Genomic DNA, 144,179 nt, shown 5'->3' with positions numbered 1-144,179 from the left:
ATATATAAAACATAGGATTATTACATATTTGACTGCACTGGGCATATTTCAGCAAATTGTGGGATAATATGACAGCTCTTTTTTTCTATCTCAGTAAATTTCTAAAACGAGTCACTGTAAATGAATATGTGAACTGTAATAGCCTACAATAAGTTGTAAAATATTAATTACAAATGATCATCAATCATTATTTAGGTTGTAAATCATTTTTATTCCCCCAAAAGTGTTTAGACATCCCTCTATTAAGAAGGCCAATATTCAGACTGAAGAACCACTTTGGGTGTTTCCATTATGTGTATCATAACACCTACAATGGGTTTTCGTTCGAACACCAGTGAACAGTGTGCTGCTAACAGCTTACCTTGCACAACCGACCCTCTGCTTCGCAACACACGTGACCGCTGTCCCATGACAACGTTCCAAGGGGTTGAGCCACCCTTTGGTGAGCCACCCTAACTGACCAACATTTTTTTAAATTAAAAACATTATAAAGGACATACTGGGAATGTAATACTTTTCCTAAAGCAGGCTTAGACAATGCCTCTAATTACTATAGTTGCCAGGCCCATTGTGAGATTATAAATGATGTTACAATCATCATGTTTAGGGCTATATAAACTATATGTATGAAGTGGACTGTCCTGTAGGTTTTAACTCCAACCCTGTTCCTGGAGAGCTACCGTCCTGTAGGTCTTAACTCCAACCCTGTTCCTGGAGAGCTACCGTCCTGTAGGTTTTAACTCCAACCCTGTTCCTGGAGAGCTACCGTCCTGTAGGTCTTAACTCCAACCCTGTTCCTGGAGAGCTACCGTCCTGTAGGTTTTAACTCCAACCCTGTTCCTGGAGAGCTACCGTCCTGTAGGTTTTAACACCCAACCCTGTTCCTGTAGAGCTACCCTCCTGTAGGTTTTAACTTCAACCCTGTTCCTGTAGAGCTACCCTCCTGTAGGTCTTAACTCCAACCCTGTTCCTGGAGAGCTACCGTCCTGTAGGTTTTAACACCCAACCCTGTTCCTGTAGAGCTACCCTCCTGTAGGTTTTAACTTCAACCCTGTTCCTGTAGAGCTACCGTCCTGTAGGTCTTAACTCCAACCCTGTTCCTGGAGAGCTACCGTCCTGTAGGTCTTAACTCCAACCCTGTTCCTGGAGAGCTACCCTCCTGTAGGTTTTAACTTCAACCCTGTTCCTGTAGAGCTACCCTCCTGTAGGTCTTAACTCCAACCCTGTTCCTGGAGAGCTACCGTCCTGTAGGTCTTAACTCCAACCCTGTTCCTGGAGAGCTACCGTCCTGTAGGTTTTAACTCCAACCCTGTTCCTGGAGAGCTACCGTCCTGTAGGTTTTAACTCCAACCCTAATCTACCGCACATGATTCTAATAATTAGCTGGTTGATAAGATGAATCAGGTTAGTTACAACTGGGGTTGGAGTGAAAACCTACAGAAGGGTAGCTCTCCAGGAACAGGGTTGGAGTGAAAACCTACAGAAGGGTAGCTCTCCAGGAACAGGGTTGGAGTGAAAACCTACAGAAGGGTAGCTCTCCAGGAACAGGGTTGGAGTTAAGACCTACAGAAGGGTAGCTCTCCAGGAACAGGGTTGGAGTGAAAACCTACAGGACGGTAGCTCTCCAGGAACAGGGTTGGAGTTAAGACCTACAGGACGGTAGCTCTCCAGGAACAGGGTTGGAGTGAAAACCTACAGAAGGGTAGCTCTCCAGGAACAGGGTTGGAGTTAAGACCTACAGAAGGGTAGCTCTCCAGGAACAGGGTTGGAGTTAAGACCTACAGGACGGTAGCTCTCCAGGAACAGGGTTGGAGTTAAGACCTACAGAAGGGTAGCTCTCTAGGAACAGGGTTGGAGTTAAGACCTACAGGACGGTAGCTCTCCAGGAACAGGGTTGGAATTCCATCGTTATTCCATTTCTTTTTAATTAAACAGCTTTTCTCGTCAGCATGCAAGACTAAATAGTGCTAAGGCAGCCCATCGGATTTCCCAACACTCCTGACAGCTACTCACCCCAATGCTAGGCATCACATTTTCATGGAATCCAATGGGCTTCTTTGTGCTATAGCTAGCCTAGCAAGCTGGGGTAAAAGGCAGTTTATTTAAAAACGAGCAGTATTTCAATGTTCTCGATTTCCCATATTGGATAATGGTATGATATAGAGTAGAGAGACACCTTCTATCCCTTGATTGAGGTGTGTTTTCTAGCTGTATCTCTAATTAGTCACTGTGATGCATAGCATTCTTTTCTATTTGAAGGAGAAGGTATTGAACCTCAAGTCAAAACCATTCCGGCTATATGCACCACTAGAGTCTACCTTAGTGTTAATACTGTCTGTATGTGTTGTTGATTGATACCATACACCCCCAATTCATCTATTGGCTGGCTTTGCATTCTCAAAAAGGCGGAGGAGTTTTTGAAAATCTACATTATACCGACTTCTTCTGACCCCACTACACCACTGGACAAAAATAATATTATCAAGCTAATTATAGGAAATAGTTGAGTTAAAATAAGTGAATCCTTTTGCTAGATATTGATAAAAATGTTTAACTATCGGGTTCGATCCAGGGCTGTGTCTCAACCGGCCGCGACCGGGAAACCCATGAGGCGGAACACTATTGGCCCAGCATTGTCCGGGTTAGGGGAGGGTTCGACCAGCCGGGATGTCCTTGTCCCATCGCGCTCTAGCAACTTCTTGTGGTGGGCTGGGCGCATGCACGCTGACATCGGTCGCCAGCTGTACGGTGTTTCCTCTGACACATTGGTGCGGCTGGCTTCCGGGTTAAGCGAGCAGTGTGTCAATAAGCAGTGCAGCTTGGGGGGATCGTGTTTCGGAGGATGCATGGCTCTCGACCTTCGCCTCTCCCGAGTCCGTACGGGAGTTGCAGCAATGGGACAAGAATGTAACTACCAATTGGATATCACGAAATTGGTGGAAAAAAGGGGTTAAAATAAATAAACAACATTTTAACCACAAACATCTATCTTAATTACTTGTCTAAACAGTGAGATAATATAACAGACTTGACTGCAGAGGCTTTGTGTCCATAGTGATGGTGTATTTGTGCTCAGATGCCACAAGAGCGAGGCATTGCTTTACAATGAAGGCCATGGATGAAGAAATGTGTCCACGAGGTTTGTTTGAGTAATGTGGTCCAGAGTCCACACACACTGTAGTAGTTTACAGGGTTCCTGTTCACTGGGACAGCTTTTCCACTGGAAAGAACAGGGCTTTCTATGGTGGCATGGTGAAGTTAGTATAGCACATGCATTGGGACATTGGTTGAGTCATGTTGGAAATGTAAAATGTTTAATAAGGAAAGCTTATTTCATGGATTTACTTTTTTTCTTTTAATTTAATAAATTCTGGGAAAATCACTGGGGAAGGTTGCTGTCTCTGTGAATACATTTCAATATGGTCCAATGGGCTTCTACCACATTCTTCTATAAGATCCCCTTTTCATTATTAGCCAGAAAAGTGATTGACATGCCAATGAAATTGGGGTAATGTTTAGGGGGTTGATAGGTTACTGTTAAGGAAGGACCCATCATTTGTGCTGGCTTGTTCTGATATAAATACATCCCCTTGGGGGACTAAATGCACTGTAATGCAATAGATCACACAGAGGAGGGTTTGAGTGCTGGAAAGCATGGCTGATATAGTCGGAGTAAATCTTAGCTGGCCAGCACATGTTGTGATTTGATTCTGGTACTGAAATAGCTGTGTCTCTAAATTAATGCAATGCAGTCATGGGAATAGTGTAACATTCATTTATGTGTTAGCTTAATACATGAAATCATTGTTTTTTATTCAAGAAAAATAGCATGAATAAAGCTAAACATAATCTATCACACATCCGTTTAAATGTATAAACTACATTTTGCAGGGGAAAAATACAAAACAATAATTTGTGTCATATTTAGCATACAATATTACTCCTCCAGCGTGCCTCAGGCATGCTGGTTCAATGGTTCGAGGTTTGCACTGACATGCCGTGAAGCCCTGTCAACATACACAAATTGCTGAATTTTGGATACTACTTCCGATCTGTGAAAAAGCCTTTCAGTAAGTCATTAGGTTACAGTTAATGAACCCTTGTCCAGAACTTCTAGTTTCTGATTACGCTTCAATGGCTGCTGTTCTTAAAGTTTGCCACTGTGGATAGGGCATTAATAATAACGAACGGAAAATAATGCTTTACTTAGTAAATTAGTCCCACTGAATGTTTTTAATCAAGCAATTTAGATACATGATATCTGAAATGGATTTGTTTATATTGCTACTTAATGTCTGAGATAGCTTTGTGTTGGTGAATGATTACTTGATCCAAGTTTGGTTGAATTGCAGTTGTCAAAAGAAAGCAGCCGCTATGGAGTTGTCACGGTTGTCGTAGGGTAAAGTGGACCAAGACGCAGCGGGGAAATGTGCACTCATCTTCTTTTTATTTAAACGGACAAGAAGGTAAACCAAAATAAACACGTACACAACGACTAATAACATGCCGGTAAGGCACAGAGCTATACACAGCACAATCTCCCACAAAACACTAAAAACAAACACATACCTATATATAGGACCCTCAATCAGAGGCAACTAGAAAACACCTGCCTCCAATTGAGAGTCCAATCCCCAATTAACTAAACATAGAAATACAAAGAACTAGACTAAACATAGAAATACATTAACATAGACCAGTGCCCAAACCCCAGGAATAATAAATCAAACACACCACTAAACACACAACCACCCCGAACCATATAAAACAAATACCCCCTGCCACATCCTGACCAAATAATAATACAATAACAAATAACCCCTATTACTGGTCAGGACGTGACAGGAGTAAACATTTCACTCTCTTTACACACTTGCCCTTTCCCCTAATTAATCTTCACTCCTCTTCTTTTTGATGAACCTGTTGGATTAATTGGTTTACATCAACTGCTCCACTAGGCATGTCTATGGTTTTTACTAAGAAATTAGGCCAGCAGTAGGGTATTGTTCTGCCATTGAGTGGCTCTATTCTATTAGCAGTATTACATAATGATACAGGAAACGTTTTAGTGTTATTGCAGTAGTTAACACAGAGATCTGTTACAGATTCCCTCTGCCCTGTACACAGAGGTCAATATACAGATGCCCTGTATAACATGCATGGATTAAATCCACCTACTAAAGACTTACTGTACATCAACACACGTTTGTGTAGTTTTTTACATCGTATAGCAGACGCTCTTATCCAGAGCTACTTACAGAAGCGATTATGGCTAAGTTACTTTGCTCAAGGGCACATCAACAGATATTTCACCTAGTCGGCTCAGGGACTCAAACCAGCGATTTTAGGTTACTGGCCCAACACTTAACCACTAGGCTACCTGCCGCCCGTCACCAATCACGTCTTCTAACCACTAGGCTACCTGCCGCCCGTCACCACTCACGTCTTCTAACCACTAGGCTACCTGCCGCCCGTCACCACTCACGTCTTCTAACCACTAGGCTACCTGCCGCCCGTCACCACTCACGTCTTCTAACCACTAGGCTACCTGCCGCCCGTCACCACTCACATCTTCTAACCACTAGGCTACCTGCCGCCCGTCACCACTCACGTCTTCTAACCACTAGGCTACCTGCCGCCCGTCACCACTCACGTCTTCTAACCACTAGGCTACCTGCCGCCCGTCACCACTCACGTCTTCTAACCACTAGGCTACCTGCCGCCCGTCACCACTCACGTCTTCTAACCACTAGGCTACCTGCCGCCCGTCACCACTCACGTCTTCTAACCACTAGGCTACCTGCCGCCCGTCACCACTCACGTCTTCTAACCACTAGGCTACCTGCCGCCCGTCACCACTCACGTCTTCTAACCACTAGGCTACCTGCCGCCCGTCACCACTCACGTCTTCTAACCACTAGGCTACCTGCCGCCCGTCACCACTCACGTCTTCTAACCACTAGGCTACCTGCCGCCCGTCACCACTCACGTCTTCTAACCACTAGGCTACCTGCCGCCCGTCACCACTCACGTCTTCTAACCACTAGGCTACCTGCCGCCCGTCACCACTCACGTCTTCTAACCACTAGGCTACCTGCCGCCCGTCACCACTCACGTCTTCTAACCACTAGGCTACCTGCCGCCCGTCACCACTCACGTCTTCCCCTCTTCCTGTTTATCCTCACTTCTTTTCACTTTAGTCATTGACAAATAAACCAGAGATGTGTGAAACAGCGGTGCGACTGTGCAAGTCAAATGTTAATAGTAAATGTCAATCTAGACTTAAATGAGCTGAATGAATGACTTTATACATTAATTAAATAGGTAACCCTCCGAGCGGCCACAATCTGTTGGACAAAGTCCTAAGTCCAAGATAAAGTTTTACAGTATATTCTTCTGAATGTCTTTGTTCTGTATAATTCAACTACAAGTTCAATATGAAATACATGTTGGTATTATGTGTACTTCACATATATTATTTGCATTGATATAATCTCGGCACCCAGAACTGGCATTCATGAGAGACATCTGATTTGATATATCAGTTTACTTGCAGTCTTGCAACATGAGCCACAATAACAATTTTTCATAAAATGCTTTATTTTAATCTTGATGTCAATCTATAATATGTTGGATACATGCATGCCCAAAGATTTCCTAAATGGCACCCTAATCCCTATACAGTGCACTACTTTAGACCAGAGCCCTATGGGGCCTGACTCAGTGGACATAATACACTCATTGCAACATTTTTTTTACATTTTACATTTTAGTCATTTAGCAGACGCTCTTATCCAGAGCGACTTACAGTAGTGAATGCATACATTTCATACAATTTCATACATTTTTTTTTCTGTGCTGGCCCCCCGTGGGAATTGAACCCACAACCCTGGCGTTGCAAACGCCATGCTCTACCAACTGAGCTACAGGGAAGGCCGTACTGTATACTACAGAGATCAAGGCAAGCTTCATTCTTTCAGAGAGATTATTTACATTTTTATCCAACAAATCATTTTTTTCTACATACAATGAAAGCACATTTGGGCTCCCGAGTGCCGCAGCAGTCCAAGGCACTGCTTCTCAGTGCTAGAGGCGTCACTACAGACCCTGGTTTGATTCCAGGCTGTATCACAACCGGCCGTGATTGGGTGTCCAATAGGGCAAGAAACGAAGAAACGCAAGCAATGGACATTAGACCGGTGGAAATTTGTCCTTTTGTCTGATGAGTCCAAAATTGAGATTTTTGGTTCCAACCTCGGTGTCTTTGTGAGATCAGAGTAGTCGAACGAATGATCTACGCATGTGTGATTCCCACCGTGAAGCATGGAGGAGGTATGGGGGTACTTGCTGGTGACACTGTCAGTGATTTATTTAGAATTCAATGCACTCTTAACCAGCATGGCTACTACAGCATTCTGCAGTGATACGCCATCCCATCTGGTTTGCGCTTAGTGGAACTATCATTTGTTTTTCAACAGAACAATGACCCAAAACACACCTCCAGCCTGTGTAGGGACAATTTGACCAACGAGAGTGATAGAGTGCTGCATCAGATGACCTGGCCTACACAGGTACCCCTCCACCACAGACATATCCCTCCAACTCAGACTTAGCCCTCCACATCTGTTTTTCGCAGAGAGTTCTTTTTTTCCTGTCCTGTCCGCGTGATGAGTGGAGAACCCCGTTGGACAATATATCCAGAGAGAGCCCTGATTCCGTAAAAGAGAGTAATTTACAGTCCCTTATGTATCTTTGAAAGGAGATCCTCGCCCTGAGCTCGTCAACTTTATTGTCCAGGGACTGAACCTTAGCGAGTAATATACTCAGAAGCGGTGGATGGTTTACTTGCCGCCTGAGCATAACTAGAACCCCACCTCTCCTCCCTCTTTTCCGGCGTCAATGTTTTTGAATGGGGGAGTCCAAACAAAAGGATCCAGTTCAGGGAAATAACATTTCTGGTCAAATTTCTGAGGAGTGACTGCCAATCTAATGTCCTAAGTTATTTTTGCTGTAGGTAATAATACTAGAAACGCTCTAAACGAGTACTGCAAAGATGCCTAGGAGCTGTCGGCCCATCTTGGTGGTGAGAAGAATAGACAGTCATGGAGGGAGTTATGAATCATGAATCCTCGTGACCTGTGTTTGTATGGCTTGTTTATAAAGATGAAAGAGAGCAGTGAGAACCTTGAGAACCCATTAGTACATACCTGTCATCTGTCCTGGAACATTTTCACACACACGCGCACACACACACACACACACACACACACACTTGGCACATCCACAGAAACAACCTGCTTATCCTATGAACAGCCTTCCTTTTCTCCCATCGCCTGGGGCCTAGTTGATTCATCTGAACAGTCAGTGGCTAGAACATTGTTGGTTCCCTCAACCTGCCTCTCATCCTCACAGCAATAACACTAGCAGTGATGCAGTAATAGCATCACAGAACAGCCTGTAACCAACAACAGGTTTACCCATGATATAATACAGATGGCTGAGGTATTATGTCTTTGGTAATACTACCCAACATCTACAAATGGATTGACTGGAAAGTCTAGCATTGTCAGTGAGCAGTGTGTTTGTTTGAGTGTTTGCCCTAGCCTGCCTGGAGTGGTTTTATTTTATATAAAAAAATGTATTTAACCTTTATTTAACTAGGCAAGTCAATTAAGAACAAATTCTTATTTACAATGACGGTCTACCCTGGCCAAACCCTAACCCGGACGACGCTGGGCCAATTGTGCGCCACCCTATGGGACTCCCAATCACGTCTGGTTGTGATACAGCCTGGAATCAAACCAGGGTCTGTAGTGACGCCTCTAGCACTGAGATGCAGTGCTTTAGACCAATGCACCACTTGGGAGCCCCAAAGATGGGCGGGATTAACAATTTTGCCACTCTTCTGATTAGTTCCTTTACACCAGGCAAGCTCAGTCAAGCACAGATACAGTTTGAACCCAGGTCTATCACTGAGCATATCATTTAAGTGACCGTACAACCCGTTCATAACCACATTTAATCTGCTGTATTTTAACATTGACATTATTCTCTTCCCTGGGGTTAGCTCATGAAGCAGGAAGTCCACATGCATAACAGGATGTTATATGTGTACTTAGAGTGGTTCTATGAAATAGAGGAAATGGAGGGAATAGAATGGGGATTTCAGGCAATGCCGAGTATATACTCTATTCACAATGTCAATCATGTTAAGCTCCAGTGGAGAGTGCTTGAAAGAACTGAATGGCACCACCATAGCCGTAGAAAGCCTTGGACATGGTGGGGATAGACAAAATACCCAGGAACTAGCGGCAGATCAATCAGCCAGACTAATTTTAAACCTTTGCCGTGGTCTCGAGTCTGCGCCATCATGGCTTTGTGCAAAGAGGCAAAGAGCCTTGAGCAGTCACCCTGATTTTATGTTTACTAGTTTCTCTGATAGGTTGAAGCTATATCACAGGCAGGTTGAAGCTATATCACAGGCAGAGTTGTATCTGGATTGATAGGAGATTGGCACACTTCAAAGCGGCACTCTTCCAAGCTAAAGCCCAGGTCTACGGAGCCTTGTTATTTTGTTAGAAACATTCATTTCATGCCACAAAATACCCCCCAAATATTTTGTTGAGCCACCGTATGTTGTTCATTATATGTAATAACATGATAATGATACATTTTATTTGTAGAGATCTTTCCCGGACATTCTAACACACTTTACAAAGAAACATCCATTGTTTTACCCACAGGAAATATGTGCAGCATGTGTGTTGTCATTTTAGTAGGCTGAGTACTATGATTCAGTTGCTAGGTGACACAACACCTTGTGGGTGGTAAGTAGGCCTAAGTAAGTAAACTTAGAGGCCACAGTACCATCTGGATAGTGTAGTAAAAGGGTGGATTACAGCAACTCTGGAATGGTGTTCTCTGAAATAGCAGATTACCCAATCACAGCCCTGCTCAACTCAAATATTACATTCACATGGACCTGTCCTGGCTTGTGTACCAGGGTGTCGACAGAAAAAACATTTAAAAAAAAACGTTTTGAAAAGTAGTGTTTCTTATTGGACAAGTCCCTCCCTGTTTCAGTCTGTTTTCTTCCGTTTGGTGCACAACCATGCCAAGTTGTGATTCTGTGGGCCGGTGGGTGGAGGCAGGAGGAGATGAGTCAGACTGATGGTGATGATGCAGGGCAGACAGACTGCTCCAGGAGGGCCGTGTGTACATGGGGGCTGCGCAGGGGATAAGACTCCATGAACAACAAACATAATGCATTTTCCTCCATAAGGGATTTCATCAGGTGACTGACCACAAGGCCCATGTTGTTGATTCGATGAGGGATGACAGAATGAATGTTTACAAGCTACCGTGTCTCTAAGGACGTTTCTAAAGGGTGCATGCACTCAGAGAGTGGACAATACCCATGGGGATCCTGTCAAATTAGTTTTTATCAACGTTCTATTCCAAGGGAATTATGTTTTTCTCCCAGAGGATAGTGACTTATATTTCTGTGTACAAGTTGTTCAAGGTTTTGTAAAGTGGAAAAAACCCTCGACGTTGGGGAATAGCTATCGCCCTTGGCTTTGCAAAGCAGAGCTGGGAGTCCTTGTGCGTATCTTGTAAGTTTGCCAATAGGAAAGGTTACTTAGCCGGAAGAGATTTCAGATCTTCAATCAGCATCAGCTTCAATGACATAGGCCTACCCACCCTGTGTAGAAAAGGTGAGATCCCTTTACTTTAAATGAACCGTGCTAAAATTAGATCCAACCCAGATAGCTGGACAATTACATTGTCCTACCCAGGGAACAGCGTGAGACCCACAGTGATGACGCATCAAATGTCAGCCCAAGCTGCACAAGTACGTCATCAGGGAGGCGGGAGCCAGAGAGAGTCAACCCACTTAGGGAGTGTAGCAGAGGGGCTCAGAGACACTTAGAGGGCAAAGAACCAAACCTCGGTTCAAGTACTATTTGAAATTGTTCAAATACTTTTAGCGTTTGCTCTAGTCTGTCTGAAGTGTGAGATGAGTGAGGTTTGCAGTTTTGAGATTATTCTATTGGTTCCATTGTGCCAGACAAGCTCAATTAAGCCCAGATAAAGTATTTGAAATGATTTCAAATAGTATTTGAGCCCAGGGCTGGCTTGGAGCGGAGGAAAGCAAGGTCACCAAAACCTCCCATGGATCACTATTCCCAGAATACTAGTGATGGGAAATGTCCATTGGGAATGTTGTTTAGTGACATAAAATGGAAACCACTGGGTCAGTGGCCTTTGGGATGAATCTGGGTTCTCCATAGTTCTGATATTCTCCTGTTAGGCCGTAGGATGTTTGTATGCAGTGCATGCAGATGCCTGCAACCTTCGTTCTGCAACCATGCGGTTAAAAGTATGCACTTTCTAACAATCGATTATTGTTCCTTTTTGTAAAAAGTGTATTTCCTAACTCTTCGACTGTCAGCTGTCCTCTCTACTAAAAATAGGTTTTCAGTCAACAGAGGAAGTTGATGGTGCTGTAACTCCAGTCCTCTGGAACAGTTCCAGGCAGTTCAATTCAACAGGACTGGATTTCCTTGTTACCATTACATAAATGATACCATGTAAAAAAACTACAAATCTAAATCGACATCAATGTTTTTCTAGGACACAGACAAATTGTGTGTCCAATTTGTATTTAATACTTTGCAAATATCAAATGATGAAGCAACCGTCCGAATAATCAGCTTCGACTTGTCGTGACTTTTGACTCCTTCTGTTAAATAAGAGCACTTGGTTCTCACATTCCATGCTTTATGACAGATGGTATGTTTGTTTTCTCTTACTTCACTCTATAAGCAGGCGTGTGTGCGCACACACTTATCCTCTTGACCATTGTTTTCAATAACTACATAGCCTCGCCACTAACTCAGTCTCTGACATCTGTGAAAACAGAGAAAAACCCAAGCTGCCCAGTACTGCAGCTACAATACAATATGCCTCTAAATTCAGAGCGTCCAGCCAAGTCTGGAAAGTACCCTACTGCAGCACTCACGTTTGGAAAGACTGAATGGAGAAAATAATCATGGGTGTGTGTTGTCCAGCACACATTTGCTTGAAAGGAAATCAACAGTGAGTCTATTTTGTCCATTCTGGACCCGCTGTAGAAGGCAGGCCAGACAGGCTATAGAGAAGGTCACTTTGCTAACCAGCTGTGTTGGCCAGCTTTGTTTCCTAATGTGAGTGTAGTAGTAGGACAGCTTCCAACCTTGGGCGATATGACTAGAGGTGTATTCTTCAAAGTGTGTCACATTGTGATGTCAGAGTCAGACCGACTTCAGCAGAATCTGTTTGGATAGAAGCTGAAGTACTGTGAGGATTGAGTTTCTCTCTGTTTACAGATATCAGAGTCTGAGGTAGCTGCGAGGCCTTTGTATTTCTTTACCATAAACAGAGCAGTAATTTAGAGAACTGTTGATGTATTTCTTCCAACTAAAGTTAAGCCACAATTAGACATTTTTTATTTTTATATTTTTGTGTGAATCAGAAATGGAAGAACTTACATTTTTCTGGTGATAATTTCAGCCCGTACTCCTTGAGACGTTGAAGAACTTTAAGAGGCTAAACTCCTATTAGCATGACCCTGCCCTTTGTCAACTCAGACTACCATGGAAACCATTAGTCACAGTATGGGCAGCTTCAGGCTTACATAAAGATAAATAATTATCTTATACAAAGAGAATGATGACAAAATATTCCTTGTGCCTTCTATGCTACTCTATACATTTATAGAAATCAGTATTTTCTGAATGTGAAACTGTTACGCAACACTGCGAGGACACACATTTCCCCCCAACATTTTAGCCCACCAGGCTATGGCATGGCGCACTTCAAGACACCCCTCTCTCTGAACATTCCAACTAGACCGTAATCCCCAGCATATAGCAGCTGGCTGTGGTTCCTTTCCCTTCCTCCATCCTCCCTTATTCAGACAGGCAGCTGTCTGGAGGGCCAGGGATCTGAGGGGAGCTCAGGAGTTCAGTCCCAGACACAAGGCTCAGAGCCTGGGGGTGTGGAGGCACGCGCAGGGCATGGGAACGGGGGTTTTGGGAAGGAACCTGGAGGATCTGCATGGAGGTGGGGGTGGGCAGAGGGTGGACAAGATGGTAGGGGAGAGAGGACAGGTGCCCCCTCCCCCGGCCCGATCTCTGTCTTGGTCCTGAACCAAACAGAAGCATCCCACTGGACAAAAATGGGTCAGCTAGACGTTGAACTGACGTCAGTGCCGAATGGGATGGGTGTTAAATATTGCTGATGTCTGACTTTTACAAAGGCAGAGAGTAGAAAACCCCAATAAGCCAAATATGTATTAATGTATCAATATCACATTCATACAAAACATGGCAGCCATGACTAACTCAATTTACTCACTAAGAATACAATTCTGTTACTTCATAAACTGTGAAGCAAAAGGAAACATAATATCTTTGCTGAGGAATCTATTATATGGTGTTCCACGAAACAGCTTCTGGTGGAACAATGCATTATCCACAGCAGGAAAGAATGTCTTAAATTCAAATGTTCTGGTTGTTAGCTCGTTATGAGCCTCGCTATGTTAGCTACATACATATTAGGCATTTAGCAGATGCTCTTATCCAGAGCGACTTCCAGGAGCAATTAGGATTAATTGTCTTGCTCAAGGGCACAACGACACATTTTTCACCTAGTTGGCTTGGAGACTAACCAGCGACCTTTCGGTTACTGGCCAAACACTCTTAACCGTTAGGCTACCTGCCGCTACATCGAAACGTAGCGCCGTAGAGATGCAGATTGATTCTATTAAGACAGGAACATAACCTCTCTTACCAGAGCAAATAAGCTCATCCTAACAGAGAACAGGCTTTCTCTGAATGATATATGCAGCTCTTTTCTCTGAATGACACGTCAAAGATACTAGGACAGAAAAATACAATGATATAATTGAAACGGATTCAAAGAAGGCTTTATGAATGACGATGAAATGAGGGTTTGTAAATGAAACCTGATTGACATTTCTCTTATGGGAGGGATTGATACAGAATCAGAAGACAGTAAAGTTAAGTGTTAGTCAAGGGTGGAGGGTAAACACACGTACACAACGTTTACATACTGATATATTTTGCGCTAGTGCTAACCCACCTATTGTGAAAAGAAATGCATAGAAAATATAGGTAGCATTACTTTATTCATTGCGAACGGCAATCAGCGTTTACCCATCTATTTTTTACCACATGGTTACCCACTGGGCACAGATGTCAATTCAACATCTATTCAACGTTGGTTCGTCATAATTATATTGAAATGTCGTGGAAACAACGTTGATTCAACCAGTGTGTACCCATATAGTGTGGTGCAATGAGTATATACGCACCTTGTCGTCGCTATAGATGTTTTTTGAAAAAAGAACGAGTAAAAGAATGTTGACAGATTATGTTGCAATATTAGCAACCAATAAGTTGGGTTCAGTTGTATTTTAAATGCTGAATTGAAGTATACAACAGCACATTCAGCAACAAGAAAGTTGAGTGAAGGGATCAAGGATCAGGGAGTTGAAGCAGTTCGCATGGTTTCACTGGAAGAAGCATTGTTGGTCTGAACAGATGAGGGGTCATCACGGTCACAGCCAGGGGGAATAGCTGGTCAGAGCCAGAAATGAAGTCAACAACGCAAATCTGAATGTTCCTCCTCTGCAATGCCTTCTCTGGATCGATAGTGATATATTCAGCACAACCTCCATAACTGAGATCTGGCATGGCTGGCCCTTATGGTGCGTGACTCCGTCTGTACCATGCCATCACTTCACCTTTTCAATTATGCCTTGACAGCACATAATCCACTCATGTTTGGGTGGATATATTGCACTACTCTATTGGACTCCTAGTACCTCAGTCACCATATGGTGGATCCAGCAGGTCCTAGTCCCTACAAGGACCACTGTGACATGATACTGATGTAGTTTGGGGTTGTGAAGGCCCCATAGGAATTCTATTTCTGGTGCCTGCCAGCACTGTAGACATACACCCAACTGAATATGCAGACAATCTGGACCCAAACACAGCCGTGTGTGTGTACGTGTGTGTTTCCACCCCCCCCCCCCCCCCCCCCCCTCCTAAACTAACACAGAGGGGATTATACCATCTGCATGCAAAATGCACCAAGTTTCAGTCTGACGCACAAGAGTGAGCTAGGCAAGGTGAGTCATTTCCTAGGAGAGGATATGAGATGTGAGGAGAGACCAGAAGAGAGGAGAGGATGAAACACAAGAGGAGAGAAGAGAGCAGTAGAAGAGAGGGAGGGCAGAGAAAAAAGAGAGCTAATCCTAGTGCTGTGAACGCTTCTCCTTATTGGTCACATACACATATTTAGCAGATGTTATTGCAGGTGTAGTGAAATGCTTATGTTCCTAGCTCCAACAGTGCAGTAATATCGAATGATGCGCAACAATTCACACAAATCTAAAAAGTTAAAGAAAAAAATTGAAATAATAGAATGAAGTTCGTCACATTTGTTACAGGCCGGCTCATAGCCTGTGGCAAAAATGAGGGGACAACAGGTATAGGCCAATCAAAAGGTTCTTTATTATAAACCAAACTATTAACTCTAAACAAAGAAAAGGGAATGAGGTGTGGAAATGTCATAAATCTGCATGAATCTGTGTGTGGGAACATGACTGAGTGGAAACTAAATAAACCTACAAAGGCACAAACAAAACAGGATCATACCTGGAGGAGCAGGGAGAGAGAGAGTGGTTAGTGGAGCAGTTAAATACCCTGAGCCCAGGTGGCTCCAATCACGCCAGCTCCAATCAGTAATGACCCTTCTCTGCCTGCAGGAGGAACCGCCCCTGCACTGCAGAGGAGGAGCCGTGACACATTGAATAATTATAATATAGTCAGGAGTAGGTGTGTGTTCATTGGGAGTTCAGTTGAAGGTGCAACAGAGGTCAGTCAAGAGTCCGGAGAATGAATATATATGAATATATATTGGATGTATAGACATTATGGACAGTATGTGGATACAATATATATAGTATATCTGAAGAATACGTACAGTAGGATAGAATATGTAGTATATCTGAAGAATACGTACAGTAGGATAGAATATATAGTATATCTGAAGAATACGTAGGATAGAATAGTATATGTACAGTATAGTTGAATAGGATGGACTTGACTAGAATACAGTAGATACGTATGAAATGGGTAAACTTTATGTAAACATTAAAGTGACCAGAGTTCCGTTATTAAAGTGACCAGAGTTCCATTCCATTTCATTGATAATGCCCTCGAAGCCGGTGTTTGAAGGATATATTGGCACCGTATCCTCCAAACACCGGCTTCTTGGGCATTATCACTTTTATACAATGGATTACCAACATATTCGAATAATGATTGACATTATTTAATTAAAAACTATTTTGATTCATTTATTCATACTATTTCTATTTCATCGTTCCACAAGATATAGTCCCGACATAAATCTAGGGTTCCTATAAACGCGACCCAGTCGTTCAGTCTTTTTGTTCAGTATCTATAAACGCGACCCAGTCGTTCAGTCTTTTTGTTCTGTATCTATGGACGCAACCCAGTCGTTCGTTCTAAATGTTCCATTGCCATACTGGCTGGCAACGTTCTTATCCTTTGCCTGCCTGCCTGCCTGCCTGTCTGTCTCGTCCCGACTGACGACACGTTCATTACTATGGGACAGCACGAGATCGAATTTGAATATTGAAACAATGTTACAAATGTCGGAGAGAGACACCAAGGTTTATACAAATCTCCACTGTTGAAAACTAAATGTTAGTCTAAAAGAAATGTGAGATAATGTCTAGATGCTTTTTACAGTGGAGATCAAGTTGATAAATTGCTTGGCTGGGCTGATGAGACAGTGGATTGCATAGTCAGATGGAACAGAGTAAACAGGCATTTTAACGTCAGATTTAGCCGGTAGTAACTTGTGGAATAGACACCGGCTAGAATGCGGTTTTAACCAATCAGCATTCAGGATTAGACCCCCCCGTTGTATAATATTTAAGTGACCAGTGTTCCAGGTCTTGTCTCCTCTCCCGATCTCGTCGTCTCCTCTCCTGATCTCATCGTCTCCTCGTCTCCTCTCCTGATCTCGTCGTCTCCTCGTCTCCTCTCCTGATCTCGTTGTCTCCTCTCCTGATCTCGTCGTCTCCTCTCCTGATCTCGTCATCTCCTCGTCTCCTCTCCTGATCTCGTCGTCTCCTCTCCTGATCTCATCGTCTCCTCTCCTGATCTCCTCGTCTCCTCTACTGATCTCGTCATCTCCTCGTCTCCTCTCCTGATCTCGTCATCTCATCTCCTCTCGTCATCTCCTCATCTCCTCTCCTGATCTCGTCATCTCCCATCATTGAGGGACTCGTATCATTGCCAACCAATACTTCTGCAGTAGAAAAGTGACTGTACAGTAATTATAGTTCACATTGCCTGGGTGTGAAGGTTAGGTGACAGGTTTCCTGTGGAGTGAACAATATAACTGAAGACATCCTAGAAAGTGACACAGTTTACAGTGTGTGTAATCTCGCTTTCTCTCTATATATGCGGTAGCAGTTGAGCCTGGGGACAAGGTTACATTGCGTGAGGGAGGCCAAGATGGGACTGGAATACTGCAACTCTGTGGTTCCGTTCCAATATCCACAGCAACATAACATACCTGGTTACTGGCAACAATTTCCCAGGTGCTACCTACAGCACTGGCGTTGTGCCCTTGAGCAAGGCATGTTAGCAAACGTTCTGTACAAATGGATAAATAAAACATACATTCTATTCTAGTTTGGAGCAGATCTTGTACCTCTATGTTGTTGTTTTGTATGTAGACAGAAGCAGGCATAAGGGACCCAGGGGTATGGTGAGAGAAGGCTGCTCTCGGAGACCTTGACGGCCCAGAATGAACTCACACTCTGGGGCTTTCACAGAGAGACGAGAGCCTAGGGGAGCTGGTGTGAGCTCCAGTACTCCCAACATTCTTCCAGGCGTAAATGCACATACACCCCCTGTGGAAAACCAGTGCATATCTGCCCCCCTCTCTGATACAGTAAAAGTGTACTGTAGAAGCATGGAGATAATTCCGTAGAGTTCTGGCATCCAACATGTGTGTGTGGGTATGTGTTTGCTTGTGTGCGTGCTCGCGTGCTCGCGTCTGTAACTGTGTGTATTGTGCCTCTTATATAACACAGATAAATGATACTGTTGCAACAGGTTATGCTCTGCCGGACAGGGACTCACACCAATACGGGCAACGGGTACTAGAGCACGGTGCATCTCCCACTAGTACGTCAGCACAAGTGCAAAAGCCAGACAAGACTTCCTGTGTTCGCTAACTATTAACATGAAACCTTTGGGTTGCAGGCTGAATTTTAACCCAGAATGCAATGGACTGAAGCCCTTAAGCACTTTATACTGTAAGAAAATACCTCTCTCTCTCTCTCTCTCTCTCTCTCTCTCTCTCTCTCTCTCTCTCTCTCTCTCTCTCTCTCTCTCTCTCTCTCTCTCTCTCTCTCTCTCTCTCTCTCTCTCTCTCTCTCTCTCTCTCTCTCTCATATATATATATATATATATACTGCTCAAAAAAATATAGGGAACACTTTAACAACACATCCTAGATCTGAATGAAAGAAATAATCTTATTAAATACTTTTTTCTTTACATAGTTGAATGTGCTGACAACAAAATCACACAAAAATAATCAATGGAAATCCAATTTATCAACCCATGGAGGTCTGGATTTGGAGTCACACTCAAAATTAAAGTGGAAAGCACACTACAGGCTGATCCAACTTTGATGTAATGTCCTTAAAACAAGTCAAAATGAGGCTCAGTAGTGTGTGTGGCCTCCACGTGCCTGTATGACCTCCCTACAATGCCTGGGCATGCTCCTGATGAGGTGGCGGATGGTCTCCTGAGGGATCTCCTCCCACTCCTGGACTAAAGCATCCGCCAACTCCTGGACAGTCTGTGGTGCAACTTGGCGTTGGTGGATGGAGCGAGACATGATGTCCCAGATGTGCTCAATTGGATTCAGGTCTGGGGAACGGGAGGGCCAGTCCATAGCATCAATGCCTTCCTCTTGCAGGAACTGCTGACACACTCCAGCCACATGAGGTCTAGCATTGTCTTGCATTAGGAGGAACCCAGGGCCAACCGCACCAGCATATGGTCTCACAAGGGGTCTGAGGATCTCATCTCGGTACCTAATGGCAGTCAGGCTACCTCTGGCGAGCACATGGAGGGCTGTGCGGCCCCGCAAAGAAATGCCACACACAGTGACTGACCCACTGCCAAACCGGTCATGCTGGAGGATGTTGCAGGCAGCAGAACGTTCTCCACGGCGTCTCCAGACTCTGTCACGTCTGTCACATGTGCTCAGTGTGAACCTGCTTTCATCTGTGAAGAGCACAGGGCGCCAGTGGCGAATTTGCCAATCTTGGTGTTCTCTGGCAAATGCCAAACGTCCTGCACGGTGTTGGGCTGTAAGCACAACCCCCACCTGTGGACGTCGGGCCCTCATACCACCCTCATGGAGTCTGTTTCTGACCGTTTGAGCAGACACATGCACATTTGTGGCCTGCTGGAGGTCATTTTGCAGGGCTCTGGCAGTGCTTCTCCTGCTCCTCCTTGCACAAAGGCGGAGGTAGCGGTCCTGCTGCTGGGTTGTTGCCCTTCTACGGCCTCCTCCACGTCTCCTGATGTACTGGCCTGTCTCCTGGTAGCGCCTCCATGCTCTGGACACTACGCTGACAGACACAGCAACCCTTCTTGGAAAAGCTCGCATTGATGTGCCATCCTGGATGAGCTACACTACCTGAGCCACTTGTGTGGCTTGTAGACTCCGTCTCATGCTACCACTAGAGTGAAAGCACCGCCAGCATTCAAAAGTGACCAAAACATCAGCCAGGAAGCATAGAAACTGAGAAGTGGTCTGTGGTCACCACCTGCAGAACCACTCCTTTATTGGGGGTGTCTTGCTAATTGCCTATAATTTCCACCTGTTGTCTATTCCATTTGCACAACAGCATGTGAAATTTATTGTCAATCAGTGTTGCTTCCTAAGTGGACAGTTTGATTTCACAGAAGTGTGATTGACTTGGAGTTACATTGTGTTATTTAAGTGTTCCCTTTATTTTTTTGAGCAGTGTATATATATATATACTGAATATCTCTCTCTTCCACAGGAGGTTGGTCTAAAACCATCTGAAGCAGCTCAGCAACTACTCCAGATAGAAATGCACACAACCTGGACATCATCCTCTATTGTTAAAAGCTGAACCTAATAGCATGTTACATTATCCAGAACACAGATGATCATGCATTTCTACAGTCATTCAGTTCATTAATGCAATCCAGTCTTTAAAGTGCTGTGTTAGCTGGAGTTGTTCATTGTTTTCCAGCATAAATGATCTGTATGAGTATCTGTTTGAGTGTCTGTATTATATACAGTACACATCATCTAAGGTTAATGACAGAAACCTTTTGTTTCAGTGTGCTACCTACCCAGATCCACAGGCCCTACTCTCCAGACTACAGCATTTTGAATTAATCATTGTACCCACAGTCTGAATTCCCTCGACAATAGTAATGCACTTCAAAATCCTCATGTGCTCACGACACAAAGAAACTGACAGAACAACAGTCATGATAGTCTAGAATCGTGTCCTGGGGGTCAATTTCCACACAGTAGAGCATTGGGTCATGGGCTAATGGCAGGCATCATTGTTGATGTCTTTGTGTCTATTGGGTAACCTTAAACCCCCTTGTCTGTCCCTCTGTTCTCTATCATTGCATTTATGCTGTAATAAAAATAGACTTAATCCATATCAATGAAGTGACTGAATCGAGAGTGGAATGTTGACATTTTATATAATGGCTTGATCATAGAATTGAAATTGGACACATGATACTCAAATGAATTATTTAGGCTATATTATTTCACTTATTTCAAGGCTACAGACTACAAAGAAATACATCGTGAAGCATTTGGGAGTGTGACAGTAGGCTGGTAGGGACATAAAGCTTTCAGCATTTAAACAACATTTAATTGTATTAAATCATTATAGTCTATAAAATTGTGCATATAGGCTGTGACTTACTTAGAGCCCATAGGACACTGGGCAAAAGTAATGCACTACATAGGGAATAGGGTGCCATTTTGGGGAGCGCACACTGTAGCTCAAGTTCAGTATAGTAAAGTATAGAATATGTACATTGATGTCGTCAGGCAGGTAGTAAAAAACAGACAGCTGAATCTAGTGGCTTCACTGCATCCAACCCTTTAGGTAAGCTGGGATGACCCTTAAACCCACACTGACTGTACCTACAGCTACAACAGGAAGTTAAATACAGGGTTGGGGAGACTGTACCTACAGCTATAACAGGAAGATAAATACAGGGTTGGGGAGACTGTACCTACAGCTATAACAGGAAGATAATACAGGGTTGGGGAGACTGTACCTACAGCTATAACAGGAAGATAAATACAGGGTTGGGGAGACTGTACCTACAGCTATAACAGGAAGATAAATACAGGGTTGGGGAGACTACCTACAGCTATAACAGGAAGATAATACAGGGTTGGGGAGACTGTACCTACAGCTATAACAGGAAGATAATACAGGGTTGGGGAGACTGTACCTACAGCTATAACAGGAAGATAATACAGGGTTGGGGAGACTGTACCTACAGCTATAACAGGAAGATAAATACAGGGTTGGGGAGACTACCTACAGCTATAACAGGAAGATAATACAGGGTTGGGGAGACTGTACCTACAGCTATAACAGGAAGATAAATACAGGGTTGGGGAGACTGTACCTACAGCTATAACAGGAAGATACATACAGTGTTGGGGAGATTTTACTTACAGGTATAACAGGAAGATAAATACAGGGTTATAAATAGATAAATATAACAGGAAGATAAATACAGGGTCTGACCACAAGTCAGAGACCACTATGATTGCGTTTGATGGTCCTGTTTGTCTTCTTCTAATGCCTCTTAAGGGGGAAGTAATCCAAAAGTAACTGAAAATAATCTGATTACATTACTGAGTTTTGGGTAATCCAAAAGTTATGCTACTGATTACAGTTATGGACAGGTAACTAATAACTGTAATGTATTACATTTAGAAAGTAACCTACCCAGCCTTGAAGATGCAAACAGTAGTCTGTAGTAGGTTTACATGAGTTGTGTGGCTGAAAAGCTGCATAAACCTATGAGAATCAATTAATGTAATGTCTTACGATAAGTGCAACTTTAATGAACTTTATAGGCTATACATATATAACCTTATGCGTATTTATAGACTATGATAATAGTCTCGGAGTTCTGGTTCTAAACAAAAATTAAATGTTGGGAAAAAGGCAAGAGGAGTGTTGCAAAAACATCCGCTTTCTAGAGCGGAGGTGCTTATAGGTCATAATTTAACAACAATACATGACTTAACAAAAATACATTACCTATTAGCACCTTGGCACTGGGAAGTGGATGTTTTTGCAACACGCCTCTTGCTTGTTTCGCACTATTTTATTTTTGTTTTTCTTGACTAGCACTCCTACTCTGAGAAGCAAGCTGTATCTATGAAGCTTCTCAGAGTAGGAGTGCTGGTCAAGGATCAGTTCACAATGAATAAAATTACATGAAAAGGGGGAGACACTACTCTGAGACACTTTATTAATATGGAGCAGGACCAGTCCTGCCAAGGGCTATATCCACAGAGGCCCATTCAGGTAGGAAGAGGAAGAACGAGGAAGGTCCTCGTAAGAACGGCCCATGTTCTGAATTCTGTCGCTGTTAAATTCAAAAGTGCTAAACAAAGAGTTATATTGACTACGTCTGTCCTAGCTCGCTCATTAATGTTTTAATCAAAATTATTATCCACTTGTCATCCCCTTATGCCAGTTTGTACATATCAATTGTCATTAGAAACCACATTTGGTTAAAACTTCTTATGGCTTGGGGGCAGTATTTTGACATATGGATGAGAAGCATGCCCAAAGTAAACTGCCTGTTACTCAGGCCCAAAAGCTAGTATGTGCATATAATGGATAGAAAACAGATTTGAGGTTTCAAAACTGTTAAAATAATGTTTGTGAGTATAACAGAACTGATATGGCAGGCAAAAACCTGAGGGAAATCCATCCAGGAATTGAATGCCTATAGCATTTCTAATGTGTTAGGATACAGATTGCAGTTCCAATGGCTTCCACTAGATGTCAACAGTCTTTAGACATTGTTTCAGGCTTGTTTTCTGAAAAATGAAGAAGAATGAGACCTTTTTGTCAGTGGACTGAGGAAGAACGCATAGCAGGTTTGCGCGCGTGACCGATTGCGCGCCCTTCGTTGTTTTTCCTTTCTATTGAATACGCTATTGTCCGGTTGAAATATTATCAATTATTTAGGCAATTGACAACCTGAGGATTAATTATAAACATCGTTTGACATGTTTCAACGAACTTTACCGGTACGATTAGGATGTATTTGTCTGCATGTTTTGACTGCCTTTGAGCCTGTGGATTACTGAACAAAATGCGCCAAGAGGGACTTTATCGAAACAAAACAAACATTTATTGTGTAGCTGGGACTCTTGTGACTGCACAACCATATTGTAACACTCTGGCCATAGAGAGGGGTTTTTGTTCTTTATTTTGGTTAGGCCAGGGTGTTACATTGGGTGGGCGTTCTATGTTCATTTTTCTATGTTTTTGTATTTCTTTGTTTTGGGCCGTGTGTGGCTCCCAATCAGGCACAGCTGTAGTTCGTTGTTGCTGATTGGGAGTCACACATAAGGAGCCTGTTTTTCCTTTGGGTTTTGTGGGGGATTGTTTCTGTTTAGTGTCTTGCCCCTGACAGTACTGTTTGGCTGTCGGTTTTCTTGTTTTGTTGTATAGTGTTCTTACGTTTATTAAAACTCAAGATGAACACTAACTCCGCTGCACCTTGGTCTACTCTTTCCACAGACAGCCGTTACAGAATCCCCCACCAAAAACGGACCAAGCAGCGGAGGAAGGAGAAGCACCAGGAGAGGGGAAATATGGACTCATGGACTTTTGAGGAGATGGAGAGGTGCGTTCAGGATTCCTGGAGATGGGAGGAATTGCTCGACAGAGGTGGACCGTGGGCTCAGGCGGGGGAGTATCGCCGCCCGCAGTGGGAGATCGAGGCGGCGATAGCTGAGAGGCGCTGGTACGAAGCGAGGGAGCGCAACAGGCACGAGAGGCAGTTATGCTGTGAAGCGCACGGTGTCTCCAGTACGTGTGCATAGCCCGGTGCGCTATAGGCCAGCCCCCCGCAAGTGCCATGCGAGTGCAGGCATCGAGCCAGGACGGATTGTGCCAGCTCAGCGCGTCTGGTCTCCAGTGCGCCTTTTTGGTCCAGGTTATCCTGCACTGGCTCTGCGCACTGTGTCTCCAGGGCGCTGGGAGGGTCCAGTTCGCCCAATGCCTGCGCTCCGCCCGTGCCGGGCCAAAGTGGGCATTCAGCCTGGAGTGTGGGTAAATGGCCTAAGTACCAGATCTCCAGTGCTCCCCCACAGCTCGGTTTATCCTGTGCCTCCTCCTCGGACCAGGCCTCCAGTGGGGCGCTCCAGCCTGGTCTATCCTGTGCCTCCTCCCAGGACCAGGCCTCCTGTGGGTCTCCCCAGCCTGGTGAGTCCAGTGCCTGCACCCAGAGCCAGGCCTCCTTCATGTCTCCCCAGCGTGGTGAGTCCTGGGCCAGAGCCGCCAGAAACGCCCGCCAGTCCGGAGCCGCCAGAGCCGCCCGCCAGTCCAGAGCCGCCAGAGCCGCCCGCCTGTCCGGAGCCGCCAGAGCCGCCCGCCTGTCCGGAGCCGCCAGAGCCGCCCGCCTGTCCGGAGCCGCCAGAGCCGCCCGCCTGTCCGGAGCCGCCAGAGCCGCCCGCCAGCCTGGTGAGACCTGTGCCTGCTCCCAGGGCCAGGCCTCCTTCATGTCTCCCCAGCCTGGTGAGTCCTGTGCCTGTGCCCAGGGCCAGGCCTCCTTCATGTCTCCCCAGCCTGGTGAATCCTGGGCCAGAGCCGCCAGAGCCGCCCGCCAGCCCGGAGCCGCCGGAGCCGCCGGAGCCGCCAGGGTCGCCCGCCAGCCGGGCGCAGCCAGGGACGCCCGCCAGCCAGGCGCAGCCAGGGTCGCCCGCCAGCCGGGCGCAGCCAGGGTCGCCCGCCAGCCGGGCGCAGCCAGGGTCGCCCGCCAGCCGGGCGTAGCCAGAATCGCCCGCCAGGCGGGCGCAGTCAGGGTCGCCCACCAGTCCTCCGGTGCGGCCAGGGGCGCCACCTAAGTGGGAGACGCCGAGAATGGAGCAGAGGCCACGTCCCGCACCTGAGCCGCCGCCATAAGAAGGCCCACCCGGACCCTCCCCTTCAGAGTCAGGTTTTGCGGCCGGAGTCCGCACCTTTGGGGGGGCTACTGTAACGCCCTGGCCATAGAGAGGGGTTTTTGTTCTTTATTTTGGTTAGGCCAGGGTGTTACATTGGGTGGGCGTTCTATGTTCATTTTTCTATGTTTTTGTATTTCTTTGTTTTGGGCCGTGTGTGGCTCCCAATCAGGCACAGCTGTAGTTCGTTGTTGCTGATTGGGAGTCACACATAAGGAGCCTGTTTTTCCTTTGGGTTTTGTGGGGGATTGTTTCTGTTTAGTGTCTTGCACCTGACAGTACTGTTTGGCTGTCGGTTTTCTTGTTTTGTTGTATAGTGTTCTTACGTTTATTAAAACTCAAGATGAACACTAACTCCGCTGCACCTTGGTCTACTCTTTCCACAGACAGCCGTTACACATATGAAGATCTTCAAAGGTAAGTGATTAATTTTATCGCTATTTATGACTTTTGTAATTCCTTTACATTACTATATATTCCCTATTTATTTAACCCTCTGGTTCCCACATTGTTTTGTGCGTGATTGTTTGTTGTTAAGTGTTCACTATTTCTGTGAGCTGGAGTATTTTCACTGCAAGGAATTATTTTTGTGGTTACTTCGAGTAAAGTATGTCTTTTTACTCAATTCTGTGTCCTGAGCCTGACTCCGTCCTACCCCCTGCACATTGACACTTTTGGCACATTCCTCCTGACAGTGCTGGTGTAACTGAGTCAGGTTTGCAGGCCTCCTTGCTCACACACGCCTTTTCACTTCTGCCCACAAATTGTCTATGGGATTGAGGTCAGGACTTTATGGCCACTCCAATACCTTGACTTTGTTGTCCTTAAGCCATTTTGCCACAACTTTGGAAGTATGCTTGGGGTCATTGTCCATTTGGAAGACCCATTTGTAACCAAGCTTTAACTCCCTGACTGATGTCTTGAGATGATGCTTCAATATATCCATATCATTTTCCTCCCTCATGATGCCATCTATTTTGTGAAGTGCACCAGTCCCTCCTGCAGCAAAGCACCCCCACAACATGATGCTGCCACCCCCGTGCTTCACGGTTGGAATGGTGTTCTTCGGCTTGCAAGCATCCCACTTTTTCCTCCGAATATAACGCTGGTCATTATGGCCAAACAGTTCAAATTTTTTCATCAGACCAGAGGACATTTCTCCACAATGTACAATCTTTGTCCCCATGTGCAGTTGCAAACCGTAGTCTGGCTTTTTTATGGCGGTTTTGGAGCAGTGGTTTTTTCCTTGCTGAGCGGCCTTTCGGGTTACATCGATATAGGACTTTTTTTACTGTGGATATAGATACCTTTGTACCTGTTTCTTCCAGCATCTTCACAAGGTCCTTTGCTCTTGTTCTGGGATTGATTTGCACTTTTCGCACCAAAGTACGTTCATCTCTAGGAGACAGAACACTTCTCCTTCCTGAGCGGTATGACGGCTGCGTGGTCCAATGGTGTTTATACTTGCACACTATTGCTTGTCCAGATGGACGTGGTACCTTCAGGCATTTGGAAATTCTCCCAAGGATGAACCAGACTTGTGGAGGTCCACAATTTTTTTTCTGAAGTCTTGGCTGATTTCTTTTGATTTTTCCCATGATGTCAAGCAAAGACGCACTGAGTTTGAAGGTAGGCCTTGAAATACATCCACAGGTACACCTCCAATTGACTCAAAGGATGTCAATCAGAAGCTTCTAAAACCATGACCTCCTTTTCTGGAATTTTCCAAGCTGTTTAAAGGCACAGTCAACTTAGTGTATGTAAACTTCTGACCCACTGGAATTGTGATACAGTGATATATAAGTGAAATAATTTGTCTGTAAACAATTGTTGGAAAAATTACTTATGTCATGCACAAGGTAGATGTCCTAACCGACTATACAAACTATAGTTTGTTAACAAGAACTTTGTGGAGTGTTTGAAAAACGATTTTTAATGACTCCAACCTAAGTGCATGTAAACTTCCGACTTCAACCCTTAGGTGAACAGTAATCAAGGTGACAGACATTGACACATTCAATACCGCCTTGCACAATCTTGCCTTTATCTAGCTGATCTAGTGTTTAATCATTAGTTCAACAGTTGAAAATGAGAGTTTCTATTGGACAGATTCAGGTATGTGTATCCCTGTTTAGTTCTTTTTGCATCCATTTAAGAAATGTTTTTCAACAGAATCGGCAAAATGAATACACCCCTGATCACACGCAAACACAATTAATTTTGACAGTAGCCACATATAAACAGCAAGATCCCTTTGTTCATTGGATAATTCCTTCTTGCATCTATAAGCTCTCCTTCTCTCACCTTTTCCCTTCGCTTGTGGACTTCAGTGCACAGCACATCAGCTGTCTGTGACCAGGTGAAAAAAACTTTCCAAGCCAAACCTTATCATTAACACTAACCGCTACACACAGCCTACATCGTCATCACCATATTAGCTAACGTCAAGTTAACATAGCTACTAGAACTAACGTGTTTGTAAACCCGCTACAATCATGCAGTACAGTGTACAACTAGCAAGCAGTTTAGCATGAATTAAACCAAAGTCTTACCTTGACTTGGAAGAGTTCCAGTGTTAGATAGCCATAGCTAGCTAGATAACATAGCATCCCTCCCTGTTTGAGCCAGGAGTTTGAGTAGTCTAAACTACTAGCTGCATTCACTAGCTAAGTAAGTGAAAAAAACATCTCTCTTGCTTCTCCTTAATTTTTGAAAAAATGTATTATCTTTCACTCTCTTTGAGTCAACTACTCACCACATTTTATACACTGCAGTGCTAGCTAGCTGTAGCTTACGCTTTCAGTACTAGATTCAGTCTCTGATCCTTTGATTGTGTTAGTGTCAGTTATGTGGAGGTGAGGATAGAGGCAGACATATCAGTGTGGATGACGGATCACCACCTCAAGCTGAACCTCGGCAAGACGGAGCTGCTCTTCCTCCCGGGGAAGGACTGCCCTTTCCATGATCTCGCCATCACGGTAGACAACTCCATTGTGACCTCCTCCCAGAGTGCTAAGAGCCTCGGCGTGACCCTGGACAACACCCTGTCGTTCTCCGCTAACATCAGGGCGGTGATCCGATCCTGTAGGTTCATGCTATACAACATTCGCAGAGTATGACCCTGCCTTACACAGGAAGCGGCGCAGGTCCTAATCCAGGCACTTATCATCTCCCGTCTGGATTACTGCAACTCCCTGTTGGCGGGGCTCCCTGCCTGTGCCATTAAACCCCTACAACTCATCCAGAACGCCGCAGCCCGTCTGGTGTTCAACCTTCCCAAGTTCTCTCACGTCACCCCGCTCCTCCGCACACTCCACTGGCTTCCAGTTGAAGCTCGCATCTGCTACAAGACCATGGTGCTTGCCTACGGAGCTGTGAGGGGAACGGCACCTCCGTACCTTCAGGCTCTGATCAGGCCCTATACCCAAACAAGGGCACTGCGTTCATCCACCTCTGGCCTGCTGGCCCTCCTACCTCTGCGGAAGCACAGTTCCCGCTTAGCCCAGTCAAAACTGTTCGCTGCTCTGGCACCCCAATGGTGGGATAAGCTCCCTCACGACGCCAGGACAGCGGAGTCAATCACCACCTTCCGTAGACACCTGAAACCACACCTCTTTAAGGAATACCTGGGATAGGATATAGTAATCCTTCTAACCCCCCCCCCAAAACAAAGATAGAGATGTACTATTGTAAAGTGGTTGTTCCACTGGATATCATAAGGTGAATGCACAAATTTGTAAGTCGCTCTGGATAAGAGCGTCTGCTAAATTACGTAAATGTAAATGTAAATGGGTGGGAGTGGGCTCCGCACGTAACGCCCGCTCGATGTCCGCGTCAACCTCCCATACCACCGGTGCCACCAGGGAAGAAGCTGGAATTATGGGAGTGGGATCCGTGGATCGTTCCTCTGTGTCATACATTCGAGACGTTTGCCTTAGTGCGTCTGCCTTAGCATTCTGGGAACCTGGTTGGTAGGATAGAGTAAACACAAAACGGGTGAAAAACAGGGCCCACCTTGCCTGGCGAGGATTCATTCTTCTCGCCGCCCGGATGTACTCCAGACTGCGGTGGTCAGTCCAAATGAGAAAAGGGTGTCTAGCCCCCTCAAGCCAATTCCGCCACGCTTTCAGAGCTACGACAACAGCCAACAGCTCCCGGTCCCCCACATCATAGTTTCGCTCCGCCGGGCTGAGCTTAGGTGGCGTACCTGAGCGCTGAGACAGCACAGCTCCTATCCCAGCCTCGGACGCGTCCACCTCTACTATGAACTGTAAGGAGTGTCATGACATTGCCCTCTTTGAGTACAGGGAGAACAGTTGACCCCCTCCCCCTTGCACCATCTCCCAACCTACCTCCCCCCACCCAGGCCCTGTGTGAAGGGGTGGTAAAATTCTAGAGGAGAATCTCCTGCCGCATGGCCCAGTTGAGACAGAGAGGGGTTTCATAGAGGGACAAAGGAAATTCTTCCAACTCACAGAAACGGGGAACCAAACGACATTTATGTTCTGGAGAAGGTATAAAAGATTGGTAAAGAATCCAGCTACGAACTGGTCCGCTTGGTACAATTTTGTGATACTCAGAAGAGACAATATACCCATATTACCATAAAACTGTTTATATAATAGCCTCAGCTATGGGACTTGCATCTAAATGGTTGTATAAAATGTATTAATACGGATAAAGCTATTTGTAATACGTTGAGATGCTATGTACTGATGTTAATGTGATAGAATGTATTTCTGTTCAAAGCTTAAATCAGTCATCGGCACGCCCCCCAGGGACACAGACAGGACCAGGCGTCATGTGACAAGCCTGTTCTATGTTCAGTATAAAACCCCACCCTGATTTACTTTCTTCAGACCAGCTTACCTCAGAAGAGAGAGCCAAGGTTTGACCATCCAATTCCTCTACTGAAAGTTAACTTTTAGACTACCGATACCGACAGAATAAGAACAAGTCTTTGATATTAATTATTAGTCTGCAGCTAAGTAAATTATATCATTGAACGCGAAGACCGACGAAACACAATTCTATAACGACATTAATGAATGTCGCTTTGAAAGATCCATTCTAACCGAGAGAGAGAGAGAGAGAGAGAGAGAGAGAGAACAGGACAAACTCTCCAACAGAACAGAACTCTCCAACAAGGATCCCGACACACACTGAGCGTAAATATATATTGATTGCAATCGTTCCCGAATGAGTGAGCGTTCATGTGCAAAGGATTAGAATATCAATTGTTAATATTAATGAACTCTGTGTGCCTTCTCAGCTGCCCTTCTCACCAGCCATGCCTGTTTAGCCCACTAGGGCACATTACTCTACCAATTCTTTGTGACGATAATTACTGTTTGTATGCTTTCTGTGAATTACTTAGTTTAGTAAATAAATGATTTTAAGACAATTGATGTATGGATGACTTTAGTAAAGGCTGGATTCGTGCACAACAATTTACGACGTTTGGAATGAGACTGGACGCGAGGTAAAATACACCATTTAAACCAGAAGATAATCGGCCTATACTATAATATAATATATGATGTTATAATATAGGAAAGTTATATTAGGAAAATTATAACTTTGTAATCTGAATATTTTCCTTGGTGCCCCGATCTCCTAGTTAATTACAATTAAACGATTAATCAGTTTAATCGCGTAATAATAATGACAGGGAGTTATTTGATAAACACGTCTTCAGTTTAATGGTGCCCCAAAGACACGACAGGAGGGATCAGGATGAGCCAACATAGGAACCGAGATAAACAGAGCCTTCAGTTGATTAAAAGCCCTGTCTGCCCAAGCTGATCACTGCAGTCGCACAGGTCCCCCCTTAAGCAGTGTGGTAATGGGAGCCGCTTCCTGCCCAAAGCCCCGGATAAATCTCCGGTAGTAGTTGGCAAACTATAAGAATCGTTGCACCTCCTTTACCGTGGTTGAAGTCGGTCAATTACACACAGCTAAAATGCGGTCATTCTCCATCTCCACCCCTGACTCCGACAGACATTACCCTAGGAAGGAGACGGACTGTTGGAAGAACAAGCATTTTTCTGCCTTCACATACAGGTCATGCTCCAACAGTCAACCAAGTACCTTGCGCACCAGAGCCACATGCTCGGCGCGTGTAGCGGAGTATATTAGAATGTCATCTATATACACCACCACACCCTGCCCGTGCAGGTCTCTGAAAATCTTGTCTACAAAGGATTGGAAGACTGATGGAGCATTCATCAACCCGTACGGCATGACAAGGTACTCATAGTGCCCAGATGTGGTACTAAATGCCGTCTTCCATTCATCCTCCTCCCGGATACGCACCAGGTTGTAAGCACTCCTGACTTCCAATTTGGTGAAGAAGCGCACCCCATGCAATGACTCAGTCACACTGGCTATGAGAGGCAGAGGGTAACTATACTTCACAGTGATCTGATTTAAACCTCTATAGTCAATGCACGGGCGCAAACCTCCATCCTTCTTCTTCACAAAAAAGAAACTCGAGGAGGCAGGTGAAATGGAAGGCCAAATGTATCCCTGTCCCAGAGATTTGTTGACATATGTTTCCATAGCCGCCATCTCCTCCTGTGACAGAGGATACACGTGACTCCTGGGAAGTGCTGCGTCTACCAAGAGATTTATCGCACAATCCCTCCGTCGATGGGGTGATAATTGAGTCGAGAGCCAAATCGGCATATTCAGAGGGGATGTGCATGGTGGAGACCTGGTTTGGACTCTCCACCGTAGTTGCACCTATGGAAACACCTATACACCTCCTTGAACACTGATGTGACCATCCCTTAAGAGCCTTCTGTTGCCACGAAATAGTTGGGTCATGATAAGCCAACCAGGGAAACCCCAACACCACTGGAAATGCAGGAGAATCTATTAGGAAGAGACAAATTCTCTCCTTATGACCCCCCTGCATTCTCATGCATAGTGGAGCCATGACCTCCCTAATCAGACCCGATCCTAAAGGACGACTATCTAAGGAATGTACAGGGAAGGGCACATCAACAGAACAATAGGGATCCCTAATCTACGAGCAAAGAAATTATCAATAAAGTTCCCAGCTGCGCCTGAATCTACTAGCGCCTTATGCTGAGAATGCAGGGAAAACTCTATAGATAAATTCTATAGATATATACATGTGCGCAACAGGAAGCTCTGGGTGAGTTGGTTGCATACTCACCTGGGATGATCCAGCAGTGCCCTGCCTACTGCCTCGATTTCCTGGGGTACCTCTCCAGCACCGACCAGCAGTGTGTCCTCTGCGGCCACAGGTAGTGCAGGAAATAGCTCCCCCTCCGGTCCCCCTTAGAGCAGCACCTCCGAGCTCCATAGGTGTAGAATCGGAGGTGCTGGGAGACGGAATGGGCAGACCCTGATCCAGACGTCCGCGGGTAGCCAACAGGTTATCCAGCCGGATGGATAAATCCACCAGCTGGTCGAGGGTAAGGGTGGTGTCCCTGCAGGCCAGCTCCCGACGGACGTCCTCTCGTAGACTACATCGGTAATGGTTGATCAGGGCCCTCTCATTCCATCCTGCGCTGGCAGCCAGGGTCCTGAAGTCCAGTGCGAACTCCTGTGCACTCCTCATCCCCTACCTGAGATGGAATAAGCGTTCACCCGCCGCTCTCCCCTCAGGTGGATGATCGAAGACCGCCCGGAAGCGACGGGTGAAATCCTCATAGCGGACCAACGTAGCGTCTATACTCCCCCATTCCGCGTTGGCCCACTCAAGTGCTTTCCCAGTCAGACAGGAGATGAGGGCGGACACACTCTCAAATCCCGAGGGAACCGGGTGAACGGTTGCCAGGTAGAGTTCCATCTGGAGCAGGAAACCCTGGCACCCGGCAGCCATTCCATCATAAGCCCTCGGGAGCGAGAGCCGAATCACACTAGATCCAGGTGACGGAGGGGTGGACAGTGGTGGGGGTTGTGGTGTTGGTTGGAGTGATGTGGATGAAGTTGTGGGAAAACTCGCTTTTTCCCATTGCTCCATGGTGAGCAGCACGCGATCCATGGCTGTGCCAAGATGTTGTAGCATTGTCGCATGCTGCTGGACGCGTTCCTCTACTCGTACCGGAGGAATGGATGCACCTGCTGACTCCATAACGTGGTGCGTGATTCTGTCAGTGTCAGTTATGTGGAGGTGAGGATAGAGTCAAGCGCAGGACCCAGAACTGATTAAAATAACGTACTTTACTCTAAGAAACTCATAAGTCAAAATCCACGCAGGGATAAATAAACCTGACACAAAACAACTAACACGATGACAAGCAAACAATCACGCACAAAACATAATGAGAACCAGAGGGTTAAATAAGGAAAATAATCATAACGAGATGGGAACCAGGTGTGAACAATCAAGACGTGGATCGGTGGCAGCTAGAAAGCCGGTGACGATGACCGCAGAAAGCCGCCCGAACAAGGAGAGGCACCAACTTCGGCGGAAGTCGTGACAGATTGGTTCATGCTGCAAGAGCTCTGATAGGTTGGAGGACGTCTTCCGTAAGCTGTCATAATTACTGTGTAAATCTATGGAACAGGGTGAGGACCATGAGCCTCTTAAATTTTGTATTGAAGTCAATGGAATCTAGCTGTCCACTGGCTACATCATGGTGCTACCCTAAAGAGTGCTGTTGAGGATACTGTAGACCTTAATTGGAAAAACGTATTAATAAATGATTTGGTGATATGTGAATATACTGTACTTAGTATAGTAAATATTTTTTTTTAATGTTTCATTATTTTATTTTTAAGAAATTCACTGAGGAGGATGGCCCTCCCATTCCTCCTCTGAGGATCCTCCATGTATTAGCATATACTATTGTATTGTTAACATAACTATTATCATATGTTGTAATCAGACAATTGATGTTCTTCCTTCCTGTGGCTGCTCAGTAATTATGCTCTTATGTATTTGACAGCTATTCCATATCCTTGAGTCACTAATTGTCTCATTACAACCAGGGGCAATTTTAGCATTTAAATCTTGGTGGGGCAAACTTAATTTAAAAAGAAAATGCATGCCAGCAAATCCACTACACAGCACAACACAACACTAAACAATACATTAATTGCACGGTGACAAATGGTGTCCACAAACTGTTAGGGCCTACATAAAGCTGTCTGAAGAGCAGAGCTTTCTTTTCCGCTCCATGGAGTGAATCTTTCTTTGCCAATGCTACAACTGGCTATTAGCAGAGCCTTGTCTGGCAGTGAAACAGTTCATTCAGCCTCATTTACTGCCTTTAAAAAAAACATAGCTGATATGGCTGACTTGCTTAAAAAAATGTGGTTTCTACTGACAATTGAGATGTACAAATTATGGCATGAGGTAATGATGAGCAGATAAGAGGCAATCTATAACTTTGAGTAATACATTAATGAGTGAGCTAAGACAGACGTAGTCAATAAAACTATTTGTTCAGCACTTTTTAAATTTACAGCGAAGGAATTCAGAACATGGGCCGTTCTTACAGTATTCTCCCTGTACACCAAGTCAGAACCCTAGGATAAATTAAGAGGGCATAGAAGCAGACAATGAAAGCTCTTACAATATTTGATGATGACATTTCTCTTAAACAGGCTATAGGCTACATGTGCATCATCAAGTCAGAACAGTAGGCTAAGTTATGAGGGGGAAAGGGACCAAGTTATAAGGGTGAGGCACATGGGCTACTAACAGGATTGAAAACGATTTGCCAGTAGATTGTCGACTTGATTCATGATGATGACTGCTTGTTTAGCTTGCTAGCTAATATTTTAAAGTATGATGTTGACATGATCAGTTCAATCAAAGCTATGGTAGATATATCTGTAGCCAATGACCTTGAGCCTTCTTGGATGGGCAGTTCTAACGTAAATCTATGGCAGAACCCAAGGGACTTGAACTTTCTAGCTCTCCCTGTTGATTTTGTGGTGACGTAGTGTCCCCACGAATGGCAGAACACTGAGCCAATCACAGCGCAACTACAGAACATTACCAACCCCTATGCTATGCATTTTCCGCTGGCTGCCCCACCACCACAGAAAGCACTGAGCTAGGCTGAAACACCTGCATTTTGGAGATGCCTTACTCAAGAAAGCAAAAGAGAGACCATGTTTGTATGCAGATGTATTATTTTTTTAAATAGAGAAATCGTAATATGTATGAATAGCGCTAATAGATCACTATTGCCTTTAGATTCTACAGAAACACAATAGCAAGAGGTACGATGGTCCACAGACACATCACGGCTGTGTGAGACTGTAGATTCAGGATTGTTCAGTTACCACCATTATATACCACTAAAATAAAAAATGCATGCAGGCATATACTGTACGTACATATACACACACAGCTCTGTTTGTGTCTATGTATCACATTGCCAACACCATTTGGCCTCGTGTGTAGCTTCTGACATGATTCTCCTGAGCTTCTCATCCCTGGCTATGCCATCTGCTACCGTAACATACAGCAGGGGTGCAACTTTCACTGGGGACGGGGGGCATGACCCCCCTCACATTCTGAAATTGTATTTTTCTCCCCCTCAGTTTTGTCATTGCACTGTGATATTTAATGCGGCACCGGTATGCTTTAGGACCATGCTGATGCCTCAGAGCAGTCGGGTAGGCTGTTTTCCGGTTTTAGCCGGCTGGAATTAGGACTACTTGGGCACCGCAGAACGGCTGTGTGAAGGAAAAGCTTCTGAAAGCCTGGCTGACATATATGACCAGCACAGGAGAGATGAACAGAGGCAGCTGCTGTCTGTAGTGTGTTGCGTTTTATCTCCGAGTTGTTAAAGCAAGCAGAGCAGAAACTGGATGCTCTTTATTTGACTGATCTAGGTAACTGCTGTTTGACAGAAAAAAAGTATTTATTCCTAGTGCTAAACTATTAGTGTAACTGACGTTTAATCTCAACTGAAATGAATAAACTACTAGCAGCTAGTTAGCTAGCAAGTAGTTACCACAGCTACAGCCATTTCAGCTCTAGCTTTTCTTGCACCATTAGCTAGAGCTAGCCAAAAGTTGGCTAATGTTAGCTATTATTTTTACTTTAGCTATTATTTTTTGCCTCAATCTCTCTAGACCTGAATCAAAATGTGAGTTTTTACTAGTCTGTATAGCAATGTAACATTATTGATCTGTCAGTTTCCCTAGCTAATTCCCTACTTTTCACACTGACACAATATAAACAGCTCTACAGGCTTCACTGTCATGGTGCACAGTCTGTACACAACAGTATGGTCATTTACATTTAATTCATTTAGCAGACACTCTTATCCAGAGTGACTTACAGTAGTGAATGCATACATTTCATACATTTTTTTTTGTACTGGCCCCCCATGGGAATCAAACCCACAACCCTGGCATTGCACACACCATGCTCTACCAGCTGAGCCACAGGGAAGACCATGTCTTACTAGGATCAGATGGTGACAGGTGTCCCTGTAGGGTCAGACAGCCAGGGAAGAGCTCAGGTGAATCAGTGAATAGACACAAGGTTTCATCTTGAGTTGATTGGTAGGCTACAATCTGGAATTTGGGAATAATGGTAATTTCAGCTATCGAAGCATAGATTCTATTCTTGGATAATATAATGTATAAATGTACATAAGAAGGGGATCAACTCTATATTAATGCCCATGAGCGGGGCTATTTACAGGGGGTACCGGTACAGAGTCAGTGTGCGGGTTCACTGATGGCGTGGTAATTGAGGTAATATGTACATGTAGGTACAGTTATTAAAGTGACTATGCATAGATAATAACAGAGACTAGCAGCAGTGTAGAGGGGGGGGGGGTACTGCTTGCAGTGCGGTAGCAGAGAGAACAGTCTATGACTAGGGTGGCTGGTGTCTTTGACAATTTTTAGGGCCTTCCTCTGACACCGCCTGGTATATAGGTCCTGGATGGCAGGAAGCTTGGCCCCAGTGATGTACTGGGCCGTTCACACTACCCTCTGTAGTGCCTTGCAGTCAGAAGCCGAGCAGTTGCCATACCAGGCAGTGATGCAACCTGTCAGGATGCTCTCGATGGTGCAGCTGTAAAACATTTTAAGGATCTGAGGATCCATGTCAAATTTTTTCAGTCTCCTGAGGGGGAATAGGTTTTGTCATGCTCTCTTCACAACTGTCTTGGACCATGTTAGTTTTTTGGTGATGTGGAAGCCAAGGAACTTGAAGCTCTCATCCTGCTACACTGCAGCCCCGTCGATGAGAATGGGGGCGTGCTCGGTCCTCATTTTCCTGTAGTCCACAATCATCTCCTTTGTCTTGATCATGTTGAGGGAGAGGTTGTTGTCGTTGCACCACACGGTCAGGTCTCTGACCTCCTCACTGTAGGCTGTATAATCATTGTTGGCGATCAGGCCTACCACTGTTGTGTTATTAGCAAACTTAATGATGGTGTTGGAGTGAGTGAACAGGGAGTACAGGAGGGGACTGAGCACGCACCCCTGAGGGGCCCCTGTGTTGAGGATCAGCATGGCGCATGTGTTGTTACCTACCCTTACCACCTGGGGGTGGCCCATCAGGAAGTCCAGGTTCCAGTTGCAGAGGGAGGTGTTTAGTCCCAGGGTCCTTAGCTTACGAATGAGGGCACCATAGTGTTGAACTCTGAGCTGTAGTCAATGAATAGCATTCTCACATAGCTGGTCCTTTTGTCCAGGAGGGAAAGGGCAGTGTGGAGGGCAATAGAGATTGCATCATCTGTGGATCTGTTTGAGGGTGCAAATTGGAATGGGTCTAGGGTTTCTGGGATAATGGTGTTGATATGAGTCATGACCAGCCTTTGAAAGTACTTCATGGCCACAGACGTGAGTGCAACAGGTCGGTAGTCATTTAGGCAGGTTATCTTAGTGTTCTTGGGCACAGGGACTATGGTTGTCTGCTTGAAACATATTGGTATTACAGACTCAGACAGGGAGAGGTTGAACATATAATTGAAGACACTTGCCAGTTGGTCAGCGCATGCTCGGAGTACACGTCCTGGTAACCTGTCTGGCCCTGCGGCTTTGTGAATGTTGACCTGTTTAAAGGTCTTACTCACATTGGCTGCGGAGAGTGTGATCACACAGTCGTCCAGAAGAGCTGTTTCGGTGTTACTTGCCTCGAAGCGAGCATAGAAGTTATTTAGCTTGTCTGGTAGGCTCGTGTCACTGGACAGCTCTCAGCTGTGCTTCCCTTTGTAGTCTGTAATAGTTTGCAAGCCCTGCCATATCCGACGAGCGGGTAATGAGATGTTAGACAAGCAGGTGTCTACATGCCTTTGCTCATGTTGTGCATCTCTGATTTGTCTTTACCCTTAGGGCTTTGCTGATCAACATCATCTAATCTCAGTAGTTTATTTCTACTCTTGATATCTCAATTGCCTGAATGTGTTATTTTTATGGGTCAACCAACCCTCACATGTCTGAAATGCGTAGGAGTTCTCACATGTTCTCAGTGTGGCCAGATCGTGCGGCCAATGGCCTCTATGTCGTCCCAGTCTGAGTCACAGAGAATAGCTTAACTCCTATCGTATCATCTGTTTGGGGCCGCACCAGTTTCTGTCTGCTAGTGGGGGTTAGAGAGGACCAGGGAACTGGTACCAGTCAGGCCCCTGCGATAGTGCAGCAGTGGGCAGATGGCGGTACAGAGATGGTGGGCGGAAGGGAGAGGACCCCTGTGACCCCTGTCCTTTGTACCCTCTCTGATTGGTCAGAGGGATGGGCAGATACAGGAGTCCCACTACTCCTGATGCTGTGGTCAGTCTGTCTGAACAGCTGACATTATGACATCATTCTTATGACTAGTGTTGACTAGGGTTGCTGCCCAAGTATCTGATGTTGTGCAGATAGCATTAAATTGTGTGTGTGTATTTCTGTCTGTCTGTCTGTTTGTGAGAAACATTAGCAATGTTCTTTCTGATCAGGCACGTGTACTTCTCTCTGAATATACCCTTTTCTAGACAGTAACCTTTGACTTCTTTCTCTGTGTCGTATTCTGCTGTCTGTCCATTAACCTGAGACCGAAAGTACCCATCATTAAATCTAATTTCTACCTACATAAAGTCAGCAAGTACAGTGTGTTCGTTGGCTTTGTGATTGTATGCGTGTGTGTGTGTGTGTCTAATTTCCAGCTGTTTATGACTGCCATACTTAGCTGCCAATCCCAAGGTCTTTGTTTCAGTGTGTGCTGAGGGGTATACAACGAATGTACATCAGGAAGTTAGCAAGCTAACTTTGGTCAACTCAGAGTTCAACTCGGGATAACCGGTGACACGAAAGTAGCTCATCTTTTAGACAAGTACATTTCTATGGCAACCAATCCTTCAGAATGAACCTGTTACAGGGCAGTGTCACGTCCTGACCATAGTAAGTTGTTATAGAGTGGTCAGGGCGTGACAGGGGGTGTTTTGGGTGGTTGTTCTATGTTTTCTATGTTTAAGTTCTAGTTTTTCTATTTCTATGTTGGTATTGTTTGGGTTGATCGCTAATTGGAGGCAGCTGATCCTCGTTGCCTCTGATTAGAGATCATATTTAAGTAGGGGTTTTTCTCTTCTGGTTTTGTGGGTTATTATCTTTTGAGTAGTGTGTTTTCCTCTCTGTGTCACAGTTTGTTGTTTTTGTGTTTCAAGTTATTTATGTATTGCATTCAGTTTCACGTTTAATAAATATGTGGAACTACGAACACGCTGCATTTTGGTCCGATCCTTCAAACAGCCGTGACAGGCAGGCTAACTCTTGGGTAACGTCGCTTATCCTGAATTAAGTGTTTGAGCCGCAAGTTGTGGACCAATCAAATTAGATTCCCACCGTCTTGCTAAGAGTGTGTCATTCTCCAGATCATATTTTTAAGGAAGACTACTGATTAAATGTTTTAATAAAATGTTCTTGTGTGTTAAAACCTGTACGGGCTAGGGGGCAGCATTGAGAATTTTGGAAAAACTATGTGCCCATTTTTAACTGCCTCCTACACCAAATCAGAAGCTAGAATATGCATATTATTGTTCAGGTTTGGATAGAAAACACCCTAAAGTTTCTAAAACTGTTTGAATGGTGTCTGTGAGTATAACAGAACTCCTATGGCAGGCAAAAACCTGACAAGGTTTCATGCAGGAAGTACCCTGTCTGACAAGGAGTCGTGCGTCTTGCATCTGTTTATTGAAAAGTAAGGATCTTAGCTGTAACGTGACAATTCCCAGGGCTCCGATAGGCTCTCAGAACCCGGGAAATACCTGAAGGTTGACGAGGCAGCCTCAGGCTGAAACACATTATTGCCTTTGGTAAGTGGCGGACCAGCGGACCATTGAATGAGGCGCGTGCACGATTCGCCCCTGTGGAGAAATTTAATTCGGCTCTTTAGGCTCATTGCATATTCCCGGTCGGAATATTATCGCTTTTCTACGAGATAAATGGCATAAAAATTGGTTTTAAACAGCGGTTGACATGCTTCGAAGTACGGTAATGTAATATTTAGAATTTTTTTGTCAAGCCATGCGCCATGCGCAAGACCGTGATTTAGTATTCTGATAGTGTCTAGAACTCACGAACAAAACGTCGCTGTTTGGATATAACGATGGATTATTTGGGACCAAACCTACATTTGTTATTGAAGTAGAAGTCGTGGGACTGCATTCTGACGAAGAACAGGAAAGGTAAGAACATTTTTCTTATAGGAAATATGATTTTGATCTAAATAGCTAGCCCGTGATGCCGGGCTATGTACTTAGATTATTGCAAAATGTGCTTCATCCGAAAAGCTATTTTAAAATCGGACATATCGAGTGCATAGAGGAGTAATGTATCTATAATTCTTAAAATAATTGTTATGCTTTTTGTGAACGTTTATCGTGAGTAATTTAGCAAACTGTTAGTAAATTCCCCGGAAGTTTGCGGGGGTTATGCTTTTTCTGAACGTCACATGCTAATGTAAAAAGCTGTTTTTTGATATAAATATGAACTTGATTGAACAGACATGCATGTATTGTATAACACAATGTCCTAGGTGTGTCATCTGATGAAGATCATAAAAGGTTAGTGCTGCATTTAGCTGTGGTTTGGGTTTATGTGACATGATATGCTAGCTTGAAAAATGGGTGTCTGATTATTTCTGGCTGGGCACTCTGCTGACATAATCTAATGTTTTGCTTTCGTTGTAAAGCCTTTTTGAAATCGGACAGTGTGTTTAGATTAACGAGATTCTTGTCTTTAAATAGCTGTAAAATAGTCATACGTTTGAGAAATTGAAGTAATAGTATTTCAAACGATTCAAAAATCGCGCCACTGGATTTCAGTGGCTGTTACGTAGGTGGGACGAGTTCGTCCCACATGCGCCAGAGAGGTTAAAAATAGTCATATTCAAATACATATAACACCTGACATTTAGTAATGACAGTGTGCATTTGAAACGTCATGTACAGTAAATGTATTTATTTATTTTATGGCAAAAAAAATGTAATGGTGCACTGACTCACCCACGGATGGATGTTTCAGCATTGTCTCAATGAAGAGTTTGGAGTTCGACTAGCCACGTGTCACATGAACGTGCAGTTTCAGGCCCGGCTCGAGCAGACTCAATCTATATCCACCTTTGTAACATGGATGAAGCCTGACCTGGAATATGAAGCTACAGTAACTGAAATCCTGAATAGATGTAGCTAGATTCATAGTAGACCACCCAGTTGCATCACACCTTACTTCCACAAAGTCCATTGGTGTTTTTTTGGTCTCTGACTACTGTGGGTGCAATATTGAAAAGAAGACATAAAGAAAAGTGGATCATTTGTAATTTTTTTCTCTTTGTTAAATAGAACTTTACCCTAACAGCTGTAATCATGTTATAACCAGTTATACAGTTATGTTTTCTGATGTGACAAAAGTGTTGTACCCAACTTGTTCATAGAACATTTTCCCGAAAATGATGTGCTTTACCAAGCTGAAGAGATGTCAGTAACAGACATAGCACTGTTTGATTCATCATCTGTCCCACCCTCGACACCTCAGCACTTACAGCCAAAGGGACTGATAAAATCATGGAAAGCTATTAAAGCTCTTCATCTGTAATTCCCCATCATAACTTTTGCTCTTATGTAAGGCAGGACCAGCAGTAAGCTACTGTTGCCAGGCAACAGAGTATTTCATTTAACTTCACCTTCCAATCTTTGGGCTTATTATAAATCTTGAAAATGGCAACCTATTTGGTTTCTGTACATAAAAAAAAAAAATCCCTCAAAAAGCTATCTTGAAACTGTTGTAAATAACTCAAAGCCTCCTGCTGTCACAAGCATGCGGCATGGGGCCACCAAAACAAAATCTTCAGATTTTTATTCACCTGATAAACAATATGTCAGATTGACATAAGGACAGCATAATTTGAATTCAAAGACAACTGACAAAGACAACTGACAAGCATTTCCTTGTTTTTCTGGTGAAAATGATCTTTATGTTCTAAGACCAACACATTTTCCTGTTCATTTTCTAATGTCTATATCTGGCTTGTCTACACCAGGAACTTTCTGTTGGAGCTGTCCTCGCCCACCTGGGGTCACACGACAAGGAACAGAAAGGAAGTGATGTCATACATATCCAGATTCTATAGGAAGTGTATCTGCAACTGCCTGTCTCCACAGTTTATATTACAATAGGATACTTACTGTATGTATAATATGATATGTCACTTTATTGAGTAACAGACACACATATTGAACCTGAACATTCCTAAAATAAAGGTTTAGGCTCTACAGAGCCTGTTACAGTTATTGTTGTACAGTTATTGGTGGAGGCCCTACTTGTTGGTTCTCTATGAAAAAACCATGCTGTCAGAAAATGAAGTAAAAATAGAATGAAAGCCATCTAATGAGCTAAGTTGTTACTGTTAGTTAAAGGGGAAGGTGGTATCTGTCCTATGACACCAATTGCCCTTCAGCTGTTTGATCCCTTAAAGGTCTCTGCCAGCAGGCTCCATCCAGTTCGCGGTGGTCTGTAGGAAGGGAACAAGAGGTCTAACGAAAAGAGGACAGATTACAATGGGAAACATGTCATTAGTTGAAGATGAGTAATAATTACAGCTGAAAGATATGAACAGAAAGAATATGAGTAGGAATTGTGAATGCCTTTTTAGGTAATACTTGTTCAGATAAAAAGGCTTTAAACAACCCATTGACGTTAATCAGAGGAACAGGCATTTATTAAGAGTTTAGTGGCATTCTCTTTGAAAGTGACAGTGTACCCGAGGGGTAATTGAGGGAAGTGCAGATGTGTTGTCATGAGGATTTGTCTCTGTTCTGGCTTCTAGCGATGGAATCAGAGATTCTTAATTGGATTCTGAAAGGGAGCCTGACGTTTTGTTTGAAGCTGTAGCAGAGCTCCCTTAGAAGCCTTGGTTTTGCTAAGAGAAGGACTTTGATGAAATGATGGCCTGAGTTATAGTTAAGCAATAAAGCCCGAGGGGGTGGGGTATACAGCCCTTAGTCGTGGTATATTGGCCATATACCACAAACCCCCGAGCTGTCTTAATGATATTAGAAACTGGATACCAATGTAATTAGAGCAGTAAAAATAACTGTTTTGTCATACCTGTGGTATATGGTCTGATATATCCCGGCTGTCAGCCAATCAGCATTCAGGGCTCGAACCACCCAGTTTTACATTTTTTATTTATTCAACTAGGCAAGTCAGTTATGAACAAATTCTTATTTACAAAGACAGCCTAGGAACAGTGGGTTAACTGCCTTGTTCAGGGGTAGCATGACAGATTTTTACCTTGTCAGCTCGGGGATTCGATCTTTTGGTTACTGGCCCAACGCTCTAACCACTAGGCTACCTGCCGCCCCTTAAAGGTAGTATGCTTTCCCTCCACCTACACTGAACGCTGTCTTTGTTTGATTTAATTGTTGTTTGATTGTGTCACGTCCTGACCATAGAGAGCTCTTATTTTCTATGGTAGAGTAGGTCAGGGCGTGACTGGGGGTGTTTATCTAGTTTATTTTTTCTATGTTGTTTGGCTCTAGTTTCTGTTTTTCTATGTTCGGGTTTTTGGATGATCCCCAATTAGAGGCAGCTGGTCATCGTTGTCTCTAATTGGGGTTCATATTTAAGTAGTTGTTTTTCCCACCTTTGTTTGTGGGAGATTATTTTGAGTTAGTGCATGTTGCACCTCTGTCGTCACAGTTTGTTATTTTGTTTATAGTTTATTGTGTCTTGCATAGTTTCACATATTAATAAAGATGTGGAACGATACGCACACACCGCCTTGGTCTCCTTCATACGACGAGCGTGACAGATTGTGACGGATGTGCTAATTGTTTTGTTATATGCTCACTCCTTTTGAGATAAAGCAAATGGCTAAATGATAACTTGGTTTATAGAAACTGAAATAAATGGGATAAATAAAATAAACTGAACTGTGACCTGCCTCTCACCTTCCATGTTCTTCCACTCAACCCAAAACTAAGCGAACCTGTGTCACGAGTATTATTCACAGCTCCCTATGCTCTTTGTGTAAACCTAGGGTGGTGTAGTCCTATCTATGTTACTGAATTGAGTTCAGTCACAGCCCCTCTCGGCCAGGGTGTGACACTAGCAAGCTAAGTGATTAGCAGCCAGCTCATGGCTAATGTTATTTGCTACTGTAGCTAGCTACCTAGTGGTCTAGCTAATGCACAAGGAGTTGCTAGCTACGTCCAGTCGGTCATCAGTAACTTGCAACATGAAGCAGAAATAGACGGTGGAACATGGTTCTCCAGATGACTTCAACTCTCCACTCATACTACAGCTAGCTAGCTAGTGATTTGTGTTAGCCATCTTAACTAGCTAGCTACTAATGACTAAGCTTGCTAGTAACCCTGTTGTGTCGAACACATGCTTTGAAAATGAGAAGATGTGTCCAGTTGTGTTCACATTTTACAGATTGTGAAGTAATCCACTTTCCATGCAAAATGAGAGGGAGCTATAATAGGTCATTGCATCTTTCCTGAGAGCCCTGTCTCTCTCTTCCACATAATCTGACCTGCTGATGTCCAGTACTACCCACAGGGCCGATGCACAGAACCAAATAAGGGGGAATAGACCAGCTCTGGTTTCCAGTGAGGTTCAGCTCTGTCAGAGGCTGGCCTGCTGCTGTGTGATCTAGGACCCTGGTGATTCACTGAGCTCATTAGACCTGACACACTGAAGAACATGAGGAAGAGATCCAGCAGCCTGGTGATTCACTGAGCTCATTAGACCTGAAACACTGAGGAGATGAGTAGCTGGTGTGTGCAAGAATGTGTGTGTTGGCCCATGTATGTGTGCACCTGTGTGTGTGTGTGTGTGTGTGTGTGTGTGTGTGTGTGTGTGTGTGTGTGTGTGTGTGTGTGTGTGTGTGTGTGTGTGTGTGTGTGTGTGTGTGTGTGCTGTCGTGTGTGTGTGTGTGTGTGTGCTGTCGTGTGCAAGGGGACAAACACACCTTCATTAGTCTCCCTTACTGGACTCTACTCTTCTAACAACTCACCTCCTCTTCCCTCGCTCCCTCTCTCCACAACCGGAGTAGCTGGTGTGTGCAAGAATGTGTGTGTTGGCCCATGTATTTTTCACCTGTGTGTGTGTGTGTGTGTGTGTGTGTGTGTGTGTGCTGTCGTGTGCAAGGGGACAAACACACCTTCATTAGTCTCCCTTACTGGACTCTACTCTTCTAACAACTCACCTCCTCTTCCCTCGCTCCCTCTCTCCACAACCGGAGTAGCTGGTGTGTGCAAGAATGTGTGTGTTGGCCCATGTATTTTTCACCTGTGTGTGTGTGTGTGTGTGTGTGTGTGTGTGCTGTCGTGTGCAAGGGGACAAACACACCTTCATTAGTCTCCCTTACTGGACTCTACTCTTCTAACAACTCACCTCCTCTTCCCTCGCTCCCTCTCTCCACAACCGGAGTAGCTGGTGTGTGCAAGAATGTGTGTGTTGGCCCATGTATTTTTCACCTGTGTGTGTGTGTGTGTGTGTGTGTGTGTGTGCTGTCGTGTGCAAGGGGACAAACACACCTTCATTAGTCTCCCTTACTGGACTCTACTCTTCTAACAACTCACCTCCTCTTCCCTCGCTCCCTCTCTCCACAACCGGAGACCAGTGAATTGCACATGGCTCAATAAAGCAGTCATTGGTCACCACTTTAGGGCTTATACAATCACCTTGGTGAGCCAGCACGATATGGGGTGTGTGTGTGTGCGTGTCTATGTGTGTGTGTAAGAGAGAGAGAGGGAGTGAGACACAATGTCGGGGCCAGAGTAGCTTAGCAGTGGAAAGTGTGCCAGGCAGCGGCCACACCAGCTCTTCACGTCAGACCCATGTGGAATAAATGCAAAATCAACCCTAACATTGCTACAAATTTTTTTTAGATATCAATTATGAAGACAATGCTATTGATATATCCCTGCAGATGTATTTTGGTCAGGTGTCTGGACATTACAGTCACACACCTTTCAGCATACAACAGGATATGTCATCAATCACCATGGGAACCCTTAGTGGTGTCATGTTCTGAGGAATGAGTAATCAGGTCAACCTCCTCAGTGGATTCATGTTATGAGGAATGAAAAATCAGGTCAACCTCCTTAGTGGTGTCATAATGCACCAATTTGTAAGTCGCTCTGGATAAGAGCGTCTGCTAAATGACTTAAATGTAAATGTAAATAATCTGAGGAATTAATAATCAGGTCAACCTCCTCAGTGGTGTCAGTTCTGAGAAAATAGTTGTAAGGTCAACTTCCTAACTATCAGTGTCATTAGCAGGGCCGGATTAAGAAATCATAGGCCCTGGGGCTTTGTTGTTTTTGTAGCCCACCCCCTTTTAAACAAATCAGTGTTGTAATGAGGTGCGTACTGGCGCCAGAGAAGTCAGGCGCAGGAGAGTGAAAACTGATTTACAACGGTGTCATTTTAATAAACATAAAACCACCGTCAACAGAACAATACATGAAATGGGTCAAACAAAACCCGGTGATAACCAGCATACCGTGCACAAGCACTACAAGAAACAATTACGGAAAAGGACATGGGGGGAACAGAGGGTTAAATACATAACATGTAATTGATGGAATTGGAACCAGGTGTGATGGAAGACAAGACAAAACCAATGGAAAATGAAAAGTGAATTGGCGATGGCTAGAAGGTTGGTGACGTCGACCGCCGAACAAGGAGAGGGACCAACTTCCTTGACAAGTCGTGACAGGTGTACCAAGATGCAATTTGATGCATTGTAAATTTACTGCTCATCTGTAGCATAGGCTACAGGGAGGTTGTTAGGATTTCCTTCCTGTAAAAATTCTACGTCATTTACATGACAGAACACAGCTGAATATTTTTTAATACCGCACAAATTACCGAAATGAGTGGCTACTCTGACTGACAAACTGAGTCTAGTCTTAAATTCAATCTAGTCTTAAATTCAATCTAGTCTTAAATTCAAACAAACAATAGCCCAGTTCAATGAAGTGACACACAGATTGTACAATATTAGGAGAAAATATACAGTACCAGTCAAAAGTTTGGACACACCTGCTCATTCAAGGGTTTTTCTTTATTTTTGCTATTTTATAAGTTGTAGAATAATAGTGAATACATCAAAACTATGAAATAACACATATAGAATCATGCAGTAACCAAAAAATGATAAGCAAATCAAAATGTATTTTAGATTCTTCAAAGCATTGAAGACTCTTGGCATTCTCTCAACCAGCTTTGCCTGGAATGCTTTTCCAACAATCTTAAAGGAGTTCCCACGTATTTATTTATTTAACCAGGCAAGTTAACAGCCTAGGAACAGTGGGTTAACCACCTTGTTCAGGGACAGAACAACAGATTTGTACTTTGTCAGCTGGGGGATTCAAACTTGCAACCTTTCGGTTATTAGTCCAATGCTCTAACCACTAGGCTACGCTGCCGCCCCATATGCTGAGCACTTGTTTGCTGTTGTTACTTCAATCTGAGGTCCAACTCATCCCAAACCATCTCAATGGTGATTGGGGGATTGTGGAGGCCAGGTCATCTGATAAAGCACTCCATCATTCTCCTTCTTGGTCAAATAGCCCTTAAACAGCCTGAAGGTGGATTGGGTCCTGTTGAAAAATAAATGATTGTCCCACAAAGCGCAAACCAGATGGGATAGCGTATCGCTGCAGAATGCTGTGGTAGCCATGCTGGTTAAGAGTGCCTTGAATTCTAAATAAATAACTGACAGTGTCACAAGCAAAGCACTTCCACACCATCACACCTCCTCCTCCATGCTTCACGGTGGTAACTACACATGCGGAGATTGTCCGTTCACCTACTCTGCGTCTCACAAAGAGACGCAGAACCAAAAATTGGAACCAAAAATCTCACATTTGGACTCATCGTGTATTAAAGTAATGATGGACTGTCATTTCGCTTTGCTTACTTGAGCTGTTCTTGCCATAATGTGGACTTGGTATTTTACCAAATAGGGCTATCTTCTGTATACCACCCCTACCTTGTCACAACACAACTGATTGGCTCAAACGCATTAAGAAGGAAAGAAATTCCACAAATTAACTTTTAACAAGGCACAGCTGTTAATTGAAATGCATTTCAGATACGTACCTTAATGAAGCTGGTTGAGAGAATGCCAGAGTGTGCAAAGCTGTCATCAAGGCAAAGGGTGGCTAGTTTACATATTTTATATAAATATATGTGACTCACCACCTGGATTCGGTCTTATGTAACAACATTTTAAATGGTATTTTTTTACATTGGATAAAAGTAGAGACTCAGAGCTACAAAATGGTATATCATACACTGCATTTGAGGAATAATGGGAAAGTAATTCTGCTTTGAAAGTTGATCAACTTGTAAACTCACTTTTGAGAAAATGACCTTTGAATGTTTTGGTATCTAGTGAAGAGCCCATCTTTGTCTACACCCATTCAGCATCGTTCACACCCACTTAAGCTTTAGCCCCACCCATCTCGTTTTGCTCTCGGAGCGCACCACTTGACTCTCTGGCCTATGATTTGTTTACCTCTGGATAACATGAAAACAGCCCGCTGGCAACAATTTCATTACGCTTTTCTGCAGACGTTTACTGACACCAGCCAACTAATGTTAGCTAGTTCTATAACAATGAACAGTGCCAACAATGCCACAGTAATGGGAGCTAACCAACCAGGTTCAATGTTAGCTAGCTAACATAAGCTCTAACTAGAAAAGCAAATGGCTCTGGGAAATTAATAATAATGTCAGCTAGGTAGCCAGCCAGCTAACGTTAGCTAGCTAGCTACCAGTGCACTTTAGCTTCAGACATATAGCTAGCTAGTTAGGTAAACAATTAACCTAGTTAGGTAAACAAAGTGTAAGTTCACACACGTCACGTAACGTTAGCTAATGCACCAGCCAGCTAATGTTAGCTAGTTAATACAACAATGAACAAAGTGCCAACAATTCCATAGTGCTAGGAGTTAACCAACCAGGTTCAATGTTAGCTAGCTAACATTAGGCTCTAACTAGAAAAGCAAAAGGCGCTGGGAAACGAATAATAACATCAGCTAGGGAGCCAGCCAGCTAACGTTAGCTAGCTAGCTAACAGTACACTTTAGCTTAAAATGAAACCACTTTCTGTCAAAATTAGAAACGTGTAATATCTGAAAATGTAGCTAGCTAAAGCTAGACTACCTTACCTGTATACATCATCATGCATGATGGACACGTCTCCCTGTCAGGAATACCATACCACAGTTGTCCTAAGTTTGAAGATGTAATCCGGGGAGACAGGTGTTTTCTCCGTCTCTTTCGCCATCACACTCTAATTCCACTGATTTCAAAACATAAGCAACACTTATGCAGCTTCACTACACAATCATTAAAAAAAAGCCACCTTCGACAGGATTACCAATTCAGATTGACAAGCTCACATAGACAGAAGCCTTCTATATGGCTAACCAATCTGAACTCCTCTCTCGGCATGTCCAGCCCAATCATCATCTCAGCCAATCTTGGCTAATGGGAAGGTTGCTCGCTTTTTCTGTGACTTAACCAACAATGCTTGTAATTTAACAATTGTATTAGTATTTACAGATGGCATATAAGTTTGTTATTAAGGCACATGAAAGTTCACATGTTCGAGAAGGCATTTCTGCCAAAAAATGCATTTTGATCACAATTATTTTTTAAATGTTCAAACGGCTCTCCTGTGAAGTCGTGACTTGCAACATATGCCTAGTTTCTTGAATCGGGTCACATATTTTGATTTGTTTGACACTTTTTTTGGTTACTACACGATTCCATATGTGTTATTTCAAATTTGTGATGTCTTCACTATTATTCTACAATGTAGAAAATACAAAAAATAAAGAAAAACCTTGGAATGAGTAGGTGTGTCCAAACTTTTGACTGGTACTGTACAGTGGCGGTTCTAGACCATTTCAACTGGGGGGGCCAAGCTGGGGCCAGTTGTACTGTTAGAGGGGCCAGTTACATTAGACGTTATTGTTGTCAAATCGTTTTCTTCACTGCATTGCAAGCATTAGCAGGCAAAAGGCCATGTTCCGCGTTGCCACTGTCTAATAACGGATGTAAAAAAAAGAACGATAGCAAAAATGTGTTATGAAAAATGATTTCTTACTCCACATTTAGGGGGGCCACAAGGGGGTCCCCCTAAATTGTTGTCACAGGGGCACTTGCCCCCCCCCCCCCCCCGAACCGCTAGTGGTACTGTATATACTGTATATAGTATATCATTGGCCACAGTACTGTAGGCTACTAAATAACATTTCCAGTGGAACTCTGACTCACTTAATGATGATGATGAATCCATGTCGTGGCAATAGCATATCTCAAAATGAGCTACTTTGAATAACTGTGCTGCTGTTAGCTACAAATTGGGTGATGGTGAGATTCCATTTTTTCTTCTATTGGTTCTACAGACAGATTAGTATTTTCTTTTCCAAAATGTACATTTTTTCCACGATTGTATTTTGAAATCTGCAAAAAGCAAACCGACAGCCAGAACCAACCATAGAAATATAGTCAGGACTGGCATCCATTGCAAGTGCACCCATGAGTTTCTAGTCAAATCGCAATCATTAGCCTTGAGAGGCCTTGTCCTTTTCATACACAGACTCACAAACAATCTCTCACATGCTCACATGCATGCACACGTCTCTACGGGACTCATTTAGTTTTAGGAGGCTTGTTGAAGACTAGTGACATCAATCCCAATAATGACAGTGAATAATAATAACTCTCCTGATTCTTTATATCTGTGAGAGTAGGACATACAAAGATGAAAAGATAGGACAAAGGAGAGAAGTGCTGCTCAGATGACATTAATCAGATCCCATTAACCAGATCACATTAACCACATCACATTAATCAAATCACATTAACCAGATCACATTAACCAGATTAGATTAACCAGATCCCATTAACCAGATCCCATTAACCAGATCCCATTAACCATATCACATTAATCAAATCCCATTAACCAGATCCCATTAACCAGATCCCATTAACCAGATCCCATTAACCAGATCCCATTAACCATCTTTGTACAGTGTAATCATGTGTGGCCACAATAACAGGCTGGCCTTAGTCATCCACAGCATTCATTCATGGATTCCTTTTATACTTTTACATACCTTCTTCTCCAGATGGGACTTCATCAAACAGTTTTATCATTATTTCCACTCATACTTACTCACTGATGCTCAATGCTACTGTATGGTGGAGTTAAACTCATTCCCACTCAACCACTTTTGGAACAGAAAGGGGCCGGGGAAGATATGGAATTGGTTTCGCTTTTTCAGGAAGGATAATAGAGATGGAATAGAGAGAGTGAGACGGCAGCACACGTCCAGAGTGACTGCTGACATGTCCTGTCATCATTCTGTTATGTCACCTACCTCAGTGTGCTGCACCATGACATGTCCCATTATCATTCTGTTATGTCACCTACCTCAGTGTGCTGCACCAAGACATGTCCTGTCATCATTCTGTTATGTCACCTACCTCAGTGTGCTGCACCAAGACATGTCCTGTCATCATTCTGTTATGTCACCTACCTCAGTGTGCTGCACCAAGACGTGTCCTGTCATCATTCTGTTATGTCACCTACCTCAGTGTGCTGCACCAAGACATGTCCTGTCATCATTCTGTTATGTCACCTACCTCAGTGTGCTGCACCAAGACGTGTCCTGTCATCATTCTGTTATGTCACCTACCTCAGTGTGCTGCACCATGACATGTCCCATTATCATTCTGTTATGTCACCTACCTCAGTGTGCTGCACCAAGACATGTCCTGTCATCATTCTGTTATGTCACCTACCTCAGTGTGCTGCACCAAGACATGTCCTGTCATCATTCTGTTATGTCACCTACCTCAGTGTGCTGCACCAAGACGTGTCCTGTCATCATTCTGTTATGTCACCTACCTCAGTGAGCTGCACCAAGACAAGTCCCATTATCATTCTGTTATGTCACCTACCTCAGTGTTCTGCACCAAGACATGTTCCATTATCATTCTGTTATGTCACCTACCTCAGTGTGCTCCATCAAGACATGTCCTGTCATCATTAGGTAAAAGGTAAAATGACTGCCTAGAATAAACTGGTGTTGGACCGGGTGCTGGAGGTGGAGGGCTATTCTAATCTCTTCCACTGTAAAGTAGAGTTAGATATTAACCATCACGTGCTGTTGCTCTTAGCTAAGGCCCTTTAAAGTATTCTTTATTTAGTTATTACCTTTACAGCAGGGGTGTCAAATTCAATTCCTGGAGGGCCATGTGTCCATTGGTTTTTGATTTTTCTTTCAAATTGTGTTCATGTGAGGTGAAAACCAACCGTTCTTTTGTATTTTCTTTGTACCATCATCTTTGAAATGCAAGAGAAAGGCCATAATGTATTATTCCAGCCCAGCTGCAATTTATATATTGGCCACTAGATGGCAGCTGTGTATGTGCAATGTTTTAGACTGATCAAATGAGCCATTGCATTTCTGTTCAAAATGTTGTATCAAGACCGCCCAAATGTGCCTAATTTGTTTATTAATAACTTTTCATGTTCAAAGCTGTGCACTCTTCTCAAACAATAGCATGGTATTCTTTCATTGTAATAGCTACTGTAAATTGGACAGTGCAGTTAGATAAACAAGAATTTAAGCTTTTTGCCAATATCAGATATGTCTATGTCCTGGGAAATGTTCTTGTTACTTACAACCTCATGCTAATCGCATTAGCCTACGTTAGCTCAACCACCCCGTGGAAGGGACACCGATCCCGAATAAGTTTTTATTGGATCAATTAAGCATAAGGAAGGAGCAACACCCTGCAGACATTCGGCCCTTCAGGAATTTGACACCCTGCTCTTTAGTTTATTTAGAAGAGCCAGTGAAGCTGATAAGCAGAATGAGCTGGTTCCTGGATCACTCTAGTTCCTGCAATTGTTGGTGAATGCTGATATTTATTTTCCCTTGCAGAAAAACCACATGAATTTCACGTGTTCTCGTGTTTCAAATGTGATCTTGTGTGAAGTTAATGTGATAAAATGTGACAACATGTAAAAGCAAAGTGATAACATGAAACTGCACATGTGAAAACATTGGAGCAGATGTGAAAACATGATCCTGTGAAATAAATGCAACATTCCCACATGTGATACACGTGACAATAGTGTGAACGTTTTTCCACAATGCAATTCACATGTGAGGTGAAAACATTTTATTCTCCTCAGATGTGAAGAGGTGGTGTTAACATGTGAAATCTTAATGTGATACATGTGAACATATGGTTTGAAATGTGAACAACTGACCTCATGTGTCTCTTTTGTTTTCATGTGAACATTTCTGCTCAACATGTGAAAACAGCTATTTCACATTACAAAATTTGATTTCACATGTGAAAATGAAATATTGTAATGAAACGGTATGGGGGTTTTAAGGTAAGTGGTACGCTGTTCAGCTAAAATCATGTAAACGTCTTTAAACAATATGGTTACATTTAACATGATCACTTAGTGCTGATTTTTCAATATGACCCCTTCTGTGATTTAAACTCACAATCTCTGGACTTGGGATACACTGATCTTTCTACTGCACCATAAAGTCTGTAGCATTCTCAGAAGTCCCCAACAGATTCAGTACCCAGTGGCGACCTGTCATTCAGGGCTGGTGGGGCTGAGCCCCACCTGTTTTGAGAACCACCCTTTTAGGTAAGAAATTATATATTTTTTGATTTTTTGCCATTAATATATGCCACATATCAGTTTGCAAACAATGTGATTTTTTTTGTAATTGAGTTAATGAAGCCACATACAAACATGGTCTTTTGTTTGCTTTGTTCAGTAAAGCAGCTCCAAAATGTTTCAGCCTAGCTCAGTGCTTTCTGTGGTGGTGGGGCTAGCCAGCAGAAATAGAGAGCATTGCACCTGATTGGCTCAGTTTTCTGTCAGGATTGACACAGTTTTCTGTCAGTCTTAGGATAGTACGTCATCCCCAATTCTAAGGTTAGAGCTCAAATTTTTACCCCTTGGGTTCTGCCATAGAGTTATAGTAGAAGTGCCCATGCAAGAAGGCTCAAGGTCATTGGCCACAGATTGAATGACACCAAATCATGTTATATCTACAGTAGCTTTGATTGGACTGATTGGACTTACTTCAAAGTTTTAGCTAGCAGTCATCATTAGTTGTCATGAAGTCGACAATCTATTGGCAAATCCTTTTAAATCATTGTCATATGAAGATAAATAATAAAAAGATATTATAGATAAAACGCATCGGGGCTCATCAGACATTGTACATAAATATTACAAAACAAGTTGGAATTCGTTTAGAAGGAATCAGTGGCTAATTGCAAGCGTTGCAATGAAACCACTAACGTTAGCCTGCTATTCAATAGAATGGCTGTGTTATTTTTCGTTACAGGGAAGACATCGTCCTCCCTTATGTGTTACCCTTCCTGCAGGCTCATCCTGACATGACCCTCCAGCATGACAATGCCACCAGCCATACTGCTTGTTCTGTGCGTGATTTCCTGCAAGACAGGAATGTCAGTGTTCTACCATGGCCAGCGAAGATTCTGGATCTCAATCCCATTGAGCACATCTGGGGCCTGTTGGATCAGAGGGTGAGGGCTAGGGCCATTCCGCCCAGAAATGTCCGGGAACTTGCAGGTGCCTTGGTGGAAGAGTGGGGTAACATCTCACAGCAAGAACTGACAAATCTGGTGCAGTCCATGAGGAGATGCACTGCGGTACTTAATGCAGCTGGTGGCCACACCAGATACTGACTGTTACTTTTGATTTTGAAGTCCCCTTTGTTCAGGGACACATTATTACATTTCTGTTAGTCACATGTCTGTGGAACTTGTTCAGTTTATGTCTCAGTTGTTGAATCTTGTTATGTTCATACAAATATTTACACGTTAAGTTTGCTGAAAATAAACGAGGTTGACACTGAGAGGACGTTTCTTTTTTTGCTGAGTTTATGTAAGGGAGAAATGTATATTGTAGCTAAGAAAGTAATACTTAGTGTATGTTGTGTAGTAAGCTGTTAGTAGCCTCACCCTAATAATTTGGTGTATTTTCACCAATGCGGTATTGTAAACACATCGTTCGTGGCCCGGTGTGTGCTTGTTTGGCTACTTTATTTTGTACAGCTTTGACAGTGCTGCTGATAGTAGTTGTGGTGCTTGGCTTGCACGTGCAAATTCAGCACACACAGCATTATATAATGTAATTGTGTTATTTGACGTGTCAAGTTAAAGCTTATTTAAGTCGTCAAATAGTGTTATATGACGTGTATCTTTTTTGACATGCAAAGACCCAAACGGTGTTCAATGTGCCTCACCATAATAATTTGGTCTATTTTCACCTCTTAATTTTGCCTACTGTTCTAACTTGGTGGTGCACAAATAGCCTATAACCTGTTTAAGAGAAATGTAATCATCAAATATTGTAAGAGCTTTCATTGTCTGTTTATATGCCCCATTTATTTATCTTGTGGTTCTGACTTGTACAGGGAGTACAGTGTAAGAATTGCACATGTTCTGAATTCTGTAGCTGTACATTTCAAATGTGCTGAACAAATAGCTATATTGACTACGTCCGTCGTCGCTTGCTCATTAATGTCTTAATCGAAATTATGGATTGCCTCTTATCCGCTTGTCGCCCCCTTATGCCGTAGTTTGTACATCTCAATTGTCAGTAGAAACCACATTTGTTTAATCAAGTCAGCCATATCAGCTATGTTTTTATGTGTAGTGGCTTTGCTGGCATGTATCCCACTTTACAGCCCTCACCCTCTGACCCACCAACAAATGCATATCTGTATTCCCAGTCATGTGAAATCCATAGATTAGGGCCTAATGAATGTATTTCAATTAACTGATTTTGTTATATGAACTGTAACTCAGTAAAAACTTTGAAATTGTTGTATGACACACACACACACACACCGCCAGCTGTTTTCCTTTGCCTGCTAGTTCGGGGGAATGAGAGAACAGCCTGTCCACTACTGCTCTGTGCTTTTGCAGAGGGAGATCTAGGTGTACTCTCCCATTACCACCTAACCTTTTCCAGCGTAGAGTAGACACCTTTCTCCTTCCCTCCCTCCCAAGCCTGGCTGTGTCTGTCTCTACCGAACGTACAGGGATAATGTTCTGGCCTTTTAAATTAAGCCCTGTGATACTCTTAACTGAAGGTCTGGTGATCCTCCAGATATAGGATCTTCATTTGAGCCAGTTTGCTATAGCAGGAAAATAATCCTGCAGCAACAGGACATTTGAAATATGATGTGAATTATAATGAATGGATAATTTTGTAAGGGTTGACACATTTTCCGTTAGGGCAAATCAAGATTGATAATTTCAAAGTGGAAATCACTAACTTTAGAAGCCTTTTTAAAACTCAAAGTTTGCATTTCCTTCTGTATAGGAAAATTCTCAGCGACAAAAGAGTGATCAAATTATGATCCAACATCTGAAACGGAGTTTATGAAAGCAGCCCCGTACCTTTGACATCTAGCTCAGTGTTGACTTTACTGTTGTTCTCCAGATCACATTCACCTTCAGGTGTTTGATTAAATTGACCTGGATTCGATTCATCCCTGAATCTTCCTGTTTGGTGCTTTTAGTCATTCTATAGAATATAATGCAAGTCTGCATTGGGATAGTGGTGTAAAAACAGGATTTAATGCTTCATGTTTGTTTTTAATAGGAAAAGACATGTAATAAGTATGTTTGTGCTTTTTAGTGTTTGTGAATAACTTTCCGACACTAATTATGAGAAAACAAGCATTCTATTATTCTGGAATAATATAACAGGAAATATAGATATAGATTTTCTGGACTGTCTTTTTTAGTATTTTTGTAAGACAAACCAGTTTTCCAAAACGCAAAAGCCATCTCTAAATAACACTTCAAGTAGAATAACTTCAAGTTTCCTGCGAAGTTTCCGTTTTATTTCCAACTAACCCGGTGACACAGTGACACAATAACCCAGTGAGACAATTCTGGTTTGAGTTGTGTTCACTTATTTTTCTCATGAGCCTCTGGTGATACATTTAGAACAATGTTTACTTAGGAAAGTACTGCTTGTTGGTGTGACGCACGAATTATGGCACTTAATAGAGCTGTCTTTTTCTCTGTCACACACACACACACACAAAATACACACACGCATTCATGCAAGGAAACAGGCACACACAAACATACTCATGCAAGCAGAAACACACAAACCCCAAAATTTGATGTACATAATTTGATGTACATAACTAAACAAACACACACAAACATTTGTTTAGTTATGTCTCTCTCCCTTCCCTCCCTCTGTCTGCCTTGTCCTGACGTGGTCAGTCTGATGGACAGTGCTGTCTATGAGGAGGTCCCCACTTGATTATACTGTCCTCAGGACAACTCTCCATGGAAACACTCTTAGCCTAATGAGTCTACTGCTCAGGTGCAGGCTGGGATACGACGCTGAAAGGATGAGAGATTACAATCTGTCTGTGCTACTAATTCATGTAGGTATGCTTTCAACAGCTGGTGCTACTGCTACTACTGCTGCTGCTAGAGGCTGGGGACTGAGTGGGGGGGCTGTGTCCATACTATTCTCTCTGTTACTGCTGCTAGAGGCTGGGGACTGGGGGGGGGGGGGGTTGTGTCCATACTATTCTCTCTGTTACTGCTGCTAGAGGCTGGGGACTGGGGGGGGGGGGTTGTGTCCATACTATTCTCTCTGTTACTGCTGCTAGAGGCTGGGGACTGGGGGGGAATTGTGTCCATACTATTCTCTCTGTTACTGCTGCTAGAGACTGGGGACTGGGTGGGGAGAATTGTGTCCATACTATTCTCTCTGTTACTGCTGCAAGAGGCTGGGGACTGGGGGGGAATTGTGTCCATACTATTCTCTCTGTTACTGCTGCTAGAGACTGGGGACTGGGTGGGGGGGCTGTGTCCATACTATTCTCTCTGTTACTGCTGCTAGAGACTGGGGACTGGGGGGGGGGGGGGGGCTGTGTCCATACTATTCTCTCTGTTACTGCTGCTAGAGGCTGGGGACTGGGGGGGAATTGTGTCCATACTATTCTCTCTGTTACTGCTGCTAGAGACTGGGGACTGGGGGGGAATTGTGTCCATACTATTCTCTCTGCTACTGCTGCTAGAGACTGGGGACTGGGGGGGAATTGTGTCCATACTATTCTCTCTGTTACTGCTGCTAGAGGCTGGGGACTGGGGGGGAATTGTGTCTATACTATTCTCTCTGTTACTGCTGCTAGAGGCTGGGGACTGGGGGGGAATTGTGTCCATACTATTCTCTCTGCTACGGCTGCTAGAGGCTGGGGAGTTGAGTCCATACTATTCTCTCTGCTACAGCTGCTAGAAACTGGGGAGTTGAGTCCATACTATTCTCTCTGCTACAGCTGCTAGAGGCTGGGGAGTTGAGTCCATACTATTCTCTCTGCTGCGGCTGCTAGAAACTGGGGAGTTGAGTCCATACTATTCTCTCTGCTATGGCTGCTAGAAACTGGGGAGTTGAGTCCATACTATTCTCTCTGCTACGGCTGCTAGAGGCTGGGGAGTTGAGTCCATACTATTCTCTCTGCTACGGCTGCTAGAGGCTGGGGAGTTGAGTCCATACTATTCTCTCTGCTGCGGCTGCTAGAGGCTGGGGAGTTGAGTCCATACTATTCTCTCTGCTACGGCTGCTAGAGGCTGGGGAGTTGAGTCCATACTATTCTCTCTGCTACGGCTGCTAGAGACTGGGGACTTGGGGGGAGTTGTGTTCATACTATTCTCTCATATTTAGATGTGCTCATCTGACCTTTTGCAAAGCAGTGTTATGGTTATGTGACCACGACAGCCTGTGTGAGTAGAGGATGTACCTGCACACCAGGTGTGTTCTTGACCCTGTTCCGTTCTACTATTCAACCCTTCCCACCTCCTCTTCCTACTCCAGGGATGGAGACTTTGTGTACAGGGCTGCCCCTCGCTTCCTACGTTTGTTCCTGACAATCAATGTCTGTAAAAATGCTCTGTTCCTGTGCATATTAATAGCTGGACGGTATCATTACATGAGGAAGAGCTTTGATCAAAATGGCCACCCCAAACAAAAACACAGTGGCAGATTGAGTGTGGATTCTTTGAGAGTACAGGCTGACCCTGTTTAAACCCATTGAAGGAAGGCTTCCCATGTAGAAATACCTGCTAAAACTACTCTACTGATAGAATGGGATAGTGTTATCCTTGGTCCCACCTCTACCTAAAAAGTCAAATCACCTTTAAATAAAGTCAAAACAAATTATTGAGTTGATTTGGCCATGACATTTTGAAAATTGCACAGTTGACCCTATCGCTCATTTTTAGCTAGCGGTGGCTAAAGTAACCTGAAGTTTGCAGTGTATTACAGTTTCTCCTGGCCCATAGACTACTTTCAGGGTAAGGAACCATTTAGCATATAGCTGTAAATGCTGAACTTCCCCTTTAATTCAATAGTTTTTTTCCCCCGAATTTAATGTCAGATTCTGCATGAATGCACTTGAAGCTTGCCCCTTACCTCAGCTACACTTAATGCTAAAAGCAAAGACTTGTGCATTTATTCATTTTAGAAAAAAAATAAAAATATATAGGGTACCAGTCAAAAGTTTGGACACGCCCACTCATTCCAGCGTTTTTCTTTATTTTTTTTACTATTTTCTACATTGTAGAATAATAGTGAAGACATCAACACTATGAAATAACACATACGGAATAATGCAGTAAACAAAAAAGTTTTAAAGAAATCAAAATATATTTTATATTTGAGATTCTTCAAAGTAGCCACCCTTTACCTTGATGACAGCTTTGCACACTCTTGGCATTCTCTCAACCAGCTTCATGAGGTAATCACCTGGAGTGCATTTCAATTAACAGGTGTGCCTTGTTAAAAGTTAATTTGTGGAATTTCTTTCCTTCTTAATGCATTTGAGCCAATCAGTTGTGTTGTGACAAGGTAGGGGTGATATACAGAAGATAGCCCTATTTGGTAAAATACCAAGTCTATATTAAGGCAAGAACAGCTCAAATGAGCAAAGAAAAATGACAGTCCATCATTACTTTAATGCATGAAGGTTAGTCAATTCGTAAAATTTCAAGAACTGTGAAAGTTTCTTCAAGTGCAAAAACCATCAAGCGCTATGATGAAACTGTCTCTCATGAGGACTGCCACAGGAAAGGAAGACCCAGAGTTACCTCTGCTAGAGAATCACCATCTAGTTTGCGCTTAGTGGGATGATCATTTGTTTTTCAACAGCACATTGACCCAACACACCTATAGGCTGTGTAATGGCTATTTGCCCAAGAAGGAGAGTGATGGAGTGCTGCATCAGATGACCTGGCCTCCACAATCACCCCACCTCAACCCAATTGAGATGGTTTGGGATGAGTTGGATTGCAGAGTGAAGGAAAAGCAGCCAAAAAGTGCTCAGCATATGTGGGAACTCCTTTAAGACTGTTGGATAAACATTCCAGGTGAAGCCGGTTGAGAGAATGCCAAGAGTGTGCAAAGCTGTCATCAAGGCAAAGGGTGGCTACTTTAAAGAATCTAGAATATAAAACAATATTTAGATTTTTTTAACACTTTTTTTGGTTACTACATGATTCCAAATGTGTTATTTCATAGTTTTGATGTCTTCACTATTATTCTACAATGTAGAAAATAGTAAAAATAAATAAAAACCCTTCAATGTGTAGGTGTGTCCAAACTTTGACTGGTACTGTATTTTGTAAACAATATAAAACATACACATACAAACGACTACATCATACAAACATCACTACATCACATACCCGCTAGCCACCATCCCTATCTCCAGAACACATCACTTTCTGCCACATAGCCTCAAACTGCATCATTTTGTTTCTCTCCATCGCCCACACTCTTTACATTTTTTAATAAAGCATTTGACCTTTCCATTGTGTGAACGACAGAGGATTGGCTGAAATCCAGTTTGAATATACTTTTGTTGTTGTTAGATAATTGATTAGAAGAGTTTTGTCCAACCCATCGGATATCTCACTGCACCCTCATATGTCATATCTTGAAATATACAGACAGATTAATTAAAAGTACGTTTACATTGTAATACCTCTGACATCCATCTTTCCAACTATTTTGTAACCAGAGGCATGAATTATTGAGTCATTAGTAGTTTTACACTTGAGACATGACTGTCATTGTGCTGTAGAACTTGTGAATATTGTCTCTTGTATAATACATTCTATACATTAGTTTATACTGGAGTAAGCGTACATTTTCATTAACTGTCATTTCGTTAGTTATGTTTCAACATTCCCTCCATCTTGTGCCAATATCAGTTATTTTTAAATCGTGGTTCCAATAGTTAATTTTTTTCTGAGAGATTTTCAATTTATAGGCTCTCTGCAAGGTTTTGTATAGCTTACCTATCATATGAATATCCTTTACCTACTCAATTAGGATTCCCTCAAGATTGCTCTGATATCGAAAAGATTTTATATCAAAGTTTCGTGATATAAAACTTTTAAGTTGCATGTGTTTGAAAGTATCTACATTGGTCAACCCAAAATTGCTTTTTAAAGCTGTTTGGAAATAAATGTATTTCCTATTACCAAGTCATTTCTATGGCTTTAGTTTTTCATGTGGGCTAATTTATCAATTAATTCTGAAAAGCTATCCAAGGATTGTTCCATAACTTTGTGTTTCTAGGGAGTGATATTGGTTCTTGTGAAATATGTTTCATTTTCTTCCATATAGTTATAATGTTCTTAAATATGAAGTTGCTCATGTTCTTAGCTTTATCCTTTGAAAACAGACATGTAAAATAATTCCGGGGATGACCATGCACATTTCCAACATGTACCCATTGTTCCTCTTTAGGGCACTATATGTCGCAAGTGAAATCCTTGGACATCCTTGGGTTATTTTCCCATATAAAGTATGTTATGACGGAGTGTACTTTTTTAAAGAATATCTTCGGTGGGGTAATCGGTATTACAGAAAATAAATTAAAAAACTTTGGCAGCCATGACATTCTAAAGACGTTATTCTACCTGTAAGATTGATGGTGAGATTATTCAATTTAATTAGATCTGCTTTCATATTTGTTGTTTGTTGCCACTTATCCTAAGTATTTCATATTGGTTGTGGTCCAATTAAAGGATTGCTGTAGATCGTGAATTATTATTTTTATTTTTCCTATTGCCATCTTTTTTTTATTTTTTTTTCACGTAAATGTTATAACCTGATATTTTGTTGTATTCTGCATATATTTTTAGCAAAGGGGGCATTACGTTTTCAATATTGGTCAGGTATATCAGGAGATCATCTGCAAATAAGTTTAGTTTAAATTAATGTTTACCAATACTGATACCTGTTACGTTTGGGTCCTGTCTAATTATTTCTGCAAGTGGTTCAATTGCCAGTGAAAACATGAGGGGAGATGTGTCACGTCCTGACCAGCAGATGGAGCTGTGGTAGTAGTTTGGGGGTCAGGATGTGGCAGTCTTGTGTGTGTCTTGTGACTCCTAATCAGGAACAGCTGGGAATCGTTGTTCCTGATTGGGAGTCATATATGTAGGAGTTGTTTGTCACTGGGGTTTGTGGGTGGTTGTTTTTACACTGCGTTTTGTATGCCTGTAAGACTGTCACTGTGGTGTTTATTGTTTTTTCAGTGGATGCTCTACTCCTTTTTTTGAAAATTAAAATATGAGTATCCACACTTCCGCTGCGCCTTGGTCCTCCTTACAACAGCACAAAGGATTTTGTGACAGAACCACCCACCTACACAGGACCAAGCAGCGGAAGAAGGCTGGCGAGGACTGGGAGACCGAGAGGGACCCCCAATAATTTTTTAGGGGGGGGCACAAGGGCTGTGTGACGGGGCAGGAGCTGCCCGCCAGTCAACAGTCGTCAGAGCTGCCCGCCAGTCAACAGTCGTCAGAGCTGACCGCCAGTCAACCATCACCAGAACTGCCCGCCAGTCAACAGTCGTCGGAGCTGCCCGCCAGTCAACAGTCGTCGGAGCTGCCCGCCAGTCAACAGTCGTCGGAGCTGCCCGCCAGTCAACAGTCGTCGGAGCTGCCCGCCAGTCAACAGTCGTCGGAGCTGCCCGCCAGTCAACAGTCGTCGGAGCTGCCCGCCAGTCAACAGTCGTCGGAGCTGCCCGCCAGTCAACAGTCGTCGGAGCTGCCCGCCAGTCAACAGTCGTCGGAGCTGCCCGCCAGTCAACAGTCGTCGGAGCTGCCCGCCAGTCAACAGTCGTCGGAGCTGCCCGCCAGTCAACAGTCGTCGGAGCTGCCCGCCAGTCAACAGTCGTCGGAGCTGCCCGCCAGTCAACAGTCGTCGGAGCTGCCCGCCAGTCAACAGTCGCCGGAGCGGCCAGACTGCCCTGAACTGCCGGAGCGGCCAGACTGCCCTGAACTGCCGGAGCGGCCAGACTGCCCTGAACTGCCGGAGCGGCCAGACTGCCCTGAACTGCCGGAGCGGCCAGACTGCCCTGAACTGCCGGAGCGGCCAGACTGCCCTGAACTGCCGGAGCGGCCAGACTGCCCTGAACTGCCGGAGCGGCCAGACTGCCCGGAGCTGCCGGACTGCCCCGAGCTGCCCGGAGCTGCCGGACTGCCCCGAGCTGCCCGGAGCTGCCGGACTGCCCCGAGCTGCCCGGAGCTGCCGGACTGCCCCGAGCTGCCCCGAGCTGCCGGACTGCCCCGAGCTGCCCCGAGCTGCCGGACTGCCTAGACTGCCCCGAGCTGCCAGACTGCCCAGACTGCCCCGAGCTGCCAGACTGCCCAGACTGCCCCGAGCTGCCAGACTGCCCAGACTGCCCCGAGCTGCCAGACTGCCCAGACTGTCCCGAGCTGCCAGACTGCCCAGACAGCCAGGAACGGCCTGCACCTGAGCCACCTCCAGGATAGGTGGGTTGGGGAGGGAGGGTGTAGCACAGTGGCGTCGGTGACGGCAGCCACCCTCCCTTCCCTCCCTTATTGTTTTGGGTTAGTGTTTATGGGTTTTGTTGGGGATTTTTGTTTGTTGGTGTTTTTTTTTGTGGTTAGGTGCATTCCGGGGTATGCACCTTGAGGGGGGGGGGGGGGTACTGTCACGTCCTGACCAGCAGATGGAGCTGTGGTAGTAGTTTGGGGGTCAGGACGTGGCAGTCTTGTGTGTGTCTTGTGACTCCTAATCAGGAACAGCTGGGAATCGTTGTTCCTGATTGGGAGTCATATATGTAGGAGTTGTTTGTCACTGGGGTTTGTGGGTGGTTGTTTTTACACTGCGTTTTGTATGCCTGTAAGACTGTCACTGTGGTGTTTATTGTTTTTTCAGTGGATGCTCTACTCCTTTTTTTGAAAATTAAAATATGAGTATCCACACTTCCGCTGCGCCTTGGTCCTCCTTACAACAGCACTAAGGATTTTGTGACAAGATGTCTGTCTTTTGCCCCTGTCTAAATCAATTGCATCAGATAATGTATTATTTGTTTATTTTTGCTTTAGGAGATTTCTACAGAATTTTTATTACATTGATTCATCTTATACAGTATGAAAATGAACTTACACAACCTAATTCTCCTCTGGGCATGTTAAATATAGCCAGGTGGTAAAAGCACATAGCTGTATTCATTTATATCCACTAGATGGCACAACCTGAGTCTCCTCCAGACATGTTAAAGAAGTTTAACCAACAATCTAAGTCTCCTCCGGGCATGTTAAAGAAGTTTAACCAACACAATCTAAGTCTCCTCCAGACATGTTAAACAAGTTTAGCCAACACAGCCTAAGTCTCCTCCAGGTATATTATCGACATGACCCAGCATCTGTCTCCTGTCTCTCCCTATACACACAGGGTCAGGTGAGGTTGGTCAGCAGCCGGCTCAACAATCTCAGTATAGAATCAACACTAACTTTAACCATCCATAAACCCTTAGAACCATATTTACTCAAAACACCATAAAAAGACAAAAAAATACTGTAGTATACTGTAGTATATAAATACTACAGTATATTGATCCATTCAATACGAAAAGGCAAAATATTGTGTTGGCAAATGTCCAGAGACAGTCACTAGGCCTCTACCTCTAGGTCCTAATCTACTATGGTAGTTGCTCCACATGTTCCTCTGATAAGCTACTGTAGGTGGAATATATCCACTCCTCTCAGATCTAAACATGTGCCTCGGGACTAGAGGCCAGGCGTTGTTTCAGGACAGTGCCAGAGAGTTCAATGCTGTTTGATCTGCCCCCTTAGTTAGATTTCATTACAGGAAACTCATCTTGCCAAGGAGATGAAAAGTAACAATTTCATCTGCAATAGTTTTATTTTTCCCGAAACGCTAAGCTCAGTTGCAAACTCTGACGAACCTCTTATAATAATATGTGGCAAGAGTAGGTAGGCAGACTTAATTACCTGGTATTTTTAAGAATAAGTATAACGAATGCGAGTGCTACTGTTGTCATAGATAGCAATTTATTCACTTAGCCAGCCCTCACACATTGGAAACTTGTGATTTCAATTAGCACTGTAGAGAATTGCTCTCATCAGTGATCTATTTTTAGATACAAGAGTTTAGTAGTTTGATTTTGTCAGCTTCTCTGACGTACAACTCTTGGCTACAGAGAGGGGAGTGCAGAGAGTGCAACGTATTTGTTGTGGGATAAAAATATGTTGGCATAGAGCTAAAAAAGCGTTTGGTTGACTTCTGCACCTAGCACATATCACATTTTGTATGCCCTAGTAAAGTATTTATATGATGAATATGTGTTCTATATCGGTCTCCCCAAAGTATTTTTCTGTAAAGGTTTATAGAAAGCTCACAACTTGCCTGCCTGTTTATATTTCTGTCTCTCCATCTGTCTTAACTCTGTGTTTGTCTGTCTTGTGTACGATTCAGACTTGGTAAGACCTCCCTGGTTCCATTCCTCTAAGTCCCAAGTGTCTTGTTGTACGTTTCAGTACTGGAAATACCTCCCTGATGCTGGTCCTCTAAATCCCAAGTGTCTTGTGTACGATTCAGTATCTTTAATACCTTCCTGTCTCTATTCCTTTGTCCCAAGTGGTTAATTAGGAAGATTAGCCTCCAAGTTCTAAATCCTGGATGACGATGGAGTCAGAAAGTCATATTCTCTATGATATTAGCATACCCTGCTATAAACTAGAGAGAAGGTGGAGATATAGCAGTAAGGTCAAATCTAGCTCTAGCACAATGACCTGTTTCTTTGTTTGTACGTCACAGTGAATTGCTGACACACATTGACCTACTATTCCCCTTGTCGTCTGTGATGCACCACACAGATGCACAGAGAAGGTCAGACCCACATGTTAGCAGATAAGAGTATGATGCATTCATATCGTGCACCCAGTATTCTGCTCTGTAATTTAGCAACACCAAACCAGTACCATATGGTAGGAGACTAACAAACAAGACCAAACCAGAAGCATTTAGTAGGAGAGCCACAACCAAGACCAAACAGAAACATACAGTAGGAGGGCAACAACCAAGACCAAACCAGAAACATACAGTAGGAGAGCAACAACCAAGACCAAACAGAAACATACAGTAGGAGGGCAACAACCAAGACCAAACAGAATCATACAGTAGGAGAGCAACAACCAAGACCAAACAGAAACATACAGTAGGAGAGCAACTACCAAGACCAAACAGAAACATACAGTAGGAGAGCAACAACCAAGACCAAACAGAAACATACAGTAGGAGAGCAACAACCAAGACCAAACAAACATACAGTAGGAGAGCAACAACCAAGACCAAACAGAAACATACAGTAGGAGAGCCATGTTCTTCTCTCTCTCTCTCTCAGGGGCTTTATTGGCATGGGAAACATATGTTAACATTGCCAAAGGAAGTGAATTAGATAATAAACTAAAGTGGAATAAATAATAAAACATTAACAGTAAACATTACACTCACAAAAGTTCCATATATAGTTCATATTATGTCTATAAAGCGGTGTAATGATGTGCAAATAGTTAAAGTGCAAAAGGGAAAATAAATATAGTTTGTATTTCCAATGGTGTTTGTTACTCACTGGTTGCCCTTCTTGTGGCAACAGGTCACAAATATTGCTGCTGTGATGGTACACTGTTGTATTTCACCCAATATATATGGGAGTTTATCAAAATTTGATTGTTTTCAAATGCTTTGTGGGTCTGTGGAATCTGAGGGAAATATGTGTCTCTAATATGGTCATATATTTGGGAGGAGGTTAGGAAGTGCAGCTCAGTTTCTACCTCATTTTGTGGGCAATGTGCACATAGCCTGTCTTCTCTTGAGAGCCAGGTCTGCTTCGGCGGCCTTTCTCAATAGCAAGGCTATGCTCACTGAGTCTGTATATAGTCAAAGATTTTCTTAATGTTAGGTCAGTCACAGTGGTCAAGTATTCTGTCACTGTGTACTCTCTGTTTAGGGCCAAATAGCATTCTAGTTTTCTCTGTTTTTCTGTATATTCTTTCCAATGTGTCAAGTCAAACCTTTTTGTTTTCTCATGATTTGACTTGGTCAAATTGCGTTGCTGTCCTGAGTCTCTGTGGGGTCTGTTTGTGTTTGTGAACAGAGCCTCAGGACCAGCTTGCTTAGGAGGCTCTCCTCCAGGTTAACTTCTCTGTAGGTGATGGCTTTGTTATGGAAGGTTTGGGAATCGCTGTAGGTGGATGTAGAATTTAACGGCTCTTTTCTGGATTTTGATAATTAGCAGGTGTCGACCTAATTCTGCTCTGCATGCATTATTTGGGGTTTTACGTTCTACACAGAGGATATTTTAGTAGAACTCTGCATGCAGAGTCGCAATTTGGTGTTTGTCCCATTTTGTGAATTCTTGGTTGGTGAGCAGCCCTCTCTCTCTCTCTCTCTCTCTCTCTCTCTCTCTCTCTCTCTCGCTCTCTCTCTCTCTCTCTCTCTCTCTCTCTCTCTCTCTCTCTCGCTCTCGCTCTCGCTCTCGCTCTCGCTCTCGCTCTCGCTCTCGCTCGCTCTCTCTCTCTCTCTCTCTCTCTCTCTCTCTCTCTCTCTCTCTCTCTCTCTCTCTCTCTCTCGCTCTCGCTCTCGCTCTCGCTCTCGCTCTCGCTCTCGCTCTCTCTCTCTTCACAAATATGCCAGGCTCACGCACACTTAGTATTAATCTGGGTAAATACAGTAAACCCCAGCTTTTGATTAGCATCATGCCAGGCTTCAAATATAGTACAACCCAGCTGTTGACTAGCATCATGCCAGGCTACAAATACAGTAGACCCCAGCTTTTGATTAGCATCATGCCAGGCTACAAATATAGTACAACCCAGCTGTTGACTAGCATCATGCCAGGCTACAAATACAGTAGACCCCAGCTGTTGATTAGCATCATGCCATGCTACAAATATAGTTGTCAGAGTGTTGCTAGGAGTGGTGGTAGGAGTCAGGCGCAGAGAGCAGAGGTACAGAACTTCGTGTTTATGTTGAACAAAAAGCTAACACGATCAACGCCAACACAAACGCCGTGGGTAAATTGCCAAGTGCCCAAAACAGGTGCACAGCATGCAATTAATAACAAGTAATAAATCGCCAGCACATCCAACGATAAAATACAACCTGACGTTAAAATAATCCCGCACAACACTGGGCGGGCTAACCAGGCTTAAATAACCAAAATCAAAAAACCAAATGAGGGACAGGTGCAAACAATAAGACATACCAAACGAAAAGGAAAAAAGGATCAGCGGCGGCTAGTAGGTCGGTGACGACGACCGCCGAGCGCCGCCCGAGCAGGCAGGGGAGCCACCTTCGATGGGATTCGTGACAATAGTACAACCCAGCTGTTGACTAGCATCATGCCAGGCTACAAATACAGTAAACCCCAGCTTTTGATTAGCATCATGCCAGGCTACAAATATAGTACAACCCAGCTGTTGACTAGCATCATGCCAGGCTACAAATACAGTAAACCCCAGCTTTTGATTAGCATCATGCCAGGCTACAAATATAGTACAACCCAGCTGTTGATTAGCATCATGCCAGGCTACAAATACAGTAAACCCCAGCTTTTGATTAGCATCATGCCAGGCTACAAATATAGTACAACCCAGCTGTTGACTAGCATCATGCCAGGCTACAAATACAGTAGACCCCAGCTGTTGACTAGCATCATGCCAGGCTACAAATACAGTAGACCCCAGCTGTTGATTAGCATCATGCCAGGCTTCAAATATAGTACAACCCAGCTGTTGATTAGCATCATGCCAGGCTACAAATACAGTAGACCCCAGCTGTTGATTAGCATCATGCCAGGCTACAAATATAGTACAACCCAGCTGTTGATTAGCATCATGCCAGGCTACAAATACAGTAAACCCCAGCTTTTGATTAGCATCATGCCAGGCTACAAATACAGTAGACCCCAGCTGTTGATTAGCATCATGCCAGGCTACAAATACAGTAAACCCCAGCTGTTGATTAGCATCATGCCAGGCTCCAAATACAGTAGACCCCAGCTGTTGATTAGCATCATGCCAGGCTACAAATACTGTAGACCCCAGCTGTTGATTAGCATCATGCCAGGCTACAAATACAGTAGACCCCAGCTGTTGATTAGCATCATGCCAGGCTACAAATACAGTAGACCCCAGCTGTTGATTAGCATCATGCCAGGCTACAAATACAGTAGACCCCAGCTGTTGATTAGCATCATGCTAGGCTAATGTCTCACAAAGCTATGGCCACAAGGGACAGGAGACGAACACTGTAGGTAGGATATGTGATTTAGTGTGTGATTGTGAGTGTCTGCGTGTCACTGTCTGTGTGTGTACAATATAATTTCTCATTCAATGGGTTTATCAAAGCCCACTCATATTAGTTGTGAGCAGTGAGTGTTAGCACATCTTGTTCATGGTGCAATTGATGGAAAACAGCAAGGAACCTGCTCTCCACAATGTTCCCATTATTCCTAAACTGATGGGATTCAGGTAGTGCCAGCTAGGGCCCTTGTCTTTCTTAACACACTCTTTGCTCTCCTTCTCCAAATCCCCTCTCTCTCTCTCTCCCTCTCTCTCCGTCTCTCTCTCTGTCTCTCTCCGTCTCCCTCTCTCTGTGTGTCTGTCTCTCTGTGTGTCTGTCTGTCTATCTCCCTATCTCTGGGTCTGTCTGTCTCCCTCTCTCGCTCTCTCTCTCTGTGTGTCTCCCTCTCTCCATATCTGTGTGTGTCTCCCTTTCTCTCTGTCTGTCTCCCTCTCTCTCTGTTGCTTCCCTCTCATTCTCTCTCTGTCTGTCTCCCTCTTTCTATCTGTGTCTGTCTCCCTCACTCTCTTCATCTCCCTCTCTCTTTGTCTGTCTCCCTCTCTCTCTGTGCGTCTGTCTCCCTCTCTCTGTGTCTGTCTCTCCCTCTCTCTGTGTCTGTCTGTCTCCCTCTCTCTCTTTGTCTGTCTTTCTCTGTGTGTCTCTGTCTCTCTTTGTCTCCCTCTCTCTCTTTGTCTATCTCTCCATCTGTCTCCCTCTCTCTTTCTTTGTCTCTCTCCCTCTCTCTCTCTTTGTCTGTCTCCCTCTCTCTGTGTCTGTCTGTCTCCCTCTCTCTCTCTTTGTCTGTCTCTCTCTGTGTGTCTGTCTCTCTTTGTCTCCCTCTCTCTCTTTGTCTATCTCCCTCTCTCTCTCTTTGTCTGTCTCCCTCTCTCTGTGTCTCCCTCTCTCTCTTTGTCTCCCTCTCTCTTTGTCTCCCTCTCTCTCTTTGCGTCTGTCTCCCTCTCTCTGTGTCTGTCTCTCCCTCTCTCTGTGTCTGTCTGTCTCCCTCTCTCTCTCTCTTTGTCTGTCTTTCTCTGTGTGTCTCTGTCTCTCTTTGTCTCCCTCTCTCTCTTTGTCTATCTCTCCATCTGTCTCCCTCTCTCTTTCTTTGTCTCTCTCCCTCTCTCTCTCTTTGTCTGTCTCCCTCTCTCTGTGTCTGTCTGTCTCCCTCTCTCTCTCTTTGTCTGTCTCTCTCTGTGTGTCTGTCTCTCTTTGTCTCCCTCTCTCTCTTTGTCTATCTCCCTCTCTCTCTCTTTGTCTGTCTCCCTCTCTCTGTGTCTCCCTCTCTCTCTGTGTCTCCCTCTCTCTCTTTGTCTCCCTCTCTCTTTGTCTCCCTCTCTCTCTTTGTCTCCCTCTCTCTCTCTTCGTCTCCCTCTCTCGCTGTGTCTATCTCCCTCTCTCTCTCTTTGTCTGTCTCCCTCTCTCTGTGTCTCCCTCTCTCTCTTTGTCTCCCTCTCTCTTTGTGTCCCTCTCTCTCTGTGCGTCTGTCTCCCTCTCTCTGTGTCTGTCTCTCCCTCTCTCTGTGTCTGTCTGTCTCCCTCTCTCTCTCTCTTTGTCTGTCTTTCTCTGTGTGTCTCTGTCTCTCTTTGTCTCCCTCTCTCTCTTTGTCTATCTCTCCATCTGTCTCCCTCTCTCTTTCTTTGTCTCTCTCCCTCTCTCTCTCTTTGTCTGTCTCCCTCTCTCTGTGTCTGTCTGTCTCCCTCTCGCTCTCTTTGTCTGTCTCTCTGTGTGTGTCTGTCTCTCTTTGTCTCCCTCTCTCTCTTTGTCTGTCTCCCTCTCTCTGTGTCTCCCTCTCTCTTTGTCTCCCTCTCTCCCTTCGTCTCCCTCTCTCGCTGTGTCTATCTCGCTCTCTGTGTCTTTCACAACCAAGATAGTATGAAAATACATGATCCCAAAGTAAAACACTGAACATTACACCCAAAAACACCCAACTACAAATATTTTATGCAATAGTTCTCTAAAGCAATTGTACACGAGAGGGCATGTGTTGTGACGTTTTTAGCATGGCTGTGCTGCGGTCGTAGATACAAGGCAAAGCTGATAACCCTACAAAGGATTAGCAACACACAACAAATGTATGACATATTTTCCTGAAACTTTTTTTTGATAAATGTATGTATACTATTTCATCTTTCCACGAGGATATCCTGACACACATCTTGGGTTGCTAGCCAAGCGTGTTGGTTGTTCCTTCTATTGGACGGGAAATCATGTGTTTAATAAAAGCCTTATTGCTTTTCGCTTGTCATTTTCCGTGGTATCAAGAACAGCGTCGTGATCCTTAAAATAGAACATTAAACAAGTACTTCTGCGTCATACCCGTGGAAAATTGTATTAGCAGGACAGCTTAGAACGTATCTCAACCAATCACAATGCTTGTTTTGACCAACCCGTTGTAGAATCAATAGAATGTCAGGCGTTGAAACTCAAATAACTCCACTAAATCTACATTAAATAAAATATTACACCCTTCCATCAAAGCGGGATTGTAATAAATTCATACCAGCCGGCCATGCTTCTCCAGATCCAATTAATTCTATTTGCTTTCTGTATTTTGAGCCGTTAAAAGCCTTACATATTCCAACTACTAGTTTGTAACCCTGGAAATTACACCATTATCACAGCAGGCATTAGATGAAACGCGGGCCTGGGTCGGTTCTGTAATGTAGCCTCTGATTGATTCACAGAAAATCTGTCTGGGTCTTTGACCAGAGGATTCAATCAGAGCAACTTCAAACGTATCCTCACATTACTGCTCTCCACTTCATTTTCCTCTCTCCATTCTCTGACGGAGGCTGTGATTAGGGCAATGGTTGATTCCAGGCTTCCTGTGTGCCTAATGTGTGCGTGCAAATTGTATTTTAAGAATTTTTCCTGCATATTTTATCCCAATGATGGAAATTGGAAAGGCAAGTGCACCAGAATGGTTGAGGAGACTGGAAGGAAATAGAGATTAGTCCAGTAGTGAGGAGGTCTTACATGCCTTTCTCTAACATGTGTTTGTACAGATCCCCTTCAGCAGTAGACACTCTTCCTGGGCTGCACACAAATCACAATAAAGGGTAATTACACACAATAACAGCATCAACATTATAGAGACAGTCAGACACCATCTATTATTGACATTCTTACATCCCCTTTATTATGTCATTATTAAATCCCCTTTATTATGTCATTATTAAATCCCCTTTATTATGACATTATTAAATTACCTTTATTATGTCATTCTTACAGCACCTTTATTATGTCATTCTTACAGCACCTTTATTATGTCATTCTTAGAGCAATTGTGTCTATTTATAAATGTTGTTTTGTGACAAAATGGTTTGGCAACTTCCATACTGATGCAGTCTGTTTCTAACTACTGTAGCTATCGGGGAGAAGGTCAATTCTTCTAATTGGCTTCGAGCTCAACTCAATTATAGTTGGATGCCAGTTTGGATGCCTGTTTGTGCCGTGAACTATGCAACTAAATTCTCCTTATTCTAGTTTACGTGCTTTTGTTATTGTCGTATTTTTGCTTGTATTTGTGCGTTTATTGGGCTGGAATCTGCAGAAGCCCCATTAAGTGTTTGGAGGTGAATTCCTGCTGAATGTCTGGGAGAGCTGGTCATCCACAGTGAGGTGTATTGTTCCCCTCTCCCTCCATTACACAACCAGGCCTTAAGTGGTTTCCCTCATGTCTCGTTAGTGCAGGAAACAGATAAATAGACTCCAGGGGTGCATTCAGTTGGGTTCAACGTTTGCTACGTTTCGTGACGGTTTGTACTGAATGACACGTTTCCCCAAAACGATACTCACTGTTCTTCAAAAGCCTTTGAATTATGGTTTCTCCCGTTTGGTGGGTATGGCGAGGTGTGGCCTGATCATTATGGGTCTCAAATCTCAAATCTCGAGTCGTGCTGCAGCACACCATACACAGTCACCCTCTGGGCCACCATAATCGCGCCTTTCTTTAACTGGTTGTACAGTACCGTTTCCGTTGAATTAAACATTGCACAACGTTCTGTCGTACTGAACGCACCCGTGGCCTCCTTGATCTTTGTCTATCTCGATCATGAATTAGTTAACAGATCAATGAGTATCACAGCATCAGTTAGGATAAACTGTGATGTAATGATCACTATACGTACAGTATATATCCAGTATTGTATGAAGAACGAGTGCAAGGATTTGGACGAAGGCAGAAACCAATCTACACATTCAAAGAATATTTGCACTTTGTGATGTTTCATTTAGAAAACATTAATATGTATTGTTGTATTCAATGTTCACACGTCTATTTGACAGAAGAAGGAGGAAAGGATGTTATGTTTTGTGAAAGTGAGTAGTTCATATGGTCTTTGGATGAAAACTGTGTCAGAGCTGACTGGCTTGGTTTGAGAAGATATGATATCACATTATTGATGTAACCCATATTAATGTAATGATCCTTGTTGTTTATGGTGTGTACCTAGAAAGCCAGTTGAATCCAGTTCATGGAGTAAAAACATAACGCTACCCAGTTGTATGGATTTCAGACAACACTTGTGAGTGACATCATACGGAGAGAGACTGGTAGAATGGCCTAACGGGGTGTGGACCCAAAAGACATACCAGTAATTGCTTGAACTTTTCCTATGTATCTTCTATTTTGTAGATGAGTTTGTACACATACATGGGTCAATGGAAGGCATGGCATTATTTCAGGAATATTTGTTGTCACGTTGTCATCACCACTAGCTTATCATTGTGGTGTGAACTGGTATGCTCACCTCAGTTTCCTTGCTGTACATTCCCATTTCATAATGGAACTCGTTCAAAGTGTCCTTGTCAGACCATTCTGTTTTCTCAGAGAAACAGCTAAGTCTATTTGTAGCTCTCGCTCTCTAGTTTAACTAATTATTTAAATCAGAGCGAAATGAGAGGAATTAACTTTATCTAGCAAAACACAGGGATGCAGGACTGGCTCATTAGCTTTATCTTAGAGGTCTAACAATAGGTGAGAGCGATACAGAACGAGAGAGAGAAAGAGAGGGAGAGATAGAGAAAGAGAGAACATATGAGAAATAGTCAGAGAGATAAGCCAATCACCTTTAAGCCACGTCTGACACATGCCAATCCCCCAACCCCTGCCACCCTGCCAGCACCCCCCAAAGCATTCAGAGACAAATCCAATTCATCTTCCAAATGTGCCAAATGCAAAGCAGGTGATATCAGACTTCTTCAGTTTTCACCTGTGGGTTTTATGTCCGTTTGCTGCCAATCAATGTGTGAGTCACTCAAGTGTGGACTAATGACTAACTCTTACAGTGTAAAGCAGATTTTAAATGACCACAAAAGCTTAGTACAGATGTAGAATCTTAATTTCAGACAGTTTGCTACAGCGGGAAAATAATCCAATGTGATTTATCATGTGGATTCTAATTAATGGACATTTTTCTTCTGGTTGTTACATTTTTCTTAAGGGAAAATCAAGTCTGAAATTTCGAAGCGGAAATTACAAACAGGTTTTACAGTTCCTTTTATACAAAGTTTGTTTATTGACAAATAGAAGATTCACCATCAAACCTGAATTTATTTCCTAGTTTTTGGCTGTGCAGCATGGTTGTGCAAAGAAATTCCATTCAACTTGAGCTACGAAGGCTTCTGGAAAGCTAGCCCAGCTCACTTCATTTCCAAGTGTTAAGGCCCAAGTGTTAAGGCCCAAGTCGACTCCGTTGCAATAACGGGAAGACGGATCATTAGCCGAACATATCGATGCATGCCACGCCACGCCACAACTTCAATAACAAATGCCTACTTAAAAATGAACAAATGCCTCTTCAGTAATCAACTAATGGCTCGGGTTATAAATGATACATAAATGTAGGGGTGTATAGCTTTCTCCTTTATCCCTTCATTTAACTAACTCAATCTCTTTATTTTATAACACTGGTTTCCTTGCTATATCAAATAAATCGAGGGTTTAAGTCGTACAGTGAGTTTTATTTTTCATGCCAGCTCGGAATCTGGATGTTGGGACATTGTCCACGATATCCATTAATGTCAGGAACTCGATGCTGGGACAAATGTCCACGATATCGGTTCGCTGCAAGAATCTCAACATTGCCACATTTGTCCACGATATGAAATCACTGACTGCAAGCAACTCTTAGAAAAAAGGGTTCCAAAAGGGTTCTTCTGCTGTCCTCATAGGAGAATCCATTTTGGTTCCAGGTAGAACTATTTTGGGTTCCATGTAGGAAAGGGATCTACATGGAACTCAGAAGGGCTTTAACTGGAAGCAAAAATGGTTATTCAAAGGCTTCTCCGATGGGGACAATCGTAGAACCCTTTTAGGTTCTAGATAGCACTATTCTTTTCTAAAAATGTAGTACATCCCTGGTGGAAACTTGGCCATAGGCATGTGCCTCCTTGCCGGTTTAGACATTGAGTGAGATCTTCCATCAGAGCAACCCAAATGCAGGCTTTCTATACCTGGTGGGAGGTGCCAATTCCAGAATTCTGATTGGTGCTTGCACACAACCACACCTGATGCTTCTCTACTGTGAGCAGGCTCACACCTGATTCTGTTTTCCTTGAGTAGCAGGAGGTATTGTACCCCCAAGTAGAACATTAAGGTTGTGTTTCCCTGCTCAGATGTTGCATGCATCAACCAATGGTTACGTGCCACGTCACCATTTGTGCCGTTGGGCACCAGATTGCTATAACATGTGATGTGGTTAGCCGATATGTAAAATACCTAAGGCGTTGTAAGATCTGGCGGAATACATGACAATGTAATGCTGCATTCGTAACAAAGTGGGAAGTGGGAATGTACCACATACGACTAATAAAAAGTCTACATTAACGGCTCTCCAACTGGTAATTACTTGTGGGAAACTCATCTATCATCCTGAGCTCCCACTACTCCCACATGCTGACCTCTGACATCACCTACAAACAAAATGACCTCGATAACAACATTTTTGGCAGTTTAATACAACAACATCATTATTTATTAAATGTTATCTATTAATATGTTTATGGAACACTATAATTTGTTTACAAGCATGATAGCTGTACTTTAAGTTTATGTTTTACGTAGCTTGTTGCCATTAGCTAATCGGTGTTTCTCAATGAGTTCAAAGCACATGAATGCAGACAACTGGTATTTATGACTTAACAACTGGTAAATTCCCACCTCCCACTTGGTTACGAATGCAACATAACACCAAGCCATAAACATAAGCAGCTGACACAAACAATGTCGATAGGAAGATCAAGATGCTGGACTCTAGTAGACTAAGTCTAATTCTGAAAGGGGTCAGACGGTAGGAAATATTAAAGTCACAGTTCCTGCTTTGATGAGGACGGGGGAAAGAGATGGAAATTGAAAATGGAATAATGGCTGTTCTGTTGTCCCCTCCATCACCCCACGTTTCAGGAAAACATGATGGAAATGGAAAATGGAATAATGGCTGCTGTGTCACCCCACGTTTCCACATCTGTTCCTTTGGAAGTGCGGAGTCACCGCGCTGATAGGGAAATTACCTGTAAGAGGTTAGCTCCCACTGCTACGTCTTACTGGCCGTCATAGTGACCACCTAGCTGTGTCTGTCGGACCAACCTGCTGCACCAGACCAGCCACGACAATGACGGTATTCAGAAAGTAGGCTTTAGGGCACAGCTTGACACTAATACAAAACAAAGAATGGAAGTAGAAAATGTAATGCAAATGTTCTTGGTGGGAAAGTAGGCCAACCACTTCCTCTAACTACTCAGGTTTTCTTGGAATTTGATAAGTGTTAGCCCTGTGCCTCTGGCTTGGTTATTATTGAGAACATTAGCTGTTATACGGAGACCTTACTGTGACCGTGGGACAGGATTCCTGTTATATAAAGACAAGACAAGACCGTGGGACAGGATTCCTGTGAAGACACTGTAAGGACATGGAAGTGTACTCACCAGCAGACATGGCAGAGGCATTAGGAGACCCTTTAAGGCATGTCTGTCTGACTAACCAGCTGCACCAGACCAGCCACGATGATGACGGTCTTCAGAAAGTAGAGTTTTAGGGCACAACTTGATTAAAAAAAACTTGACTAAAAAACAGAAAGCAAAAAAAGGTAAGGTTATGTTAATAGATAATGCGTGTGCTTCTTGTTAGAAAAGAAGGCCAAAGACTTTCTCACTCAGATTTCCTTGGGATATATTGTAAACGCAATGGCTCTGTCTCGGCTGTTGAGATCATTGACAATTTATTGTGCAGACCTTATTGAGACAGTGGGACACGGACAAAATTCCACTAAGGACATTATAAGGACACTAGGGTGTACAAGTACCAGCAGACATGGCTTTATCATCACACTGAAGGGCTTTACTTCAACAGGTGGACATGTACCTTATACAGTGGCAGCCATTGGAAACGCTTTGATGTCATAGCATATGAGGTTTCTTTGGAGACCCTTTAAGAATGGTCTAATGTTCTCTTGGCCATTAGCCATGCCCTGTACGGAATGTTTGTGTACATTCCTCAGAGGAAAACAGGAACCAAGTCATATACTTAGGCCAGGATTCAAATCGAGGCTGCATTGTAGCACACTTGACATTTAAAGGTAATTTCCGATTCAACCGACATCTGCAGCGTTTACCATAAATGCAATCACTGCTGACACAGGAACATTGCCTTTAAAAAGGTCTAAGGGCCCAGGGCTGGGTTTCTACTAAGCTGACATAGGGAATTGTTTTAAGATGGTCATACCAAGTATCATTTAGCTATTTCATTTGGACTTTTAGGACCCCTGTAAGTATGAAAACACTTATTTGATTAGACATAGAATTTGGCCTTATTGCTATTAGCCCACAGAAACACATTGAATAACAACAGTTCTGTAAGGTTATACATATATATGATGTAGCCTACATAGATAATGCATGCAGATACGTGCACAAACACACACATCCAAGCATGTGTCAGATAGCTACGCACGCACACACACATACACACGCCACACACAAACACACCCCAATTAATGATGCGATAGAAGTGAGTCAAATTACCAAATCGCCTTCTAGTGGCCTCATGGGTGGAATGTTATTAATATGTTTCATAATTTCATAATTAATAAACATTATATTTGTTTAAACTGCAAAAATATGGTGTTTCTGTGTCAAATGGTTTTGTTATATTTCAGTCTTCTGTGATGTATATAAAGTGTAATGTTGGGATGCAAACTCAAAATTAAATACACTACATATAAATGTATGTGGACACCCCTTCAAACTAGTGGATTCGGCTATTTCAGCCACACCCGTTGCTGACAGGTGTATAAAATCGAGCACACGGCCATGCAATCTCCATAGACAAACATTGGCAGTAGAAAGGCATTACTGAAGAGCTCAGTGACATTCAACGTGGCACCGTCATAGGATGCCACCTTTCCAACACGTCAGTTCATCAAATGTCTGCCCTGCCAGAGCTGCCCCGCTCAACTGTAAGTGCTGTTATTGTGAAGTGGAAATGTCTAGGAGCAACAACGGCTCAGCTGCGAAGCGGTAGGCCACACAAGCTCACAGAATGGGACCGCCAAGTGCTGAAACGGATAGCACGTAAAAATCATCTGTCCTCGGTTGCAACACTCACTACCGAGTTCCAAACTGCCTCTGAAAGCAACATCAGCACAAACACTGTTCATTGAGAGATTCATGGAATGGGTTTCCATGGCCCAGCAGCCGCACACAAGCCTAACATCACCATGTGCATTGCCAAGCGTAGCTGGAGGGGTGTAAAGCTTGCCGCCATTGGACTCTGGAGCAGTGGAAACGCATTCTCTGGAGTGATGAATCACGCTTTACCATCTGGCAGTCCGACGGATGAATCTGGGTTTAGCGGATGCCAGAAGAACGTTACCTGCCCCAATGCATAGTACCAACTGTAAAGTTTGATGGACGAGAAATGCTGGTCTGGGGCTATTATTCAAGGTTCAGGCTATGGCCCTTAGTTCCAGTGAAAGGAAATCTTAACACTACAGCATACAGTATAATGACATTCTAGACGATTCTGTGCTTCGAAATTTGTGGCAACATTTTTGGGAAGGCCCTTTCCTGTTTCAGCATGACAATGCTCCCATGCACAAAGCGAGATCCATACAGAAATGCTTTATCGAGATCGGTGTGAAAGAACCTACCTGGCCTGCACAGAGCCCTGACCTCAACTCCAATCGAACATCTTTGGGATGAATTGGAACGCCGACTGTGAGCCAGGTCTAATCACCCAACATCAGTGCCCGACCTCACTAATGCTCTTCAAATCAAATCAAATTGTATTCGTCACATACACATGTTTAGCAGATGTTATTGCGAGTGTACTCTTGTGGCTGAATGGAAGCAAGTCCCCACAGCAATGTTCCAACGTCTAGTGGAAAGCCTTCCCAGAATAGTGGAGGCTGTTATAGCAGCAAAGGGGGAACCAACACCATATTAATGCCCATGATTTTGGAATGGGATGTCCAACAAGCAAGTGTCCACATACTTTTGGTCATGTAGTGTACATTTCCACTCTATATCTGACATGGTACAGGTGTCTTCTTTTTTCTTGCCCATAACCATGTATATGAGGTGTATACTTCTGTTTCAAAGTAGATTTGTTTAAGACTACCAAGAACCACTCTGTGTGACCTTGATTTAGTCCGCTGCAGTAAAAGGTTAACATGACCAGGAATACATTTGACAGATGAGTCACTTGTCCGGTTAATGCAGACTCATAATTCCGCTCAAGGCAATGCTGTTTCAGGGCACACAAGCCCCATTGATGTGGCCGTCTGACTACCTGTCTAATTTGGCTTATTGAGAGTGAATTTATCTGTATCCTTACTCAGTCTACTTAGTCTGTCTGATGTTGTTTTCAATCGTTTCAGAACACACATCACGTCATGACATCATATAGGCACCTTAATGCATTATCAGTTATTTAGTTGATCCTGCTATCTTTCTGTAAACTGGGTCACACAATATGGGTCACTGACTGAATATGGCATCAGATACTCTTCCATGACCTGTAGCAATGTGAAATCTGCTGGGAAAGACGGGGGAAAATACAAAACTGTAAAGAATTTGGTCATGTGTCAAATATTTTCAGACAGTTGTACATGAGTGACTATCATTATGTTGGAAAAAGATAAGGAAATTAAATGTCCCAATCGTGGTGGGAAGCATGCACATGAGTCCCTGGAATGCCCCGCAAGACTACAGGAAGAAAAAAAACGTATTTTTCCGTCACCTTTGGAGTCTCATTGTCTGTCTACTCCAGGTCACTGAAGATTTCCGTAATTCAAGAACTCTCAGCCGTTAATAAAGCACCAACAAGAGTTGAGTTAAGTGGAGCTGACCATCTAGGCTCAGGTGTAGTGAGAATATGCTGGTCTCAGATCAGAGGTAAGATGAGATATCAAGTACAACATGTTATTTGCTTTACACTGTTCTCTCATCGAGATCACTGCTTAGATTATTTAGACATAGAGAGCAATGTGTTCTGTAATGCTCATGCTAAAACCGTGTTTTATTTTCTCCTCTCAGTCACTATGGCTTCAGTTGCCATGAATGCTATTCACAACTAAAACATGGTCCTCATCATGCTTCATTCTCTATGCATGCAATCTGACCTCTTCATAATAACATACAGGTGGTTGTTGGTTTAGAGCCCTCAAACTCAACTCTGGACCTCAAAGCCAGTTTCATTGCATGTTTTCATTGTTCCCCTCTAATCTGGGACTGATTTAGACTTAGACAATTGATTATTAATGATAGAACAGAAAGCCAGCAGTCTCCAGACCTCGTAGGGTAAGGATTATGGACCCTTGGTTTAGAGGTTGACACTCAGCTCTGGACAAAGGCAGACAGACAGACAGACTCAAGCACACACACATCCCCCAACACAGAGACCAAAACAGGTTAGCCACTGTGTTCGACGGAGCCATCCAGACCAGACCAGACCAGACGTTTCAACCCTATCATCACCCAGCACCGCCACACCGTCAGGGCATGGCTCCCTTTCACTGTGAGATTAGTAACAGCAGCATGGGATGGGGGCAACAAATCTCAGTTAGGGCCCCCAAAATGCTAGTACCAGTCCTGGTTAAAACAGAGATGTTAGTTCTAGGTCCCTAGAAACAAAGAGATCTGCTGTTGGATCTGACAATGAATCTTGATGTTTGTATAGTCGTCTCAAACGGAATTGTGAAGGACCTCGGCATTACTCTGAACCCTGATCTCTCTTTTGACGAACATATCAAGAATATTTCAAGGACCGCTTTTTTCCATCTTCATAACATTGCAAAAATCAGAAACTTTTTGTCCAAAAATGATGCAGAATACTCATCTCTTCAGTAGGTCCTATGATTGAGTGTGGTCTGGCCCAGGTTGTGTGAAGTTGAACGGCAAGACACTGGAGCGACGAACTGCCCTTGCTGTCTCTGCCTGGCCATCTCCCCTCTCTCCACTGGGATTCTCTGCCTCTGACCCTATTACGGGGGCTGAGTCACTGGCTTACTAATGCTATTTCATGCCGTCCCTAGGAGGGGTGCGTAACTTGAGTGGGTTGAGTCACAGATGTGATCTTCCTGTCCGGTTTTGTGCCCTCTCAGGCTTGTGTGGTAGAGGAGATCTTTGCTACACTCAGCCTTGTCTCAGGGTACTAAGTTAGTGGTCTCTTGATATCCCTCTATCCGTGTGGGAGCTATGCTTTAGCAAAGTGGGCAGAGTTTTATCCTGCCTGGTTGGCCCTGTCCGGGGGTATCTTCGTACTGGGCCACAATGTCCCCTAACCCACCCCTGTCTCAGTCTCCAGTATCTATGCTGCATTCGTCTATGTGACAGGGGCTAAGGTCAGTCTGTTATATCTGGTGTAATTCTCCTGTCTTATCTGGTGTAATTCTCCTGTCTTATCTGGTGTCCTGTGTGAACTTAAGTACGCTCCCTCTAATTCTCTCTCTCCCACCCCTCCCGGAGGACCTGAGCCCTAGGATCATGCCTCAGGACTACCTGGCTTGATGACACCTGGCAGTCCCCAGTCCACCTGGTCGTGCTGCTGCTCCAGTTTCAACTGTTCTGCCTGCGTCTAGGGAACCGTGACCTGTTCACCGGAGGTGCTACCTTGTCCTGGAGCTGCTGTTTTCAACTCTCTCTCTCTCTACCACACCTGCTGTCTCGACCTCTGAATGCTCGGCTATGAAAAGCCAACTGACATTTACTCCTGAATTACTGACCTTTTTCCCACTCAACAACCACTGTGATAATTGTTTTGACCTTGTTGGTCATCTATGAACGTTTGAACATCTTGAACAACAATCTGGCCTTAAATGGCCATGTACTCTTATAATCTCCACCCGGCACAGCCAGAAGAGGACTGGTCACCCCTCAAAGCTTGGTTCCTCTCTAGGTTTCTTCCTAGGTTCCTGCCTTTCTAGGGAGTTTTTTCTAGCCACCGTGCTTCTACATCTGTATTGCTTGCTGTTTGGGGTTTTAGGCTGGGTTTCTTTATAATACGTTGTGACATCTGCTGATTTAACAAGGGCTTTATAAATACATTTCATTGATTGCTTGATTGTGTTACTGTCACGATCGTGAGGAAAGACGGACCAAGGCGCAGCGTGTGTTGCGTTCCACATCTTTTAATAAAGTGAAACTTCTAAACAAACAACGAAACGCGACATCCGTGGTGCTACATGCACATACACAAAACAATATCCCACAAAGCAGGTGGGAACAGGGACAACTTAAGTATGATCCCCAATTAGAGACAACGAACATCAGCTGCCTCTAATTGGGAACCATACTAAGAGCACCAACATGGAAATGAAAAGACTAGAACACCCCCTAGTCACGCCCTGACCTACAACTCTCTATGGTCAGGGCGTGACAGTTACTTGGCTTTGTATTTTTAAATTTTACCTTTGTTTAACTAGGCAAGTCAGTTAAGAACAAATTCTTATTTTACAATGATGGCCTACCCCGGCCAAACCCTCCCCTAACCCGAACGACGCTGGGACAATTGTGTACCACCCTATGGAACTCCCGATCACGGCCAGTTGTGATACAGCCCGGGATCAAACCAGGTTCTGTAGGGAGGTCTCTAGCACTGAGATGCAGTGCCTTAGACCACTGCGCCACTCGGGATTATGGGGTGGTTATCATGCAAAAGGCAGGTGGTTATCATGCCAACATGTTTAGGCTTGTGTTGTAATGAATTGTGAAACTATTATTCATTTTGTCTATATTTACCTTTCAAAAGGTTTCACCTTTCAATAAAGGCTTTTCATATAACCATTGAATAATGCATTGACAGAGTTATTTTCCATTTGAACTGTGCGGATTTGAACATGGCAGGATTTCCAGGTGAATGTCCTGTTGACTTCAGAACAGCAGGTTAGAAGTAGAACTGGGTCAGAGTGAATGGATGGAGGAGAGAACTGTTATAATGCCCCCCAGTCATTACCAGTCTAGTCAGTGTTCCAGGGCTACAGAGCAGAGGATTCATCACCCCACTGCCCCAGATTCAGGGGGAGAAACTCATACTGAGCCAGTCATCAACCTGCGTGGATGGAGTTAGACAATCAGTCATGGTGAAGTCCTGGTGGCGAGGGACTGTTTGGTAAGGTTAGATAACAAATCAGACGTTCAAGGTATTGAGATGTGTAGTTGTTTTATTCGACCTAAACATTGCCTCATAAAAGCACAGAGTCTTGAAAGCGATCAAGAATTACTCATTAATTGACCCCTCCTAGTCTTGGTGACTGTTGAGTAAAACAACAATTGTGAGAGTTATGGCATTAAACCACTGACAGTATTACATCTATGGGTTTTCTATGTAACAAGTTCCTGCTGCTGTGAACATGTACTGTTCTGAATCCATACTGAGAGAGAGAAGCAGCATGGTGACCAAATTGGAGTTTTATAGTTTTACTGTTGTTCATACTTAATCATGACCAATTGATTTACACACATTTTTTACAGATGATAGAAGCAGAATATACTGAAAAGGTAATTGAGATAGTATTTTTATTGACCCTTATCTGGGCCAAGGCTCCACAATCAATATCAGATGAGTGCTGTGCTTACTCAAGCAAGCAGCACGTATAAATCAATTTAGCTCACGAGTGACAGCTTATCATTGTGTCCCGGAATAGACACAGTTCTAGTGCCTTCGGCTGGGTTTATTGAGAGAACTGACAAATCACCCAAGACACTGAAACTGTTTCCCCTTCCCATGGAGTGTGTCTATGTCTATCAGCCAGCCAGCCAGCCAGCCAGCCAGCCAGCCAGCCAGCCAGCCAGCCAGCCAGCCAGCCAGCCAGCCAGCCAGCCAGCCAGCCAGCCAGCCAGCCAGCCTGTCTGTCTGTCTGTCTGTCTGTCTGTCTGTCTGTCTGTCTGTCTGTCTCTATCTCTGTCAGTCAGCCAGTCTGTCAGCCAGTCTGTCTGTCCGTCTGTCTCTATCTGTCTGTCTGTCTTTATTGTCTGTCTGTCTTTATCTCTCTATCTGTCTGTCTGCTTCACTCTCTCTCTATCTGTCTGTCTGCTTCCCTCTCTCTCTATCTGTCTGTCTCTATCTCTCACTGTCTGTCTTTGCCTATGCATAGGTGTGTGTGTGAGAGGCATGGCGAGTGTTTAAAAATGACCCTGCTCTGTCCACAGGCTGATTAGATTAGGGCCTGAGCAGCACCTCTATTTCAGGCCCTCTTGTCCCCATCGTAAAATCTGAACAGCCTACTAAACCTAAGAACACATCCAAGGGCCTCATTATCATGGGTAAGAGGGTGACTAGACTATTGGCAGGAGCAGATGATTCGGCGTGATGATCAATGGACTTCCATCAAGAATGTGATCTTATTTAGCGTAATCTAAGGCATGTATTCCCAAACTGGGAATGTGAATGCTGTCGGGGGGTACGTCAAATAAAAATGTTTTCAACCAGTACATTTATAATTTTCCAACTGGGCAATATATTTGGGTGAGTTTTTTTTCTCGCCTGAGTGGCTTCGTTTCACTGGCAAAAATAAAATTAAACCATCTAGTGATCAGCGAAATAACAATACAATGTCAAATACAGGTAGCCTAGTCAAATAATTAACATCCAATCACATTAACCGTTACTCTCTCGCGGGAATTCCACTAACGGTCCGTATGTAGCCAAACGTAGCTGCTGCTCATGTTGGTATCTGTACTGATGGCGCAAAAGCCATGACAGGGAGACATAGTGGAGTGGTAACACACTTGCAAGCAGTTGCTCCCGATCGAAATTGCAACAAGCGGTTCAGTGAAAATAAAATTTAATCAGAAGCCAAATCCAGATTTCTGGATTGGGCTGCACTCAGAGTGTCCTGCCTTGGCAAAGCGCGTTGTTAAGACACTGATGCCCTTTGCAACCACCACGTACCTATGTCAGAGTGGATTCTCAGCCCTCACTAGCATGAAAACTAAATACAGGCACAGACTGTGTGTGGGAAATTATTTAAGACAGAGACTCTCTCGAATACAACCCAACATTGCAGAGTTATGTGCATCCTTTCAAGCACACCCTTCTCATTAACCTGTGGTGAGTTACTCACAATTTTTGATGAACAAATAAGGTTTTGTATGTAAGATGGTTAAATAAAGCGTAAAATTATTGATTATTATTATTTGTGCCCTGGTCCTTTAAGAGCTCTTTGTCACTTCCCATGAGCCGGGTTGTGACAAAAACTCACGCTCATTCTTATGTTTAATAAATGTATCGTATAGTGTGTGTGTGTGGCAGGCTTACAATGATGGCAAAAAACAACATTGGAAAGTGCGCTGACCCTGGTGCTAGAGGGGGTACGCAGCTGGAGGTTGAATGTTTGAGGGGGTACAGGACTATAAAAAGTTTGTCTAAATCATAGACACAAAAAACTATGATACATTTCAACTTTGGTTAAATTATGCCTTGTTGTGTCGCAGGTTATGGTGAGTATTATTTGTTGCTGTTGTGCATGGCTCAATTGTATGGAATTGAAATGTAAGTGCAATTGGCTTTATAAGAACTGAACAATTCCATCAGCACTACTAAATAGTAATTTGAGTGTGAAGTGAGGTTATGTATTAGTTTATGAATTAGTTTATGAAGTAGGTTATGAATTAGGTTATGATTAAGGTTACTAATTTGTTTCTGAATGAATTTTTTCTGAATTAGTTTCTGAATTCATTTCCACAGAGGAAACAAATTAAAGTAGTGCATCCTGAGGCTGTCTCCATGGTGACAGTGACTTGGATTGTGGCTGTGATGTGCCGTTGCTAAGCGCTGGCTAATCTTTCCTCTCCTTATAAGCAAGTCATATGACTTGGGCTTATGGGTTGGGTACAATTTTGGACAACATCTTCTGTATGCAAAAGAACCACATATGGTGCTAAAAGACTGTATGACTGTACGTTCCTTTCATGTCCATGAGAAGGCTGTGATTATTTTTACAGCATGAAAGTGTGTTGAATGTGATGCAATTACAAGCTGCATTCCAAACTTCTGCTATGGCTTTCTGTAACTGACATTAAAGTTGATGTACAGTCTGTGATAACCATGCCTCCTCTCCCCTGTGTTTAATCACAGTCATTTACTCCACATGCTGTCACTCTGAATATCTTTCAATGGATCTATGCTGAGCACCAATGTCATCACTTTCATGAGGAACAATATTCAACCAGCTTTATTCCAATGCAATATTCATATTCATGTCAATGGTATATTATTTATTTGTCCATATCCTTGTTTGAGTCTGTTGGGAATAAGATATGCGCCTAAATTAGAACTGTATCAGTTCCCTAGAATAATGGTGGGTTACAGGGGAAGTTCTTTACTTAATATTCTAGCTCGGTTTCTATTTTCGGTTCATATCAATGCTGTTGGATGGGAGGTTGGTTGAAATGACCGAGTAGACTCTGAACATCACTACATCACTAACATACATGTATGTTGAAACTCTGCAGTGAGTTCTACCAGCTGGGTTCTATAGGTGTCGGGACAACTGGGTCTCAGAACAGTCCATGGAGCAACCTGAGTGAAACAAACACACACCTTAACGTATAGGCTACTGTAAAACCAATATTCCTGTTAGATTGGTTCAGTCACTATAGAGACAGACAGAGGTTTTAGAAATCTTTATTGCCATGAATATTAAACACATATCTCAGACTGGCACGTATATGTATTATAAACATTATAATCAAGAAGGGAAGAAAAATCAACCTCTTTTATAAAGCCAAATCAATAATTTAGTCAGGTGTTAACTGAACTCATCTCAGTCTTACGTAGCTGGCTTTAGCATGTCCTGGCATTCCTTCTTATTAAACCTAACCTGCATTTACCTACCCAGCTATAATCAACTACGTCAGTAGTGTTTTGATCGGTTGCAACCTACTGTCATGGCTGTCCAGGCCTCATGCTGGCCAGCCCCTATACTAAATGTCACCGTGCCCTGTCGACAGGGAGACATACTCCTATTGCATTTATTTAAAGAGTAATATTGGGTTCAGATTTCAAATGAAACAGTAAGTGTTAAAAAAATGAATGAATTAATATATAATGTAGAAAATGTCCCTCATGTCCACTCTTGGGATGAATATTCTTTTTGACTGAGATAACAAAAAGCACACTGTGCAACAGATGAGGTGGGTGATTGGTGGAGAGGTCAAGGTGAAGGTCAAGATGAGAAGACAAGGAGGTGAAGGATCTCTTGTTCTCTCTTCACTCTCATTCATTCTCACTTCAACCTGACCAAAGAAGCATCTTCATAAGCTTCATAGTCCCTCCATACCACTCGATAAAGAGGACTATTATAGATGGCACATACTGTATAGTTTGACATGTTTGTTTGACCTTTAACCTCGCCAACACTTGAACCCAACACTTGTATATTTATAAATGTGTAGGCTATTTGTCGACAAAAATACTTGCCCTGAATTGTATTATTGGTAGTCACTCAACTCTCTATGAGGCTTTTTGCTCCCAGTAAAACATGTAACCCAACAAACAATACTACAGAATGAAACACTCTCTTTACTGAGAAGAATATAATGACATTTATACAGCACTAGAGATCAAATAGGCCCTGGGATTTGTAGGTCCAACCGTATTGCTATTGATTTCAGATTTATGAATCAAATTATTTCTGAGATTTGTGCTGAATATCTCAAAGGGACCGACGGAAACTTTAAATGCAGAAAGACGTCTTAATATCAGATGATGATTGGTGGACAGACTGGGGACAGAAAGATCTGAAAGTTCCCCACCAAGACTAAAATGACCTGTGTGATCAACCTAAATCTCAGAGTCGACAGGATATAAAGGCACTTCTGGACTCCCGCTCTGTCGGCCATCTCTGCATTAAGCTAGTTTATCTTACAGTTTTTCTCCATTGGTTTGGCTAATTTCTTGAAACAGAAATTACATTCTCAAAACTCTAAGATCATTTGGCAAAACAGTCTTACAGTTCAGCACAACACTATAGCTCACTTGCAAAAGCTCATATCTCTCCTAAAACTGTTCACTCATGCTTCAAAACTAAATTCCTTTCCCATATAAAGAGTCAGTGCCACGAAAATGGCAAAGATCCTTCTCAATTGCTTTGGCTCATTTCTTGAAACAGACCGGACGTTCTCAACACTCTTGGTGCTTTAACCAAAACTAAATTTCCTTCTCATTTAAACAGTCAGCGCCCCCAAAATGCTTCGTCCCTTTGGCATTGTGTAAGCACTGCAAGTCAAAATGTTTAGATGTTTTGTCACTATGGCAGAGGACCATTGAAATATCCCTCATGTCCACCTTTCAGTCTTAGCCCAGTCCTTCATTGACAATGGTTACTGTACTGTTTTTTGTCCAGCTAACAGAATACAATTGTGTATAAAACTGGAAAAAATAAATAGGATTTTAGGGTAAGAGTAGCCTCCAAGGTTTGACATCACACATTGCACTCATACTGCCAAGGAAATTGTAACCATTATCATTCACACACATAAAGTAACTTCCATACATCAGAGTAAAAAGAAAATGTATACAGCATAATATACATAATATACTGTAATATAAACACACAAACAAAAAACAATGAAAATTATATGCAGCCTACAGTGCTGTAAATAAAGCTGGAGTTTCACAACTAACAGTTCTTCACTGGTCGCTGTCCTCACCCTCCCTCTCCTGGCCACCATCCTCACCCTCCTGGCCATCCACACGCTGCTGTCTGTCTGGCCACAGATTCTCGTCCACATCACAGCGTATATTCTCCCTTGCGATGCAACGAGGGAAGAAACGGCGTGCATGTCGCAACCATCCCCTACACTGTTCTCCTGTAATATCCTCACACGCAGCGTCCATTGCATGGAGCAGGGACCTCTGATCTTGAGCCCGATGCTCATACATTCTCCACCTCCAAGCGGAGAAATACTCCTCAATAGGATTGAGGAAAGGAGAGTAAGGTGGTAGGAACACCATGACCATCCTTGGATGAGTAGTGAACCAGGCCCTGGTGAGCGGGCCACGGTGGAAATTCACATTGTCCCATACAATGACATATTGTGGTAGGTGAGGCCCTACGAGACCTCTCTCATTTTCAGGGATCAAATCAATATGAAGGCGGTCCAAGAAGATGAGGAGCTTCTGTGTATTGTATGGACCAAGACTGGGGATGTGAGTGGCCACACCATTCTCAGATATGGCAGCACACATAGTTATATTGCCCCCTCGCTGGCCTGGGACATCCGCCGTGGCCCGGTGGCCAATAATATTACGGCCACGTCTTCGGCCCTTGGCCAGGTTGAAGCCAGCTTCATCCACAAACACGAGGATGTGATGGGTCTCGTTTCCTTCCAATGCCATTATTCTCTACAATAGCGTAAAAAAGAAAACATCAAATCAGTCATACAGAAGAGTCATACACTACAGTTACAGACAATTACATAGGAATGTTCTATGTTCTCCACAAGTTCAATATACTACTGGCCACTACTCCAGTGGTTCCAAACCTGGGGTACATGTACCCCTATGCAGAGGTACTACAGGGGGTATTTGACAGAAAGGGGAGGGGGGAAATCATCAATGACTAGACTTACTGAAATGTTACAGTAAAACCCACAGTATTAGATAGATTTACATGGGAGGCACTAATTGCAGCTCTTTGACCCCTTTTCTTATTGTATGTTATATTCTTCAAAATAAGGATTATAATGATAATTGCATCATACAGTAAGCTGCAATTTTTAGGCGAAATGTTGAAGTCAGATAAATCAAATACTAATAAGCCAAAAAAGTTTGGGAACCACTGCTTAATTGTAAAAAGGTTATAATGATGGACAACCAGTAACTGACTTACATGTACATACTGGTACTGCAGCTCTTTCACTCTATCAGAGTTCCTCTCAAATGGTACCCTGTAAATTTGCTGCATTGTCATCTGATGCTTCTTCAATATCCGGTCTATTGTGGAGTTGCTTATAGAGTTGACATTTTGGAATATGGCATTGTCTTGTAGGATTGCAGCGCGGATCTGTCTCAATGTGATGGCATTATTTGCCATCACCATGTTACAGATCTCTTGTTCTTGTTGTTGATTGAGAAGTTTTCCTCTGCCACCCGTGCAAGGTTGTCGTCCAATCCTAGATATATAAGTCAAAGGACAACACTCCATTCGTAATGTATACCTTATGTATTCCTTACAGAATGAGTTACCTATGTAATTGTATTGTTGTTTTACTTACAGTAACTTTACCACAATTCTAATGCATCACTGCACAGTGACTGGAATACTACTGTAAACTGTATCATCAATACTGTAGAAAATAAACTATTCCATAGTTTATTTTCTCCAATGTTTTTCTTGTCATTTTTAGTATCATAACATCCCATTGAGGTAAGATATTACTGTAGGCCTATCACACACACACACACACACACACACACACACACACACACACACACACACACACACACACACACACACACACACACACACACACACACACACACACACACACACACACACACACACACACACACACACACACACACACACACACTAAATGAATAGGTAAATGTGTAAATAAATATATTTCTTGCTCTATGCACAGTGTCCTGTCCTATACAACATATAATTCCATCATTGACTGACTACATACCTGTTTTCCCTGCGAAAGGTTTGGATGATGGAGGAGACTGTTGAGCGAGGCACATTAGGCTGCACTCGGCGACCTGCCTCCGCCATTGTGAGGCCATGGTTGATGACATGGTCTATAATTGTGGCCCGAATTTCATCCGGGACAGCATGGTGTCTTCGTGCTCCTCGGCCTCTTCCCCCTATTCCACCACCACGCACCCTTACTCCTCCTCCTCCTCCTCTTCTTCTTCCTCTTCCTCTTCCTCGAGCAGGCAGTTGCCCTTGTTCATTTACTTGGCCAGGTGCCTCCATGTTCAGAAATTGTACTGGTCCTGCATGGTCAAGCTCTTTACATACATGTTTGGCAGCATTCACAGTCATGGACAGCACCTGTCAGGTAACTAAACATACTGTTTGATTGGTCATCTGAGATGTGTGAAACTCCTCCTTCGTTAGTCAGGAGGACTGTCAATTGCTGTAATAAATGTATCAAATGTTCCAAGGGATTCATATATGGTATTCATGGTATTATGTTCTTGACTAATTTTGACAATTGAACAGGCTATTGTGCATGTGATGACTTATACAATGAAATGACGCTGACACGTTTTGGAGCGAACAACCATTAGACTGAGAATCAACAATCACTTTAGATCGATAAGATCTATTCACTTGGAAATTGTGCTAAATGTAGGCTACATGTACTTAATCATTTGCAAAGATGTACTGAGACATTGAGACATGTACTTAGACATTTGCAATTTGATTAAATGAATGAGAAATTCAATTCTGTTGTGAACAATTGCCAAGTGGTTTGGAGGTTTGTCCATGTAGTTTTGAGAATGTAATTTCTGTTTCAAGAAATGAGCCAAACCAATGGAGAAAAACTGTAATAGGCCAAGAGTATAGAGCAGTTATTTTATTTGGATGTGGGCTAGTTTGACCTATTCCTGGAAGCCCTTTCTATGAAAAGGGGGACCAAGTGGCGCAGCGGTCTAAGGCATTGCATCGCAGTGCTAGATGTGTCGCTACAGACCTGGGTTCGATCCCGGGCTGTATCACAACCGGCCGTGATCGGAAGTCCCATAGGGCGGAGCACGATTGGCCCAGCATCGTCTGGGTTAGGGGAGGGTTGGGTTAGGCTGTCATTGTAAATAAGAATTTGTTCTTAACTGGCTTGCCTGGTTAAATAAAGTTTGAATAAAATTTATTTAAAAAAGGGCACTTCTCACTCTGTCGCATTAGATATCATTATAACCATTTCAGTCCACTTATTGCAGTTATTGCAGTAATGTATTGTTACTGGACAGACAGTGGTTTCCCTGTGATATGAGGTGGCGAAACACAGAAAATTACCTTCAGCAGAAAGGATATATTTTCTGGTTTCATTTTAATTGAGCCACTTAAAAAAATACTGTATATCTAGGTCAATGGCTGTTTTCCATAGCCAATCCAAAGGAGATTGAGCTCTTGCTTTAATTCATTACATTTTTATGTTGATCCATTATGATCTTCCAGTGGTACTTAGTAGAATACTTCAGCTGTGATAATTTATGAATTATTAAAGGTGCAATCAGTAGTTCAAACAATAACAAAGTAGGCACCCTGTCGCTGTTTTATTTAACAGCTGAGGGATGGGGCTGGGGAAATGTAACCACTCTTAAATTAATTGACAGAGCTATGGATGCAAGGACTGACCACCCATGATATAACAAAAACAGTTTTAACCATGTTTTTAGGCTATACAGCATTTTTTTTAAACATTTACTTAGTTTACAAACATTGGATCGAAACAAGCTGATATTTTGGTTTCTGATGGGGTATGACAGCTGAACTAAGCTCATGTGGCATTTATCAATTATATTCTTCAAGAATCAGTGGGTTGATATCATTAATTCAAAAGTCTGAAAATAAATGTAGCAATCACAGACTGCCCCTTTAATGCAAATTCTCAAGGATCAGAGTTGTTTTCCTTATACATAAAGCATTAGAAACAGAAATAACACTTAGCTTTATGAATAATATCATTTGAAACAGGGTTCACTCCCAGTTCAATTCAGGCGTTCAAAGAAACTCACTTTTCATAAATTCCAAGATGCTGTATCTCAATAGATGAGGTACATTATTTTAGGGTTGTTATACTGAAAACAACCTGTTTTGAATGAATAGGGTCTTATAATGTGTCTGGAACCCATAACTGAAATCAGTGTAGAACTGATGAAAGCACAGACAAACTACAAGCAGACTTGGTAAACAAAACAAATGACATGGGAAAAACAGTATTATTTTCCTAGGTTACCAGAGCGGTCAATGTGGTACACAAAGATTTAACAGTACTTAAGGTTGACAGGAGTAGCTTACTCATTTGGGTTTAGCTGAGACCGTGAACAGATCTATTTGTTCCAGCAGCCTCACATAGTCTAATAGCAGCATCTGGCTAAGGAACCACGCCGCACGTGTCTCTGTATAGCTGCTTCAGATGATACACAGTGGTCTAATTACCGACCAATGAACAGGGCCGTAGCACCTGTCCACTCTGCCCACGTTACACAAACCCAGAGTTGGAGCAGGTCACAGCGAGGTGAGAGGAACCTGATTGGGTTTCATCACAAAAGGCCTCAATGTGTCCTCTCATGCTAGAGTTAGAAGTGGTCAATACTAGTAGAGCAGACTTGGAAATTAATGCTGTAAAATGTAATACGTGCTGTAAAATGTAATACGTGCTGTAAAATGTAATAAGTGCTGTAAAACGTAATAAGTGCTGTAAAATGTAATGAGTGCAGTAAAATATAATAAGTGCTGTAAAAAGTAAAGAGTGCTGTAAAATGTAATAATTGCTGTAAAATGCTTTGTGCTGTAAAATGTAATAAGTGATGTTGTCACGATTGTTATTTGAATGAGTGGACCAAGGTGCAGCGTGGTTGGCGTACATCTTACTTTATTAAATGAACACCGAAAAAAAAATACAAACGAAAAGTAACGTTTAGTAGGGCTAAACAGCACAGTACCAAAACAAGATTCCACAAACTACAGGTGGGAAAAAGCTGCCTAAGTATGATCCCCAATCAGAGACAACGATAGACAGCTGCCTCTGATTGGGAACCATACCCGGCCAACAAAGAAATAGAAAACATAGATTGCCCACCCTAGTCACACCCTGACCTAACCAAATAGAAAATAAAAAGGATCTCTAAGGTCAGGGCATGACAGATGTAAAATGTTATAAGCCTCACCAATATCCAATGGTAGCGCCTGGCGCGAAATACGAAAAACCTTAAAAATGCTATTACTTCAATTTCTCAAACATATGACTATTTTACACCATTTGAAAGAAAAGACTGTCCTTTATCTAACCACATTGTCCGATTTCAAAAAGGCTTTACAGCAAAAGCAAACATTGGATTATGTCAGGAGAGTACCCAGCCAGAAATAATCACACACCCATTATTCAAGCTAGCATATATATCACAAAAACCAAAACCACAGCTAAATGCAGCACTAACCTTTGATGATCTTCATCAGATGACACTCCTAGGACATTATGTTATACAATACATGCATGTTTTGTTCAATCAAGTTCATATTTATATCAAATTGTCAGACAGGGCACTTCCTGTATAGAATCTTCTCAGGGTTTGGCCTGCCATATGAGTTATGTTATACTCACAGACACCATTCAAACAGTTTTAGAAACTTTATAGTGTTTTCTACCCTACTAATTACATGCATATTCTAGTTTCTGGGCAGGAGTAGTAACCAGATTAAATCGGGTACGTTTTTTATCCGGCCGTGAAAATACTGCCCCCTATCCCAAACAGGTTAAACGGATTTAAATTTCCTTGCATTAAAGTTCCCGGGCTACTAGAAGCGCTTCCTCTGGGTGAGCGTTTTCTTGCTTGCTTATGGCAGAATACAGCTCATTCGATGCTACAAAAAATACAGATGAAAACTCTCCTGTGGGGTTGTAGACAGACAGACAGACAGACAGACAGACAGACAGACAGACAGACAGACAGACAGACAGACAGACAGACAGACAGACAGACAGACAGACAGACAGACAGACAGACAGACAGACAGACAGACAGACAGACAGACAGACAGACAGACAGACAGACAGACAGACAGACAGACAGACAGACGCACACACACACACACACAGACACAGACACGCACACACACAGTCACACACACCTGGCCAGTTCACCTGGTCGGTTAAGTACTAATGTGACACATACACACACAAGCAAAAGAGGAACCTCGTCTACAGTTTGGGAAGGAAGAAGGGGGGACTTCCCCTTGCCATAAATCCTGCCAACCAAACCACAGTGCCGGGCACAGGGTGGCAGAGTGCACTATACCATTAATCAGTAAATGCATGTGTGATTTATAAGCCTGCTGGATACAGGGAACATTGTATAACACGCACCTTGCTTAGAGGTGCATGAAGGGACTTACTATAATTACAAATCATAAATCTTTCATTGACAGCAATGCATGTTCTACACTAAATTCAGCGACCAGTGTCACAGTCAAGTTGAGGAGGTGGCACAGAGACCAGGTGTTTGGTGTGTAAAGTGCTGAAAGTCTTCTGAATCACCAACAACCTCCTGCTCTATCTTTAGATGAACCCTATTAGATACCTCTAGGCTGCCTCCATCTGAACACAGCAGGAGTCCATACTCATTTGATTGGGAGGACTACTTCCCCCTGTAAAATGGCCTGCTGCCCCCTGTGAGATGACCTGCTGCCCCCTGTGAGATGGCCTGCTGCTCCCTGTGAGATGTTAATTTCTTGTTGACGGTGAAATGTGTTGTTGACATGAAATATGCCTATGCAAATTAACTATTGTGATTCGTAGTAACCTTTGCACACAATAATGCCCACGGGCCATCATAATAATAATCATTACCAAAATAACGACACTATCATCTTGAGTATTTGTCCTGTTTGAGGGGTATTGCGTTTGCAAAATACCTTTTATTGCCATGGTGGATTACGCTGTTTTGTGGGACCCTTGAGTCCCCACCAAAAGAGGAGGTTGACTATATTATGATTTTGCATTTATATTTATGAAAACATCTTTGGACTATGGTTATTATGTTAATAAACATATTCATATGTATGAATTTAACTCAGCAACAACAACATTCTCTATGCATGAGTTTTTAGGTAGGCCGATATATTGTTTTACACATAAATAATGTTTTATTTTTCTCTAAACAGTATATATAATTACTGTCTGCTCATACATACGGACTGGACAGACTGACGCAACAACAAGGGAATAATAATAACCACAAACTTTCTCCCATCAGACCAATGCGTAACGCACGACGCGCCTAGGAGGAGTGGTCAGCATCGCCTATATATACCCATTCGCGCTCTCCTCAGATTCAGCAAAGCAGCAGCGCTTACAAACTGACAATATCTCTCTAGACTATTAGAGGTTGCATTCACCATCTCGCCTTCGCACCAAAGACAAACGTCGGTGCGCAAAGAAAAGGAAAAGAACATGTCTCCTTCCGAGAACGAGTTTAACATCCCGGCCAAAAATTGCCACAGGATGGTGATTCTGGGCTCTACAAAAGTTGGCAAGACGGCCATCATTTCTCGGTTTCTGAATAAAAAAGTCGAGGACCAGTACACGCCGACCATCGAGGACTTTCATAGGAAATTATACAGCATTCGGGGAGATGTTTACCAGTTGGACATTCTGGACACCTCTGGAAACCATCCTTTCCCCGCCATGATGAGACTCTCTATCCTTACTGGTGAGCTCAACTCTCAACTAACAAAACAAATCATATGAATGAAAGCAACACTGGATTTTATTGCTACATCGAAATTATATGTATGGGATTTTTTTAAATCATGCATGCAATAATGCTATATGCAACAGTTTTATTGTACACGTTTAACCGAGGCCTATGTAATCATGGACTTTTTGAGCTGTGATATTAATGTGCCTTCCCTTGCTCTTTCAGGTGATGTTTTCATCCTGGTGTTCAGTCTGGATAACAGAGACTCCTTCCAAGAGGTGCAGCGCCTGAAGCGTCAAATTTACGAAACCAAGTCCTGCCTGAAAAACAAAACCAAAGAGAACGTGGATGTCCCGATCGTTATCTGCGGGAACAAGTGTGACCGGGAGTTTAACCGGGAGGTTCAGAATGAGGAGATTGAGCAGCTGGTGGCTGGTGATGAACAGTGTGCCTACTATGAGATCTCTGCAAAACGTAACACTAATGTCGACCAGATGTTTCAGACTCTTTTTACCATGGCTAAACTGCCCAACGAGATGAGCCCGGACTCTCACCGCAAAGTTTCCTTACAGTTTTGCGAAGTGCTGCAAAACAGCAGAAGAAAATCTTTCAGAAATAAGAAATTCAAAGACGGCGAGGTATACGGGATTGTGGCACCGTTTGCGCGCCGACCAAGCGTGCACAGTGACTTGAGGTACATAAAAGAGAAAGCTACCGGCGGCGGACAGAGTAAACAGAGTTGCACCATCAGCTAAGCAATTTACTGACAATGTGCAGGATAACTGTAACGAAATACAACGATAGGTATGATACCCGCCAGGCTTCTCGCCAGTGTGCGGAGTTCAGCATAACACAGCACCACTAGGCGCAGTGACAGCAAGGGGTGTGTATCCCAAACCATGCCAGGACGTGCCGAGAGGGTGCATGACATGGTCAGTCCGTCAGAAATGTCCCTGTGGAGTCAGGACTCTCAAAAGAGATGTAGCTTTAGAGAACCTACAGTGAGGTAGCCTATTCTTATCAACTACATGCTGTAAAATCTGCCTCTACTGCATGGAGAATGTAGCATTTACCTATGGGGTGGCTCTTGTTTACATTTAGCATTTCATATTTTTTTTTACCTGGAAATGAACTTGAACGCATTCTGAACAAATCTATAAATGCATATTTATTATTCTGTCATCGTTTACTTTTCACAAAGAAAAACATAAAGAGAAAATAAAACCATTTGACAACTGTATTACCATGTCTGTCATCCTTTTTTTGTGCTTGTATAATAACATCGATGGTAAATAACGATATTCTCAGGCCTTCTCAGTGCAATTACATTATTAAAGTATTGCCTATAACCTAACATTCATCTTGAAGTACACTAAATGTACAGAACATTAAGAACACCTTCCTAATATTGAGTTGCACCCTGTCCTTTCAATGGCACTTAAATAATTTGTCTTGCCCATTCACCCTCTGAGTGGCACACATACACAATCCATGTCTCAAGGCTTAAAAATCCTTCTTTAACCTGTTTCCTGCCCTTCATCTACACTGACTGGAGTAGATTTAACAAGTGATATTAATAAGGGATCAAAGCCTTTACCTGGATTCAGCTGGCCAGTTTATTTCAGACCAATTTTAACCCCCCCGATATTTATTGGAGGGGGGTTCAGTCAGGTCTCAACTTTCTGTTGAGAGTCAGAATAATAGAATACACAATGTGCAATTTTGAAATGTGGTTGTGCATCAGCTGTCACTCAATTAGCCCATGTGTGTGGATGTGAGTACACAGACCCAGGAGCCACCACTGCGGCCCCTCATGATGAGTTCAGTTTTTTTGTGTCCCTCACCCCCATCAACGTTGCCCACCCCTGGTGTACGTCATGGAAAGAGCAGGTGTTCATAATGTTTTGTATTAATGTATATTATTTATACCTCACATGCGACCCATGATAAGCCTATTAAAATGTTTTTCTGACTGCATGAGATGATTTAGCAATATGCAAGAGACTACAGTTCAGTTAGGCAATCAAGAAATGCCTGAGAATGGATACAAGTGTATTTAATTACTTTGTAAAAGTAATGGATTCCCATACAAGGCATAACACTTCAGTTACAAAGCATTAACAAGCATGATAAGGCATTATTCTAGGCATGAACAGAGAGCGAGAGTGGTCATAGCCTGAAAGGTCATGCCCCAAGATTCCCTGGGGTGGAGAGAGATAGAGAAAGAGTGTAGGTATCTCACCAGCGCAGATCAGGAACAAACAATAGAATGAGGCAATGAAGCTAAGAACCTTTCATAACCATTTCACCATGATTAGATTCAAAAGTAGATGACCAATAGCATTACTGTAAAGTTAACCTCCAATGAGATGTCAGACCTACAGGCTCTAAAGACAACAGAACCTCTGCTTCACAAGAGATGACGCAATGGGGGATGGCGCGATAACACAGATAATTCTTGCATACAGTGTAAAGAGTCACTTTGGGGGCTGCCCCGTAATTTGTACAGTAAAATCATACTTTGACGTCCTTCTTTTATCAATTTACAATACATTACTGTAAACTGCAATGCATTGTGGTCTAGGGAATTACTACATTACTTAGCTGTAATAACAGCAAATGTTCAGCTAAGATACAGGAGAGTAAATTACAGTAAATTCCTTTACTTTCTAAGTGCATGCCCATGTTATGCCATTTAAAAACTGATCATAAAGCCCACATTTAAAGGGATAGTTCACCCACCTTACAAAATTACATATGGGTTTCCTGACCCTGTAAGCGGTCCATGGACAAGGTAAGATAGCAATCCATGATTTGTTTTTGTTTTTTACCGGGCAACTTTGTTGCATTTTTGTCAAAAAATCTATGCAAGTCAATATCCCTGATATTAACACCAAGTAGAAAAAATACTTCACTAGGGCATACTAAGAGGCACTAGCGCCAGGTACAAAAGAAAAGTGAACATTTGGGACATATGACATCATCCTTTTATCCACCAACAAAGACACTCCCACAAGTACATGCGACTCTGTGCAGCTGGAGTTGTACAGGGATTCTGAGAAAAATATTGAACCATTTATCTTGGGTTATAAATAGATGACTGAGAAGAGCAGTTGATGATAGTTCTCTACAGTACTAATTTGTGAATAAATTAGCATTTCATTTGTATGGATGATGGCATCACAAGAGAAAATCAGTGTGAAAGTGAGATGTCTGGGTGACATGCTCACATCCAGACAGTCTCTTCTTGAGACATTACTTTGATAAACCTCCCCATCCACAGTGCATATAATGAGCCTGCAGTCAGAAGCTACAGTATCTATGACGACAATAGCACTCGCAATAGTTAGAATTATTCTAAAAATACCACTTCATCAAGTCTGCCTAGCTAGTCTTGACATTAATATGAGAGGTTAGTCAGAGCTTCCAACTGTTTTTTTATTTATTTGTTATTTCACCTTTATTTAACCAGGTAGGCCAGTTGAGAACAAGTTCTCATTTACAACTGCGACCTGGCCAAGATAAAGCAAAGCACTGCGACACAAACAAGAACATAGAGTTACACATGGAATAAACAAACATACAGTCATTAACACAATAGAAAAGTCTATATGCAGTGTGTGCAAATGAGTTAAGATAAATCCTCTTGCCCTCCGATCCCGTTAGCGGGATCAACAGCCAGTGAAAAAATCAGAGCGCCATATTCAAAACCAAATCTAATCATTTCTATTTCTCAAACATAGGACTATTTTACACCATTTTATAGATACACTTCTCCTGAATCGAACCACGTTGTCCGATTTCAAAAAGGCTTTACAGCGAAATCAAAATATTAGATTATGTTAGGAGAGTACATCGACAAAAATAACCACACAGCCATTTTCCAAGCAACAAGCATGCATCACAAATACCCAAAACACAGCTAAATGCAGCACTAACCTTTGACGATCTTCATCAGATGACACTCCTAGGACATCATGTTACACAATACATGCATGTTTTGTTCGATAAAGTTCATGTTTATATATAAAAACAGCATTTTACATCGGCGCATGACGTTCAGAATATATTTTCCCTCAAATACTGCCGGTGAAACGGCGCCACAATTTACAAAAATACTTGTCATAAACATTGATACAAAATTAAACTGTCATTCAAAGAATTGTAGATGAATATCTCCTTTATGCAAATGCTATGAAAGATTTCAAAAATGCTTCATGAGGAAAGCACTCTTTGCAATAATCTGAGTACTGAGCTCAGAAAAATACACTAGGCTATACAGATAGCCGCCATCTTGGAGTCATCTAAAATCATACATTGCATTAGAAATATTCCCTTACCTTTGATGATCTTCATCAGAAGGCACTTCCAGGAATCACAGGTCCACAACAAATGTTGTTTTGTTCATTAAAGTCCATAATTTATGTCCAAATAACTCCTTGTTGTTCGCACGTTGAGTAAGCTACTCCAAGTGTAGGAAGCGTGTGGACGATGTCGCTACGAAAAGTAAAAAAAAGCTGCATTTACGTTCGTTCAAACATGTCAAAAGTTGTAAAACATCAATCTTTAGGGCCTTCAGAACGTGAAGATTCAATAATATTTAAACCGGACGGTTCCTGCGTCTTGAAAAAGGTTTTGGAACGGAGGATCCACTCTCATGAACGCGCTCCAAGAAGTGATGTCATACCCTTCCTCAACAACTTCCCCTCCTTCTCATTTGGTCTCTGTTCATCGTAGACGCTTCAAACAACTTTGTAAAGACTGTCGACATCTAGTGGAAGCCGTAGGAAGTTATTGCTACGTCACTGTGTATTAAATAGGAAACGACTTGAAGAGAGCCCATGCATCCAGATTTCCACTTCCTGGTAGGATTTCTCTCAGGTTTTTGCTTGCCATATGAGTTCTGTTATACTCACAGACACCATTCAAATGGTTTTAGAAACTTCAGAGTGGTTTCTATCCAAATCTACTAATAATATGCATATCCTAGCTTCTGAGTTTGATTAGGAGGCAGTTTAATATGGGAACATATTTCCTCCGAAATTGTCAATACTGCCCCCTATCCTTAAGAAGCTGTAAGACGATAAGGGAGGTAAGGCAATAAATAGGCCATTGTGGTGAAATAATTACAATTTAGCAATTAAACACTGGAGTGATAGATGTGCAGAAGATGAATGTGCAAGTAGAGATACTGGGGTGCAAAGGAGAGAAAAAAGAAATAACAGTATGGGGATGAGGTAGTTGGACGGGATATTTACAGATGGGCTATGTACAGGTGCAGTGATCTGTGAGCTGCTCTGACAGCTGGTGCTTAAAGTTAGAGAGGGAGATATGAGTCTCCAGCTTCAGTGATTTTTGCAATTCGTTCCAATCATTGGCAGCAGAGAACTGGAAGGAAAGGCAGCGAGACGAGGAATAGGCTTTGGGGGTGACCAGTGAAATATACCTGCTGGAGCACGTGCTACAGGTGGGTGTTGCTATGGTGACCAGTGAACTGAGATAAGGCGGGGCTTTACCTAGCAAAGACTAAGGTAAAGCTTCCAACTGTACATTGGTTATTAATACTAATACATTTATTGGGTCAATGAAGAATAAGGTTTTAAAATAGGCAAAATATAAAACTGTGTTAAAAATTTGAATTTTTGTTATTTCTACCTTCATTAGAGTGTTGGATATATATTACAACAAGTTTTAGTCACTGACATTTAAATGCATGCATTTTCAATTTGAATCATGTTATTTCTCCCATGAATAGTGTCATTCGTCGGTGTAACGATAATGGATTTTCACATTATTTTATTATTTACCAGTATTAGCATTCAGCTGTTTATAGATAGTAATAGTTTGATCTCAACAAACAGGTACTGCTTTGAAAATCCAAATAGTTTTTAAAGAGTTTTTTTAAGATTTTTTTTAAGATTACCAAATCACACAGGATTTTGTATCATAGTTTACCAGTGACCGAAAAGAAATAGTGCAGGCTATAGTAAAATGACTTCCATTACATAAATATTTCCTATATGCTATTGTAAACAACCTTTGAGTGACCGCCCACAGCTTAGTCTGAAACTCATACGTTGTATTGAAGATAAAAGATCTAGCATACTGCAAATGATTGTGAACCTAATTGACCTTAGTCATATTTCAGGTTTGCTGGTTACTGAACTGCCCTTGTCACTTAACTGCATGACCACTATAATACCTTGCTTTCCTGCTCAAAAGTGACTCTTCCCTAACTAGAGGATCTGAGTTCTTCCAGGCCCTGAACCGTGCAGCCCTATCGTTGTTGGATAGAGGCATCTATAAGGACAGATATTCCCTCAACATCAAAACTGTACTGATAAAGCATTAATACAACATTATGATAATAATTAAGTGCTGATGACTTGAATTTAATAATAATAATAATGACCATGTTGTTAAAGAGGGTTAAACCACGGCCTTATACCTTTTAAAGGGTTAATAAATTACATTATGATAAACGATAAGGTCTGTGTGTGTTAAAACCTGTTTTGAGTGTTGTGACCTTCAGACACTATCAGAAGGCATCTACATTCAGACTCTTCCTGTCTGGATCCCACCTTGGTTATCTGGTTTTCTGAGAACACAAGGCTGCCACAGACCTGATAAAACCAATCCCTGTCAGAAGATGCTTACACTCGTTCACCTTGTCATGACCTTATACTTGTGATGAAAGGTCAAGTTTCGGTCAAACCCACTTCTGAGTTTTTACTTGCTGATAAGATGGTTCCTGCTGTCAGGGGGAGGTTAGATTTATTAAAATGTTGTTGCTAGGTAAAGTTACGTAAGGGGGATTGGGGAGGCTATATGAGTTACAGGATGTCTTGGACATTTTGCAGAACTTGGGGAGAAACTATCATATACTGTTATACTGTACTTTGTACCAACTTCTGCCTACAAATTGTATTACTAAAGGAGTCTTATGTAATACTTAAACAAAGACTCTGTGTTTCCTTTCCATTACTAATGTATGTTTGATAATTATATAGACCTGATCATTTGTTGAAGAAATTGACCAACATTGTGATTACTTTTGTTTTTCACAATGTGATAGACAAAATATACCTTAACACATAAAAATACATAAATATGTTATTAATAAAATGTACACACATACACTACATTCCGTAAAAGCTTATGTCCTAAAAACAATACTGCATGTGTCATACAGAGTAACAAATGACATTGTGGTATAACAGTTATACAGAATGACATAATCGTTACTCCGTATGACAAAAAACAGTTTGAATTTATTCTACAGGTGTCACAGAAGTTGTCATGTAGAGAAGAGGACCAAGGCGCAGCAAGATTGTGGACACTCATGTTTATTAAAGAAAACATGTAAACCATCCACTTGAACAAAAAAAAACAATAAACAGTACTTACAACGGTAACAGTGTGGCAGGCTCAAACCAACGCAGTGCACACAAACAACCACCCACAACCCCAAAGAAAAACACACACACACCTATATAGGACTTCCAATCAAAGGCAACTCAACACACCTGCCTTCAATTGGAAGTCCCAATCACCCACACAACATTAAACAAACCCAAACCACCTGCCACATCCTGACCAAGACTAACACAATACACCCTCTGCTGGTCAGGACGTGACAGTACCCCCCCTTCAAGGTGCAGATCCCGGGATGCACCTAAAAAAGAAAAACACAAGAAAATCCCCAATACCCCAACAAACCCAACAAACAATAACCCCTAACACATAAGGGAGGGAAGGGAGGGTGGCTGCCGTCACCGACGGCACTGTGCTACACCCTCCCTCCCCAACCCACCTATCCTGGAGGTGGCTCAGGTGCAGGACGTGGACCTTGCTCCACCTTCGGCATCGCCCACTTTGGTGGCGCTGCTAGCTGCGCCGGGCAGAAGGGCCACTTGGGCTGACCCTGGCAGACAGACCACTCGGGCTGGGCCGGAGGGCAGGAGGGCCCCTCGGGCTGGGCCGGAGGACAGGAGGGCCACTCGGGCTGGGCCGGAGGACATGAGGGCCACTCTGGCAGCTCCGGGCAGTCTGGCCTCTATGGCAGCTCCGGGCAGTCTGGCCACTCTGGCAGCTCCGGGCAGTCTGGCCACTCTGGCAGCTCCGGGCAGTCGGCCACTCTGGCAGCTCCGGGCAGTCGGGCCACTCTGGCAGCTCCGGGCAGTCGGGCCACTCTGGCAGCTCCGGGCAGTCGGGCCACTCTGGCAGCTCCGGGCAGTCGGGCCACTCTGGCAGTTCCGGGCAGTCGGGCCACTCTGGCAGTTCCGGGCAGTCGGGCCACTCTGGCAGTTCCGGGCAGTCGGGCCACTCTGGCAGTTCCGGGCAGTCGGGCCACTCTGGCATCTCCGGGCAGTCGGGCCACTCTGGCATCTCCTGACTAGCGGGCGGCTCTGGCGGCTCCTGACTGGTGGGCGGCTCTGGTGACTTTCGACTGGCGGGCGGCTCTGGTGACTTTCGACTGGCGGGCGGCTCTGGTGACTTTCGACTGGCGGGCAGCTCTGGTGACTTTCGACTGGGGGGCAGCTCTGGTGACTGTTGACTGGCACTCCAGTCTTGCCCCGTCAAACAGCCCTTGTGCCCCCCCCTAAAAAATCTTGGGGGTGCCTCTCGGTCTCCCTTACCCGTCGTGTTCCCCAGTCCTTGCCAGACTTCTTCCGCTGCTTGGTCCTGGTTTGGTGGGTGGTTCTGTCACAGAAGTTGTCATGTAGAGAAGAGGACCAAGGCGCAGCGGGATTGTGGACACTCATGTTTATTAAAGAAACCATGTAAAGCATCCACTTGAACAAAAAAAAACAATAAACAGTACTTACACCGGTAACAGGCTCAAACCAACGCAGTGCACACAAACAACCACCCACAACCCCAAAGAAAAACACACACACCTATATAGGACTTCCAATCAAAGGCAACTCAACACACCTGCCTTCAATTGGAAGTCCCAATCACCCACACAACATTAAACAAACACAAACCACCTGCCACATCCTGACCAAGACTAACACAATACACCCTCTGCTGGTCAGGACGTGACAACAGGCAATTGCTTGGCCACCTATGAAAAAACTATGACCTTGATCTACAGCTTTTTAATGTTACATTTCACATCAAATATGCTATTTTAAAATAAAAACAACATTATAAATGTTTTTTTTATTAAGCGTTGTACCGTATGAAACAGGATTTTGTACCATAGTGCACCAGTAAACGAAAAGGTGAAATTATCAATATTTTAGGGGGTCCTTCTGAATATTCTTTCTGATATAATATCCTGTGATGTGACTATCGCAAAGCATTATGGTCTGAAATGGCTCCTGAATGTCTGTTATACTGAATGACATTGAATGAAATCCCAATGTAGAGACAAATGTCTTTCAAGCATAAAAATTTAATAAAGTTTAAGATCCTCACCATTATTTTTACTTATCAATACAGATACCCTCACAATTATGCCACCAGAGTATATTTGATTTATATATAAAAAAATAATAATTTTGGAACATTTCTGCATATTGATTTTAGTTTTGGTACTTCTGAGCTCTATAGCTCCCTGAATTCCCATTATTCATAATGAATACTGTTATAAGCTGGTAAATAGGGGAAAGTTAAGTCTAATAATGCAGTGTTTATAAACATTTATTATGCTTCAGACACCAAAATAGACACGTCAGGTTATTGACCCTATTACAGATGAAGACATTTCTACTTTTCATCTCCTTAGCAAGATGAGCTTCGTACAAAAATAATCTAAGGGCACAGATCAAAGGGTAGTGCCTTTAGGCGGGTAGTGATTTTAGGCGGGTAGTGCCTTTTAGTGCCTTTAGGTGGGTAGTGCCTTTAGGGGGGTAGTGCCTTTAGGGGGGTAGTGCCTTTAGGCGGGTAGTGATTTTAGGCGGGTAGTGCCTTTTAGTGCCTTTAGGTGGGTAGTGATTTTAGGCGGGTAGTGCCTTGTAGTGCCTTTAGGTGGGTAGTGCCTTTAGGTGGGTAGTGCCTTTAGGCGGGTAGTGCCTTTTAGTGCCTTTAGGCGGGCAGGTCTTTTTAGGTGGGTAGTGCCTTGTAGTGCCTTTAGGTGGGTAGTGATTTTAGGCGGGTAGTGCCTTTAGGCGGGTCGTGCTTTTAGGCGGGTAGTGATTTTAGGCGGGTAGTGCTTCGTAGTGCATTTAGGCGGGTAGTAATTTTAGGCGGGTAGTGCCTTTAGGCGGGTAGTGCTTTTAGGCGGGTAGTGCCTTGTAGTGCCTTTAGGCAGGTAGTCCCTTTAGGTGGGTAGTGCCTTTAGGGGGGTAGTGCCTTTAGGCGGGTCGTGCTTTTAGGCGGGTAGGGATTTTAGGCGGGTAGTGCTTCGTAGTGCATTTAGGCGGGTAGTGCCTTTAGGCGGGTAGTGCTTTTAGGCGGGTAGTGCCTTGTAGTGCCTTTAGGCGGGTAGTGCCTTGTAGTGCCTTTAGGCGGGTAGTGCCTTTAGGTGGGTAGTGCCTTGTAGTGCCTTTAGGCGGGTAGTGCCTTGTAGTGCCTTTAGGTGGGTAGTGCCTTGTAGTGCCTTTAGGCGGGTAGTGCCTTTAGGCGGGTAGTGCCTTGTAGTGCCTTTAGGTGGGTAGTGCCTTGTAGTGCCTTTAGGCGGGTAGTGCTTTTAGGCGGGTAGTGCTTTTAGGCGGGTAGTGCCTTGTAGTGCCTTTAGGTGGGTAGTGCCTTTAGGCGGGTAGTGCCTTTAGGCGGGTAGTGCCTTGTAGTGCCTTTAGGTGGGTAGTGCCTTTAGGCGGGTAGTGCCTTTAGGCGGGTAGTGCCTTTAGGCGGGTAGTGCCTTTAGGTGGGTAGTGAATAAAAGTCGAGTAGTGCCTTTAGGCGGGTAAAGTCTAGGGGTTGTTTCTGGACAGGGCCTTTGCTTCGTCGTTATCTTGCTGTTTCGTTACATACATAGAGTGGGGCTAATGTAGTCTTATAATGTTTTGAGTAAAAATGGTTAGAAGGGTTTATGGATGAAGGTTAAAGTTAATGTTGATTGTATACTGAGATTGTTGACTTAAAGCCAGCTGCTGACCAACCTCACCTGACCCTGTGTGTATAGGGAGAGATAGGAGACAGATGCTGGGTCATGTCGATAATATACCTGGGGGAGACCTAAGTTGTGTTAGTTCAACTTCATACTGTATAAGATGAATCAATGCACAAGTCTTTGCTTTTAGCATTAAGTGCAACTGAGGAGAGGAGAATGGATCTAGTGCCTTCATGCAGACTCTGATATTAGCTCAGAGATTAGAATGAAGGAGTGCAGGGGCTACCAAAGCCTTAGAAGAAGAATAGGGTGTCTGGGGACGGTCATTGGTTTAAAAATAAAAGTTGATAGCATCTCCCAAAAATGAGAATATTAGAGCCATAAATCATCAGTGAAGGCTATGAGTATGAATATATTTGAATGATCCTATTCTATAAACCGAGTAGTTTCACCAGAGGAAACCCTTCCTTCAGTGGGTTTTAACAAGGTCACCCTGTAGACCAGGGGCTCTCAAACCTATCCTTGTGATGTGAGTTAGTTCAGGGATACAACAACATTGTGAAACGTCTGGGGCTCCATGAAGAGAGGTTTGAGAGCCACTGCTGTAGCCTACTCTCAAAAAACTTCACTTCTGTCACAGTGTTTTTGTTTATGGCGACCATTTTGTTCAAAACTCTTCCGCATGTAACAATTCTGTCCAGCTATTAATATGCACAGGAACATAACATTTCTTACAGACAGAACCAAGTGTGGACATTGTTTGGTAGGAACACAAGTAGGAGGCGAGGGGCAGCCTTGTACACAAAGTCTTCGTCCCAGGAGGAGGAAGAGGAGGGGGGAAGGGTAGAATAGTAGAACGGAACAGCGGTAGGAACACACCTGAAGATACATGCTCTACTCACACAGGCTGTGGTGGCCTCACATAACCATAACACTGCTCTGTAACAGGTACATCCTCTACTCACACAGGCTGTGGTGGCCTCACATAACCATAACACTGCTCTGTAACAGGTACATGCTCTACTCACACAGGCTGTGGTGGCCTCACATAACCATAACACTGCTCTGTAACAGGTACATCCTCTACTCACACAGGCTGTGGTGGCCTCACATAACCATAACACTGCTCTGTAACAGGTACATGCTCTACTCACACAGGCTGTGGTGGCCTCACATAACCATAACACTGCTCTGTAACAGGTACATGCTCTACTCACACAGGCTGTGGTGGCCTCACATAACCATAACACTGCTCTGTAACAGGTACATGCTCTACTCACACAGGCTGTGGTGGCCTCACATAACCATAACACTGCTCTGTAACAGGTACATCCTCTACTCACACAGGCTGTGGTGGCCTCACATAACCATAACACTGCTCTGTAACAGGTACATCCTCTACTCACACAGGCTGTGGTGGCCTCACATAACCATAACACTGCTCTGCAAAGCGAAAGGTTTATTATTATGAGAGAACACAACTGGACACAACCCCCCCACCCCACCCACCCCACCTCAGTAGCAGCAGCAGTTGTAACCCTACCCACATGGATTAGTAGCAGATTCATGCAGATTAATACACCTCTTTTCCTAATAAAACAAACTGAATAATTAAATCCTCATTTTACAACAGCATCTCCATTCAGTATTTCATTCTATGCTTATAAAAGAACAGAGGACAGAATGAGAAGATTGATAGCTGAATCATAACCAAGCACCTGAAGGCAATGTAAACGTGATCTGGAAAACAACAGTGATGTTAACACTGAGCCAGATAAGAAATGAGTCTGGGCTGCTTTCATAAGCTCAGTGAACGTGTCATGAATGATACCCTGTTCACTACATAGAGCCCTATGGGCCCTTATCTAAGGAACACGTATGAGGGGCTCTATGCAACCCCCTTAAACAATTCCCTTAGGTAAGGGGAAGTTATTCCTTAAGGTAAATCCTTAAGCCAAACACTTACGATGTTTTATGCAACCCAGCCAAGAACACTATCACCGTACGTTCAGTAGAGCCAGAGACAGCCAGGCCTGGGAGGGATGGAGGAAAGGAGGGAGGTGTCTACTCAACGCTGGAAAAGGTTGGGTGGATCAGTGGCTGATGCCACTTTAAATCGGCAGACGGGTTTGATGTAAAGGCTATAATGGAATGAATGGAACGTTATCAAACACATGAAACCCTCCATTTCTAATTGTTTGATACAGTTCCATTCATTCCGTTACGGCCATGACAATGAGCCATCCTCCTCTCACCAGCATCCACTGAGTTTGATATGGGAGAGGACAGGCAAAGGAGAGCAGCTGGAGGTGTGGGTGTATGTGGGAGAGGGGTTGTGTTAACTTGAGAAAGTGTGTGTGTGTGTGTGTGTGTGTGTGTGTGTGTGTGTGTGTGTGTGTGTGTGTGTGTGTGTGTGTGTGTGTGTGTGTGTGTGTGTGTGTGTGTGTGTGTGTGTGTGTGTGTGAGATATGTACATTTTGTGTTTCACAAAATATACTTTCATTATTGTTAGAAGTTTTCCAGTTTTCTCTGCTCACAGCAGACCTTAGCAACTGTACAGATGTAGGATCGTAATTTGATCACTCTTTTGTTGCTGAGAAGCTTACTGCAAAGCAGGAAATGCAAACTTGTAGTGTATTAGATTTTTAAAAAGACTTCTAAAGTTTATAATTTCCGCTTTGAGAATGGAGTTCAGACTTCATTTGCCCTAACAAAAAATTTATCAACCCCAACAAAAATCTCCATTAATTGTAAATCACATCCGGCTCAAATTAAGATCCTACATATCTATGTGCAAGCAAGAGACAGACACAATTATAATCTCCTTTGCTTGCAGATGTACAAGAACCTGGTGCTCTGTCTCACCCACACCCTAGCTAATCCATGTATGAAATCAGCAGTTTGGATAAGGCACAAGCATATCCTTAATATCCTAGTCATTTGTTTTTTGGGGTACTTTATAGCCCTTTTTCACCCCAATTTTGTGATGTCCAATTGGTAGTTACAGTCTTGTATCATCGCTGCAACTCCCGTATGGACTTGGGAGAGGCGAAGGTCGAGATCCATGCGACCTCCGAAATACGACCCCGCCAAGCCGCACTGCTTCTTGGTACACTGCTCGCTTAACCCAGAAGCCAGCTGCAACAATGTGTGGGGGAAACACCGTACAGTTGGCGACCAGCGTGCAGGCGCCCGGCCGCCACAAGGAGTCGCTAGTCCACAATGAGACAAGAACATCCCAGCCGGCCAAACCCTCCCCTAACCCGGACGATGCTGGGCCAATTGTGCGCCGCCTCATGGGTTTTCCAGTCGCGGCCGGCTTACATGCAATCAGTAGGCCTGCTGGGTAATTCCATAGACTGACAAGATTGTCATGGTTCCACCTGTCACCAGACGGCAGCAGAAACCGTCCTAGAGACATTAATGACACTAAGGTGTCTCCTATTACTCATTATGATTTCCCTGTTAAAAGAGGTGTGTTTTCTGGTTTCCTTTCCTTTGAATTGTTTACCGTGTGCGGTTGTTTCCTGAGTGAGTTTTCGAGACGTAGTGTTTGTTGTTTTTCCAGTGTACTGTGATCCTTTGGCTACTGTTTCTCAGTAAAGTATTTATGTTTATCCTTAACCACTGATTCCTCATCTGGTCTCTTCTCTGCACCTGGGTCCAGCCTCACCATGTCACAGAGATGGGATCGGTGACTGTCAAGGAGCGGAGAACAGGATTATGGTTAATTTTGGAGAGGTAATGTGTATAGGTGAGTGTAGGCTATTGTGTGTGTGTGTGTGGAGAGACAGAGATGCACACATCTGGGAGCTCAATTTTTCTAAATTGTATAGTTTCCCATCCATCTTTTCCTAATGTATTCTGCAGTCTATGTGAAAACAACACAAGCCAAAGCTCTATTTGGCTGTTTACTGCTGTGAGACACAGAGAAAGAGAGAAACAGGCTGGCTGGGGTAATCCAAACCCCTTTTGAAGGAAAGCAGAGAGTGTACAGCACATTAGTGTGAGTCATGGCTGGGACAGACTGTGTCTGGGCTGAGAAGGAGGGACTGGCAGGGGGGAATGGGTTGTAGACAAGACAGCTCTACACCACAAAATACAAACCACTCCCAATGGAGCTGTACACCACTAGAAAAAGGCTAAATGCCAGAGCCGGGTGGCCCTATATGCTCACAACGCAAGTTGTGCAAAGCCCACAAATTACGCAAGGGCCCCGCCTCACCCTTGTGTCAAAGAGGGTGTCAATGTTTACAACTTGCGTAGTGAGAAAACATTTCCATGAGAGTGAATTGTGGGAACAGCAATCAAGTAAACTTGTGTTCTCTCCAAGTTTGATGTTAGCAAATAACAGTAACGTTAAGTTGATGTGCTAGCTTGCAGTGCATCTCTCTCTAGTCTGTCTTGCTAACTTAGCTGGGCAGTGCATCTCTTGGTCTGTGTCTTGTTTGCTTGTCAGCCACTTCCAGGGCTGTGTTCTGTGACTTTGTGCCTGACAAAAGTGAGGGTAAATACAACTATTTATTACATTTGATAAACGCCAATGGGCAACGGTGTTTATAAACTGCAGATCGGAAAGATAATCGTGTCACGCTTGAACATGTGTTCATATGCACGTACACAAAATGAAACTCACGCTTTCCAGCAGCAACCTCTGTGGGGACCAGTCCAGACAATATATGGGTGTGATGGCATTCCTCATAGGCACACATCATTTTTAAAACAAGACAATGATTATCTAGTCTCTCAGTCAAGGTTTAGTTGGCCCCCAGTCTTAGACCCAGTCTTAGACTTTATGAGTTAGTGCTCAGAGGTCCATTCAAACTAGGACTGGATTTTGCTTACTCTAAAGACAAGTCTAGAAGAGGTTTCCATTCAGGCTTACTACAAAGACAGCTGTCAAATGGGGAAAAGAGTACCAGGAGCTGGCTTTCATACTCAATCAAAAACAACGCTGTGTATTGTTTTTGCTGTGAGCTATTTTCTACAAAAGACTACAAAAAAATAAAGGAAGGTGTGAATGACTGGTCAAATATCAACGTAATTCTGATACACCATGAGGGTAGTCCTGAACACAAACAATATGATTAAGTGAAGAGAACTTGATCTGCGCTTAAGTCGGGGACAGACTCTTGACCAGATACAAATGGCAATTTTGGAGGCTGAAAGAAAGGGATGTCCTTACACGTTTAAGTATCACCCAGTCTCTGGCTGAAAGAAACTGAGCGTCCAGGGGTTCATCATACAAACTCATCCAACCAGATAATGGAAACTTCTTAAAAGAGGTTCAATTACTGGCAAAATTTGACCCCGTTATGGAAAATAATCTCAGCAAAATTAAAGATGGAGAGACACATGCTCATTAACTTGGGAAGCGCACACAGAATGAGCTGATTCAGATTGTGAGTGACAAGATTCTGGACGTAATAGTGACTCAAGTAAGAGACTTAAAGTTCTTCTCCATTATCTTGGACTGTACACCTGACATTAGTCACCAGGTGCAAATGTCCATTATTCTGAGAAGCGTGGCTTTAAAGGGAAAGCCAGAGATCAAGGAGCACTTCCTCGGCTTTGTAAATATTGAGGTTACAACAGGCTTGACTCTGTCCACTGTCATCTTAGATGAGCTGAACGAGCTGAAGTTTGCAGAGGGCAAGCTTATGATAATGGGGCCAACATGAAGGGCAAGCACCAAGGAGTACAAGCCAGACTGCTCAAAAAAAATCCCAGAGCCGTGTTCATCCCATGTGGAGCACCGACTCTAAACCTTGTCATTGCAGATGCTGCCAAATCTTCAAAAGATGCAGTTGGGTTTTTTGGGCATGTGCAAAAGCTCTTCACCTTCTTTTCAGCTGACACACGAAGATGGAGTGTTTTGAAGAAACACGTGAACATAACCGTGAAGTCATGGAGTGACACAAGATGGGAGAGTAGGCTCAAGTGTTCATGCAATCAGGTATCAGGCTTCTGAGGTTTGGGAGGCATTACTGGAAGCCAGACAGACAATCAACAATCCTGTGGCCAAAGTGGAAGCACAGCACTTGCAGAGGAAGTTGGGTCCTACCGCTTCTTGATTTGCTGTGTCGTATGGTGTGAGATACTGACAATGACAAACAAGGTGAACCAGCTCCTCCAATCCACCTCAATGCAGTTGGATATCGCAGTGAATTTAATTTCAAACGCAAAGGCCTCCCTCACTACATACCGGGAAACTGGATTCTCTGAGGCCCAGACAACAGCCAAAAGCATTTGTGAAGAAATTAATGTGGAGGCTGTTCTGAAAGAAGAGACTGAGAAACAGCAAGAGGCTCCTGATGAACCAGTGATTGATGCACTGATAAACCTTGAAGTCAAATACTTCAACATTGTGGTCGACTCTGCTGTGACATCCATGGATGAGAGATTTGAAACACTCAACAAGGTGAAAACCAAATATGGAGTGCTGCTGAACTTTAGCACTGCCTCTCAGATGTCCAGTGAACCTTTAAAGGCTCAGTGCATGGAAGTTAAACACTCTAACCTTCAGAGATGACTAACATCAGTAGAATGGATCTGGCACACGAGATTCAGAATTGACCTGATCTGCTATCAGATGACTGCCTTCGTGCTGCTTTCCTTTCTCTGTGAGAACAACCTGGAGGAACTCTATCCTAACCTTTGGACAGCCCTAATAATTGCAGTCACTATACCAGTAACAGTAGCATCGGCAGAGAGGAGCTTTTCAAAATAAAAGCTCATCAAAAGCTACCTGAGGTCTTCCATGTCACAGGAATGTTTGAGTGGTCTGGCCATCATGAGCATACATCATAACGTGGGGAAACAATGTCCTATGATGACATCGTTGATGATTTTGCCTCAAAGTGCAGAAGAGGAATATTTTGATGGTAAGATTTTAATTCAAACATTAAAATGTTTACACACTTAGTAACATTTTAAGATTGTATGGCAGAAGTGCATTTGTGTAAATGACTGCTTAACTATGTGACATACTTTCTCCATTTCTTCCAGACAGTCCAGATAGACTGGTGCCCATGCTGATGCTGAAAATGCCCAGGCTGTGGAAGGAACCAAAGATAATCACACAGATGAATAGGTTTTATTGTACTATTTTGAGGCGTATAGCTCCAGCCATAGCCTATAGGCTTATGTTTACATTGTGTATATACGAAGCTAATTGTATAATATTGTGAGGACTGGGCTAATTAACAGGCAGCAGAGCCAAAGCTCAGTGTTATATTTTATATTTTCTACAATTTCTTATTTATGTTGATATTCACTTATCTTAAGATTCTATAGAAAATACTATATTCAATAAATATTGTTTGTTTATACCTCATTCTGTATAGGTCTACTAATTCTTAGACTGACAGATGGAGCAAACTGTTTTAAAGAAGGGAGGATTGTAGTGTGAGCACTGGGGTCTGACTGTGTGGCAATGGCAAATGGTTTACATGGCTCACGGGTCAGGTAGGAGGGCCCCTTAGCAGAATTTTGCTTAAGGCCCCAGGGAGGTCAGGACCGGCTCTGTTAAATACGCACATCAAGCCGGTTTAAACTGCAAGACATCCAAACAATCAAGTTGATGATGAAAAGAAGTTGACAGAATTCATTTTCTTGTGATTACATCTCCAGTAGGTCAGTAAGGAACACTTGTGGTTTTCTTTCCAGTTTCCCCCATCCACTGCTGTCCTTCAAGTATACACAATGTACTGTATCTGATTGGGTTGTTTGGTCATGCTCGGTGTGGGCTACTTGGAAAATCGAATTTATGTGGTATTTAAGATGAGAACAAAGCTTCCATTTAGGCTATCTAAGCGCCATCTCTGGATTGCTCATGGCCACATAACTTCGTTTTTTGTTGACAATTTTATTAGCTTGTTTTTTTTTGTAAAGGTCTTCACGCATTAATTACATGAGCAAATTTCCCAGATTTTAGAAAAGAACATTTCTTAGAAAACCACTGTTGTAAGTGAGGAAAAGAAGAAATGACTTACTCATGACCAAATGGTTATTGCTAAGTTTTGTGTCATGACCATGTTCACTTCTTAACCCTATTTGTGGTGTGGTGGGAAAACACACAAAAATGATCCATTCAGATGAATAAAGTGATTATTGATCCATAATGCTGTTCCTGGATCAATGCATTCCAGGAATGAACAGTAATATTGTTGCTCACTGAGGTAGGTGACATAACAGAATGATGACAGGACATGTCTTGGTGCAGCACACTGAGGTAGGTGACATAACAGAATGATGACAGGACATGTCATAGTGCAGTACACTGAGGTAGGTGACATAACAGAATGATAATGGGACATGTCTTGGTGCAGCACACTGAGGTAGGTGACATAACAGAAGGATAATGGGACATGTCTTGGTGGAGCACACTGAGGTAGGTGACATAACAGAATGTTGTCAAGACATGTCTTGGTGCAGCACACTGAGGTAGGTGACATAACAGAAGGATAATGGGACATGTCTTGGTGCAGCACACTGAGGTAGGTGACATAACAGAATGATGACAGGGCATGTCTTGGTGCAGCACACTGAGGTAGGTGACATAACAGAATGATGACAGGACATGTCATGGTGCAGCACACTGAGGTAGGTGACATAACAGAATGATGACAGGACATGTCATGGTGCAGCACACTGAGGTAGGTGACATAACAGAATGATAATGGGACATGTCATGGTGCAGCACACTGAGGTAGGTGACATAACAGAATGATAATGGGACATGTCATGGTGGAGCACACTGAGGTAGGTGACATAACAGAATGAAGACAGGGCATGTCATGGTGCAGCACACTGAGGTAGGTGACATAACAGAATAATAATGGGACATGTCTTGGTGCAGCACACTGAGGTAGGTGACATAACAGAATGATGACAGGACATGTCATAGTGCAGCACACTGAGGTAGGTGACATAACAGAATGATGACAGGACATGTCAGCAGTCACTCTGGACGTGTGCTGCCCTCTCACTCTCTCTATTCCATCTCTATTATCCTTCCTGAAAAAGCCAAACCACTTTCTCCTACAGTGAGGGAAAAAAGTATTTGATCCCCTGCTGATTTTGTACGTTTGCACACTGACAAAGAAATGAATAGTCTATCATTTTAATGGTAGGTTTGGTAGCCCAGTGGCTCAGTTGGTAGAGTACGGTGTTTGCAACGCCAGCATGGTGTGTGCAACGGCAGGGTTGTGGGCTCGATTCCCACGGGGGAGCAGTACAAAAACAAAATGCATGAAATGAAATGTATGCATTCACTACTGTAAGTCGCTCTGGATAAGAGCGTCTGCTAAATGACTAAAATGTCAAATGTAAAATTTGAACAGTGAGAGACAGAATAACAACAACAAAAATCCAGAAAAACGCATGTCAAAAATGTTATAAATTGATTTGCATTTTAATGAGGGAAATAAGTATTTGACCCCTCTGCAAAACATGACTTAGTGCTTGGTGGCAAAACCCTTGTTGGCAATCACAGAGGTCAGACGTTTCTTGTTGTTGGCCACCAGGTTTGCACACATCTCAGGAGGGATTTTGTCCCACTCCTCTTTGCAGATCTTCTCCAAGTCATTAAGATTTCGAGGCTGACGTTTGGCAACTCGAACCTTTAGCTCCCTCCACAGATTTTCTATGGGATTAAGGTCTGGAGACTGGCTAGGCCACTCCAGGACCTTAATGTGCTAGTTCTAGAGCCACTCCTTTGTTGCCTTGGCCGTGTGTTTTGGGTCATTGTCATGCTGGAATACCCATCCACGACCCATTTTCAATGCCCTGGCTGAGGGAAGGAGGTTCTAACCCAAGATTTGATGGTACATGGCCCCGTCCATCGTCCCTTTGATACCGTGAAGTTGTCCTGTCCCCTTAGCAGAAAAACACCCCCAAAACATAATGTTTCCACCTCCATGTTTGACGGTGGAGATGGTGTTCTTGGGGTCATAGGCAGCATTCCTCCTCCTCCAAACACGGTGAGTTGAGTTGATGCCAAAGAGCTCCATTTTGGTCTCATCTGACCACAACACTTTTACCCAGTTGTCCTCTGAATCATTAAGATGTTCATTGGCAAACTTCAGACGGACATGTATATGTGCTTTCTTGAGCAGGGGAACCTTGCGGGCGTTGCAGGATTTCAGTCCTTCACGGCGTAGTGTGTTACCAATTGTTTTCTTGGTGACTATGGTCCCAGCTGCCTTGAGATCATTGACAAGATCCTCCCCTGTAGTTCTGGGCTGATTCCTCACCGTTCTCATGATCATTGCAACTCCACGAGGTGAGATCTTGCATGGAGCCCCAGGCCGAGGGAGATGGACTGTTCTTTTGTGTTTCTTCCATTTGCGAATAATCGCACCAACTGTTGTCACCTTCTCACCAAGCTGCTTGGTGATGGTCTTGTAGCCCATTCCAGCCGTGTGTAGGTCTACTATCTTGTCCCTGACATCCTTGGAGAGCTCTTTGGTCTTGGCCATGGTGGAGAGTTTGGAATCTGATTGATTGATTGCTTCTGTGGACAGGTGTCTTTTATACAGGTAACAAGGTGAGATTAGGAGCACTCCCTTTATTAAGAGTGTGCTCCTAATCTCAGCTCGTTACCTGTATAAGAGACACCTGGGAGTCAGAAATCTTTCTGATTGAGAGGGGGTCAAATACTTATTTCCCTCATTAAAATGCAAATCAATTTATAACATTTTTGACATGCATTTTTCTGGATTTTTTTGTTGTTATTCTGTCTCTCACTGTTCAAATAAACCTACCATTAAAATTATAGACTGATAATTTCTTTGTCAGTGGGCAAATGTACAAAATCAGCAGGGGATCAAATACTTTTTTCCCTCACTGTATTCCCCGGCCCCCTTTGTGTCCCCAGAGTGGTTGAGTGTAGAGGAGATGAGTTTATCTCCACCATACAGTTGCCTTGAGCGTCAGTGAGAGTGAATGGTAATAGTCATAATGCTGTTGATAAAGTCACATCTGGTGTGTCAAAGTATAAATAGAATCCATTATTGCTGTGGACGATTCAGGCCAGCCTGTTGGCCACACATGTTATTGATTACATTGTACAAAGATGATTAATTTGATCTGAGCATCACTCCTCTCCTTTGTCCTGTCTTGTCATATTTGTGGTTCCTACTCTCACACATATAAAGAATCAGGAGAGTTATTGTTATTCTCTGTCACCACTCCTCAACAAGCCTCCTAAAGCTAAACGAGGCTCGTAGGGGTGTGTGTACACTCTTATACAATAGATATGAAAGAACCAGTCATGGCCTCTCAAGACTAAAACTCCAATTCATCTGGGGCATCCTCTGCCTCTCATCACACACACACACACACACACACACACACACACACACACACACACACACACACACACACACACACACACACACACACACACACACACACACACACACACAAAGGCACGTAAACAGCATCTTAATGACACTCTGAGAATCAATATGTTCTTGGGTCCTTGATAAGCTCAAGCCAGTAGGAAACACATCACAAAGCAATGATCAACCTCCCTCCCTGGGCCTTTTGTACACTTGAGAGGGATATCAGAATTGATTCATTACCACCCTCAATTAGCTAGGTGGTCTATGATAGCACTTCATTGTTTTCTTTCTTCATTGAACAGAGAAAGATCTGACACTATAGAACAATGGGGGTTTTCACCACATGTAGATGTTCATTTGAACGACCTAATGGAGCCATGTGCTGCTGTGTGATGATGACATCCTATCCAGACTCTCTCTCTCTCTCAATTTGTTAATTCTCTCTTTGTTGTTGTAGTCATTCAAATACAAATGGCTTTAGTGAGGCTTTGGAATAAGTACACCCACAGTGTTTCTGTGACTCTTTATGGACTCTGTACAACGTAATCAAATGGGGAACTTGAGAGACAACATGAGCTATCAGTGTCTGTAAAACCAAGAAGGGTATTATGTGTTTATAATCCTGTAAACACATTTACCCTACAATGCATTCACTCAAGAGGGTGTAACTGTACTGTATATTTTTCCATGTAATTATGAAGCATTCAGGGGGTCTAAGATGATCCCACATTGAATGGTTACGTAACATCCAATCTCTCAAAAGCCTTACTGTGTTACACAACAAAGCATCATGTAAAGAACCATTCTCTTCTTTCATCTTCAGCCACAGACAAAATGAGAGGGAAACAGAGAAGAGTGAAAGACTGTGAGGCGTCATACGGTTAGATCTGATTAACTTTACACCTGTTTCACATTATAGCTGAATCAGATTACAGATCAGGTCAGCCATCAAATCAACACTGACCACTGCTCTCTCTCTCTCTCTCTCTCTCTCTCTCTCTTTCTCTCTCTCTCTCTTTCTTTCTCTCTCTCACACACACACACACACACACACACACACACACACACACACACACACACACACACACACACACACACACACACACACACACACACACACACACACACACACACACACACACACACACACACACACACACACACACACATACTCTCTGCATCTCTCTCTATTCCCCCATCTAGCTCCTCTCTTTCTCCCTCTGTCTGTGTCTCTTTCTTCAGTCGGTCTCTTTCTCGCTCTCTGTCTTTCTAGTTCTCTCTCTCCATCTCTCTCACTCTCTTTAGTGTGTCTCTGACGTTGCCAATAACGCTGACCATGTTGTTGCAATCACAAAACAAAAGTCCACTGTGACAGTTATTGCCCACTGCTGCTCCCATTGTGATGACATATCAACATAATACCTGATAATGACGCAGAATACCAGATGTCATTAAGCCATGACAGAGCCCTGTATAGACAGTGTCAGGTTGAGACCTGTATTCTGTCGTACAGGTCCAGATATCAACATTTCTCTGATTCGATGAGACAACAAGGGGACACATTGTGTTAATAGCTATAAACTCAGCCACCTGGCTGTGTGTGTGTGTGTATGTACGTCTAGGGACTGTCAACAGGTTTACAGTGGAATGGTCTAACGAGTGTGATAGTACACTCTGTCACAGGTTCACACCCTATAGAATATTCACACACACCATCTGCTCTGAAGCAGTAACTATCATGGAGCTACCTGCTATTGCTATTTAGTCATGCTATATTAACATGCGTGAATGTTGGGTGTATATCCATGTACCACATAATAACAAAGGGCCAGTGGGTCTTTTCTGAGCCTGAGGTTAGTTTTGTGGTTATGGCCACTGCCCTGGACTAATCTTAGATTCCCAGCCCCCCCGGTTTTCTACCAGCCCTTCTCTCTCTCATTGATTTTTGAAAGTCGGGACAATCCTTCTCTGACAGGGAATCTTTATTTTTAGAATTGAAAAATGCTCAAACAGTTTGGGCTTTACAGACGATTTCATTACGATTTCCTAGAAAAACACAGTTTCACAAGCTCCATGTTATGGAATCGGCGGAAAGAGGGTATTGAGCTGTAGCCACTTCCAACGGTAAGTCTCTAGCATAAACTCACAAGGACGTCACTTTTGACTCGCGGGCACATCAATCGACTCTAGGGGAATATTTCTCTCAAACCTGTGGTCCCTAAAGAATGTGTCTGGACATTTGGTAAACTCTGTCAGATTTGACTAAAATCCTAAATGAATCAGGAATGAGCAGGGTCAGTTTATTCGTGATTTTCAAATGAATAGTTTTCCATATTTTACAAATGTGTGTAAGGCAAATATGTCTGTTTTGAGTATTTTTTGTCAACTTCATCTCTGATGGCTAACCCCCTTATTATTAACCTGTTTAGGATAGGGGGCAGTATTTTCACGGCCGGATAAAAAACGTACCCGATTTAATCTGGTTACTACTCCTGCCCAGAAACTAGAATATGCATATAATTATTTGATTTGGATAGAAAACACCCTACATTTTCTAAAACTGTTTGAATGGTGTCTGTGAGTATAACAGAACTCATATGTCAGGCCAAAACCTGAGAAGATTCTATATGGGAAGTGCCCTGTCTGACCATTTTTTGGCCTTCTGTAGCCTCTTTATCGAAAATAGAGGATCTCTGCTGTAACGTGACATTTTCTAAGGCTCCCATAGGCTCTCAGAAGGCGCCAGAACGGGGAATGATAACTCTGCAGTCCCTGGGCGAAAAACAATAGGGCTTTTGGAAAGTGGTCGTTCTGAGAACAATGACACTGGTGCGAGCGTGCATGTGAAGACTCCATTTTCTATTTTCAGTGTTTGAACGAAAACGTCTCCCGGTTGGAATATTATCGCAATTTTACAAGAAAAATCGCATAAAAATTGATTTTAAACAGCGTTTGACATGCTTCAAAGTACGGTAATGGAATATTTTGAAATTCTTTGTCACGATATGCGCCGGCGCGTCACCCTTCGGATAGTGTCTTGAACGCAAGAACAAAACGCAGCTATTTGGACATAACTATGGATTATTTGGGACCAAAACAACATTGGGTGTTGAAGTAGAAGTCCTGGGAGTGCATTCTGACGAAGAACAGCAAAGGTAATTCAATTTTTCTTATAGTAAATCTGAGTTTGGTGAGTGCCAAACTTGGTGGGTATCAAAATAGCTAGCCATGATGGCCGGGCTATCTACTCAGAATATTACAAAATGTGCTTTCACCGAAAAGCTATTTTAAAAGCGGACACCGCGATTGCATAAAGGAGTTCTGTATCTATAATTCTTAAAATAATTGTTATGTTTTTTGTGAACGTTTATCGTGAGTAATTTAGTAAATTCACCGGAAGTTTTCGGTGGGTATGCTAGTTCTGAACGTCAGATGCTAATGTAAAAAGCTGTTTTTTGATATAAATATGAACTTGATTGAACAAAAAATGCATGTATTGTATAACATAATGTCCTAGGAGTGTCATCTGATGAAGATCATCAAAGGTTAGTGCTGCATTTAGCTGTGGTTTTGGTTTTTGTGACATTATATGCTAGCTTGAAAAATGGGTGTGTGATTATTTCTGGCTGGGTACTCTCCTGACATAATCTAATGTTTTGCTTTCGTTGTAAAGCCTTTTGAAATCGGACAATGTGGTTAGATAAAGGAGAGTCTTGTCTTTAAAATGGTGTAAAATAGTCATATGTTTGAAAAATTGAAGTTTTTGCATTTTTGAGGTGTTTGTAATTCGCGCCACGCTCTATCATTGGATATTGGTAAGGCGTTCCGCTAGCGGAACATATAGATGTAAGATCTATATTTCTTTTTCAATATTCGGAAAAAATATTTGAATCACTACATGATATATGACAAAAGTATTTGAATCACTACATGATATATGACAAAAGTATTTGAATCACTATATGATATATGACAAAAGTATTTGCTGTGCTAGACCGAAGGGATAATGTTTGCTTTATAAATGTTGTTTTATGTTCTGAATCTAGAAAAACATGTAAAAAAAATGCTAACGAAATTAGCCCTGGAGCATTATATAGTACTATAAAACAAAACAAAAATAAGTTTGGAGATTTGAATTACATATTTAAATAATCTAATGTTAAAATTAAACAATCAAGGCTTTCAAATACTTGTTGGACAATTCATGTTAAAATGAAATTATATGGATTTACATAAATCCATATAGTTGCATTTTATGAAGAAAATGTTTTATTAGGAGGCTGTTCCTTTACATGGTGTGAAAGCTGATACATTGGTGTATAAAAATATATATTTCACATTTTGTTAATATTTAGACAAATATTTGTGAAAAATATTAGTTTGTCCCTTTCAAGAATCACTGCTCTCTGTTCCCTCTTTATCTCATATCTGTGTCAATATAAAACATAAACAAATACTAAAGGAGAGTGGAACTGCAATCCCCCCCCCCCCCAAGATTATTAAGATAATTTTATAATTAAATGAGTTGAGAACATATGTAAAACAGAAACAGACATGGAAAGGCTTATCTTGATAAATGCCAACATATCCATTACGTTTGAGAATCACAGCTTAAAGACTCACTGAACATGCAGATTGGCACTTCTTTTTTGCAACTTGCTGTTGCTCATTAGAAAAACAAGATTTCAGTCTTGGAGGTGTGTTTCCTGACCGATTCCTCATTTGGTGTTTGTCCTCCATGAGACACTGTAGAAGCCTATTTCACTTCCTCAAAATCCCCAGAATGAATCTAAAATTAACTCAAGAAATCTGTAATTTTGACGTTTTTACCGAGGGTGTTTTAGTTGCGCAATTTTACATCTAAGGTGTTTGGTGCAGTATTTCAAAAGACAAAATTATTGTGCGACATGTTGTCTATGTAAACAAAGTTGGGCTGCTGGGCAGGTCTGTCTCACTGTCTATGCTGTTGGATAGAGAGCAATCACCACAGCTGTTCACCCCATGTTATTAGGCAAATGGACAACTTCAGAATAAGGTACAGGTTAACTTCAGAATAAGGTACAGGTTAACTTCAGAGTAAGGTACCGCAGAATAAGGTACAGGTTAACTTCAGAATAACGGTACCGGTTAACTTCAGAATAAGGTACCGGTTAACTTCAGAGTAAGGTACCAGTTAACTTCAGAGTAAGGTACCGGTTAACTTCAGAATAACGGTACCGGTTAACTTCAGAATAAGGTACAGGTTAACTTCAGAATAACGGTACCGGTTAACTTCAGAGTAAGGTACCGGTTAACTTCAGAATAAGGTACCAGTTAACTTCAGAGTGAGGTACAGGTTAACTTCAGAATAACGGTACCGGTTAACTTCAGAATAAGGTACAGGTTAACTTCAGAGTAAGGTACCGGTTAACTTCAGAGTAAGGTACCGGTTAAATTCAGAGTAAGGTACAGGTTAACTTCAGAGTAAGGTACAGGTTAACTTCAGAATAAGTACCGGTTAACTTCAGAGTAAGGTACAGGTTAACTTCAGAGTAAGGTACAGGTTAACTTCAGAGTAAGGTACCGGTTAACTTCAGAGTAAGGTACAGGTTAACTTCAGAGTAAGGTACAGGTTAACTTCAGAAACAGGTACCGGTTAACTTCAGAATAACGGTACCGGTTAACTTCAGAGTAAGGTACAGGTTAACTTCAGAGTAAGGTACAGGTTAACTTCAGACTAAGGTACCGGTTAACTTCAGAGTAAGGTACAGGTTAACTTCAGAGTAAGGTATCGGTTAACTTCAGAATAACGGTACCGGTTAACTTCAGAGTAAGGTACAGGTTAACTTCAGAGTAAGGTACCGGTTAACTTCAGAGTAAGGTACAGGTTAACTTCAGAGTAAGGTATCGGTTAACTTCAGAATAACGGTACCGGTTAACTTCAGAGTAAGGTACAGGTTAACTTCAGAATAAGGTACAGGTTAACTTCAGAGTAAGGTACAGGTTAACTTCAGAGTAAGGTACCGGTTAACTTCAGAGTAAGGTACCGGTTAACTTCAGAACAAGGTACCGGTTAACTTCAGAATAAGGTACCGGTTAACTTCAGAGTAAGGTACAGGTTAACTTCAGAGTAAGGTACTGGTTAACTTCAGAGTAAGGTACTGGTTAACTTCAGAATAACGGTACCGGTTAACTTCAGAATAATGGTACCAGTTAACTTCAGAATAAGGTACCGGTTAACTTCAGAGTAAGGTACCGGTTAACTTCAGAATAAGGTACCGGTTAACTTCAGAATAAGGTACCGGTTAACTTCAGAGTAAGGTACAGGTTAACTTCAGAAGAAGGTACTGGTTAACTTCAGAGTAAGGTACCGGTTAACTTCAGAATAACGGTACCGGTTAACTTCAGAATAACGGCACCGGTTAACTTCAGAATAACAGTAGCGGTTAACTTCAGAAGAGTCCCATGACACTTGTGGGGATCGTAGAGCAAAACGGAGAACACCATCATGTTCATGAGAGTCTCCCCTTCATAATAGTTTGTAGGTCAAACCGTTCGGACGCTACAGACGTTTACATGGGATTTTCCAGGTTGTCTCGTGATCTGACAAAAAACACTCTAGCTCTGCCACCTTTCACCACAGATGCGGAAGTGTGACACTGGAGGATGCCGTGGATTGAGACGCATCCAATGCAAAAAAATACATCTCTAGCTTTAACTTAGATTTTTTGGGTTTGTAACTTAGATTTACGCATGATATTAACATAAAATAACAAATTACCCTTGACCACGCCCACAAATTGGGGAAAAAAAACATTCTTTCCAATTTGCCCCCATTGTAAAAGAGACAACATTTTATCACCGGTAACACATTTTACTTGTTTATCATAGTTTGCTTGTAACTCCACTCACTACTTGCAGCTGTATAGTCCATTTGTTTGTGTTATTGGTCTTGGCTAGCTTAATATTCTGGTCAGAAGATGGCTAGCTAGCACTCACTCACTCATGTGGCTGCTAGCACCTCCATGAAAAGGGGCATGAGCGAAGCCCTACAGCATTACATTTTTCTAAGTACTGGGAACTTTTCAACATCGCCTGCTCCCTAGTTATCTTTAGACATGTTGTACTTTTTTTAAATGTAGTTTTGTAATTGACTAAAACAAGCAGACAAGAGAATGTTGTTTGAAAAAGTTTAAGACTTTGCTGTGAGCCAATGGAGTAACCTAGGTAACCACAGGTTGTTTTCCCCATGACGTTCTGTCTAATACCGAGTGGGACTATCTTGACTTATGCTATTATCTAAAAACCAATTTCACACATCAGGGAAAGAATGAAGGGAGAGGAGTGAAACTCCTGTTGGATGAAGTTAGGTGATGATGAATATTAGCGCTGCCTCTCTGATTGAACCATCCTTTAACACTTCATTTCTCACTAGGTCTATTCTTGGTCATATTAGAGGTGTAGAAAGCATAACCAGACTGTCTGCTGTAATAATGTTCTAGCTCTTACAGTAACTATTTCCTCTAACTGCAGTAGTCATGTTCTAGCTCTTACAGGAACTATTTCCTCTCTAACTGCAGTAGTCATGTTCTAGCTCTTACAGTAACTATTTCCTCTAACTGCAGTAGTCATGTTCTAGCTCTTACAGTAACTATTTCCTCTCTAGCTGCAGTAGTCATGTTCTAGCTCTTACAGTAACTATTTCCTCTAACTGCAGTAGTCATGTTCTAGCTCTTACAGTAACTATTTCCTCTCTGACTGCAGTAGTCATGTTCTAGCTCTTACAGTAACTATTTCCTCTCTAGCTGCAGTAGTCATGTTCTAGCTCTTACAGTAACTATTTCCTCTCTAGCTGCAGTAGTCATGTTCTAGCTCTTACAGTAACTATTTCCTCTAACTGCAGTAGTCATGTTCTAGCTCTTACAGTAACTATTTCCTCTCTGACTGCAGTAGTCATGTTCTAGCTCTTACAGTAACTATTTCCTCTAACTGCAGTAGTCATGTTCTAGCTCTTACAGTAACTATTTCCTCTAACTGCAGTAGTCATGTTCTAGCTCTTACAGTAACTATTTCCTCTCTAACTGCAGTAGTCATGTTCTAGCTCTTACAGTAACTATTTCCTCTAACTGCAGTAGTCATGTTCTAGCTCTTACAGTAACTATTTCCTCTCTGACTGCAGTAGTCATGTTCTAGCTCTTACAGTAACTATTTCCTCTCTAGCTGCAGTAGTCATGTTCTAGCTCTTACAGTAACTATTTCCTCTAACTGCAGTAGTCATGTTCTAGCTCTTACAGTAACTATTTCCTCTCTAGCTGCAGTAGTCATGTTCTAGCTCTTACAGTAACTATTTCCTCTAACTGCAGTAGTCATGTTCTAGCTCTTACAGTAACTATTTTCTCTCTAGCTGCAGTAGTCATGTTCTAGCTCTTACAGTAACTATTTCCTCTCTAACTGCAGTAGTCATGTTCTAGCTCTTACAGTAACTATTTCCTCTCTGACTGTAGTAGTCATGTTCTAGCTCTTACAGTAACTATTTCCTCTAACTGCAGTAGTAATGTTCTAGCTCTTACAGTAACTATTTCCTCTCTAACTGCAGTAGTCATGTTCTAGCTCTTACAGTAACTATTTCCTCTCTGACTGCAGTAGTCATGTTCTAGCTCTTACAGGAACTATTTCCTCTCTAGCTGCAGTAGTCATGTTCTAGCTCTTACAGTAACTATTTCCTCTAACTGCAGTAGTCATGTTCTAGCTCTTACAGGAACTATTTGCTCTCTAACTGCAGTAGTCATGTTCTAGCTCTTACAGTAACTATTTCCTCTAACTGCAGTAGTCATGTTCTAGCTCTTACCCTAACTATTTCCTCTCTAGCTGCAGTAGTCATGTTCTAGCTCTTACAGTAACTATTTCCTCTCTGACTGCAGTAGTCATGTTCTAGCTCTTACAGTAACTATTTCCTCTCTGACTGCAGTAGTCATGTTCTAGCTCTTACAGTAACTATTTCCTCTCTGACTGCAGTAGTCATGTTCTAGCTCTTACAGTAACTATTTCCTCTCTAGCTGCAGTAGTCATGTTCTAGCTCTTACAGTAACTATTTCCTCTCTGACTGCAGTAGTCATGTTCTAGCTCTTACAGTAACTATTTCCTCTAACTGCAGTAGTCATGTTCTAGCTCTTACAGAAACTATTTCCTCTAACTGCAGTAGTCATGTTCTAGCTGTTACAGTAACTATTTCCTCTCTAGCTGCAGTAGTCATGTTCTAGCTCTTACAGGAACTATTTCCTCTAACTGCAGTAGTCATGTTCTAGCTCTTACAGTAACTATTTCCTCTAACTGCAGTAGTCATGTTCTAGCTCTTACAGGAACTATTTCCTCTAACTGCAGTAGTCATGTTCTAGCTCTTACAGTAACTATTTCCTCTAACTGCAGTAGTCATGTTCTAGCTCTTACAGGAACTATTTCCTCTAACTGCAGTAGTCATGTTCTAGCTCTTACAGTAACTATTTCCTCTAACTGCAGTAGTCATGTTCTAGCTCTTACAGTAACTATTTCCTCTAACTGCAGTAGTCATGTTCTAGCTCTTACAGTAACTATTTCCTCTAACTGCAGTAGTCATGTTCTAGCTCTTACAGTAACTATTTCCTCTCTGACTGTAGTAGTCATGTTCTAGCTCTTACAGTAACTATTTCCTCTAACTGCAGTAGTCATGTTCTAGCTCTTACAGGAACTATTTCCTCTCTAGCTGCAGTAGTCATGTTCTAGCTCTTACAGTAACTATTTCCTCTCTAGCTGCAGTAGTCATGTTCTAGCTCTTACAGTAACTATTTCCTCTAACTGCAGTAGTAATGTTCTAGCTCTTACAGTAACTATTTCCTCTCTAGCTGCAGTAGTCATGTTCTAGCTCTTACAGTAACTATTTCCTCCCTGACTGCAGTAGTCATGTTCTAGCTCTTACAGTAACTATTTCCTCTCTGACTGCAGTAGTAATGTTCTAGCTCTTACAGTAACTATTTCCTCTAACTGCAGTAGTCATGTTCTAGCTCTTACAGTAACTATTTCCTCTAACTGCAGTAGTCATGTTCTAGCTCTTACAGGAACTATTTCCTCTAACTGCAGTAGTCATGTTCTAGCTCTTACAGTAACTATTTCCTCTAACTGCAGTAGTCATGTTCTAGCTCTTACAGTAACTATTTCCTCTAACTGCAGTAGTCATGTTCTAGCTCTTACAGTAACTATTTCCTCTAACTGCAGTAGTCATGTTCTAGCTCTTACAGTAACTATTTCCTCCCTGACTGTAGTAGTCATGTTCTAGCTCTTACAGTAACTATTTCCTCTAACTGCAGTAGTCATGTTCTAGCTCTTACAGGAACTATTTCCTCTCTAGCTGCAGTAGTCATGTTCTAGCTCTTACAGTAACTATTTCCTCTCTAGCTGCAGTAGTCATGTTCTAGCTCTTACAGTAACTATTTCCTCTAACTGCAGTAGTAATGTTCTAGCTCTTACAGTAACTATTTCCTCTCTAGCTGCAGTAGTCATGTTCTAGCTCTTACAGTAACTATTTCCTCCCTGACTGCAGTAGTCATGTTCTAGCTCTTACAGTAACTATTTCCTCTCTGACTGCAGTAGTAATGTTCTAGCTCTTACAGTAACTATTTCCTCTAACTGCAGTAGTCATGTTCTAGCTCTTACAGTAACTATTTCCTCTAACTGCAGTAGTCATGTTCTAGCTCTTACAGTAACTATTTCCTCCCTGACTGCAGTAGTCATGTTCTAGCTCTTACAGTAACTATTTCCTCTAACTGCAGTAGTCATGTTCTAGCTCTTACAGTAACTATTTCCTCTAACTGCAGTAGTCATGTTCTAGCTCTTACAGAAACTATTTCCTCTAACTGCAGTAGTCATGTTCTAGCTCTTACAGTAACTATTTCCTCTCTGACTGCAGTAGTCATGTTCTAGCTGTTACAGTAACTATTTCCTCTAACTGCAGTAGTCATGTTCTAGCTCTTACAGTAACTATTTCCTGTCTAACTGTAGTAGTCATGTTCTAGCTCTTACAGTAACTATTTCCTGTCTAACTGCAGTAGTCATGTTCTAGCTCTTACAGTAACTATTTCCTGTCTAACTGTAGTAGTCATGTTCTAGCTCGTACAGTATCTATTTGTTTGTGGCTGAATCCTGGGCCAAAAGCTCAACAAGGAAATACATTTGAAGATTAAATGTAAAATCTAAACCAAATTTAAAGATAATATTGAACCTTTTTTGTGTATTTGCATTCTGTGACTTGTGTGATGTGTGTTAGATGTGAATACATTACTTTTTCCAGGGCTGGGGTCAATTCCATTTTAATTCCAGTCAATTCAGAAAGTAAACCTAATTCCAATTCCAAAATGTCCTCATTGAAAAGCATGAAAGGGAATTGGAATTTGAGTGTACTTCCTGATATGACTGGGATTGAAATGGAATTGACCCCAACCCTGACTGTTATCATTTAGAACAGAATCCCCATCATAGAATCAGAAAGGTGGTTTGTAGGAAGACCTACCCCCAGCCACACTATCACCAAGATGATGTGATGTAATTCATATGAGCCTTTTACTCTTCATAAAAATCTATTTGAACAGCACCACCTCACCTGGTAGATGACAGATACAGTTGAGACATGTTGGTAATTCTGGTGTCATTCTGCACTGTTCTATGGTCAGATGTGACCTCAGTGGCCTGTACTGCAAACCCCTGAACACACTAGAATCGGCATGGGTTCGAATCCGACACAGTGCTCTTCTGACTATCACCTCTTCTTCATTTCCTTTATTCGTTCTACTTCTTCCCAATGGTTCAATAAAACCAAATAAGTTGGACTGGGAGGGGGAGCAGTGGAGTTCAAGAGGGTTCATCCTAACCAGGACACACACCAGAAGTACACGTTCATTCTGTCTATCCATCTGTCTCTCTCGATCTCCCTCCTTTTCTATACCTGTCTAGAGCCCTTTCATTAATAATCGTGTTTGGCCAACCGAGGATAGAGGGGTTGGAAAACCAGTTATTCATTATTTATATACAGTACAGGGATGGGAAATCTACCAACCTAGCAGCTCAGAGTTCATATTACAACACAGGTGACTGGGTACACTGTGTGTGTTTTTTTTTGTGTGTGTCAGTGTGTGTCAGTGTGTGTTCACAGTACGTATAAGCTTCTACCTTTCTAATCTGCACCTGTTCCTCTTAGCAGGGCGGCTTCCAGACATTACTGCACAGAGGGCAGCCAGGACCTATTATGTTAAATTGGCCTGGTGCGTTGGGAAGGTCACAGGCAGACTCTGTTGACCCAGACGTCATTTAGCAGGGCTAGCAGGATACACGGTGAGCAGCACCTGTTGGTAATGGCTGTTCCAGGTCCTTGGGTTCTGGGTCAGCAGGCAGACGAGAGAGATTAAGGCCCTGACCTTGTGTTCCTGTGTTCTGCTATTGGCTGGGCGGAGTGTCCAAGGTTACCAGAGACTGAGATGGAGACTGATTGGATCCATGCCAACTACTGTCTAACAGCTGGAGAGAACAGACAGGTCTATTTATGATGCATGATGATGGTACATTCAGGTCATCATCATTGTCATCATCGTCATCATCATTCTTTTCATCTCCATGATGTTGCTGGAGTCTGTCTGTCTGGTCTGTCTGTGTGTCTGGTTGTCTTTATCTATGCTATCTTTGTCTCTATTATCAGACTGTTGACTGTAGATGACAGACAGATCTGTCACCACTGACACTGTGCAACCTTCTCTTCTTAGAAACGATCATATCTACCACCTCACCTTGACTTTCCTCACACTAACTCTCTCTCTCTCTCTCTCTCTCTCTCTCTTTCTCTCTCTCTCTTTTTCTCTCTCTCTCACACGTACACAAACACACACACACATAGACACACCAAGGTCCTTGTTTGACAGATGACACACTATTTTTAGCAAAGGTACTAATCAGACAGTTTGTAGGGATGATAAGATTCTATTAGAAAGTTTATTAGTCAAATGCACACAGTGCTGGGAAAAGTACCCAATTGTCATACTTGAGTAAAAGTAAAGATTCTTTAATAGAAAATGACTCAAGTAAAATACTATTTGAGTAAAAGTCTAAAAGTATTTGTTTTAAACATACTTTAGAATCAAAAGTAAATGTAATTGCTAAAATATACTTAAGTATCAAAAGTAAAAGTATAAGTAATTTAACATTCCTTATATTAAGCAAACCAGATGGTGCCATTTTATTAACTCAATCCCACTCACTAGTATAAACTCTTCTTCCATCTTGTCCACAAGTCTAACTCACACCATGATCACCAGTCTACCTGGCCTCTTCTAGTGTATTTACAGTCTGTTATCATAGGGTCAACAGACATAAATACCACCATGATCACCAGTCTCCCTGGCCTCTTCTAGTGTATTTACAGTCTGTTATCATAGGGTCAACAGACATAAATACCACCATGATCACCAGTCTCCCTGGCCTCTTCTAGTGTATTTACAGTCTGTTATCATAGGGTCAACAGACATAAATACCATCATGATCACCAGTCTACCTGGCCTCTTCTAGTGTATTTACAGTCTGTTATCATAGGGTCAACAGACATAAATACCACCATGATCACCAGTCTACCTGGCCTCTTCTAGTGTATTTACAGTCTGTTATCATAGGGTCAACAGACATAAATACCCACTACAGACAGACACTAATAACCTGTCTACATCAAATCAAATCAAATCTAACTGTATATGTCACATGTGCCGAATACAACAGGTGTAGACTTTACCGTGAAATGCTTACTTACAAGCCCTTAACCAACAATGTAGTTCAATAAATAGAGTTAATAAAATATTTACAAAATAAAGTTAAAAAAAATCGAATCAATCAAAAAGTAACACAAGAAATGTACTTAACAATAAGGAGGATATATACAGGGGTTACCAGTACTGAGTCAATGTGCGGGGAACAGGTTAATCGAGGTCATTTGTAAAGTGACTATGCATAGACAATAAAAAGCGAGGAGCAACAGTGTAAAAACAAATGGGCCAAGCTTCCTGCCATCCAGGACCTATATACCAGGCGGTGTCAGAGGAAGGCTCTAAAAATTGCCAAAGACTCCAGCCACTCTAGTCATAGACTGTTCTCTCTGCTACCGCATGGCAAGCGTTACCAGAGCACCAAGTTTAGGACCAAAATGCTTCTTAACAGCTTCTACCCCCAAGCCATAAGACTAAGACTGCTGAACAGTTAATCAAATGACTTCCCGGACTATTTGCATTGACACCCCCCCCCCTTTTTTTTTACACTGCTGCTACTTGCTGTTTATTATCTATTATCTACGCATAGTCACTTTACCCCTACCTACATATACATATTACCTAATTTACCTCAACTAACCTGTACCTCCGCACACTGACTCTGTACCGGTACCCCTGTTCATAGCCTCGTTACTGTTATTTTATTGTTGCTCATTTATTTTTACTTTAGTTTATTTAGTCAATCTTTTTCTTCACTCTTAATTGTCTTAACTGCATTGTTGGTTAAGAGCTTGTAAGTAAGCATTTCAAGGTAAGGTCTACACCTGTTGTATTCTGCACATGTCACAAATAAAATTTGAGTTGATTTAATTGAAACTGAAACTGCATCACAAATGGCTGGAGGGAGCAATGTATCACACCAGCTGTGATTTACAACCTGATAGCAACATTTTTGGGACTTCCAAGAAATGCATTGGTGAATTATATTATAGTTTTCTTTCCAATTGTTAATAAACATTTGCTGAAACTTCATCTCAGGTACTCAAACTCTAAACACAAAACAACCAATTTCCCCAAAGCTACAGATATCTTGCAAAATAAAACACAGGAATCAAAATCATGTACTCCCTACTCAAAATTGAACTCTGCTTAGAAATGAGACACACACATCAAATGAATCGAACTTAGTGGCAACTGAGATCACACTGTGACATATTCAAATCACTACTATCAGAACCTATTTCAGCGTAAAGACCAAGATTTACTTTATTGTTGTGTGTACTAAAACAAGAAAGGAACACAAATGCAAAAAAAATATATATTTCAACATGACTTAATACATATTTAACAGCATACTGTAAGCACACACACAGTAAAAATGCAAACATACAGTAAATATATTTTGCATATGCAAGGGAAGAAAAACAGTCCTATTTGTACTACTGTATTGTATTTTAGATCAATTGTATGGAGAAAAAAATTAAGAAACTGTCAAAATCATAATCATAAGTCAAGAAATAAATACTCCATTGTGAAAACAAAATCAGTCATGTCTTGTTTTGGTCCGGCCACATATTTTCATCAACAACACCGGCGATATTCTCCTTGGCCAGACAGCGGGGTAAATATCTTGTGGCATGACGCATCCACCCCTGACAGGACTCTGCTGGAGTGTCACCACAGGCTTCCTCCATTCCTTGGAGAAGGGCCATACTTTCATGGGGTTTGCGATCTTCCACCTTCCACCGCCATGCTGAAAACAACTCCTCAGTGGGGTTGAGAAAAGGGGAATATGGTGGGAGATAGAGAATTGTAAACCTGGGATGGTCATGGAACCAGTTTCGGACCTGAGCAGCCCAATGAAAAGTCACGTTGTCCGAAATTAGAACATTTGCTGCTCAGGATCAGCTGGCCCTTTCTGCTCTGGCTGAAAAAGATTGTCATGTAAGGTATTTAGGAAATTAAGGAGATGGGTAGTGTTGTATGGTCCAAGTGTGGCATGGCGGTGGAGGACCCTATTGTGGCTCATAGCTGGTGACATTTCCCCCCGTGCTGGCCAGGTACCTCAATGATGGTGCGTTGAAAAATGATGTTCCTTCCTCTCCTCCTCGTCTTCGCAAAATTGCATCCAGTCTCATCTGTGATTATGAGTTCCTGGGGGATGGGACTTGCATCCAATTCCATGATTCTCTGAAATGACAGTAAATACTGTAATTGCTGTGTAGTAAAGTTCACTGGCAACATTAATGAGTCTCTAATGTTTCAAAAGTAATACTAGTTCATTACTCACTTGCACATACTCGTACCATTTATCATTCACTCTTTGGGAATTCCTTTCAAATAGGACTCTGTAGATTTGCTTCATCCGGAAATGGTGTTTCTTAAGAGTGCGGGCTAAGGTTGATAAGCTCACTTATGGAAGATGGCAGGGTTTTCAATAATCTGGTGGATTTCCCACAGTCTTATGGCATTATTTTCAACCACCATTTGCACAATGGCAGCCTGATGTTCTTCTGTAAATAGAAGCATGGTCGTCTTTCAGTTCTACAAACACAAAATAGCATCCAGTATAGTAAACACTACAGTAATACAGTATACAAGATAAACATGTTGCAAAGTAGTATAGCTCCCAATTTCATACATATAGTAGACAGGTCCAATGTTTGCAGTACATACCTATTCTCATTTTGGAACGTCCAGATGATGGATGCTACGATGAAGCGGCTCAGATTGGCCTGCACTCTCTGCCCAGCCTCTCTCAAGGTCAAACCCTGGTTGACCACAGTCTGCCCAGCCTCTCTCAAGGCCAAACCCTGGTTGACCACAGTCTGCTCAGCCTCTCTCAAGGCCAAACCCTGGTTGACCACAGTCTGCCCAGCCTCTCTCAAGGCCAAACCCTGGTTGACCACAGTCTGCCCAGCCTTTCTCAAGGCCAAACCCTGGTTGACCACAGTCTGCCCAGCCTCTCTCAAGGTCAAACCCTGGTTGACCACATGGTTCACCACAGTCACTGAATTTCATGAGAGATTACTCTCCTTCTTGGTATTCCTCCACCTCCACCTCTTTCTGCTACGTTATCTTTCATTGTTCTCCAAACACAGTACTCACATGTAGACTTTTTATCCATAGTCTGATTGCAAAGTGAACATTAACGCAATTAGTGTTTGCACATGTGAAGATTGAAAGTGATGAATTGGTAATTGAGCTTAGCTTGTTGAACAGGGTTGCTTTTCATTTGCACACAAGAGATTTTAGTTGTGAAGGTTGTGCCAAAGGAAGAGACTTGTCTTGTCTTGTGTTTTGTGCCTCATGGGCAAGTTTTAGTGTGTAAACAATTGAGAAACTGTAATCAAGCATTGAACTGCATCCATCTATTCTGCCAACAATGCCTTACTCTACATAATGGAATTTTGACTCAAATATAACCTATTTTTAAAACCTCTTATGAAGTTAGATTTGTAGCATAAAGTGGAGGATTTTATATTTTTGACTGATGTTATGATTGTCTGTTCATATTTGCAAAGTAGTTAAAACGCTGACAGTTCCACTTTAAGATGAATGCACTAACTAAGGCAGATAAGAGTGTCTGATAAATGACACATTGTTTTTACAGAAAATGACAAATGTAGTGTGTGTGTGTGTGTGTGTGTGTGTGTGTGTGTGTGTGTGTGTGTGTGTGTGTGTGTGTGTGTGTGTGTGTGTGTGTGTGTGTGTGTGTGTGTGTGTGTGTGAACATGTGTGTGTGTGTGTGTGTGTGTGAACATGTGTGTGTGTGTGAACATGTGTGTGTGTGAACATGTGTGTGCAGTGTTGGGGAAGTTACTCTGAAAATATAGTTTACCAAGCTACCAATTACTTCACACTGGAAGAAGTGAACTACAATAAATCTACCCTTAAGAAAATCATTGTTTATTAAGTATCTAGTTACTTTGAAACAGTAGATCATTATGTCCAAACTACTTTGTGATAAATTAATATCACATCTAAATCTGAAATGTCAGACTGCAGATTGAAAGAGCTGATCACTCTGGAGTCAGATGTTAACAGAATGTTTACTTTAGACTATTAAACACACAAACTATGTTTCAATTGAGAATTAGGCAGGTCTGATGCTGAAAAGGAAACACATATTTTTTATTATTTTTGCAAAAAAAGTATTGTGTAGTAGAATTAGCTGTAGTAGTAGTAGTAGTAGTTGTTGTTCCAGTAGTTAGCTATACCGCTACATTGCAAAATGTTATTAACTACAGAAAACAATACCAGGATTTGAATTTATTTCAACTACCACCAAGCTACTGCAAAATATAGTTAAATGAGTAGTTGAACTAAATGTAGTTGACTGTGTGAGTGTGTGTGAGAAGGCATAATCCCTGGACAGTTATTGGGTGTAAAGTCCTGATCCAGACATGTATCTGGAGTTATGAGAGCTGGTCATGTTCACAAAGTGTGTCTTTGGTGTACAGAACACCTTCTCTTATTGGTGGGCTCAACAGAATGATGAAAGAACATGTCTTTAATGTAAAGACACAGCAACGAACAGCACCACAGTATTAGCAGTCAATGAGAAGAGGCTATCTCTGGCTCAGGGACAGAGAGGGGGAAGGAATAGAACATAGATTCCTCTGAGTGTTCTACAGTAGCTCATAGGGATGATGGGTTAAGATTAGGTCAGAATTTTAAATTACTGTATTGCACATGGTACACACATACACATAAACAAACAAACATAAAAAACACACAAAATGTTAAACACAACTTTTTCACTTTCAGTATTAACATACAGTAGGCTATGTCATACCTCACTGATTATTATCCATCAAGCTCAACGTGTAGGCATTTATTATTGTGCGTGTGTGTGATCCTGTCAAGCAACTAATCCATGTGAATATATCATAAATCTCTTCCTGTCCTCCCTCAGACTCTGTCTAATTCAACGAGACCACGAGAACACATGACCTGGTGACAATCATAACAAACCACACTCTTTCTTTCTTTCTGTCTGTCTTTCTTTCTTTCGCTCGCTCTCTCGCTCTCTCGTGCTCTCGCTCTCTCGCTCTCTCGCTCTCTCGCTCTCTCTCTTCCTGTCTCTCCCCTCCTATCTCTTTCTCTCTCTCACTATCTCACACACAAACAATTACATAAGAGCACACGTTGAGCAGCGTATCACAGTCTCTAAAACAGCGTTCACAGACGTGGTTGTGTCTGTGCATACTACCCTGTGTGTTTCTCTAATTAGGACATCCATTCAGACCCTGTCAGCCAAACAGTGTGAGTGTCCATGTTAGCCGCTGTTGGTTAATCAGCCCAGCGGCAGACATTTTGGATCCATACAGAGAAGAGAGTGAACCGGGCAGAGAGGAGCAGACGTAAACAAAAACACAGAGAAGTTGGCAGGATCGGCCATGTGTGTGCATATGATTTATAATGCCTCATAACTGTTGTTAAAAAACACAGGTCTGTTGAGATGAGACAATATGAACAATTCTGAATATTTATCAATGTATTATACTGAAGAAAAATATAAATGCAACATTCAACAATTTCAAAAGATTTTACTGAGTTCAAGTTCATATAAGGAAATCAGTTAATTGGCCTGGAATACAGACATGCATCTGTTGGTCACAGATACCTTTAAAAAAAAAGTAGGGGTGTGGATCAGAAAACCAGTCAGTATCTGGTGTGACCACCATTTGCCTCATGCAGCGCGACAACTCTCCGTGGCATAGAGTTGATCAGGATGTTGATTGCGGCCTGTGGAATGTTGTTTCTACTCCTCTTTAATGGCTGTGCAATGTTGCTGGATATTGGCAATTGTGTTCATTGTCCCTAGCGGCCCATACCATAACCCCACTGCCACCATGGGGCACTCTGTTCACAATGTTCACATAAGCAATCCGCTTTCCCACACGACGCCATAGACGTGGTCTGGGGTTATGAGGCCGGTTGGGACGTACTGCCAAATTCTTTAAAACAACGTGGGAGGCGGCTTATGGTAGAGAAATGTATATTCAATTATCTGGCAACAGCTCAGGTGGACATTCCTGCAGTCAGCATGCCAATTGCACGCTCCCTAAAACCTGAGAATTCTGTGGCATTGTGTTGCTTGACAAAATTGCAGATTTTAGAGTGGCCTTTTATTGTCCCCAGCACAAGGTGCACCTGTGTAATGATCATGCTGTTTAATCAGCTTCTTGATATGCCACACCTGCCAGGTGGATTGATTATCTTGGCAAAGGAGAAATGCTCACTACCAGGGATGTGAATAAATGTGTGCACAAAATTGGAGAGAAATACACTTTTTTGTGAATATTTCTGGGATCTTTTATTTCAGCTCATGAAACATGGGACCAACACTTTACATGTTGCCTTTATATTGTTGTTCAGTGTAATTTATTAACTGATGTATCCATGAATGAATGAATTAATTAATTCTTCATGTGTCGCAAGCTGGCACCATATAAGCATGTTATTGGTCTTATGACCTGTTTGTCTGAGTCAGAGTCCTGGTTAGTCCAGGGGATCCCATGATTACCCTAATAAGCTGTTCTGTCTGGTGGATCACTCAGCTCTATCCATCCAGGAATATATGAGGACACCCCTATCACAAGCAACCCACTCAGGAGGCCTGTTTGGCAGTTGCTGGGTAGAACAGTATCGACCAGAATGACTCCAGCTCGGAAGATGACCTACGTTTGCTGGTAACCGACAGAGAAAATAGAATAAAATAAGCCGATGGATGGTTTAAACACACTCTGTTTTGTTTGTGTTCCCAGATGAAGCCATTTTGTTTCAGTCAGCTAAAATCACGGGGATGAGCGAGAGAGACACTCAGTAATATTGTTCACTAAGCCAAATAATGCACACACACCAACCGATTTTCTAGGTAAACTTTAGATTATCTTCAAAACAAAAGTTTCTGGCTGTACCGAAAGCATGATACAAACAAGCACCACAAAAGACACCAACACTCCAATACTCCATCAATACTGAAGTCCGTACCTCATGTTTTGTAATATAAATGTAAGAACTCCCATTGTAATAAACAGGTGGTTTTGCCTATTGTGTTAATTTTTCCAAATCCATATCATGGAGCTGACCAACAGGTGGCTTGATTTAATAGACTGTAATAGTCGATGACATGTATTGGCTAGTCAAAACATCAAAACACAAAACACATTGGCTAGTCAAAACACCCAGCTTGTTCATCAAAACACCCATCTGGTTAGTCAAAACACCCAGCTGGCTAGTCAAAACACTCAGCTTGTTCGTTAAAAACAGCAAGCTGGTTAGTCAAAACATTGGTTAGTGAAAACACCATGCTACTTAGTGAAAACATTGTTTAGTGAAAACCCCCAGCTGCAGCCTGACTGAACACTGAACAGTCAGCACCCCAGCCTCAGCATCACTCTGATTGTCTGTGAAACCTGACACCTGTGTAGCGGCTCTGAGGTGCATAATGACTCATTCAGTAGTTCACCTGCCTCCTGGTCCCTCTCACACGCAACAGTCCCAGTTCTCACGTCATCCACACCCCCAGCCTGACTGAGGCTGGGATTCAAATGACACCCTGTTCTCTATGTCAGGGGTGACCAACCTTAGTCTGGTCCTGGATCTGTTTGTGCTGTCTTCCAACTCCTGTGGTCATGACAGGGTTGGTTCCACAGCTCCAACACATCTGGGACCAGACTAGGTCAACACTCCTTCTGGAGAGCAAGTCAGAGTACAGGTTTTTACTCCAGCCCAGCTGTAACAGCTGATTCAGCTACCAGAAATCGGTAAGCTGTTATTTTCTAGAATCAGGTAGAACTAGAATTACTAGCAGGTAGAATAGGTTTGGAGGAACATCTTGTTAGCCAGTCCTGCTCTATATAAGACTGTCACGTCCTGGCCAGTATAAGGGTTAATTAGTATTGTAGTTTGGTCAGGACGTGGCAGAGGGTATTTGTTTTATGTGGTTCAGGGTGGTGTGTTTGTTTTAAGGGTGTTTGATTTAGTATTTCCGGGTTTTTGGTTGATGGTCTATGTTTATGTATTTCTATGTGTAGTCTGGTGAGTGTGTTTCTATGTTGTGTTCATTGGGGTTGGGACTCTCAGTTGAAGGCAGGTGTTGTCTATCTGCCTTTGATTGAGAGTCCCATATATTAGGGTGTGTTTGTGTTTGTTATTTGTGGGTGATTGTTCTGTGTTGAGCCTATGCTTGGCCAGACTGTTTGTTGTTGTTGTTCGTTCGTTAGTTCTCGTGTTTTTTTGTTATTTTTGTATTCATTTTTTGAAAATAAATAATCATCAAGATGAGCATACACATACCTGCTGCGTTTTGGTCCTCCTTAACCGACGACGACCGTGACAAAGACACTTTTAGTTGGAGCCCTGTGTTGATCTGTTGAAGAGTAATGTGTTATATATGTTGTTATAGACCCTGTGTTCTGAGGTCCTGAACCTATGGTACCTGACAATCCATCACATTTTGAGTCACGTTTTGGTCCAAACCTCTCCACTTGACATACAGCACGTACAGTGTCTGTCTGGGACCAACATGAATCACGTTTTGGTCCAAACCTCTCCACTTGACATACAGCACGTACAGCGTCTGTCTGGGACCAACATGAATCACGTTTTGGTCCAAACCTCTCCACTTGACATACAGCACGTACAGCGTCTGTCTGGGACCAACATGAATCACGTTTTGGTCCAAACCTCTCCACTTGACATACAGCACGTACAGTGTCTGTCTGGGACCAACATGAATCAGGAAGTATATGTGAGTGACATCCTACACCTTGTGCAAGTTAATTAGTATTCACACCCACTGAGTGGGCCTATAAATTACATTTACATAGCTAAGCTAGCATATGTGATCTGTGTAATTATATGTGGGGTGAAAACTGCGATGAGTCAGACCTTTTGCATGTGTTACTCTCCAAGTTAATTGTTGAGGGTTAAGGTTGGAGATAAATCAGTCTAGACTGTTTTCATATTTCGTACATCATCCAGGTATGTCAGCTACATTAAATCAGAGACAAGGTAACACCATTAAAACTGTTTTTATAGGTCACATCTCTCCCGCTGCTCTGCCACAACCTGGCTGTTGCGTCATCAATTTTCACAATATATTTTTATTTATTTATGATTAAGGATTATTTCAGAGGAGAAACGGTTGGTGTTCTTATCGTTAACATGAGACAGTATTTTTTTTCAGAGTAAGACAACATGCTTTTCTCATCTCCTGTAGTCTTTAATTCTTCTGTTCTCTTCTCTCTAATTGGCCAATTGGTAATGGTAACAACTGACTGCGGGAGAGAGGGAAATGAGTCTGATGCGTGTGATTGGCTGAGATCTGTTGGGACCAGGACCACTTTGTTTTCTCTGCGTGAGGGCAGCGTAGCCGGGACGGAGCAACTGGGGGTCTGAGTCCCTGACAGGATGGAATCAGCGGTATTCACACTCTCCTGTGGAGGAACACAAACACAATGGAGAGAATAAAGAGAGAGAGAGAGAGAGGTGGGTGGGAGGGTGAGAGGGAGAGAAGGTGGAACTGGTGGAGAGAGAGACAGGTAGGGATAGAGAGGTGGGAGAAAAGGAGAGAGGG

The 144,179-nt window shown here is 42.8% G+C and overlaps 2 protein-coding genes across 2 annotated transcripts; one reads left to right on the top strand and one right to left on the bottom strand.

Moving 5' to 3' along the window:
• Positions 1-42,871: 42,871 nt before the first annotated feature.
• Positions 42,872-93,182, bottom strand: LOC115170508 (uncharacterized). Its single transcript, XM_029726721.1, has 4 exons — positions 92,753-93,182; positions 91,951-92,233; positions 91,176-91,463; positions 42,872-42,910 (listed from the first exon to the last, which is right to left on the bottom strand). Exons 1-4 carry the CDS (start codon positions 93,109-93,111, stop codon positions 42,872-42,874), a joined length of 969 nt encoding a protein of 322 aa, XP_029582581.1. The 5' UTR covers positions 93,112-93,182.
• A 4,933-nt stretch (positions 93,183-98,115) lies between these two features.
• Positions 98,116-99,732, top strand: LOC115171798 (dexamethasone-induced Ras-related protein 1-like). Its single transcript, XM_029728944.1, has 2 exons — positions 98,116-98,504; positions 98,718-99,732. The coding sequence occupies exons 1-2, from the start codon at positions 98,246-98,248 to the stop codon at positions 99,245-99,247; spliced, it is 789 nt and encodes a 262-aa protein (XP_029584804.1). The 5' UTR covers positions 98,116-98,245; the 3' UTR covers positions 99,248-99,732.
• Positions 99,733-144,179: the final 44,447 nt, after the last annotated feature.

Source organism: Salmo trutta, chromosome 32 (assembly GCF_901001165.1).
Source record: "Salmo trutta chromosome 32, fSalTru1.1, whole genome shotgun sequence".
NCBI lineage: Eukaryota > Metazoa > Chordata > Actinopteri > Salmoniformes > Salmonidae > Salmo > Salmo trutta.
The sequence above is the reverse complement of the archived record's forward strand: the minus strand, read 5'-3'. Positions and strand labels throughout refer to the sequence as shown.

Coding starts and splice junctions, on each gene's coding strand:
- LOC115170508 (XM_029726721.1), bottom strand. CDS start 93,111: ATGACTGTGAATGCTGCCAAACATGTATGTAAAGAGCTTGACCATGCA. Junction 91,464..91,950: donor TGCAGTACCAGTATGTACAT/GTAAGTCAGTTA, acceptor ACGCTATTGTAG/AGAATAATGGCATTGGAAGG. Junction 42,911..91,175: donor CTGAAAATGAGAGAGGTCTC/GTAGGGCCTCAC, acceptor GTGTGACCCCAG/GTGGGCGAGGACAGCTCCAA.
- LOC115171798 (XM_029728944.1), top strand. CDS start 98,246: ATGTCTCCTTCCGAGAACGAGTTTAACATCCCGGCCAAAAATTGCCAC. Junction 98,505..98,717: donor GAGACTCTCTATCCTTACTG/GTGAGCTCAACT, acceptor TTGCTCTTTCAG/GTGATGTTTTCATCCTGGTG.